This window comes from Stegostoma tigrinum, chromosome 23, assembly GCF_030684315.1.
Source record: "Stegostoma tigrinum isolate sSteTig4 chromosome 23, sSteTig4.hap1, whole genome shotgun sequence".
In the NCBI taxonomy this organism is placed as follows: Eukaryota; Metazoa; Chordata; class Chondrichthyes; order Orectolobiformes; family Stegostomatidae; genus Stegostoma; species Stegostoma tigrinum.
In genome coordinates this window covers 18342098-18461428 of record NC_081376.1, presented here as the reverse complement: position 1 = coordinate 18461428, position 119331 = coordinate 18342098, and the positions used below count along the sequence as shown (strand labels likewise).

Below are 119331 nucleotides of genomic sequence, written 5' to 3'. Positions count from 1 at the left end.
AAAATGCATCACTTCGCATTTATTCAGGTTGAACTCCATCTGCCATTTCTCAGCCCAGCTCTGCATTCTGTCAATGTCTCGCTGAAGCCTGCAATAGCCCTCGATACTATCAATGGCATCTCCAACCTTTGTGTCATCAGCAAACATACTAACCCACCCCTCAACCTCCTCATCCAAGTCATTTATAAAAACTACAAACAGCAGAGGGCCAAGAACAGAGCCCTGCGGGACACCACTCAGCACTGACCTCCAGGCAGAATACTTACCATCTACAGCCACTCTCTGCCTCCTGTCAGCCAACCAATTCTGAATCCAGACAGCCAAATCACCCTGTATCCCATACCTCCTGACTTTATGAATGAGCCTGCCGTGGGGAACCTTATCAAATGCCTTTCTGAAGTCCATGTACACCACATCCACTGCTCGACCCTCGCCAACCTGTCTCGTGACTTCCTCAAAGAACTCAATAAGATTTGTAAGGCATGACCTGCCCCTCACAAAGCCATGCTGACTCCCTTTAATCACGCTATGCTTTTCCAAATAATCATAAATTCTATCCCTCAGAGTTCTTTCCAAAACCTTGCTGACCACAGACATAAGACTAACTGGTCTGTAATTTCCAGGGATTTCCCTATTCCCTTTCTTGAAAAGAGGAACAACATTTGCCACCCTCCAATCTTCCAGTACAACTCCCGTGGAGAGTGAGGAAGCAAAGATCTTCGCCAGCGTCTTAGCAACCTCCATTCTCACTTCACGGAGCAACCTAGGATAAATCTGGTATGGCCCTGGGACTTATCAATCTTAATGTTTGCCAAAATTTCCAGCACATCAACTTCCTCAATCTTGATCTGTTCAAGCCTGTTTTCCTGCTCCTCAAAGTTCTCATTCACAACAAGGTCCCTTTCCTTCAGGAAAACTGAAGCAAAAAACTCATTTAGGGCTTCCCCTATTTGCTCAGACTCCACGCACAAGTTCCCTACGCTATCCCTGATCAGCCCTACCTTCTCCCTGATCATTCTCTTATTCCTCACCTATGAGTAAAATGCCTTCGGGTTCTCCCTAATCCTTCCTGCCAAGCCTTTTTTGTGGCCCCTTCTGGCCCTCCTCAGTCCATTTTTGAGCTCCTTCTGAGCAAGCCTGTAATCCTCTAAAGCTATGCTAGACCCTTGCTTCCTCCACTGTACGTACACTGCCTTTTTCTTTTTGACAAGAAGCACCTCTGTACCCGTCATCCAAGGCTCCTTAATCTTACCCCTTCTTACCTGTCTCAGAGGAACAAATTTATACATCACTCGCAACAGCTGCTCCTTAAACAGCCTCCACATGTCTGCTGTGCCCTTTCTGTGGAACAATTGCTCCCAATGTGTACTTCCCAACTCCTGTCTGATAGCATCATAGTTTCCGTTACCCCAGTTAAATATCTTCCCCTGGTAATTGCTCCTTTCCCTTTCCATGGCTATGGTAAATGTGAGGCTGTTGTGGTCACTGTCGCCAAAGTGTTCTCCCACCACGAGATCTGACACCTGTCCTGGCTCATTGCCGAGCACCAAATCCAAAATGGCCTCTCCCCTCGTCGGCCTGTCCACATACTGAGTAAGGAAACCCTCCTGAACACACCTGACAAAAACAGCTCCATCCAAACCATCTGCACTAAGGAGGTTCCAATCTATATTGGGGAAGTTGAAGTCACCCATAACAACAACCTTGCCATGTTTGCACTTTTCAACAATCTGCCGGCCTATGAGTTCTTCAATCTCCCTACTGCTATTTGGCGGTCTGTGGAAAACCCCCAGTGAGGTGACTGCTCCCTTGCTGTTCCTAACTTCCACCCATTCGGACTCAGTCGATAAACCTTCCTCAGCAACCTCAGCCCATACAACCTCAGTAGCTGCGTCCTCATCAAAAGTTCTTTCAGCCACCGTTATACTGTCCTTGACCAACAAAGCCACACCTCCCCCTCTTTTACCACCTTCCCTGACCTTAATGAAAGATCTAAATCCTGGAACCTGCAACTACTTCTCCAGCTTCATTTTCCAGAGGTCCAATGTTCACTATTGCGTCTCTATTAACTTTTCGATATGTTGAAAAACCTCGTACATCTTTTTTATTACAAGCTATCTTACCCTCAAATTTCATCTCCTTCCCTGTTATTGCTTTTTAAGTTATCCTGTGCTGGTTTTCAAGGTTTCCCAATCCTTTGCAACAACCCCACCAATTTTCACCATATTGTATGCTTTTGCATTTATGCAGTCTCTGATTTCCCTTATCAGCCAAGATTGTCTCATCCTTCCCTTGGCATATTTCTTCTCCCTTGGGGTGAATTTCGGCTATGCCTCCTGAAATACCTCCAGAACTTCTGCCATTGATGCTCTACAGTCTTCCCAGTTAGATTTCCCTTACAATCAACTCTGGCCAGCTCCTCCTTTATGTCTTTGTAGTAACGTTTACTCAACTGTAATACCGTTACATCTGATTCAGTCTTCTCCTGCTCAAAATGCAGGGTGAATTCTATCATGTTATGGTATCTGCCACCTAGAGGCTGCTTCACCTTCGGGTCCCTAATCAAGTCTCCCTCCTTACACATCACTTCATCCAGAATTGCCTGTTCCCTGTGATTTCTACAAAAATCTGCTCCAAAAAACTCTCTTAGACATTCGCAAATTCCCTTTCTTGACATCCGCCACAAATCCAATTTTCCCAATCTGCCTGTGTGTTGAAGTCCCCCATGATTATTGTTTTCGTGCCTTTCTTACATACCTTTTTGATCTCCTGATTTATTTTCTTCCCCACATTCTGATGAGAGACCTGCTCAGAGACCTGTTGACAACTTCCATCATGGTCTTTTTTTCCTTTGCAATTCCTAAACTCGACACACACAGATTCTATACTTTCTGACTCTATTGTCTCTTCTTGCTATTGATTTAATTTCATTTCTTATTAAGAAGAAAACCCTGCCCCCTCCTGCCCATCTGACTGTCCTTTTGCTAGGATGTGTGTTTAGTTCCAGCCCTCATTCCCTTGCAGACATGTCTTTGTGATACCCACAACATTATACTCACAAAATGTAATCTGTGCTGCAAGCTTTTTTACCTTGTTTTGCATACTGTGGGCATTTAAGTATTATACCATCAGTCTGGAGTCGTCTGCTCCCCCATTTCCCCACTTGTTTCATTGTTGTCCCTTTATCTTCTGTGAGGCTAGTTTCTGGATCCTTTCCATACTCTCTGTGCTATTGCTCATTCTCGAAACTTTTATCTCCGCTGAGCCCTTTCTTCCTTTAACTCTTTCCACAGTTTTCCATGCAACTGAACCCACCTCTCACTATTTAGTTAAAGGCTTATCCACACCCTAGTTATGCAAATTCACAATATGTCAAGAAGGTTTTTCACAAATGGAGTTTTAATGGATTACACTAAAATATAATCAATTTATTGGAACTATTCAGTGTATAGAAATGATTTTGTGGAATCCTTGTCCTATAAATGAGTCACCTATGACTAACCTGTCTTTTATTTTAAAACTCTTAGCCACTCAAAAGTCCTTGCTGCCTACATGATGTATTTGCTATTTCTGCTGGTGTACTGATTGATTGCCTGGTTCCAGGCATAGTTCAGTCAGACCTAACTCCATTTATTTACCTTGCTATGGTGTTTGACTTTGCACCCTTCACATGGCTCAGTTGATTGGGTAGCTTTTGCAGTGAGATTGGTACTGATAGCATGGTGTCCGATTTCCTCATTCTGGTTGAGATGGATTTGATACCTGTCTCTTTGCAAGATCACGGCCCTGTGTCTGACCTACCTTTGCAAAAGGAGTAAGCCCAATGGAGACAGTTCTAAGCTTAATTTTCAGAGAATGATTCTGGTGGATGGAAAGGCTGTCAGAGGGAGACCATTTTAGTGGTCACATTTATAATTAAGTTAGATTTCGAGTACTTTTGTATAAAGATAAAGACGGGCTCTCGTTGCATTTCAGTAGAGTAGTGTATCACATTCGCTCAACATGCAAACAATCACTTGTTCGAAACCAGGCAGAATAGCAACCTGCTTTCATTAGAGACCCAGATAACATTCTGGGGTCCTGGATTTGAATCCTTCCAGGGCAAATTTGAATTATGTGCGACACAGCAGCTCAGTGGTTAGCACTGCTGCCTCACAGCACCAGAAGCACGGGTTCAGTTCCACCCTCAGGCGACTATCTATAGGTCCTCGGTATTTTAGAGGTTAGTATCCCCGCTTGTCACGCAGTAGACCAGGGCTCAACTCCTTGGTGGGGAGAATACAAGGAGGAGCTCAGTGGTTAGCACTGCTGCCACACAGGACCAGGGACCCAGGTTCGATTCTACTCTTGGGCGACTGTCTGTGTGGAGTTTGCACGTTCTCCCCATGTCTGTGTGGGTTTCCTCCAGGTGCTCCGGTTTCCTCCCATGGTCCAAAGATGTGCAGGCTGGATGGATGGCTTTGCTAAATTGCCTACAGTGTTCAAGGATGTGCAGCTTAGGTGGATTGTGGAGGGATGGGTCTGGGCGGGATGCTCCAAGGGTCAGTGTGGACTTGTTGGGTGATGGGCCTGTTTCCACACTCTAGGGATTCTATGATGAAAAATAAGGCAAGGTCAATTTAAATAAGCTGAAGTGTAATTGGCAAAAATGGACCGGAAACATATTATTTCAAGCTAATCTGCATCAGCAGGAGGCATTCAAGGAACAGCTAAAGAGAGTTCAGAACAAAATGCTGGCACCAATAAAACCAGTGGAATTCCCAAAACTAGACCTCCCTTGCTGGCAAAGAGCATATAATGTAGAATAAAGCAAATAGAAAGAAAGCCTGTCAGTCACCAGAAGCTCAATGCTGCAGAATGCCTAGTAACGATGAAATTAAATGGAATTGGGAAAACAAGGTGGGAAAATTGGAAACTAAACTGAAGGAAAACCAATGACCTTTTATACATATATGAAAAAAGATAACCAAGAAAGTGATATGGTTAATTAGGGACTGTAAAAACATTTGTATGGAGTTTGAAAACATTTTAAATGAAAACCTTTGCATCTGTTTTCTCAAGTGTGGCATAAAACAAACACTAGTTGAACGTGAAATATTCAATGTGGAAAGAGGAAGTACTGAGCTCTTGAACAGTCTCAAATAGATAAGTCGCCAGGCCCAAATGAATGTATTGCAAGCTGTTAATGGAAGCTATAAAAGATGTACTAGAGGCTGTGGCAATATTTTGCAATTCTCTCTGACATCAGGTACAGTGCTATATGCCTACGAATGTAACCTTGTTTAAAAATAACAGAAGGCTAATCTGAGTACGAGGCAGTCAGCCTAATTTCAATGGTGGAGAATAATGTACAGGAGCAAGAAGTTTCTAATGAAGCTATATGTCTTTGTTGATGGAATTCCGGTTGGAATGCCAGGCCTGCAAGAATTCCGTGGCATGTCTCTGTTTTGCTTGTGCTACTATGGATGTGTTGTCCCAGTCAACTTCAGATCCTTCTTTGTCTCTGTGTATTGAGACCAGTGAGAATTGGTCATGTCTGTTGGTGGCTAGTTGGTGTTAATGTATTCTTATTGTTAGTTTACTTCCAGTTTGGCCTATGTAATGCTTCTCACAGTGCTTGCATGGTATTTTGTATATTACAATAGTGTTATTGGCTGTGTGTATGGGATCCTTAACATTCCTTTACAAATGCACAAGACTAGAAGAAATCCACCAACTCATAAACAACATCCTCACCAGAATAAAATTGACAAATAAAGAAGAGAGTAATAACCGACTACACTCCCCAGACATAATGGTAGAACATAAGAACAATGGGGAACTCCAGACTAGTGTATACAGAAAGACCACAAATATAGATAAGATACTTAATTACATCAGCAACCACCCCAACATTCATGAACGGAACCGCATCAGGACACTATTCAAACAGGCTGCAATGTACTGCAGCAACCGGGAACTGCGCAAAGCAGAACAGGACCACTTGTACAGAATTTTTAAAAGGAATAGATACCCAAAAAGCACAATTTACCATTATCTCCATGACAAGAAGACACAAGATGGCTAAACACATTAGTCACCCTACCATACTTCAGAGACATATCAGAGATGACCACCAGATTACTCAGACCCCTAGGTATCAAGGTATCCCACAACCTCAACTACCCTGCAACAACGACTAACGAACATAAAGGATCCTATACTCATTGATCCTATACTCATACCAATTCTCACTCGTTTCATTACGCACGGACAAAGAAGGACACAAATTCGACTGGGACAACGCATCCATAATAGCACAAGCCAGAGACCTCACTAGCAGTGACCCCTATCGCCCACATCCTGCAAGAGGAGCATGCAACTGCCCTAGCGTCCATTCCCTCTACTCTAGATTTCCAGAAGAATAAAAAAAAGCCTTTTCTTCCCAACCCTCCACACAATCCTTTTTTTTGGTCAGAGGAGGAGGATGGGTGGGAGGCACTACACATGTACTGTTTCAGCTTTAGCCATTGCCCAAATATATCAGTTCCTTAGAGATAATGGGAACTGCAGATGCTGGAGAATTCCAAGATAACCAAATGTGAGGCTGGATGAACACAGCAGGCCAAGCAGCATCTCAGGAGCACAAAAGCTGATGTTTCGGGCCTAGACCCTTCATCAGAGAGGGGGATGGGGAGAGGGAACTGGAATAAATAGGGAGAGAGGGGGAGGCGGACCGAAGATGGAGAGTAAAGAAGATAGGTGGAGAGAGTATAGGTGGGGAGGTAGGGAGGGGATAGGTCAGTCCAGGGAAGACGGACAGGTCAAGGAGGTGGGATGAGGTTAGTAGGTAGATGGGGGTGCGGCTTGGGGTGGGAGGAAGGGATGGGTGAGAGGAAGAACCGGTTAGGGAGGCAGAGACAGGTTGGACTGGTTTTGGGATGCAGTGGGTGGGGGGGAAGAGCTGGGCTGGTTGTGTGGTGCAGTGGGGGGAGGGGACGAACTGGGCTGGTTTAGGGATGCAGTAGGGGAAGGGGAGATTTTGAAACTGGTGAAGTCCACATTGATACCATATGGCTGCAGGGTTCCCAGGCGGAATATGAGTTGCTGTTCCTGCAACCTTCGGGTGGCATCATTGTGGCAGTGCAGGAGGCCCATGATGGACATGTCATCTAGAGAATGGGAGGGGGAGTGGAAATGGTTTGCGACTGGGAGGTGCAGTTGTTTGTTGCGAACTGAGCGGAGGTGTTCTGCAAAGCGATCCCCAAGCCTCCGGGTGGAATGCCGGGGAATTCCTGGAGCCTGGGCATTCCAACCGGAACTCCATCAACAAAGACATTAAATGGACCCGATATACAAATTACTGAAAAACAGAATCGGAAGTGATGCCAACCACCCCAGCAAACCGAGGCATATAAATAGCAAGTGGGACAGAACACCAGTGATTCACCAGAGGCGCACTGACGATGTTACCTAGCAGGGTGACAAAACGTCGGCAATCAAACACACCGGCTCAGTGAGCATGTATCCAATTGTATAAAAACTTACCTCGTGCAGCAGTGGCCTTCTTGTTTTCAGCTGCGGTATGGGGAGAGAATGCAAGCCAGGAAGGAACTGATATACTTGGGCAATGGCTAAACCTGAAACAGTACATGTGTAGTGCCTCCCACCCATCCTCCATCTCTGACCAAAAAAAAGGATTGTGTGGAGTGTTGGTAAGAAAAGGCTTTTTTTAATTCTTCTGGAAATCTAGGGTAGAAGGAATGGATGCTAGAGCAGTTGCATGCTCCTCTTGCAGGATGTGGGCGGTAGGGGTCACTGCTAGTGTCCCCTCTGACTTCACCTGCGAGAAGTGCACCCAAATCCAGCTCCTCACAGACCATGTTAGGGAACTGGAGCTGGAGTTGGATGAACTTCGGATCGTTCAGAAGGCTGAGGGGGTGATTGAAAGGAGTTATTAGGAGGTGGTCACACCCAAGATACAGGAAAAAGGTAGCTGGGTGACTGTCAGGAAGGGGACAGGGAATCGGTAGACAGTGTAGGGATCCCCTGTGGTCATTCTCCTCAATAATAAGTATACTGTTTTGGATATGGTTGGGAGGGGTGGGGGACCTACCAGGGGAAGGCCATAGCGGACAGGTCTCTGGCACTGAGCCTGGCCCTGTGGCACAGAAGGGAAAGGAGAGAATAGGAGAGCAATTGTAGTGGGGGATTCAATAGTAACAGGCACAGACAGGCGGTTCTTTGGACACGAGCAAGATGAACTGATGGTATGTTGCTTCCCGGGTGCCAGGGTCTGTGATGTCTCGGATCATGTCTTCAAGATCTTTAAGCGGGGAGAGTGAGCAACCAGCAGTCATGGTACACATTGGTACCAATGACATAGGTAGAAAAAGGACTGAGAATGTGAAAAATGAGTACAGGGAGTTAGGTTGGAAGCTGAAGTCCAGGACAAACAGGGTAGATACCTCTGGATTACGATTGGTGCCATGTGATAACGAGGTAAGAAATAGGGAGAGAGTGCAGCTAAACACGTGGCTGCAGGGCTGGTGTAGGAGGGAAGGCTTCCATTATGTGGATAATTGGAGCACATTCTGGGGAAGGTGGGACCTGTACAGTAAGGATGGGTTGCACCTGAACCAGAAGGGCACAGATATCCTGGGGGGCGGGGGGGTGGGGGGCGTTTCTCGAGCTATACAGGATGGTTTAAACTAGATTGGCAGGGGGTGAGAAACCAGATTTGTAATTTATAGGATGAGGTATTCAGCCTCCGAACAGACATAACAGGGAGTGAGGTTGTTAATAAAGATATGCGATCAATGGAGCATAATTGTGGACACAGAGATGGTTTGAGGTGTATACACTTCAATGCCAGAAGTATCAGAAATAAGGCGAATGAACTTAGAACATGGGTGGGTACTTGGAACTATGATGTTGTGGCCATTACAGAAACTTGGGTAACTCAGGGTAGATGCTTTAAAACAAATAGTAGGGGGTAGAAAAAGAGGTGGGGCATGGCATTGCTGGTCAGGGCTACTATAGCAGCTACTGAAAGGCAGTTTGAGAATGTTGTGTCTGCAGGGTCAGTTTGAGCTGAGGTCCGGAACAAGAAAGGGGCAGTCACTTTGTTGGGGTTTTTTTTACAGATCCCCTAATAGTTGCAGAGAAGTGGAGGAGTGGATTGGGAGGCAGATATTAGAAAGGTGCAGAAGTCACAGGGTTGTAGTCATGGGTGACTTCAACTTTGCAAATATGGATTGGAAATATTTTAGTTGTAATAGTTTAGGCGAAACGGGTTTTATCCAGTGCATTCAGGAAGGATTCCTGACACAGTATTTAGATAGATCAACATGAGGAGAGGCGGGGAAGAGCACTATTGAAATGTGGAGATTGTTTAAGGAATGCATACTGCGTGTACTCGATATGTTTGTCCCTAGCAGGCAGGGAAGATGCAGTCAAGTGAGGGAGCCCTGGTTCTCAAGAGAGGTCAAACGACTGGTTAGAGGAAGAAGGAGGCTTATGTAAGGTTTAGGTAAAGAGGAATGGAAAAGGCTCTATAGGGAAACAAGTTATCCAGGAAGGAGCTGAAGAAAGGGCTTAAGAGAGCTATAAGGGGGCATGAGAAAACCTCGGCGGATAGGATTAGGGAAAACTCGAAGGCTTTTTACACACATGTAAGGAATAAGAGAATGACCAGAGAAAGACTAGGGCTGATCAAGGATTGTAAAAGGAATGTGCGCATGGAGCCTAAAGAGACAGGAGAGGTCCTTAATGAATACTTTTCTTTGGTATTCACAACTGAGAGGGACCTAGTTGTAGAGGAGGACAGTGTGAAACAGTCTAGTAGGCTAGAGGTTGTCACTGTTAGTAAGAAAGATGTGCTCAGAAGTTTGAGGAAGTTGAAGATAGATAAGTCACCCGGGCCTGTGGGATTTATCCAAGGATTCTATGGGAAGCAAGTGAAGAGATCACAGGGCCTTTGGCAATGATCTTCTCGTCCTCACTGTCCATGGGTATAGTGCTGCAAGATTGGTGCGAGGCAAATGTCATTCCCTTGTTCAAAAAAGGCAATAGGTATAACGCCAGAAATTACAGACCAGTTAGTCTTATATCACTGGTGGGCAAATTATTGGAACGGGCTCTGAGAGATACAATTTATGATCACTTGGAAAGGCACAGTTTGATTCGTGATAGTCAGAATGGATTTGTGAGGGGTAGATCATGCCTCACAAACCTTATTGAATTCTTTGAAGAGGTGAACAAAAATGTGGATGAAGGAAGAGCGGTATATATGTGGATTTAAGTAAAGCGTTTGATAAGGTTCGCTATGGGAGGCTCATGCAGAAGGTACGGAGGCATGGAGAAAGGGGGAAATGTGGCAGATTGGATTCAGAATTGGCTGACCCTTAGAAGACAAAGGGCGGTAGTGGACGGAAAATATTCAACATGGTGCTCAGTTACAAGTGGTGCACCACAAGGATCTGTTCTGGATCCTTTTCTATTTGTGATTTTTGTAAATGATTTAAATGAAGGAGTGGAAGATTAGTAATTTCGCGGACAATATGAAGGTGGGTTGCGTTGTGGATAGTGCAGAGGGCTGTTCTAGGTTACAAAGGGACATTGATAGGATGCAGAACTGGGCTGAGAAGTGATAGATGGAGTTTAACCCTGAAAAATGTGAGGTGATTAATTTTGAAAGGAAAAACTAGAAAGCAGAATACACGGTTAATGGAAAGATTCTTGACAGTGTGGAGGAGTTTAGGGATTTTGGGGTTCATGTTCACAGTTCCCTGAAAACTGCCACCCAGGTGGATAGAGTTGTTAAGAAGGCATATGGTGTGTTAGCTTTCATTAATAGAGGGGTTGAGTTCAAGAGCAGTGAACTTCTGCTCCAGCTATACGAAAGCCTGGTTCGGCCACATCTGGATTATTGTGTCTAGTTCCGGCCGCCTCATTACAGGAAAGATGTGGAAGCATTGGAAAGATGTGGTGCAGAGAGATTTACCAGGATGTTGCCTGGAATGGAGGGAAGGTCTTATGAGGGAAGGTTGAGAGAGCCAGGGCTTTTCTCTTTAGAATGATGAAGGATGAGAGGTGACTTGTTAGAGGTGTACAAATTAACAGAGGTATAGATACAGTACACAGCCAGAGACTTCTTACTACAGTGGAGGTAGCTATTACGAGGGGGCATTGTTTTAAAGTGAGTGGAGGTAGATGTGGGGGAGACGCCAGTGGTAGGTTCTTTACTCAGAGAGTGGTCAGGGCGTGGAACGCATTGCCGGAGAGGATGGTGGAGTCGGCCTCATTAGGAACATTTAAGCGGCTATTAGATAGGCATATGGATGATAGTATATGGTAGGGGTGGAGGGTAGATAGACCTTTGGATTAGGGTAAAAGTTCAGCACTACATCGTGGGCTGAAGGGCCTGTACTATGCTGTACTGTTCTATGTTCTGTCTTCTAACTGTTCCAGAACTTTGTCTCATCCACTATTTCCACAGTGATCTCAATTAGTACATTAGGATATAGATTATCAGGCTCTAGGGATTTGTCAGTTTTCAGTTGCTTTAATTTCTCCAGTATGATTTTTGTTCCTTCAGTTCCTCCTTTCCAATAGGCCCTTGCTTTCTTAGCATTTCTGGGAAGTTATTTGTATCTTCTGTGAAGACAAAGCTTGCGGTACTCGTTTAATTACCCTGCATTAAATTGTTAAATTCTCCTCAATTTGTCTTCAGTCTTTTTTACATATTTATAGAAACTCTTACAGTCAGCTTTTGTATTGTTTATAGTTTATTGTTATATTCTACTTTGCCCCTTTGATCAATCTGTTGGTCCTCCTTTGCTAAATTGTACACTACTCCTTTTGCCAGGCTTGCTACTTATTCTAGCAGCTTCATCTAACTCCATCTAGAATCTAACACTATCTTTACTTTCTTTTGTTAGCCATGGTTTGTTCGTTTATTCTGTTGTTCTTTGATTCGAAAGCAATCTGTAACTGTTGCAGTGCAAGTATTTGTTCCTGAAATATTAACCAATGAAAGACACATCAGTAGATAGGTAATGAAGTTACCCAGTCTGTTGCAGCTGAATTACCCCTCATACCTCTGCAGTCTCTTTTATTCAGATTTAGGACTCTAGTTCAGACTTGACTACTTCACTCTCTACATCAATGAAGAATTCCATTGTGTTATGGTCACTTTCTTCCTAAAGAACCTCTCGCAACAAGATTATCATTTAACTTCTTACTGTACAAACCAAATCAAGGTCTGTTCCCTAGTTGGTTCTTCAACATACAGGTCTGAAAAAACACTTGGAACACATTCCAGGAATTAATCCATCACAGTTATTGCTAATATAGTTTGTTCAGTCAATATGTAGATTCAAGTCATTCATGATTACTGTGCCATTCTGGTTGTACGCATCTCAATTTTCCTGCTTAATGCAACCTAATGCACCACTGTTTGGAAGAAATTACTAAAAATATAATGATTTCTGTTTTTTGTTGTTTCTTAGTTCCACTCAGATTGAATCTGCATCTTCTGATTTGATTTGATTTATTATTGTCACATGTACAATGAAAAGTTTTGTTTTGCGTGCGGGACAGCCAGATCATAACATTAAAAGTTCATATGGTGATTGAACGGAGTGAGGAATACAAAGTTATGGCTGCAAAGAAGGTGCACAAAAAGCAATATCAATGTTAGATTTGAAACTTTAGTTGTCTATTTCAAACATCTAGACTTTCTGCACCAGTATCCTTTTCAGCTACTGCGCTGATTTAATCTTCTATTAACAATCCTCCACATCTACTTTTTCTTTTTACCTGCCACTCCTAAAAATTGAATACCCTGGACTATTTGGTTGCTAGCCTTGGCCAGTCTGCAGCCATGTCTCAGTGATTGCATTCACATCAACCTATTTACAACTACCTGCACTCTTAATTTGTTTATTAGAGTGAATAGAGTAACTTTTTCATCTAGATGTTCATTGAAGAAATGGAAATCTGCCTGCAAGGGTCATAGAGCTAGAAATCCTATTTTAAACATAAATCTTGAATTAAATAACATTAAATAAAATATTAAAATAAATCTCCAAACCTAGAGCTGGAAGGCATGAGTAGACCAGTGGTTTCTTCCTTGTTTGGTACCAACATGAGCTGAATAGCCGCCTTCTGTGCTGTAAATCTCAAGATTTTGTGTTTTATCTTTGTGTGGGACTAGAGATTTTACAGTTTGTTATGAAAACTTGTTACTCATATCTTAATCTTTCATCAAAAGGCAAGAATTTACAGGGCAATGGTAAACAGTAAAACAAGCTTTTTGAAGTATATTTTGGGGAGAATCAAACTAAATAATGTTTGTCAGAGATAGTAGAAACTGCTGATGCTGGAGTCAGAGGTAACAAGGTGTGGAGCTGGAGGAACACAGCAGTCCAGGCAGTGTCAGAGGAGCAGGAAAGCTGAGGTTTTGAGTCGGGACCCAAAACGTCAACTTTCCTGCTCCTCTGATGATGCCTGGCCTGCTGTGTTCATCCAGCTTCACACCTTGTTATTTAAATAATGTTTGTGTTCTTCAGTTCTCTGATTCAGTTCTCTAATCCAAAGTACTATGACATTTACCATTGCTAGAGCAAGGAGACTAGAATACAGACAGATTGGGAATTTAACTCATGCTGTTGGCAGCAGTCTGATCCACAACTGAGATTCTCCAGGTAACTTAATCCCCAAAGGAGCCCAGACTGCTGTGGCAGCATGTAGTTTTTAAAAACTTGTTTTAATTTAGAGCTATGAATAGTAAAGGTAGAGACTCCATTTCTCTTTCTATCACACGACAGACCAGTAGTCTCTCCCATTCTTACTGCCCGCCATTGGCATATGTTGGAAGGATTTATGAGTTGGTCATCAACCTGTATGGACGTAATATGAATGCTGCTCCTTTGGCCATCAAGTATTTAAGTCAGTGATAATGGGAACTGCAGATGCTGGAGAATCCAAGATAATAAAATGTGAAGCCGGATGAACACAGCAGGCCCAGCAGCATCTCAGGAGCACAAAAGCTGACATTTCGGGCCTAGACCCTTCATCAGAGAGGGGGATGGGGTGAGGGTTCTGGAATAAATAGGGAGAGAGGGGGAGGTGGACCTAAGATGGAGAGAAAAGAAGATAGGTGGAGAGGAGTGTATAGGTGGGGAGGTAGGGAGGGGATAGGTCAGTCCAGGGAAGACGGACAGGTCAAGGAGTTGGGATGAGGTTAGTAGGTAGGAGATGGAGGTGCGGCTTGGGGTGGGAGGAAGGGATGGCTGAGAGGAAGAACATGTTAGGGAGGCAGAGACAGGCTGGACTGGTTTTGGGATGCAGTGGGTGGAGGGGAAGAGCTGGGCTGGTTTTGGGATGCGGTGGAGGAAGGGGAGATTTTGAAGCTGGTGAAGTCCACATTGATACCATTAGGCTGCAGGGTTCCCAAGCAGAATATGAGTTGCTGTTCCTGCAACTTTCAGGTGGCATCATTGTGGCACTGCAGGAGGCCCATGATGGACATGTCATCTAAAGAATGGGAGGGGGAGTGGAAATGGTTTGCGACTGGGAGGTGCAGTTGTTTATTGCGAACCAAGCAGAGGTGTTCTGCAAAGCGGTCCCCAAGCCTCCGCTTGGTTTCCCCAATGTAGAGGAAGCCACACCGGGTACAGTGGATGCAGTATACCACATTGGCAGATGTGCAGGTGAACCTCTGCTTAATATGGAAAGTCATCATGGGGCCTGGGATAGGGGTGAGGGAGGAGGTGTGGGGGCAAGTGTAGCATTTCCTGCGGTTGCAGGGGAAGGTGCCGGGTGTGGTGGGGTTGGAGGGCAGTGTGGAGCGAACAAGGGAGTCACAGAGAGAGTGGTCTCTCCGGAAAGCAGACAAAGGTGGGGATGGAAAAATGTCTTGGGTGGTGGGGTCGGATTGTAGATGGCGGAAGTGTCGGAGGATGATGCGTTGTATCCGAAGGTTGGTGGGGTGGTGTGTGAGAACGAGCAGGATCCTCTTTGGGCGGTTGTGGCGGGGGTGGGGTGTGAGGGATGTGTTGCGGAAAATGCGGGAGACGCGGTCACGGGTGTTCTTGACCACTGTGGGTGGGAAGTTGCGGTCCTTGAAGAACTTGGACATCTGGGATGTGCGAGAGTGGAATGCCTCATCATGGGAGCAGATGCGGAGGAGGTGGAGGAATTGGGAATAGGGGATGGAATTTTTGCAGGAGGGTGGGTGGGAGGAGGTGCATTCTAGGTAGCTGTGGGAGTCGGTGGGCTTGAAATGGACATCAGTTACAAGCTGGTTGCCTGAGATGGAGACTGAGAGGTCCAGGAAGGTGAGGGATGTGTTGGAGATGGCCCAGGTGAACTGAAAGTTGGGTTGGAAGGTGTTGGTGAAGTGGATGAACTGTTCGAGCTCCTCTGGGGAGCAAGAGGCGGCGCGGATACAGTCATCAATGTAACGGAGGAAGAGGTGAGGTTTGGGGCCTGTGAAGGTGCGGAAGAGGGACTGTTCCATGTAACCTACAAAGAGGCAGGCATAGCTGGGGCCCATGCAGGTGCCCATGGCCACCCCCTTTGTCTGTAGGAAGTGGGAGGAATTGAAAGAGAAGTTGTTGAGGGTGAGGACGAGTTTGGCCAGGTGGATGAGGGTGTCGGTGGAGGGGGACTGGTCGGGCCTGCGGGACGGGAAGAAGCGGAGGGCCTTGAGGCCATCTGCATGCGGAATACAGGTGTATAGGGACTGGACGTCCATGGTGAAAATGAAGTGTTGGGGGCCAGGGAATTGGAAGTTCTGGAGGAGGTGGAGGGCGTGGGTGGTGTCACGGACGTAGGTAGGGAGTTCCTGGACCAAAGGGGAGCAAATGGAGTCCAGATAGGTGGAGATGGGTTCGGTGGGGCAGGAACAGTCTGAGACAATGGGCCGACCAGGGCAGGCAGGTTTGTGGATTTTGGGAAGGAGATAGAAATGGGCCATGTGGGGTTGGGAAACAATGAGGTTGGAGGCTGTGGGTGGGAGGTCCCCTGAGGTGATGAGGTCATGAATGGTGTTGGAGATGATGGTTTGGTGCTAGTGGGTGGGGTCATGATCGAGGAGGCGGTAGGAGGAGGTGTCAGAGAGTTGGCGTTTGGCCTCGGCGATGTAGAGGTCAGTGCGCCATACTACCACTGTGCCACACTTGTCTGCGGGTTTGATGGTGAGGTTGGGGTTGGAGCGGAGGGCTGCCCGTTCTGCGGGGAGAGGTTGGAGTGGGTGAGAGGGGTGGAGAGGTTAAGGCGGTTAATGTCTTGACGGCAGTTGGAGATGAAGAGGTCGAGGGAAGGTAGGAGGCCTGGGGGTGGTGTCCAGGAGGAGGACTTGTGTTGGAAGCCGGCAAAGGGGTCAGTGGAGGGAGGGTTAGGTTCCCGGTTGAAGAAGTAAGCGTGGAGGCGAAGGCGGCGGAAAAACTGCTCTCTGTCCAACCGTGACTGGTATTCATTGACGTGTGGTTGTAGAGGGACAAAGGTGAGCCCCTTGCTTAGGACTGACCGTTCGTCCTCAGTCATTGGGAGGTCTGGGGGGATGGTGAAGATGCGGCAGGGCTCAGTGCAGCTGTCATCTCTGGGGTTGCTGGCTGTGGATTTAAGTTAGGCTTGAATTCAGTTTCTGAGTCAGAAGTAAGCATAAGTTCTGTAGATCTCACTTTGCATTCTTTTACTGTTAAATGTGGATAACCAGTTATGAAAGATTAAAAAGAGTTCAAACATTTCTAAACAATGGTGCTGTCTAATGGCAGTCATCGAGAGTGATGTCGTACACCATTTTTGAATTAAACATATAAAAATCCATTAGTTATTGTTTCATGTCTTACTGTCTTGTTAATTCTTTCCCCTTCCTGTCTAGATAACACTCCTTGCTGAATTCAATACCGTCAGATGGCATTTGATAATTCTCCCAAGTAGGATTCTAAATGCCTTAATTGCACTTCACCATGTGGGGATATTGTAGCTGAACTCTTCTCCTTCCAGCACCCACACAAGTCCATTTTTTTTAAGTGAAGCTGTCAGATCTTGGAGTGATTTTCTGAGACAGGCTACAGTGCTGTTGTCATCTTCCCAACTAGCTCAGTACAACTCAACAACAGAATGAGGTACTTTCAGTGATAATGGGAACTGCTGATGCTGGAGAATCCAAGATAACAAAGTGTGAAGCTGGATGAACACAGCAGGCCAAGCAGCATCTCAGGAGCACACTTTGTTATTGAGGTACTTTCAGTGCCTTCTATCACCAGAATGGATGTTCCCACCTGCTCCACCAAACTCTGGATGCTCTGAGTGAGATGATCAGCATAGTGCCAAGCAATAATTCAGTGCCTTGCTCCTTGTTCAAGAGAAACTGCTTAAAGATGCACATTTATGCGCATGAAACTTCTTATTCAGCCTTCAGAGAGACAGGGTTTTTATTCAGAAGCTTTGCTGAAGTTAGGGTGAGGGTGAGGGTGTATACTAACACTAATGTAGTGTTTATGGTATACAACTGTAGGACAAACCATTTGTAGGGCTGGACTAATAGGCAGACAACAGAAGATCAAATCCTGCCAAATTCTAAACCATGAAATTTGAAATTGGTTTCAAAAATATGGAAATAAATAGATGTTATTATTAAAAATGGCCATGGAGCTGTCAGATTTATTATGAAATCCCAATTGATTCAATATAGTCCTTCCTGCAGTCCTTATCTGGTCTGGCTTTATGTGACTTCACTCCCACTCCAATGTAGTTGGCTGTTATCTTTGAAGTGTCTTAGTAAACCACTAAATCATATCAAAATTATTACAGTGGTTCCAGAACTCCAACCAACATGTATAAAGCAACACAAGGTGTCTTTGCCAGTAACACTACATTTCCAGAATTAATTTTACAATGGTAGAAGGTCCGAGTCTAACTCCCTGCAATTCAACCTGTCATATCCCCAATGAATAAATCTGATGATAACTAATTTCTGAAATCTAACAGATCAGTTGTGCTAATGCATCTGACAACTCTATTCAGGACGATAGGAACACCAGGGAATGCACACACGTTTTATCTGATTCAGAACAACCTGCTGTGTTTGCAGTTAATTAAAGTTAAGTATTTCCATCAAAGCCCTTGCATTTTATTACCACTATATAAACACTAGATGACAAAAATGATTGTACATCATATATCTAATTTTATTCCTCACACAATCAGTTCACTGTAATTAAAACTGAACAGGATCCCCTTCGCTGATCATCTCTTTGGTATCATGTCATTTAATTAATTACTACAGCAGACAATTAAAAGCTGATTTTAGTGGATTAGGTGGCATGGTTAGTAAATACACTATTCTTGCAGCATTGGGACCTAAATTTAAATCATTACAGAGTATTGGGTTTAAAGTTCTTTCTGCCTGTAAGGGTCCTAAATGAAATAGATTTGGAAAGACTCCAACTTTCGTAACAAAATTGACTGCCAAAGAAAACACTATAATTTTAAAAAATGTAAAATTAATAATGAATCGACCTCTTTGTATTCTAAACCATAGATATAAGTATGCAGTCCTAAAATACCTATTCATTGTTAAGGAAATATCATTTGATAACTGCCAAGATATATTGTGTTTTCCAAGTACAAGGTTTTTATGATTGGTTTTATGTAACTTTTAAGTTACTGACACCTTACATTTATTGTGAAATTCTAATCAAAACAACTGCAAACAGGCCTGTTTTCAGTTGTGAAAGTATCAGTATCTTTTGACAAGAGGTCAAGGGTACCTAGGAATAAACTAACATTTGCACAGGGCCCTTAGGAATGTTCCAGCATTGGCATAATTAGAAGTGCGCTGACATGTTCATAGAGTCCATAACTGTGCTCCTTAGAACTGTGCTTCTACTCGTATGGAATTCTCCAGAGGGTACCATTAAGTATGTTGGTATTTACATGAATTTCCAAAAGTTCCACTTCATAGGCTTGAGCACAAACTAAGTTGGTCTTTATATTATTGTTGTGGGAGCTTAAACTGTGCAATTACCTGTATTACAGAAGGTTCAACATTAAAATAACAACTGATTGAAAAGCACATTGTCATCCTGATGTTGTAAAGGTGCTATGACAATGTAAGTCCTCGTTTTCTTAATTTTATCAAATTAATTTTGATTGTTGACATACTGTTTTCCATTATGATTTCCCACTGTCCACTCAGAATTGCTCTACCTCAAAACAGTCATAGAGAAAGATAAGGTAGAGTCTTCCTTTTCTGAAGATTTAGTGGCTGCTGTTATCTATTATGATTTGACTGTTTTATCATTTAGGTACAATAGATGATTTTAAATGAGGATGGAATGTTGTTCCTTATCACAAGAGAGCTGGAACGCACGGTGACGGAAATTCCATTACCAACATAGGGAGCTTTTATGAGACCCATCTGGAGTACTATATTCAGTTTTGGGCACTACACATCATGAAATCATAGAAATTTACTGCACAGAAAAGGCTATTGGGCCTATTTTCTAGCTGATTGAAAAACAGCTATCCAGCCTAACCTCACTTCCCAGCCCTGGATCTATGCACTTATAGTGTTTCCAGCAAGTCAAAAACATATCCAAGTGCTTTTTAAAGAAATGAGTTTTCTTTCTTTATTATTCTTTCAGTCAGTGAATTTCAAACCCTGACCATACTCTAGTTGGAAAGTGTTCTCAACTGCTACATAATCTTTCAACCATTTACTTGAAATTTATGCGCACCAGTTTTGATCTCTCTTCAAAGAAAAATAACTATTAACTCTAAATCAGCCTCTAACAAATAGCTTAATTAAATTTCACCAGAACCTCCCATGTTTGTAATGAAACAACTCTAGCCTATCCAAAACAATACTGGGGATAATGTTACAGGGACAGATTGCTTTTACAACGCTGTATTCCCTTGAAATTAAAATTCTCATATTTATTTATATGACTTCTTCCAATTTTGGGCAAATAGAAAAAAAAAATTTTGTCATTAGTTTTGCTCAAGGCCAAAGAGAGGATTCAGAACCTTTCGGCTCACTTACTCCTTATTTGGGTAAGTTTGATGTCATCAAGAAAGGAAAGCCAGGAGGGATTTACTGTTGAAAGTAGGAAGAAGAAGAAACAAAGCTATGCTCTATATTGGTCTTGTTTTACTTTGTAGTGTTTGTTGGGTTTAGAAGAATATAAATAAGCTTTAGCTATATCAAGCATATTTATTGACTGAATGAACAGGGATCTCTCACTATTTTACCCTTTATACACTATTTACCACTACTTTGTAATTTGCATTAAAGTACTGTGGATGCTGGAAATCTGAAATAAAAACAAAGTGCTGGAGAAACTCTGCTAGTCTGCTAGCATTTGTGGGGAGAGAAACAAAGTTAATGTTTTGGGTCATAGAGAAATAGACCCTTCAGTCTAATTCGTCCATGCCGACCAAATTTTCCAAACTAAACTAGTCCCACTTACCTGAATTTGGCCCTTATCTCTCTAAACCTTTCGTATTCATGTATCTGTTCAAGTGTCTTTTAATATTGTAACTGTACCTGCATCCACTTCCCTCACCTCTGTATGATAAAGTTATCGGCTAGGTCCCTTTTAAATCTTTCTCCTCTCACCTTGAAATATGGACCCTGGTTTTGAACTTCCCTAGCCTAGGAAAAAGACCTTTGCTGTTCATCTTATCTATGTCCCTCATGATTTTATAAACCTCTATAAGGTCACTGATCAACCTCCTATGCTCCAATGAAAAAAGGTCCTAGCCTGTCCAGCCTCTCCTTATAACTCAAAACCTCCAGTCACAGCAACATGCTGGCAAGACTTAATTAAACTTGCCTCAATTTAATAATCCTTCCTATAGTACGGTGACCATAACTACACACTGTACTCTGAAAGTGGCCTCACCATCTTGTACAACCTCAACATGACATCCCAACTCCTGTATTCAATACTCTGAACATTGAAGGCAACCATGCTAAATGCCTTCTTAACCTTGTTAACCGTCTTAATCTTGTCTCTCTGTGATACAACTTGCAAAGAATTATGTACCTGAATCCCTAGGTCTCTCTGTTTGAATACATTCCCCGAGGCTCTACTATTAACTGCATTAGGCCTGCCCTTATTCATTTTACCAGGATGTAATACCTCACGTTTATCCAAGTTAAACTTCATTAGCCATTCCTCAGCCCATTGGTTCAATTGATCACCATCTCTTTGGTGTCATCCATAAATTTAGTAATCATGTCTCCTAAACTTGCTTTCAAATCATTTGCATAAATGACTAACAGCAGTGGCCCCAACGCCGATCCCATGTTAACTGTTATGATCACTGGGGATATAATGACTGCTGTTAGTCGATATGTGCTGAGGGGCAGGGGATTATTCGTAAAATATCAGTTTTTCTTCCAAAACTAGTCAATAACCTTTACTGGAAAACACTGTGGATGTTAAACATGGACAAAGCAGGTACAGCTACTCATAACCAATTAATCAGCCACCACTCTGCATGTTAGTCTGATATAAAGATGATATTTAGGTAAGATTCAAGACTGCGGCTATTGCCTATACAATTACATCGCAGTTAAAATCAGAGCCTTCAGAAGGAAAGATGTAGGAAAATAAAATCTTCTGGTTACCAATCACAAGCTTGTAATTGTCAATTTTCTTGAACAGAACACTTAATGTTGTGTAAATGTCAGCAACCCGTGATTTTTAACTGCCTGTAAACGTTGACAGAATGAATTTTCTGCACAACTAACATTGTGACTTGGAAAGAGTCATAAACACCAGTTTTCAGTGACCAAAATCCATGCACCAAATTTGAAACTGAAGTTAGTAGCAACTGTTGTGTAGTCAGAAGCAAAAGCCAGAGGTGCAGGAGAGGAATCAGAGACGGGGTGTCAACCCTGTGCTCTAAGTTAAACTGAAAAACAAAAACCATAGAAAGTCTGTAAAGTTGCTGTCATTCTTGAATAAGTATTACTCATAAATAAAGTTTCCTGAGTTACTCCCCAGATGGATGAAAGGAGTTGAGTTTAGATTGTAACCTAAAACTTACAAACCGCCCATTTTGTTTCCTTCATGATGCTCCTTGAAACTACCTCTTTGATCATCTGTCCTGATATCTCATGAGGCAGATGTCAAATGTATTTTGCTAAAATGTCTGTGAAACACCGTGGGATATTTTACATTGGCAGTGCTATGTACACGCAAATTGATGCTGTTAGTAACAAGTTAAAATTATTAATTGCTTTGTTGGGTAGATAGGGAGAAGCTATTACTTTCGAAGGACAGTTCAAAACAAGGTGCATTTCTTGAAATTAAAACCAGATCAAGGACAATGACAAGAAGCACTTCTCCACAGAAAGCGGTGTAGCAGCCTCCTGGATGCTAAAACACAGATAGACTACAAATTTGGCCAAATAAGCAAGGGATGCTGGGTACATTGGCCAAGTAAAACTCTGAAATCACAAAACCCGCAGACCAGACACAGTGCAAACACAGCAGCCAGGTGCTAATGACATCAGTGTAATGTCAAAGGCAACAATTATTCTGGACAGACACCCCCACCAATATATCCACTAAACAAGAGAGAGCCCAGTTAGAAAGGTCTTGCTACACAAAGAAACTAACAGTAGCATGCCAGTTAACTGATTGACTGTTGTTTCAAACTATTAAGTGTATCTCCCTGATTGACCAGGACGACACAAAGTTCCAGAAAACCATCTGGAAGGTTTAAAAACAGGATTCACCTGCAGACTTCTCTCTTGGAACTGCTTTTGAAATCTCTGGAATTGTATGAGGCGTCTGAGGAAATCAGCATGGCAAGAGGCAGAGACCAGCTGACAATCCAGAGAGAGAGTGGAAGAAAGCAGCTTTGCGGACCCAGAGACAGAGCCACAGAGAGCGCGACTGCGGAAATTTACAAGAGACTCGGGAAGTATTGTAACATTAAGGGGGATTAGGGATAGCATGTTTAGTATTAAAGATTATTGTGATTTTGTTCCTAATATAATGGGACTGTTTTGTATTGGTCTGACTTGAGTTCATTATTGATTTGACTAAATTGGTACTCTGGGACACCTGAGCTAATTCATTCATAACATTCTGGTTGGAGTTGTCTGTAACTTGTTTAAAGAGGAAAGACAACAGTTGACATTTGGAACATTGCCTCCCCTCTAAAAACAATTGTTTGGCCAAACTAAAAATTCTACAGAAACTGCTTTTCTTTGTAGAAAAATATTTGGGGTGGCACAGTGACTCAATGATTAGCACAGCTGCCTCACAGCACCAGAGACCTTGGTTCTATTCCATCCTCAGGCGGCTGTGTAGAGTTTGCACATTCTCTCCATGTCTGCGTGGGTTTCCTCCAGGTGCTCCAGTTTCCTCTCACAGTCCAAAGGTATGCAGGTTAAATGGATTGGCCATGCTAAATTGCCCATAGTGTCCAGGGATGTGTCGGCTAGATGGATTAACCATGGGAAATGCACTGTTATGGGGATTGGGTGAGATGCTGTTTGGAGGAGTGGTGTGGACTTGATGGGCCAAATGGTTTACTTCCACACTGTAGTGATTCTATGATTCAATGATTTAAGAGTTATAGTATCAGGTAGGCAGATTTTAAGATTCAGATCAGCCATGGTCTGAACCTGTGGGATTGGATGGTTTACTTAGATGAAGACAATTATGAATAATAAACTGTTTTAGCTGAAGAACAGCAGATCTGGTCTTAAACAAAATGCCACTTAATAGCCCAAGACTAAAATAATCTGAATCACCACACCTAAATCAGCAAACAAAAGAGTGATATAACAAAACAAAAAATTGAGGACGCTGGAATATCTAAAACAGACAGAAATTGGAGAAGGGGCAGGGTTTGGCGAAACACAGCACTTCTGGCACCATCTGTAGAGTGAAAAAACAGGGTTAACATTTTGAATCCAGAAACTCTTCTTCAGAACAGCGGGTCACTGTCCAGGAAGCCCAACGTGGACTCCTGGTCTCAGGTGATTTCCAGTGCAGACTCCCAGCATCAAGGCCAAACCCAGCGTGGACTCCCTGCTTCAGAAGGACTGTAATGCTGAAATTTTATCTGCGTTTGTTTATTTTTCTCATTAATTCCTAAGATATTGTGTTTTGTTATCTTTGTACCTTCCCTTCTAAGGATTGTAATGCTTATCTTCAAACTTAATCTTTTTCATTTTTCTAATTTATACCCAAGATTTTGTAGGTAGGCATCTATGCACCTAAGATGGTACAGGTAATGGCAACTTTATACACTTTTTACTGTATTCGCGTATGCCCGTACATGGTTACATACGACGATATAACCAGTACCAACTCTTTTGTTACACTTCCTGATCCTCTGTCAATAGAGCATGCGTACTTAATCTTGTGACCTCACCGCTCCCGGGCGTTCCCCCACCTTGGTAAGGGCAGCGCATGCGCGGGGAGGGCTCAGGTGAGTTGTGTCTGCCCAATGCAGTGCACCTGAGATTGTTCTTTTAATCATGAGAATGGTAGCAAGAAAACACCTAATTTTTACTCATGTGACGCTTTATCTTTAAAATGTAAAATTAAAGCCAAAAATAGGAGTTTAACTCCTTTGCTATTAATATGAATTGGGGCTCTGAATGAGTTTACCTAGAAATTAGGTGTCTACCTGTCGCCAAGTGATCGGTCAGCTATAAAACGGGATAAACATAGAAAGTGCTGGGCGAACTGTCATAAACAGGACTCAGAAGGCGCCCTCATCTTTATTACCGTCTCAGGGATGTGTCTGCAAGTCCTATCTGAAACCTGACAGTAATCGACAGCAGCGCCTTCGTTCCTTCTCGGATTGAGAGTGGATTAAACGTTTAGAAGGTAGGTTGGTTCACACCCTGTGTTTCCTTTTGTGTTCATTTGTTACAACTATTACTCTCTCTTTTTTTCAAATGCAGAAACCCAACAAAATGCCCAAGGACTCCGCTCTTTCAGCACCCATATGAACAACTCAGTGAGCCTTTTTGATTGTGAAATGTCATGCATAAGAATCAGATCTCTGGGCACTGCAGTGAAGCTGCTGCTGGAAGAATTTATGTTTAGGGATTCAGACAGTGATCCCCCCCCCCCCCTTTTGTTTGCAATGCAAATAGGAACATCCAGTGTTTTGTGTTTTCTGTGTATACTTTAAACAAACCACCCTCCTCTTCTTCCTGCCTTAATACTAAAACCTAACCAATGTGAGACAGTATCAAAATGCAGTTACAGACAGCTATCTAATAAAGCTTGGAATGTTCAACATCTCTAAAACTGGTTGTTGGTCATTTCACAATTTAGGATCTTGCTGTGTGCAATTTGGCTAATATCTTACAACAGTAACTATACTTCAATCTAGTCAGAACTGCAGTGCTGGAACCAGAGATAACACATTGCGGAGCTGGAGGAACACAGCAGGCCAGGCAGCATTGGAGGAGCAGGAAAGTTGATGTTTTGGATCAACGTTCCTGCTCCTTTGATGCTTCTGGCCTGCTGTGTTCTTCCAGCTCCACACTGTGTTGTCTCTAACTCCAACATCTGCAGTTCTTGCTATCCCAGGGTAATGGCATGAACTTTTATTTCAGACTCAGCTAGTTGCAATCATCTATCATTCATTTCCCAAAGGGTGATGAAAGCAGATATAATAACTTTTGAAAACCAAAATAATCCTGAGCAACAGGGAAAGACGAGACAAGGCAAGCAGTGCTAACTAACAGCTAAATCAGAGAGCTGCTATAGGTACACTGGGGTGTATGCATCCCAATTTGTATGATTACAGATAAATAATTACTTTGCATCAGAATTTATGGAGGAATAGTGAGGTCAGCATGCCATTCATTCCAAGGATATTATTCTTCAATCATGAACTGGGGCTGAAAAATAACACAAGCAAGGGAACTGTAATCATTAAATAACATAAGCAAGAGGCCTGGCTTCAAGTCTCACCCACTCCCTAAGTGTGTAACATCATCTCTAAACAGGTTGATTAGAAACTATCTGTCGCAGCATTGATGGAAAATTATCTTCTACAACACTTACTTCAGGATTTTTGGGGAAGATTATCAATTTCTGTAGAATGGAACAGTACAATGTTTTATAATATGTAATGCACTCCATGGACAAAGGCATTATGCTGTGTGCTGAGTAAAATGTGACTTTCATCTCCTAAGAATGTACCTCACAATACTCTTGTATGGATATCACAGACTAGGTTTCCATTTCAACAACTCTAACCATTAGAAAGAACTAGACTGGCAAACATCATTATTGTGTGGACCTTGATACTGCCCAGTTGGACATTCTTTGGTAGGAGAGAATAAACTTTCCATTCATCTGAGCTTGATCAAAAAGGCTTTCAAGATGATGTCCAGGATGTCAAAAGGTCTTTACAGCTAGTTAAATATTTTTGATGTGAAGTCAATGCTGCAACAGAGGAAACAACAGACACCTTGCACACAGCAAACAGCAGAACAACAATGGCCAAATAATTTGTTGTAGTCATTTTGGTTCAGATCTAAATATTGGCGAGGACATTGCTGAGAATGCTCCTATACTTCTGCGAAGTTGCACTTTGGGATCTTTTGTAAATACTTGGAAAGGCAGATGGGGCATTGGTTTAGAATCTCATTTGAAAGATGGAACCTCTAACAATGTAGCACTTCTTCATACTGCACTAAAGTGCAAACCTCCAAAGTGTACTTTAGATTGGAGCCTTACTCCATGATTTTCTGATTCAGGCAAGAGTGCGACCACTGAAAAGGTAAAGAAAACATGCTGAGCTGAATTGCAATTCTCCCATTTACAACAGTAAATGGGGGCCAATTAATGACCTGCATAATACAATGTAATTTGTTGATGACATATTGACTTTTTCTTCTGCACAGTGAATCAGTCAGTAAAAGAAAATAAAAGCTACAGGTAAAACCCAGGGTTCTTGACCAAATCCAATTTTTTTTCAAGTCAATACACAAGGATATGCTAATTGGTGCTACAGGATAGTTTCTCATCCATGTGATCTGCCACAGTGACTTTATAAAGATTTATTTCTCCTGAACAATAGCAGTTTCCAAAGTACAGCTTTAGATTTACTTATTTTCACAATACCACAAGCTACGGCAGAAAAACTAAATAGCTTGAAGTATAACAGAAGGAACAGGAAAGCTTATGTTTTAGTTCAGGACCCTCCTTCAGAAAATCTTGTGTTCCTCCAGCTCCACACTGTTGTCTTGCCATTACTCTTGTGTTTTTACCAATTATTAGACCTTGGCTGTTGTGCCACTAGAAAAAAAGTTTAGTGCTATTTTATCACTTTCACTTCATCAATTTGAAGTCTCTTTTGATTATCTTTGACCTGGCAGCAGTGCAGGAAGGGAAATTGTAATTTCCTTAAATTGTCTGTGGAATCTACTGATTTTAAGAATGTTTGTTTGAAATGGGTTTTAAGAGTTTCCGTCAATTGTAATTTCCTTGGATGATAAGTTATGTGACTCAGTAATGCTTGATCTGCAAGAAGGTCCAACTAGAAGGGAAGCGAGGAGGGGGCTGTGTGATGGGCTGACACAAAGGATGATACAGAAAAGCAGGAGGGTGAAGGAGATTAGCACAAAGCTACTAGACACAAAAATAAAGCGGACAGTATAGGAAAAGGAGCACAATTATTACGAGGAACAGAAGCAAATTACTGTCAGAAAGGGCTCAGCTTTTCTACTTAACTGAAAAGAGACAAGTTCTTCCTGACTAAAAACAACTAAAATCTAGAAAACTGTCGTGGTAATTCTGACTCTAAAGAGCTGAGTTTTCCAAGCAGTATTCAGATTTTGAATCTAATTATTATTGATTAATCAGTTGAAAAGGAAAACTAAGCCATTAGGACTGTCATTACCTGAGGGAAAGGGGGTTCACAGAATTGTGTGTTGATTATAATTACACCTATGAAACAGAAGTTCACTTAGTTCAGTTGGCAAGAGAGCTGGTTTGCAATGCAACAGCAAGGATTAATTCCTGTGCTGGCTGAAGTCAACTTGAAGATTGTGCCTTCTCAATACTGGCCCATCGCCTCAAGCATCTTGACCATCAGGTGAAATCACCACCAGTCGTCCTTCTCTGAGACAAGTGCCCTATGATCCTCTGCAACGTGATCTGTGAAACTCTGAGGTGAAAGCTGATGTTGGATAGAGTTCCCAATTCCCATCCTGTGGGACTGAAACTGGTTTGAAAAGCAAGTCAGACGTGATTGACCTTTGTAAGTGTATAAAATCCATGATGGTAGACAGGCCCTTGGTTTTAGGTCTCATCGAAAAATAGAAGTTCCAATGTTATGAAGTCAGAATCTCTGCTTTGATTGTTTAAATCCTCGGAGTGGAATTTGAACTACAACTTTCTGATTCCTCGATTAAAAGTGCTGCCCACTGAGCCAAGGTACAATATTTTTACATTAACTGACTCTCAATTTCCTGGTAAGTTGCAATTGTTTATTGCTCAATAAACCCGAGGTGATTGCATCAGTTAATGATCTTGCAGCATGTTTTTGCATGTGAACAATTAAGCTGAGCAAACACCCCAGGTTTACAGCCGAACCTTGGAAAATATTGAAGCAGTGTAAATGTTATAACTAATTTTCTGGTTCAGGAAATGATTTCAAACTTGCCATTCTGACATGGGAAATATACATAAAAATACATGCTTTGAATTGAACATTTTGCTTCAGTTCAAGTCATTGAAATGATAGGAAGCCATGTTAGACCCAGTGTCACGCCCCTGTACATCCCAATCAATAACTAACTAAAACTGCTGCCACGTAGTCCCTTCTACATTTTATGTTGAGTAAGCATGTGAAGCGTGCTTTGAAGGGTTCTTCATAACTGTCTATGGCTTTCGATATCATTTGAAACTCTGAGCTGTTACAGCTCCACCATAACTTGGCGAGGACACTCTCTCATCAAGTCACCCAACACTGAAGTTAACACCCACAAGAATATGGTGCTGTTCTTGGTGTGCAACCTCCTACAGTCCCAAATAATTGAGATATTTGAGCTCCTGCAGCTTTGGGCTTTGGCATGAAGTGCAACTATGGTGTAGTGGTAGTGTCCTGACCTGAGTCTGGAGGCCTAGGTTCAAAACCCATCTGCCCCAGAGGTGTGTACTGATATCTCTGAACAGGTTGGTTGGGAAATATCTAACAATAGGAAGCATTACAGTTCTGTTCAATAGTGTTGCCACATCTACCTTGTCTAATGATGATTAAAGTTGAAATTCAACTCAAGCTAGGTTGTTATACTTTTCTAATATGTATGACTCACTGCCACATGGAGCAATGGGATGTACACTGTGTATTTTCATTTTTACAAGTATAAACTAAAGATTAAAGTTTGTTCTTTGAGGTGAATTCCAAAAATGAATCATTATAGCACCAAACGAAATTCTCTGCTCCAAGTGAGCATTCTGGAAGTAACCAGCCATCCTCAATAAACTTGAACTCATTGAGAGCTTTACTTTTCGCATTCTGGCTCCACATTAAACCCTGTTCACCCATCACTTCTGTTACTGATTGACATACTTTGATTTCCAGTCCGGTAATGTCTCAATTATTATAACTATTTTGCTTTCCAAACTGCCTGTCCCTCCCTGTTTCCTTAACTTCCACTAGCACTACAACCTGAGTTCTTGGCATTCCTCCAATTCTGACCCCTACCATTTCTGATTTTAAACACTATGATTGACCACCAGGCCTTCAGTAAATTAGAAGCCAAGCTCTCTAATTTGGTCCTGAAAGTACCTTGGCTTTCTGCCTTTCTTCTTTTAGATGCTTCTTTAAACTTATCTGTTTGACCAAGCCTGTAGTTTTAAAGAAAAATTGCTTTGCTATTTCCCTATTTGTGTCAATGTCAAAATTTGCTTCCGGATAAGTTGTCAATTTAATGCATTTTGGGAGGTTTTACTGCACCGCTTAATGTAAATTTTTATAATGTACATAATTTTAATGTACCTGATTGAAAGGGCCTTCTGAAAGTTTGACGCAGGATTGATTTTTCTTTTCCCTTATGTACACAGATGAACAACAGTGAGAGCCCGATATTTGCAGTAGTCACTCCAGTCAACTTACTTACAACATTTCTTGTTTTGCCCATGGCAAGTACAAACAATAACAAGAATTTGAGCATGCCCCTGGAGCTGTCTGGCAAAAACTCAAGTACAGAGGAGCAGAGGATTTTCTTGGAGACTCCAGCAGCACAGGCAATCTCTGGGATATTTGTTTGGGCAGCACTGATTGTGACATTTCACCAGGTGAGAATGAACATATGATTTAAGAGAAAAGGTGGCATCTATTAGCACTAATCACAGCTTCTTTGACCAAACCAAATCACAAACTGACTTTCACGGGAAACTCTGGGCCAAAAGGATTGAGCCTGTTGTTTGCTTGTTACAATCCATCAAGATGATGTCAATGAAATGAATGGTTTATACAAGCCATGTATTACAGTTCCCCACCCCATGGGTCAGTTGATAAATAAATCACTTGATGGGAAGTAGTGTCCTGCAGACCTTTTGAAAGCACCTAATTTAAATCGTGGTGTATTGATTGCATATATCATGGAATTTCAAACCACTGAAATTTCCCAACTGGTCTTATATTTAAGCTTCATGTGAACCTGTCATTCATTCCTCTTCATTTAGCTGTGTTCTGTCTTGTGTTTATATGCCTTTCCCTTAAATGCATCTATGACACTCACCTCAAGTATTTCATGTAGTGTTGTATTTTAATTATTCTGAAGAATTTCACTTTTAAAATGAATTAACAATAAAATGGCTGTTTTTATTAAATATGATCTTTAGCCTCAGTCTCCCCCACAGAATAGATGGCGTAACCGTAAAGGAGGATGGATCTATATTCCTCAGATCACAATCATGACCTCTTAGTGGGAACTGTATTTGAATGGGGAACATGAGACTGTTCCCCAAGTATTAGATTGACTAGCGCCATTCACAGCTTGGACTGAACAGAGAAATAGGCCACTTGAAGTGCAGGAGATGCTAATGGAATGATGTGTGCCCCACCATAAGTGCTATCATCAGGAAGAACGGCATTAGAGGAAAATACTTGGTGTCTTTTTTAAAAACTACATTTAAATTTTAAAACGTTTATAGTGAGCACCTTCATTACTGCATTGAGTAATGAAACTGGATTTAAAGGCTTTATGTGCAGCAGGTGGTTAATCATTCACAAAGCATCAATGATCATTTACCATAAACTAGTTCTAAACTGGAAATCTAGTCAGAATCTTTATAATAAACTAGCACCAGAACATCAGTTGTCACATTTTGCTGTAAAATGGTTTGCAAATTTTTGTCCCATATTTGCAGCATTTTCTCAAAAGTCTACACTTCAAAAGAAGAGCAACAAATGTTCAGTGTGAATTAGTGATTAAATGGTCATTGAGTTTTGAAGTCTTAAAGGTTGCAGGTGAAAGGAAATAGCTAGGCTTTACAAACTATTTTACTTATGGTGTTATCTCTCAGAATGTTGGAACCTGAAGCTATGCCTTTTAATTGTGACAACAATGTGGTCTTAGCATTGTTAAGTCAGGATCGTATGTCCTATTTCAGATCCTTGAGTACAAAATGGAGGCTGACATTTTCAGTGCAATGTCCAGTACTGCCACTGTTTGGAGTATTATCTTTTTGGATGAGGTGTCCATCCAGTGCTTGTCTGCTCCCTGGTGTAGACGAGATTCCACAAACCACTGTGGAAATGATCAGGTTATTCCGGCTAACATTATGGATTATTGATGACCTAATTGCACACAAGGTCACACAAAAAAATCTGACTACAATGCTTCCTATATTACAGCTGGCTAAAGTACTACTTATGATATTGCTATATTGTTCTAAAGTGTTTTGTAACAATCTGAAAATGTGAAGAATACTGCATGATTGCAAGGTTCCCTTTTGTAGTATGATGGGATACATTTAAACATAAAGTCTTGAACGTGAGCTGTTAGCATGGCTTGATACAACACTGCTGTTTGACATGACTTTGACCAAATTATTGACTTAACAATTTTAACTCTGGTTTCCTGAAGTCTTGACTGCAGAGAATAAAGTCGTTTGTAAATTAGTTTCTGCTGATGTCATTTGGCTGATGTATATTAGACCAAGGTTGCTGGTTTGTTGCATGTGCTGGAAGACCATATGTCAGAATTTCCATACAAATTTCTTTCTGAAATGGATTTGTTTCCCAGCTCCACGTCACACCTGAAACAATGTTGTGCTCTCCGAAGAATCAATGGGTCATGTCGCAGTTGGAAATGTGGAATGCTTAGTTATGAAAACTGGGCATTCAAATTCCATTTTCTTTATAAAATGCAAGTGGGTATATAAGTTCATAAGAGATAGAAGTAGGAGTAAGCTATTTGGCCAGTCGAGCCTGCTCTGCTACTCAATAAGGTCATGACTGATCGATCCGTGGTCTCGGCTCCTTGCACCTGTGTTATCCCCATAACCCTTTAATGCTCCTACCATGCAAAAATCTGTCCAACTAAATAAACTAAACATATTTAATGAACCTACTGCTTCCTTGAGCGGAGAATTCCACAGATTCACCACTGTCTGGGAGAAGCAGTCCTTCCTCATCTCTGTCCTAAATCTACTCCTCCTAGTCTTGAGGTTCTATCCCCTTGTCTTAGTCTTTCCAGTCCAGTGGAAACAATTTGTCTGCCTCTATCTTGTCTATCACTTTCATAATTCTATGTTTCTATAAGATCCCTTGTCATTTTTCGAAATTCTAGCGAGTACAGTCCCATGTGGCTCAACCTCTCCTCGGAGGGTAACCCCCTCATCTCTGGAATCAGCCTGGTGAATCTCCTGTGCATCGCCTCCAAAGCCAGTATTTCTTTGCTCGAGTACGGAGACCAGAACTGCGCACAATATTCCAGGTGCGGTCTCACCAGCACCCTGTACAATTGCAGCAGAACCTCCCTGCTCTTAAATTCAATCCTTCTAGCAATGAAAGCAATATTCCGTTTGCCTTACTGATTACCTGTTGCACCTGTAAACCAACTTTTAGTGATTCATGTATAAACACTCCTAAGTCTCTCTGCACAACAGCATGCTGCAATCTTTCACCATTTGAATAATAATCTGATCTACTATTTTCACTTCCAAAGTGGACAACCTCACATTTACCAACATTTTATTCCATCTGCCACACCCTTGCCCAATCACTTAATCTATCTAAATCTCTCTGCAGACTCTTCACATCCTCTGCACCATTTGCCTTTCCACGAATTTAGTGTCATCAGCAAATGTGGATATGTTTCACTCGATCTCCTCTTCCAGATCAATCATGTGTAAGATGAACAGTTGTGGACCCAACACCGCCCGCTGCAGCACTCTGCCCCTACTGATCTCCAACCAGAGAAATACCCACTTATCCCAACTTTCTACCTTATATTGGTTAACCAGTCCTCTAAGAATGCTAATACATTCCCTGCAACCACCGTGCATTCTTATCTTATGGATGAGTCTTCTGTGTGGTACCTCATCGAGTGCCTTCTGGAAATCCAAATATACAACATCCACCTTCGCTCCATCCAAAATGATTATGATGTCCTCAAAGAACTCCAGTAGCTTTGACATACATGACCCTTCCTGAATCCATGCTATGTCTGCCTGATGGAACCCTTTCCATCCAGATGTCTCACTATTCCTTCCTTAATGATAGCCTCAAACATTTTACTGACTACAGACACTAAACTAACTGGGTTGTATATACATGCCTTTTGCCTACAGCCTTTTTTAAATAGTGGCATGTCATTTGCTGTCTTCCAGTCTGCTGGACCCTGCCCAGAGTCCAGCAAATTGTGGTAAATTACGACTAACGCATCTACTATAACTTCCGCCATTTATTTCAGCACCCTGGGATGCATTCCATCAGGACTAGGGCCTTACTTACCTTTCGACCCTACACTTTGCTCAGCACTCTTTAGTGATAACAATTGAATTGAGGTCCTCACCTCTCATTGTATCCTTAACAACATTCTTTGGCATGTTAGATACATCTTCCAGTGTGACCACTGACACACAATAGTCATTCAAGGTCCCAGCTATTTCAGCATTACCCACTATTAATTCCCCTTTCTCATCCTTCAAGGGAACTATGTCCACTTTAGCCCTTTTCTGTTTTATATATTCATAAAAACTTTCTCCAGCATCTGCGGTTCCCATTATCTGAGGCCATTCTGGTTTGGGTTACTCTTCCTGCTATCAAGAAGATCAACTTGTATTTATATAGCACTTTTGACATCATGAAAACATTCCACAGAATTTTGGGAACTTCACTGAACAAAATTTGGCATAGGTCCCATAAGGAGATATTAGGACCAGTGACTAATGTGGTGGTCAGAGGCAAGCTTCAAGAAACGCCTTGAATGAAGCAGACGGGTTCGGTGATGACATTCAGGATCTTTGGGCTTAGCCTGCGGAAGGCACAGCTATTCAAGTGGAGCAATATTATGGATGTGCAAAATGGCAGAATTGGTGGATTTTGGGGAGTTGTAAGTTTGAAGAAGATTAGTGATAGAAAGGGATTTGAAATTAAATTCTCCACCCACAAATAATTTCTCCTCTACACCTATTCAGTTTTTTTTAATTGAATTATGTATTTCTAAAACTTATTATTGACCTGTTGTTCCAGTGCCATGATGATAATGATGGGAACTCCTGAGGCTTCTAAGGTTCTGTGTGTGTTTTTTTTTCCATTAATCAGTAACTCATGGGATTGTATTTTCCAGGGGTGTGTGTGTTTCATTGTTTGCCTTCTCGATAAGGTTTGTAGTTCAGATTAGGATGCATAATCTACCTTTCGCAGAAGCAGGCAATATCTGCTGTTACAGGAAGGATGTAATTGTTACATGGCCTGAAGACCAAAATGCCCTGAATGTGACATTTACTATGAATGTCAGTTGTGTTGATTGAATTATGTTTCAGAAAAACACATGCGCAATTTATAAGAATACAGATTTGCAGATGACACAAAAATAGATGGAAAGGGTAGTTGCAAAAGGGATACAGTTTACAGACAGGTTATTTAAGAGAGCAAAACGTTGGCAAATGGAGTAAAGTGTGGGAAAATACGAAACTTCCTCCTTTTTAGAAGGGAGAACAAAAAAGTATTATTTAAATAGGGGAAAAACTACAAAAAGCTGCAACACAAAGGGATATGAGGGTACTTATGCACAGACCAAAAAGCTAGCCCACAAGTAATCAGGAAGGGTAATGGAATGTTGGCTCTTATTTCAAGGAGGCAGGGGCGGGGGCGGGGTGGGGGGGGAGGGGAGGTGGGGATGTCGCAGCGTCAGAGAATAGGAATAGTGAAGTCTTAGTGCAACTATACAAGGTTCTGGGGAGACCACATCTGGAATTTTGAGAGCAGTTTTGGTCCCTTTATTAAAGAAGATATATAATTCCACTGGGGACATTCAGAGAAGATCCATTAGGATGATCCCTGGTATGGAGGGATTGTCTTATGATGAAAGGTTGAACAGGTTGGGACTCGGTGAAGTTTAAAAGAGTGAGAGGTGATCTCGTTGAAACATAGAATTCTTAAAGGTCTCGACAGAGTAAATTCCAAGAGGTTATGTCCCCTCATGGGTGAGTCTAAGACTAAAGATCATGGTCTCCAAATAAAGAAATGCCAATTTAAGACTGAGATAAGGTGGACTTTTTTCTGAGTCAGGGATTTGTACAGCACAGAAACAGACCTTTCATTTCAACTCATCCATGCTGAACAGATATCATAAATTAGTTAGGGTGGCACGGTGGCTGAGTGGTTAGCACTGCTGCCTCACGGCACCAGAGACACGGGTTTGATTCCACTCTTGGGTGACTGTGCAAACTCCGTATAGAGAGTCATGCCTGCTCAGTGTGGGTTTCCTCAGGGTGCTTCAGTTTCCTCCCACAGTCCAAAGATGTGCAACTTAGGTGGATTGTCCATGCTAAATTGCTCAGTGACCAGGGATGTGCAGGCTGTAGGTGGATTAGCCATGTGAAATGCAGGGTTACTGAGATATAGTGGGGATCGGGGAATCTGGATGGGATGTTCTTTAGAGGGTCAGTGTGGACTCAAATGACCTGCTTTCACATGATACGGATTTTATGAAATTTAGTTCCACGTACCCTTTCAGATGCCTTTTAAAAGTCATAATTGTACTAGCCTCCACCACTTCCTTTGACAGCCCATTCCATACATGTACCACCGTCTGTGGAGAAAAAGTTGCCCCTTAGGTCCCTTTGATTTCTTTTCCCCTCACTTTAAACCTGTGCACTTTAAACTTATGCCCTGTAGTTTTGGACTCCCTCAACCTGGGGAAAAGACCTTGTCTACTTGTCCTCAAGATTTTTATAAGCCTCTATAAGGTCACCCCTCACGTCCGAAGCTCCAGGGAAAGTAACCCCAGCCTATTCAGCCTCTTCTTATAGCTCAAACCTTCCAAACCAGCAACATCCTTGCAAATCTTTTTTGCATCCTTTCAAGCATCACAACATCTTTCCTACAGCAGGGAAACCAGAACTGAATGCAGTATTCCAAAAGTGACCCACCCAATGTCCTGTACAGCCACAACATGACATCCCAACTCCTGTGCTCAATGGACTGACCAACGAAGGCAAGTGTATCAAATGCCACCTTCACCACCCTGTTTACTTGTGATTCTGCTTCCAAGGAACTATGAACCTGCATCCCAAGTTCTCTTTGTTCAGCAATACTCTTCTCTCAGCGTTGAATGTCTTTGGAACTCCTTTACACAGAGAGCTGTGGGAGCAGGGTCTGTGTGTAATCAAGATAGATTCTTGATCAGTCAGAGAATTAAGGGTTATGAGGAAATGGCAAGAAAGTGGATGTGAGTAATGTCAAATTTGCCCCAATCTTACTTTCACCGACATGGCAAACCATTGCTGCAATTTAGAAAAAAAAATCCTCATCTCCCTTCTGGATTTTGTCTCAAATCTCTGGCATTGTCTTGGAGAGACTTCTGATGATCTGGTTAACATTCTTCACAGACCCAACATCGAAATTTGCAGGTTATGTTTTAATTAGTTTGAGAGGACACCAAGTGTTTTGGTTGTTCCAATAATAAACTAAGTTGTATTCAAAAGCAATTCCTTGTTCTTGGGATGTTTTTCCAACTTAGAACTTTTTTGTTTATACACATTGTTAATGAACACAGTCTCTGACCTGGCTATAGGGTGCCACAGTCACAACCAGATAGGTTGCTTTGTTTAATTGTCCTAATCGAGAAGAAGACTAATTTGAATAAAGTGCTGTGAGGTGGCCTTCAGAAAAGAGGGATGAACATAAATGTCTGTTGGTGATCGTAAAAACAGCAATCTGCTTTTATGGGCACTTGAGAGAGTTTTGATATCAGATGTAAATCAGTTGGATTTGATGTCTGAAGGATACAATGTTTTAATTTCCATTTCTTTAAATTTCACCTCTCAACAGATTTATCAGCATCTCCGACACTATAGCTCACCCAACGAGCAGCGCTACATTCTCCGAATCCTTTTCATCGTTCCAATCTATGCTTTCGACTCCTGGCTAAGCTTGCTTTTGATCAGTAATGATCAGTACTATGTTTACTTTGACTCTGTGCGAGATTGTTATGAAGGTGAGTAACCATTGTGTTAATGGAAATTAGCAATTTTTTTGATATTAGATTTTAACCTTTGAGAAGGAATCATCCTACTAATATAATAAAGCGTAAGTGGTCATAACCTATTGGCCATTCGATCAGAGCATCATACTTCCTCTCTCTTCTCTTTCCTCTCTCTGTCAGCCAAATTTGGGGAGACAAAAGTAGAAATTGCTTGTGAAACTCAGCAAGTCTGGCAGCACCTGTGGAGAGAAAGCAATGTTAATGTTTCAATTTCAGTGACCTTTCTGTTCTGACAACAGTCACTCGACTCTATCTGTTAACTACACTTTCTTCCCATAGATGCTGCCAGACCTGAGTTTTGCCAGCAATTTGTTATAGTTTCAGTTCTCCAGCATCTGAAATTCTTTGTTTTATTCAGATTTAGTGAGAACCTGCTCCAAAATAAATGTGGGAAGTAGGTGTGTCATAAAGATCAACATATGAATTCACAGTACTGTTGGGCTGGGACTGTTAGAGGCAGGAAGTCATGTGATGAGATCATCAGGAATGTGTATGACCGGAATTGATACCCGTGAATTAATGCTCCAACTGAACACCCTTCTGACCCTCAAGATGATGTCATGAGCCAACCCACATTGTGAATTAGAGTCAGTTGAAAGATGTTGATGAACCTACTGTGTTAATACCGAAACCGGGTGCCTTTTATTTTCGCTTTTTCTAGTGCCTTGCCTTTAAATAGCCAGCAATGTCCGGTTTTAAAACTTGCTGTGGCAGCATTTTAATTCATAGGTTCTTGGATTATGGCTGCTGTAACGTGTAGAATTATTTCCTGGATTCTCTCTTTATTGTACCAATTTTTTGGCAGGTTCATTGTGGTTAATTGTGCTGTGTAAGTTGTAAACTGTTATGCTGAATACAGGGAAGGTGAAGTAAATATAGTCACTGTTTATTTGTATTGAAATCCTCTTGTCAGTTTCTTCAAAAGAATTAAGAACTATTTTGCATTCTTTCTACCCCCACCCTGTGGAAGGTTATGAAAAACGCTTGATTCACATGTTAAAGACTGAGACCAGAGTGTTTCCCTTTTTGTTAATCTGGATGAACACTGGAAAATAGCTGGAAATCTACAAATGCTTCACGTACTTGGAAAAAGCCTTCTACACAACCGGTAGAAATAGACCTCTTCAAACTCTTTGCATTGGTAGATCTTCAAAACATTACATCTGAATCTGGCTTATGTATCTGCAAGCCAGCAAAGATACTGGGTTAATTAAACCTCTACAGCGATTTGTTCTTTCAGTGAAAGATTTGAAGGTTGTTTGAGGGTCAGTTGGTGCTGAAAGTTATTATGAGAATATTATCTGGGTTATTGCTTTGACAATTTGGTAGAACAGTAAATTGTATAATTGCTGTTGTACTGAGGATTTTTCATATACAGCTTTGTTAACAAAATGTCTTTTTATTCATGGGATATGTGCATTTTCTGGCAACTGCATCATTTGATGCCCATCCCTAATTGGGTGTGAGGAGGTTATGGTGAGTAGCATTTCTAACTGCTGCCAGCTTGTGTTTGTATGCTGTTATGTTTTACATAGTGCTGTTACATTTTTTTTAAAAATGGAAGATTTTGGCTCAGCAACGCAGTAGTAATGGTCATGTGTTTCCAAGTTGGAGAACTTGAGATGGTGGCATTTCCATTTGCCAGCTGTTTTTTTTTCTTGCACCAAAGGTCACAAATTTGGAAAGTGCTCTCCAACTTGCTGCAGTGTTTCATGTAAATGTTGCTGCTGCCACCATGGATCAGTAATGGAAGGATTAAATTTATGCGGTGACAGATGGGCTGTCGTTCAAGTAAGCTGTTTGCCCTGGATCGTGATGAACACCTTCCATATTGATGGGGCTGATTCATATTACTGACCTGTGCTTTGTCTAAGGCTTTGGGGAGTCAGAAGATGAGTTGCAGAATACTCACCCTCTGACAGTGATTAATTGGCTGATCCAGTTAAGTTTCTAAGGGGCTCTTGAGCCACAGTAATAGTATCGCTATTTCTGGGTCAGGAGGCCTGGTTTCAGGTCAGAATTTCAGAACCTCTCTGAACAGGTTGATTTTAAAATAAACTCTGTCATCCTTGCATGACAGCATTAACCAATGCTATTGATCATCAAGAGGCATAGTTAAACACTTTGAGGTGATCATTGTGTTGCAATTGTGACATGAGTATTATTTGCCATTTATTAGCACAAATCTGAATGTTATCCATATGAGCTGAAGTTGCTTCATTATCTAAAGAGTTGCAAGTGCAATCAGGAGTGAATATTCCCATTCCTAATTTTATGTTGGTTGAAAGTCTTTGAAACTTGTTGCATCTCAACTCCTTGTGTCTGGTGAGCATCTCGTTTCTCTCATCATATTTATCTAGCTTCCTCTTAAATACATCCAATAAGGATTGAATGAACTGGACTTGAACTCCTTTTGCTAATTTGAGCAATACTGAAAAACAAAGTTAATACCTTAAGCAGATTACGCCAACATGCACTAAATCTTTTGCCGTTGTGCTTGCATTACAAGTAGCTTTCCTTTTTGCTGCTGACATTTGCTGAATGGGAAACAAATAATTAACTTTGCGTGACACAGACCACAGGTTCAGATTCCACGTTACTTTCATCTCTGTCATAAGGTAGCTAATCTGGAAGAGCAGGTTCGCTTTCCGGGTGTGTCCTACACAAACACAAAATATCATCATCTGTGTTCAGGCTTTGGTGTGTGAAGAATTCTATTTCAGAGTTCCTGTACACAACTCCAGAAATACTTCATTAGGTTGTGAAGTACTTCTGGACATCCTGAAGTGTGACACCAATTTGCATAGCAATCTCCAACAATCAGCTATATGAGAATGACTTGATGATTCTTTTATTCATATTTGAAGGATTAACATTGGTTAAGACAAACTCCCTTCATAAGTGAAATATGGTGTGTGTTTAAGGGTGTCTACATCGCAACAGCAGCTCAGTTAAGAGGCATTGAACTGGCTGTTAAGTGCTTTGGAATGTCTGAGGTAGGAAGGCTCTTTATAAATAGAAGTTCTTATTTCTAAAACCTTACCTGGTCTAAATGCTGTGCTAGCCATTTTGTTTGAAACCATGGCAAGCGCACTGCTACATGTGAAAGGACAAAAAATACATACATACCACAAAACTTAAAGAACACTCATTCTCTGCCCTAATGTTTCAGACATGATCCTTCGCAGTGTTCCAAGCAAAGATATCAAGCAAACCCATTTCTTCACCTGTTGATTAACCATCTATGGCTTAGTGTTGTTATAAATGAGATGACATACATTAGAGTCAGTGCCGGGGTGGGGGGACAGTTAGATCTTCCAATTTAACTCAGCTGACTCAGGATAGACGAGGAATCAAAACTGAAAGGGTATAGCCTGATTACACTGGACTTAATCACTGCTGCAACAACTTACATTCTTAATGACACCTTTAATACAATAAAATATCCTGTTGGGCATCACAAATGTATTATCAAAACTAATGTATCATTTAATAAGACCAAGTTGGGATAGGTAGCTTTTTCAGGAACATCAGAAAGGAAGAGAGAATGAAGCAGAGAAATTTGTGGAGAAAATTCTAAAGCTTGCATCCTAGGTAGTTGACAGCTCACAAGGCCAATGCCATCAATGGATCTAGATGATCTGACTAATTATTTGGATCTAAGGCCACTTAGGTGAATGAATGGTTGTCTTGGTGATGCAAGGCCAGATAGCCTGTGAAGTTGGGTATGTTTACTGCTGGAAGATAAAGCCTGGTATCTCAAAGCAATTCAGTCTAGGTTTTGTTCCTTCAAGGTTGATCAAAGGCCTGAGACTGTATGCACATGAGTACCAATATTGGCAATATACGAATGGCAGAATTGCACTCAATGCTTAGAGAAGATCTGGGAAATGCAGAGCAATTTGATTTCTAATTAGAGCCATCTCCCAGGACCCATCCTTACCTCCATAGAAGTGTATCTTTATAAGCAGCATGTCAATTTAACTTTTGAGATAGCTTATGAAGCATTTATGCACCCAGTTTTAATTACTGAATCAGATGTCACCTGTGCAGTATGAGGTTTGCTTTCTGACATGCACGATTGGGTTTCCTCTTCTAGGTTTGTCTCTGAATTATGTATGAATATACATCTGTTACGTTTCCCAATCTGTGGACTTTGAAGTGTGTTATCTCCAGTGTCAGATTGAGAAGCTAAATTGCAACCGCAGTTTGCAAGAGCAAAGCTTGAGTGTGTTATTTCAACCAAAGCTAACTATCTCTTTAAGTGCCGCGGTGAATCGAGGTCTGCACTTGCACCCTTAGTGATTTTATACAATAAGCTGACAGTGACAAATGACACATTACTGTTTATTCTGGAAGTGTCTCAAGCAGTAGTATTTTGCCAAATTACTTGACAATCAATAATGATCAGATTTATTCTCCTGACAAGCTCTGGAGAATTGTGCAGTTTCTACCTGATTTAAAAAAAAACAGATTCCATAGAGATAATGGGAACTGCAGATGCTGGAGAATCCAAGATAATAAAACGTGAGGCTGGATGAACACAGCAGGCCAAGCAGCATCTCAGGAGCACAAAAGCTGACGTTTCGGGCCTAGACCCTTCTTCAGAGAGGGGGATGGGGTGAGGGTTCTGGAATAAATAGGGAGAGAGGGGGAGGTGGACTGAAGATGGAGAGAAAAGAAGATAGGTGGTGAGGTAGGGAGGGGATAGGTCAGTCCAGGGAAGACGGACAGGTCAAGGAGGTGGGATGAGGTTAGTAGGTGGATGGGGGTGCGGCTTGGGGTAGGAGGAAGGGATGGGTGAGAGACAAACAACAAACACCTGCACCTCCCAGTCGCAAACCATTTGCACTCCCCCTCCCATTCTTTAGATGACATGTCCATCATCGGCCTCCTGCACTGCCACAATGATGCCACCCGAAGGTTGCAGGAACAGCAACTCATATTCCGCTTGGGAACCCTGCAGCCCAGTGGTATCAATGTGGACTTCACCAGCTTCAAAATCTCCCCTTCCCCCACTGCATCCCAAAACCAGCCCAGTTCGTCCCCTCCCCCCACTGCACCACACAACCAGCCCAGCTCTTCCCCTCCACCCACTGCATCCCAAAACCAGTCCAACCTGTCTCTGCCTCCCTAACCTGTTCTTCCTCTCACCCATCCCTTCCTCCCACCCCAAGCCGCACCTCCACCTCCTACCTACTAACTTCATCCCACCTCCTTGACCTGTCCATCTTCCCTGGACTGACCTATCCCCTCCCTACCTCCCCACCTATACTCTCTCCACCTATCTTCTTTTCTCTCCATCTTCGGTCCGCAACCCCCTCTCTCCCTATTTATTCCAGTTCCCTCACCCCATCCCCCTCTCTGATGAAGGGTCTAGGCCCGAAACGTCAGCTTTTGTGCTCCTGTGATGGTGCTTGGCCTGCTGTGTTCATCCAGCCTCACATTTTATTATCACTGATTCCATAGAGCTTTGTATTTCCTCCCCACCCCCTCCCAGAGCAAAGCTGTTTTGGAAGATTCCACTTATAGACACTCTGATCATGAACAAAATATATGGATCTTGTAAGGCAGTATTTCTCCTCAAAGTACTTTATATAAAAGTAGTCCAACTTAACAACTTAGCAGAGCACCCCTCCCATCATTCATAGTTGTCAATTAAATTTGAATGCAAGTCCCTTGACTTCATAAATTATTCCAAAAGCAGTCACGTAATGTGTTCTCTGCAGCCAGATGCTAAGATCCAGTATTAATGCTCTTCATTACTCCCATGGCAATCATACAGTGTTTTGCTGTGTACTACAGCAGTGTTCTCTTTATAAGGTCACTTTAGCAGAGGCTTAGTTGCCTACATGCTTATCGACGGTGGAGATTAAATCAGACTGACACTCTAATTAGTAGCAGGAGCAGATTAGAGATTATTGAGGTAGATATCTGTTTGAGGGGTGGAGTGAAGGGAAAGAAGGAAGTTGAATCTCCAATTAAATTTTTCTTGATGTACAGTGTACCACCAATCTTGAAACATGATTGTCCATCTATTCTCTTACTTAACCTGAGGTCAATCATTGTGTGATATGAAATTAATTCAGGTTTTTCATAGGGAAGGAAAGCCAGAGAGTGAAATTTTCTGTCCCTTCACACATTCATCGTTCCAAGTTGAGTTGGAGTTGGTGTATGCATAAAACCAATATTTATAAAAACATGCATTTATATTGATCAGTCAAGGCAGTAAGTCATCCCAGGGGGTTTCACAGCTTCCCATGTAGAAGCTGATATGAAGCAAGGTGATGTAAATGTAAGGAAGTGATATCAGTCAGAGCTTCTGCTTCCCTTGTAAACATTTGCAGAATACAGACCTGGTCTGTGATGTCAAAACAACTGAAGCAGAGTAGGAATTTTAAAAGGCTTTTAAAAGAGGGAGAGCGAGAAAGGTGGAGAGCAATAGGAGGGGAATTTCAGAGTTTACACCGTAGGCAGAAGATATGACCTTGAAGTGATGGGAACTAGGTGTGTACAAGAGACCAAAACCTGGGGAGCAAGACCCCAAAGGATGGTAATGCTAGAGGATATTACAGCAGAAAGAGAGAATGAGTACATGGAAATAATTAAATACAAAAAAATGAGAATTCAAAATTTGTGGCATTGTCAGAATAGGTCCAAGTGTAAATCAACTATCTTAGGAATACTGGGTGAACAGAAGTTGATGTCAGTTAAGGTATGGTTGGGAGAAGTTCTTTTAAACAAATTTTTGCTAATTGAGTTTCTTTTGTGTTCAAGTGCTGGGAATCAATGTTGGAGCTTTTTGTGTGACAACTTCACAAATCACTGAGAGGGTTAAGTGATGTTACCTGTGCTTCATGTAAATATTTGTTTATGTAATTGGAAACCTCACCAGTTGGAGCTTGCTTTCACGCACCAGTCAGGTCAGGTTTCTAAAGCTTAGATTGTGTTTGCATTATACATTGACATGTTCCTGTTGTTTTCTTTCGGTCTATTAAACAACAAGTAACCTGCAACATATAGTTAGATTGTTGTGTCAAAGATAGATGTAAAAACAAATTGACAATGCAAAGGTTTATACTTATAATGTCCAGCTTAAAAATATTGTGACTTCATAATGTTCATTAGCTCATGATGTCTCTATACCGAATAGAAATTTTGTGATGTGCTGTTTTTGGTGCAGAACCAGTTATTGACATGTTGTAAGGACCATAAGCACATGAATTAACAGTGATTATTTTTATCAAGTGCAGAAAATCATTAAGTTTCAAACAATTTGAAGAACCCCATTATCTTGCCTCTCCCTACCATCCCTGGCACCTCCCCGGATGAAATTGTCTTCCTTATTATTAGAAATTTCTGCAGCAAGGTGTAATGAGCAGAGATAATTGCAATCGAAGTTACTCGCAGAAAAGTGATGCTTAAGTGTGACTGACAGGGGAATTACTCAATTTCCATTCTGAATAAGAGGAGTTGTAGCACTTATTGCAGACATAAGTTCGTTTAGTGCAAAAGCTTTAACATTTCCAGTCTCCTTCCTTTGACCATGGACTTAGAGCACACACAAACTTGACACAGATGAAATCACAAATCGCACTGGGACATGGTTAGCCCTGGAGGTGCACCACTCCAGTTGGGGTTGAATATAATGTGTGGATCAATTTGAGGGAATAACAGCAACTTGTATTACAATTATATGTTTTTCCTTGAACATTTAAGGCTCTTCACAGGTATGTTATCAATCAAAATTTGACTTTGAACCATACAAGGAGAAATGTGATCAGGACATTAAAAATTTTGTTCAAAAGTGAATATTTTGAGGAGTGCCTTCGAAAAGGAGAAGGATGTGTAGAGATCTGACAAAGAAATTCAATAGCTTAGTGTCTAGGCAGCTGAAGGCACCACCGTGCATGGTGGAGGAAAGGAATGTGCCTCTACTGCTGATGACTTGATGGAGTTGATCCTGGATCTAGACATGCTGTTTCAACAGACTTAGAGATCAACAACATTCAAGAAGTCCCTATTGTCACTTTGATCTCAGCAGCTCTTCAGTAACTATAGATACAGCTGTGTCTCTCTGTTTCACAGTCCCACCGAAAACTCCAGTGACATGTGACCAGAGTCACAGATTGATGCCGTGCTCCTTTTGAATAAAAAGACATCCTGCCTGGACATTCTTCCTTCAGTTTGGGTGGCTTCTTGGAATTCTTTTCACCACTTATATCTCCCAGCTGCTAGAGTACACAGCAGTGTTTTCTGGATATTGCATTACACTTACATATCTGTGTACCACAGCAGGTTTCCTTATTCCATTGAATTCCTTAATTCTACAAATCAGCCTGCAGACTAGAATGCTGCAGCTATAGTTCTTTAACCAGCCATTTCTTAATTTGGCGGAGGTCAAAAATCTCATAACACCAGATTATAGTCCAGTTGGTCTGTTTGAAAACACTAGCTTTTGAAGCTCTGCTCCTTCTTCAGGTGTGGTGTGCAAACTCCTTTATGTTCAAATGTACCAGCAGATAGCCCAGTATAGATCTCTCGTGCTGAAGAGATTTAGCAATGTTGGATTAAGTCTCTGGAGTTCTCTGATCATCCAACTGAAGTCTTCTAATTCTCCTGGATGTCTTGACTTCAAGCAATACCAAATATCGAGTAATGGCAGAAGATATATTTTATACCCTCAGTGCTTCGACTCCAATCTACAACACAACGTTATTCATATTAACCCTATTTTGATCATGCTGTTGTTGAGAGTTTCACAGAAGGTCCACATTCTTTGGACCCCATTGGTCTTCCAGATGAAGTGAATTACTGTAATGTACCACAGTGGCAGAACTTTGCCTTTCCAGGTACTGATGGTTTGCCACCTGACGTTCACCCTTCAGTGACTCCTCTTCAGTGCCTTCAGGAGTATGCCCAGGTTCCACAGTAGTGCCAGACCACATGTCTAGCTGGCTTAAGATTCTGCCTTCCTATCAGCAGATATTGAACCACCCCTAATGATCTATCCTGCTTGGAGATGTCAGAGAGTAAAGAAAAAGCTTGAATGGTAGGTTTGTGGGAGTGACAAAAGCTTTAGCAGCAAAATATTATAGAATCGTTGATGATTAAACAATGTGATTTTGTAGGGATAGAATGAAAGACTTGGTAGTTTAGATGGGGGATGAAATGTTTAGGCTAATGGGTGAATCATAATATGGTAACACATGGTATCCACAATCCCCAATGCCGATTGGCATGGGGGCAAGGGAGCATCTGCAACTAAGACTGAACCTTCAGGATTCTACCCACTTAAAGTATAAAAAAAGTAGAGTTGTCATAATCTTAGATGATAGGACTGCTTTCTCGTGAAAAAGGGAGGGTCACCACATTTAAGTGAGGAGTGAAGTTGAGAGGAGAGTTCTTCAAGGAAACCTCAGCCAATGTTAGAATGGAACCTACGCTATTGCCATCACGCTGCATAACAAACCAGCTGTCCAGCTAACTAAGCTAACTGATCCCCAGTTAAAGTATATAGAATAAATTGTTAAAGGTGGTGGTCCTCCGATATGAAAACAGACCTGCCTTACTCCACAACCTTAGAATGATCTCACTGTACCTGTTTTTTTTTTATATAGGGGCCTCCATGAATAGTTGGTAAAGCTGATACTGGTAGTTATTGGCCTGGGATGACTCCTGCTTATTTGGAATGATGCTTGCCAGACATGGAACAACCTTTTATTTTTATTTGTTAATTGTTTATTGTGTTTTTGAATTGACCTGTGTTTGTCTTCCTTTATAGCTTTTGTGATTTACAACTTCCTTAGCCTCTGCTATGAGTACCTAGGTGGAGAAAGCTCGATAATGTCAGAAATCAGAGGGAAGCCCATCAAGTGAGTTATTTCCACATATTTTAATGCATATCCACTTCGACTCTCCAAAGTTATACACATTGAAGACTTACACTTAAATTAAAAACAGCGTACCATTATTCAAAGCACTACTGATCTAAAATAAACACTAAATGGACTTCCTGGCCATTCGGCACAGAACAAAATTATAGCCAAAGACCAAACCGAAATATATTTATCTTTTAATAAAATCACCAATGTTCTTCTCAAACATATATCAACAAATCAGTCGAGACGTGAGCAGTTCTTTAGGGGCATTTTTGAATTTTCCTGATCCAGGTCTACTGCCCAATGGGTTGAAAACTACATTTGAAGTTAGAGAATTGAGGTTAACTGCAAGGAATGCACTGAATTATTGGAAATGGTTTTGGTCAGGTATTACTCAAAAATGATCTTCACTAGAAGGAAGATTCCACTGTATAACTATAATTCTGTTTCATATTTTCTTTCCTATGTAGTGATTTAATCCAATCTCTATTATTCATGTTTTAGCCACAATAAAATGATGGTTGTGTTTGCAAAACAAATAATAAAGCTATGAATATACAATAGTTTCTTTGTAGATATAGTATTCCTTATGAACGTTTCCATCTCATCCTAGGTCCAGCTGTTGGTACGGAACGTGCTGTCTGATGGGTATGACCTACTCCATTGGATTTTTACGGTTTTGTAAGCAGGTGAGATTGTGAGAAGTCTTTGAGTGCATATTCGTATAGTTGGTGATGGTTGGGTAACAGTTCTGTGTTTATTCGCACAGCTTGGTCAGCCAGTATTAACCCATTTATTAAGACCATGTGAAATAGCATCAAAAATTTACTGGAATGGGAAAAGACTATTTGATCCATGCTCAAACTATACACAGTCTACGGCAAGAATATCTGGATTTATATAGCATCTATTAAAGAAATAAAATGTCCCAAGGTGCTTCATAGTAGGGTACTCAAACAAAATTTGGTGCTGAGCCACGAGATATTCAGATAAATTATACAAAGTTAATTTAAGAGGTTATTTGGAGCAAATTAAACGAGAAGAGGTTTGGGGAGGCAGTCCCAGATCTTAGGGCCTCAACAGCTGAAGATATAGCCTCCAGTAGTCAGCTGCTGAAATCAGCTCTGCAGTTGTGTAGAACTGGAGGTGATTAGTGGCAAGGGAAGGAGCATCCATGTAAAGATTTGAATACAGGATGGAAAATTTTATAATTGAGATGTTGTAGAACTTGGGGTTACCTCCATACTAGCGGGTTTTGAAAGCGAGTTTGCCAATCTACCATCCTCTGAGAAAAAGAACAGGAAATGACATCACCAACTCAAGGAAACCTAAACCGATAAATAGAAAGCGGGACATAACACCAGCGCTTGATCGGAGGCTCACTGATGATGTTACCTAGAATGGTGACGAAACGTCTGAAAACTAACCTTCCAGCTCAGTGAGCAAACTCACATCCATTACCTCCATATTGCCCAGATGAAATTGCTGATGTGCAACATCCACTGAATTAATTTTAATTGAAGACACCTTATGCACAATATAGGTAAACACAACACGTGTGCCACTCCTATTCCTAATGTTGTAACTGCTGCTACAAGAATCAAGCTCCAGAAGGTATCCTTCCTTACGTCCAGACCACATTGGAAACCTGGAAGCTACCCTTTACCTAATGCCCAGCATTGCATAACATACTATCATTGTTGAATGCATCAACCTCCGATGTTGTAAAACCTTAAGGTTTCTTTTCATATTCTAATCAGCCTGTTCCAAAGCTGTCAATACACATTATGGATTAGGTGCGACTGGATCCTGGCTCTGAGTTAGAGACACTACCACTGCCACAGGATTGCTAACTATTGTAGATGATACACATTACTGCTATTTGGTGGTGGATCAAGTGAATGTGGATGTAGTCAATCAGGTTGCTTTGTTCTGAATGCTGTCAATCTGCTTGAGTTTGTCGGATTTGCACTCCTTCGGGAAAGTGGGGAGTGTTCCATCACATTTCTAATTTTATGCTTTGTAGGTAGTGGACAGGCTCTGTTGAGTCAGAAAGTGATTTACTTAATGCAAAATTCTTTTGTTTTGGACCTGTTCTAATAGCCACAGTATTTTGTGTCACCGCAACAGTTTTCCTTTGGATGAAATTTGACTTCAACCAGCAGAGAGATTTTCCCCAGATTTACATTGACTCCAATTTTGCTGGGGCTTATTGATGTCACACTCAGTCGAATGCTGCATTATATCAAGGTTCAGCTCTTTTGTCCGTGTTTGAACCGAAGGTGTAGTGAAGTCAGGAGCAGAATGGCTTTGATGGAATTCAAACTGAGCATCACTAAACAGCTTAATGCTGAGCTGGTTCTGCTACATAGCACTACTGATGATGCCTTCCATAATTCAGTAAGAATAGACTGATGGGACAGTAATTAGCTGGGCTGGATTTGTCTACATTTTTGCGTAGAGGACAATCTTGGGCAATTTTTCACAATATCACATAGATGCCAGTGTTGTAGCTGTACTGAAATTCGTGAGCCAGGGCCCAAGTTCCGGAGCATGCTTTCAGGACTCCTGGAAAATCGTCAGAATCCTTGGCCTTTGCACTATCCATAGCCTCTGTCCAGTTGAGGATTGGGAGACTTGATACAGGTCTGCAGCGGATCCTTGGAAGCAACCAAATGCATAAAAATTACCGCAGCTGTCACCTTCATCGCTGAAATAGGATGGCCACTCACTCTCAGTTTGCAGCTCCTCCAGTTTGATTATAGTGCCCTGAGAAATTCTTGTTCTGTGGCTACACTGTACCTCACTCATCTCGAGAAAAAGGCATTGTGGATGATGACCCCAGACCTACTGTACCACCACCTCATTTTTGGGAGGACCTTCTGTAACCTCTTCAAGTGGAGCTTGTTTGATTATGGTTAAAGGTTGGTGCTGGTCCTGGGCTTGCTGAAACACTTGCTCTTCCTCAATTTCTCTGCATCTTTGTTGCACAGCTGCCACAGTGACAGTAACCCCCTCCTGTGGCTGGATCCATTAGCCACTGTCCCAATTAATCTGTTAGGAATATCAGAAGCAAGAGTTTCATAGTAATATGAATAGTCAGCATTGGATCAATCTTAATTGACAGTTTAGCATGGCCCTCGATGTAGTGGGACATGTGTGACTGTCAACAAGAAGGCCTTCCGTGCTTGTACCTGGGTCTTTGTGATAGTAGTCCTTATTCTGATGTATGCAGCATAAGCCATGCCACACAAGTAGAGTAAGAGATTGTAAATCCAACAGTAAGATTGAGACCTTGGTATGTTCCAACCCCATATCCCCCCCAGAAAGGCAGCATTGCTGTAAAAAAGCATGTTGTCAAATACTCGCAGATCGAGGTGAGAGGAAATCCGTTCTGTGCCCTTTTAAAAGCCTGAGGAGCGCTGGATTGTCTTTGCGAATTGTGGCAACTTTTTAAGGACCCGTGATTACTTCTGCTTCACTGAGATGACAGAGGCAATGGTCTAGTGGTATAATCACTGGACTGTTAAGTCAGAGACCCAGAAAATGTTCTGGAGACCCAGGTTCGAATCTCACCACAAAACCATTGGTGATTGTCAGGAAAAGCCCATGTGGTTCACTGATGTTCTTTATGGAAGGCAACTGCCATCTTTACCTGATCTGGCCTACATGTGACTCCAGACCCACAACAATGTGGTTGACTCTGAACTGCCCTCTGGGCAATTAGGAATGGGCAATTGATGCCCTCATCCTGTCAATGAATAAAGAAAAAAAACACTATCAATCTGCAGTGACTAATGACATCATCAAGATTGCTTGAGACCAGGATTTGTATTCTATATGCTTGGTCACTACATGTATTTCACATACAGAATTCTATCGTTAGAGGGATCTACTGTGTAAATGTTTGAAGGGCCTTACATCGTTCACAGATGCAGTCCACTTCTCCGGACAGAAAAGCATTTACTTTGCACAGCCTGGGAGTGGTAATAGCCATTTTTCATCTCCATTGCATATTTGTGATTCAGACGAGAGGGAACACCAGTGACACTTGACGTAAGCTCAGCCTGATAATGTAGGGACCTCAACTTTCATGTTCATTTCTTCCTTGCAGTCCCTGTTAATGTCATCAGTGCTGAGCTTCCACACATTCCTACTCAATTTTTTTCGTTTAAGTCATTGTCCCCCCCATTTTATCCAGTGACCCCAAGCCTACAGCTTAGTTATTCCAACCATTATATTATCATTTTTAAGATCTCGATTGACGCACCATTCGGCCTTCTAATTACAAGCCAAGGTCATAATTTAACTATTTAACCTGTAGTTTAACTCTCAGGCCCAGTGGATTTTGGAATGAATTTTCACTGCCATTGTTCAAGACCTGTATATTCTTCCTGAGGTGTGGTGCCCAGAGCTGAATGCCGTCCTCAAATTGAAGACTGCCCAAGGCTCTGTATTTCAGCAGTTTTAACAAACAATGTTCAAGCATTGCTTCTCTTTTGTATTCCACACACTTTGAGACAAAAGCCACTGTTCCACTACCTTTTTGATTACATTTGTGTACTACTTGCAGTAACTTCTAACGATCTCTGCACTTGGTCAACCTTTGCTCCACACCATTTCTTGATTGTCACTATTTTTCAAAAAAACACATCTGATATCTTTTCTCTGTTCAGAAATGTGACCTCACATTTGCCTGTGATGATCTCCAATCTTCCAGTGTTAATCATTAGTTAAATTTGCCTGTGGCGCAAGTTAACGATCTGCTTTTCAATTACTGTGACTGTTCATGGAATCTGCAAAACTTGTTCTTTCTTCATTCGAATCATTAACCTAAGCAAAAGACCTAAAACAGTAATTTTCGTGTTTAGCTGAGGCATCCAATTATTGTGGATCTGAAATAAAAACCCTGTTGGAGAAACTAAGCAGGTCTGGTAGTGTAAGTGGGGAGAGAAATAGGGATAACATTTTGAGCCCAAAGACCTTTCTGCCTCAGATCGCCAGCATTTGGACTACTTTGCTGTCGTATTGGTACATATCTGCCATTCGGAATTATGTTTAATCGTTTCATTGTCTTTACTTTTAGTGCATTCTGATATATAACGTTGCTTGTTCCTATTTGTTGCTGTCAGTATCAGTTATGTCTCTTGTTGAAAGATGCAGTAGTGTCTTTTGATGTCCAGTTTTATTTAGTATATTTCTGTAACCAAATGCTTGGTAGCAGAGTGCTTATGTTTCTGGACTATTAATCATGAGGCCTCGACCAAGACCTCAACATAGGAGTTCAAATTCCACCATGGCAACTGGGGACTTCAAATTTGACTTGGTAAATATGGGACAAAAAGTTTGTTTGGTGAAACAACTGGATTGTTACAAAATTCCATCTAATTCAGAAATGCCATTCAGCAGAGGAAATACATGCTCATTCAGCCTGGCTATATGTGACTCTAGATTCAGAGCAATGTGATTGAGCTGCCTTTAGCTCTTAGCTGCCGTCTGAAATGGCCTAGCTCGCTCTTTGGGATTCAAGAAGGTGACCACCACCAGCTCAAGGCCAATTAGGTTTGGAGAAATGATTTTTCTTGCCAGCGACTGCCAAATAAATGTAGCAAACAGCAATCTAAGGCTCTGACTACAGCCGTTAACTCAGTGCATGTATATGAACAAATTGATTGTGGGGTGCTACAATTGACTAATGTCTTTTAGCTGATGAGAAGATTTAAAAACGAGATTGCACCCATGTACACACCATTGCTGTCCATTTGAGGTATGCTGGAAGGGTGTAAGTGTGGCTGTTGAATGAGCGGCATTGTTGGACTCAATATTAAGAGACCAGATGGTTAGACTTTCATATGACGGGTTGCCTAGTACCCCACCTGAGACTGTGTTTGAAACTGCCTTCAAGAGAGCTTTTCTCTTGCAGAGTTCAACTTGATCATTGTATATTTGGCATTGCTTGGTGAGTAACACTTTCAGCATGAGAAGGTTGTGGATTCAAATTCAATTCACAGAGACCTGAGCATGCAAGTTACAATCCATGTAGTACTGAAAGTGCTACACTATTATAGATGTCATGTTTTGGATGAGACATTAAACCAAGGCCACATCTGCACCCTTGGGTAATACTATTTTATGAAGAAGAACAGGGAAGTTCTGCTTGATATCCTGGTCAATATTTATTCTTAAACCTAGCGATCCAATCAGTGTTACACTGTTGGGCGTTGCTGTGTGCAGTTTGGTTGTCGTGTTTCTTACAACAGTAACTGCATTTCAGAAAATGCTCTATTGGTTATGAAGCAGCTTGTGTGGTCCTGACAGTGCAAGGCTCTAGTGAACTACAAATCTTTCTTTACGTCCTTTTGTATCGTGATGGTTCGTTAGTACACACCCAAAGAGGGAACCTGTTCAAATGTTCTTTGTTCCTTGTGGAGATGTGCCTTTTATATAGTTGGTAGAAGTTCTTATTGTGTTCATGAGTGAGAAAAAGGGATAAAAGGAGAAGAAACTGACCCCACCATATGGACTGCATTGTCCTAATTTTCAGAGTTTTTTTAATTGCTTGGTAGTTGTTTCAATTATGTCTGGATTTTAAATTACACTTACTAATGTTTGTTTCTTGTAACTTACCAAAATCCTATTGCATGCCTCTTCCAGGCTACCCTACAATTCTGCGTGATTAAACCTCTTATGGCAGTCATCACCATTATTTTGCAAGTGTATGGCAAATATCACGATGGAGACTTTGAGTAAGTTGCCACTTTAAATATCACTTCTCAAATGTAAGATCTGGCTTTCTTTTTTAAGAACTGAAAATCGTTGTTTAGTTAATACAATTTTTAAAATGCATCTTCCTCAGGTATAATGCGAACAACTGGATTATATTCTTTTGAGGTCAACTGGAGTGAGAGAGTTAAAAATATTCTTGATTTAATAATTTGTTTCTGAATTCAGCTTTCCTGGATAAGTGACCTAAACACCAAGTGATTTAATTCTCTGTTGTATGGAAGGTTAAGCTAGTATTGCCGAGCAGTAGAAAAGTTTCCTTTATTCATTCATTTAAGCAATGTCTTCGGAACAGCATAACTGAGAATATTTTTCATATATAGACGAAGTAAAAGAGAGCATTGTCAATTATCGGGCAGTTCAAACCTCTCTTATTTGCGTACAGTGTAAACTAGGTGACCAGACAAATAGGAAGACAAGTACTTCTCTGGTCATTTGGGTGCAGTGGTCATTGTGATTATCAACGCATACAAGAACGTCATAGGTTTGGAAGTAAGATTGCCTGTACTTATTGGTATCTAGATCAGACTGACAATGTCCAGCAAGCTGGGAACAGGTGAATTACCAAATTTCCGGGCTGCAGTAGAGGTGGTAGCATAATAAAAAGGCGTAAAGCACAGAAGTAAAACAATTAAATATCTAATGTTTTATATTAGTGCAAGTTAACTTACTTGCAGCCACTGTTGGTTGGAAACAATCTGACTCCAGGTAGAATATAATTATTTCTTTAGTTGGCCAAGTAATATGTACTGTCACATCTTGTTCAACAAATTAGCCCCTTGAGTGAGAACCCTGTTGTAATACGCTGTAAAGCTGAGCTGTGTGTGATATATTTCTACCAATTTCTAATGTAGGATGAAATAATAGATAGCAACTGGAATAAGCTATTTACTTCTTGAAACTGTGCTGGCATTCAGTTATGCCATGGCTGAGATGTCTCTCAACTCCAAATTCTGTAACCATTAATAAAAATCTTAACAATCTCAGTTTGAAATTTCTAATTGATTCCTAACCTCAACAGCTCTCAAGGCGGAAACTGGCTGTAATATACTTCCATTTTCTGGACTTTCGCACCAGAGGAAATAGGTTTTCTTTCTCAACCCTATCTCGACCATTGGCCACTTGTCATGTAATAAATATTGAGTTTGCTCGCTGAGCTGGAAGGTTCGTTTTCAGACGTTTCGTCACCATTCTAGGTAACATCATCAGTGAGCCTCCGACGAAGCGCTGGTGTTATGTCCCGCTTTCTTATTTATCTGGTTGGGTTTCTTTGGGTTCGTGATGTCCTTTCCTATGTTGATGTCATACTGAAGACACATACGCCAGACACCACCAACCTCATCAGCAAGGACAACATCATCAAGCTAGTGGACCTATGCCTCACCACCCACTTCACTTTCAATAACAAAACCTACAGACAAACCAACAGAACCCCCATGGGATCTCCAATAACAGGGTTCTTAGCAGAGGCAGTCATGCAGAGACTCGAACAAACAGCTCTGCCAATCATCCAACCCAAACTTTGGGTCCGCTACGTGGACGACACCTTTTGTCATCACTAAACAAAACAAATTAGAGGAAACCTTCAAGACCATCAATAATACCCTTTACTGGCATAACATTCACAAAAGAGGAGGAAAACAACAACAAACTGCCATTCCTAGATGTCACAGTAGAGCGAACAGCCAATGGGGAACTTCAAACCAGCGTCTACAGGAAAACAACACATACTGCAGCCTTGCATTTCCCGTGGCTAATCCACCTAATCTGTGCATGTTTGGATTGTGGGAGGAGACCGGAGCAGCTGGAAGGGGACCTATACGGATGCGGGGATGGGGTGCAGATTCTTCACAGTAAGTCACCTGAGGGTGGGATTGAACCCGGGTCCCTGCCGCTGTGAAACGGCAGCGCTACCCACTGAACCACCATTCTGCTTTAAGTTGAGGGGTGAAAGATATAGGACAGATGTCCAGAGGTGGTTTCTTTACTCAGACAGTAGTAAGGGAATGGAACGCTTTGCCTGCAACGGTAGTAGATTCGCTAACTTTAGGTACATGTAAGTCATCATTGGATAAACATATGGACGTACATGGAATAGTGTAGGTTAGATGGGCTTGAGATTGGTATGACAGGTCGGCACAACATCGAGGGCCGAAGGGCCTGTACTGTGCTGTTATATTCTATGTTCTATGTTCTATACGGACCAAATACTGAACTACAGGAGCAACCATCCCAACACCCACAAACGAAGCTGCATTAGAACATTATTCCAACGAGCCACCACACACTGCAGCACAGAGGAACTACACAGAGCAGAGGAAAATCACCTATACAGCGTATTCAAAAAGAATGGGTACCCTATGAACACAGTCCGCCGATTCCTCAGCAATAAACCCAAACAAACAGACAAAACGGGCTCAGAAACCATAACCACTCTCCCCTACATCAAAGACATTTCTGAAATGACTGCCAGACTACTCGGACCCCTCGGCATCAGGGTAGCCCACAAACCCACCAACACACTAAAACAGCAGCTAATGAACTTAAAAGACCCTATACAGACAACAAACAAAACGAACATCTATGAAATACCTTGCAAGAACTGTGACAAACACTACATTGGACAAACTGGCAGAAAGCTAGCCACCAGGATACATGAACATCAACTAGCCACAAAACGACATGATCCACTATCACTCGTATCCTTACACACAGATAAGGAAGGACACCACTTTGATTGGGACAACACATCCATCCTAGGACAAGCCAAACAGAGACATGCACGATAATTCCTAGAAGCATGGCATTCCAACCGGAACTCCATCAACAAACACATTGATTTGGAGCCAAACTACCATCCCCTGAGAAAAAACAGGAAATGACATCACCAACCCAAGGAAACCTAACGGGATAAGTAGAAAGCGGGACATAACACCAGCACTTCGGAGGCGCACTGATGTTACCTAGAATGGTGACACAACGTCTGAAAACGAACCTTCCAGCTCAGCGAGCAAACTCACATCCAGAACCTCAACCTGAGCTACAAATCTTCTCAAAACTCGCTAATAAATATTCAGTGACTTCTGTACTGCAATGGCATCAATAATTTGAATGTAATTTTCCCACGGTATTCTGACTTGCATTAAAATGATAAGATAATTTACTTTGAGTTGGTGAATGAATAAAGAGACAGAAATGTTATGGAAATGTCCTTCAGCAGCTAGGACATATAGTTCCAAGGATGTGTTTTGAAGAAGGGAGAACAAGAATAGCCATTGTAAACGAGGATTAGACACAGATAGAAGATTGTAAAAGGGTCATGAAGATAGGGTAGATCAGATTGATGGAGAGTTTAAAGAACTTCAAGTTCTTGAAGGCATTGAATAGAAAGAAGTTCCCTTTTTTGGGCAATGCTTATCAGGAAGTTGGAACTGTAGCAGTTTGGTGGACCAGTATTTTGCTGTATGGAGATGCTTGGTCTCCCCAGGTTATGTTTGTGGGTCAGCCCTGTACCCCTTATGAGCTTCTAGAACTTCCTAAATAAAAATCTCTCTACTGCTTTAGCATATAAGAAGGTAAGGTTTAGCCAATATTGCAAACCTTTCTGAAGAGACACTATTATTGCCACTAACACACAGCGGTTTGAGAGATACTTTTAACCTTTTTGAAAAATGCAACTTGAAGTGGCCAACTTTGGGAGACTGAGGAATTAATCCGACCTTGAAGTTCTTCTTTGTCTCTGCTACTGGTTTGGCTCCTCAAACATATTAAAATGGAAATTTTTTATATTGTCCTTGCAGGTTCAAAAACAACTTTTTTTTTAATCAGTGATAATAGGAACTGCAGATGCTGGAGAATCCGAGATAACAAGGTGTAGAGCTGGACGAACACAGCAGGCCAAGCAGCATCAGAGGAGCAGGAAGGCTGATGCATCTGGCCTGGATGCTGCTTGGCCTGCTGTGTTCATCCAGCTCTACACCTTGTTATCTCCCTATTTTTCTTTAATGTCAGCTGCCTAGCTAGGCACTGAAAAACTGTCTTCTCATTAATCCCTAATCTCTGCAAGAGTACATGTTTTGGTTAGTCTTCAGCAGCCTGAAGCAATAATAGTTTGAAGTTAGTAGTAATCCAGAGTTTTTAGGTCATCCTTTTCTGTTACCCCTACAACTAGTATTTAAAGTGTATACTGTAATGTCCAAATTCTGGTAGTGGTGTTTCCCATTGTGTAACATGTTGTAGAGTGAAGATAGCAGTTGGGTGATCCGTATACCGCAATCTGTCTGTATTAGAACTGACATTAGCAAAGTTCTAAAGGACAGACCCTGGTGCAAACACAATTCAATGTGTAGACTGTTTCTAAAAAAAAGTGTTGAGAAGAAAAATTTTTAAGAAAATGCTTGGCGATGCAGTAAATTTTCTCGTTACAAATTATTTGTGCACTTTATTTCCACAGTGTGAGAAGCGGATACCTTTATATCACTATTATTTATAACATCTCTGTCAGTCTTGCACTCTACGCGTTGTTCCTCTTCTACTTCGCCACCAGTGAACTCCTCAGTGCATTCGATCCTATTCTGAAATTCCTGACAGTGAAGTCTGTTATTTTTCTCTCCTTCTGGCAAGGTGGGCATCTAAAATGTCTATTTTAAAAGATATAATATATATTTATCTTTACCACAGTTGAGAAAACAAATTAACAAATACTGTACAAGGAATCTAAAGGAAAATAAGTGGAGGAACTTGATTTTTTTTATTTTCTCTAAAAATAATGGTAAAAAAGGAATTAAAATGGACACATCCCCCAGATCTTACGTTTTCCACATGAGACATTTTTTTAAAAAATTGCAAATGTCATAATGTCACACTCAGGAATTCAAGGAGGGAGGAGGAAGTCAGGTATTTCCTGACCCCTTAATTTAACATTGCGGAGGAGTCATTTGAATCTATCTATAGAGGTTAATTGACTCTGAATGCAGACAGATGTCAGCTTCTATTTGTGTGGTGTGGCCATGCACAAAATGGTGCCTTTTTGCACCTCTAGTAATGTAGTGGTAATGACTAGACCGTGGGTTCAAATCCTACCACACAGCTGGTGAAATTCAAATTCAGTTAATAAATTTGGAATGTAAAACTAGTTTCCATAACAACATTCAGACAGTCAGTTGTCATAAAAACCTATCTGGTTCACTGATTTTGTTCTGGGAAATCTGCCATTTTACCCAGTCTACATGTGACTGCAGACCCACAGCAATGTGGTTGACTTAACTGCAGTCTGAAATGACCTTGTAAACGCCACAAGTCAAGGGCAAATGGGTTTGGGGAAAAAATGATGAAAGAAGAAAAAAATGCAATTTGCAGATAAAATGCTTAACGGTGTTTGAGTTGTGTTGAGGACATCTATTGAAATTCTATTTTTCAGTCCATTAAAGTGGCATGTAAGTTGCTATATCTACTAATGTGGACTGGATCATATTCCCTCAGGAATGTTGCTAGCGATCTTGGAGAAATTTGGAGTAATTCCAGAAGTCCAGATTATTGATGGCCATGAAGTCAGGGCTGGGACAGTGGCTGCAGGCCACCAGAACTTCATCATCTGCATTGAGATGTTCTTTGCTGCCATTGCCCTTCGCTACGCCTATCCATCTCAAGTATACAGTGAAAAACGTGAGGCCACACCAGGTACGAACAGCCATTACTCCAAGCTTCAGCAGCTGAATGGAGGAATAGGTAGTTCCAAGGTTATTTGTCTTCTCCGTGAATGAATCTGAGATTTGGAGCAGTTAGGTTCACGGTGTAAAATTTAGTTCATGATTGGGGTCACAGTTTTCTGTTATTGTTTAGTCTTTGTTTTCCCTGCCAAGGCAAGGGGAAAAAAATCAACTACCTCCACCTCTGCTTTCTGAGTGAGAGAAAGGAATAGATATTGGGTGACCACAGCATTAACCTGGCTTTGCTGTCCAACGTTAATGAATGGCTTGTTGACATTCACAGTCCAGGATTTTTGTCATGGAACACCGTACACAGACTCGCACACTCCCTCTTGGCCAAAATACCAAACAGGTGCTCAGATCATTTCCTCCAGGACAGGTCCTGTGCTTTAGAGAGAGATTTAAGGCAAGCATGTAAATTGTTGCTAACATAATGGAAGAATAATTTGTATCTATTCAGAACATAGAACATTACAGGGCAGTGCAGGCCCTTCGGCCCTCGATGTTAGGCTGACCTATGGAATTAATCTGAAGCCCTTCTAACCTACACTATTCGATCATCATCCATATGTTTATCCAATGACCGTTTAAGTGCCCTAAATTTGGCGAGTCTACTACTGTTGCAGGCAGGTTTTGTGACCACAGGATAAGGTACTTTGATTCATCACACGTTTCTTATTTTCGGACTGCCCGAAGAAATCACAATGATGTTTGGAAGTTAGCGAGTTTTGAGAAGATTTGTAGCTCAGGTTGAGGTTCTGGATGTGAGTTTGCTTGCCGAGCTGGAAGGTTAGTTTTCAGACGTTTTGTCACCATTCTAGGTAACATCAGTGAGCCTCCGACAAAGCGCTGGTGTTATGTCCCGCTTTCTATTTATCTGGTTAGGTTTCCTTGGGTTGGTGATGTCATTTCCTGTTCTTTTTCTCGGGATGGTAGATTGACTTGGAGTCAATGTGTTTGTTGATGGAATTCCGGTTGGAATGCCATGCTTCTAGGAATTCTCGTGCATGTCTCTGTTTGGCTTGTCCTAGGATGGATGTGTTGTCCCAATCAAAGTGGTGTCCTTCCTCATCTGTATGTAAGGATACGAGTGATAGTGGGTTATGTCGTTTTGTGGCTAGTTGATGTTCATGTATCCTGGTGGCTAGCTTCTTGCCAGTTTGTCCAATGTAGTGTTTGTCACGGTTCTTGCAAGGTATTTTGTAGATGACGTTCGTTTTGTTTGTTGTCTGTATAGGGTCTTTTAAGTTCATTAGCTGCTGTTTTAGTGTGTTGGTGGGTTTGTGGGCTACCCTGATGCCGAGGGGTCCGAGTAGTCTGGCAGTCATTTCGGAAATGTCTTTGATGTAGGGGAGAGTGGTTATGGTTTCTGAGCCCGTTTTGTCTGTTTGTTTGGGTTTATTGCTGAGGAATCAGCGGACTGTGTTCATAGGGTACCCATTCTTTTTGAATACACTGTATAGGTGATTTTCCTCTGCTCTGTGTAGTTCCTCTGTGCTGCAGTGTGTGGTGGCTCGTTGGAATAATGTTCTAATGCAGCTTCGTTTGTGGGTGTTGAGATGGTTGCTCCTGTAGTTCAGTATTTGGTCCGTATGTGTTGTTTTCCTGTAGACGCTGGTTTGAAGTTCCCCATTGGCTGTTCGCTCTATTGTATACAGTCCAGATACAAGCCTGGCTCATGAGCAGTCCGTGCATACAATTTCCAAATGTGAGAATTTATTTTATGGATGACTGACTTTTCCAAAAGTAAAAATCATACATGAAGTGGAAAATTTAAACTGTTCCACATCAGTAGCACATATGACTAGAGTCTATGCCCTGCCAGCACCTCCCAATCCAACCACTTCTCCCTATTCCACCACCTCACCCGACCCCACCAAACCTTTTCATGCACATAGGACTGAGGCAAATGATCTTGATGCTTTTGATGGACAACAAGTATCACAATGGGCCATCCTATACCATTGCGTGGTCTCGGCAAGCATTTATGCTGTACATGAAGTACTTTCAAATTAACACCAGCTCACTTATTAGAACATGTTGTTTTCTCCCTCCAAGTTCATTTGGCTTCCTCTTAAATGCATCAATGTTATTCACCCATGGCAGCACCTTGCATGTTGTCACCACTGTTTTTAGGTAAAGGAGTTTCTGCTGAATTTCCAACTGGATTCATTAATAAAGGCAGGCTGCCCAAAGAAGTACACCCCAGCTGAACCCTGTGACTGATTCTACCTTGGCTGATAGATTGTAACTCCACTTTTGTTCAGACCTGTGGCTGAAAATCTAACTTTTTTTCTCCTTTCTAAACCCTGCACCACTGACACACATACTCTCTGATCACTTCCAAACTGCTGAAACCAATTATGAATAGTAAATTGGAGAAGATATTTTGACATGCAGAAGAAACATCTTATAACAACAAAGACTAATAAATCAATCAGAAGTTGAAGTGAAATTTTTTTGCCCTGAATGATTAAAATGTGGGACTCAAATTAGATGAAATTAAAAAGATATTTTTGAGGAGCTTATTAACCATGTGGAGGAGAAAAGGATAGTGCTGATGTTAAGTGGGTGGGTGGAGGCCCTTTTGGAATATAAATACTATGATGGACCACTGGGGCTGAATGGGCCCTGTTCATAATGCTGTTGATGGGACATGCCTTGTGATTGTGTCAAGGGCCTAGACTTTATAATATTGGTGTGGCATCATGTATTGACTTTTACCCTCGGAGCAAATAGGGATGTGTGGAAGCAGAGAAAGCAAGACTGACTGTAATTGGTTAATCGTGAATCTTTGAAACTCTCACTTGACTAACAACATGTTGTCCACAGGTAACATAGCTCCCATGCAAAGCATATCCAGCGGCCTGAAGGAGACGATGAATCCCAATGACATTGTGCAGGATGCGATCCACAACTTCTCCCCAGCATATCAACAGTATGCACAGCAATCGACCAAAGATGAAGTAACACCCAGGTACAATGGACATACCTTGCCCCAAGCATGTAACCATTTTACAGGCCGCCGAAAGACTGGCGAGAAAATTATCCTCATCAGCTCTGAGGATGAGCTGTAGACTCGAGTAATTCTTTTATTTTTAAAAAAGCAGAAGTGAGATGCTGAGACAAGTAGTGGCTAATCTTTGTCATTCATCCTTCCAGAGATCAGGAATCACTCTGTTCCCCTTTCCCGGGAGTCAGGCTGCAATCTTTGATTTTCATTTTCTTCAAGCTGTTTTGACTTTAAGTGATTCCTAAATCTCAAAGTAGAACAATGTGTTCAGGCAAAACCATGGAATTTTACTGTAAGTAACCCAAAGCAGCTGCAGATGTATGATGTTCCATACATATGCTTGCACACACTCAAATCACATCATCTTGTGATCTCCTTTTTTTTTGCACTGTCTCTCTCATGCACACACCATACCTTCACCCTCTCATACATTCTCCTACTAACGTTCAGGCACAGTCATCTTCACTGTTTTGCACATACACGCCTTGCCTTGTGATTGTACCCCTCTCCCTTGGTCTCAACTGCATGGTCTCTTTCCTACGTTGTGGTACAGAGTGAACATTAATCTGTTCTCTGGATTGTTTGATGCATTATTGATCTGAAGAATCTCCCACAGCTAAGGTATTGGTTTCAGAGATTATTTGCATATTCAGTATAAAATCACTGAGGAGTAGATGTATTTTCCATAACTGAAATTTTTAAATACCTGGCTAGTTAATGACGGAGGAGCGGAATGGCTGTCAGCTTTTTTGCGCTGAAGTCTTTTATTACAAACTCATTTCAGAAATGGCTTTTAATCAGTATTTTCCCAACATCAATCTCCAAATAACAACATTCTGGGACCGTTGACCAGAAACGTTAACTGGATCTGCCACATAAATACTGTGGTAACACGAGCAGGTCAAAGGCTGTTAATTCTGTGCCTCCCAAGCCCCTCTGCCATCTGGAAGGCAGAAGTCAGGAATATGATGGAGTACTCTTCTTGTCTGAATGCGTGGAGCTGCAACAACACTTTAGTAGTTCGACATCATGAGACGAAGCTGCCACACAGCTGATACTCTGTGCACAATCTTAAACAGTCACTTCCTCGACCAGTGGTGCATTGTGCCAATTTTGTAAAATCTACATGTTAACACTCGCAACTATTCGAAACTCCTTCAACACCACCTAAATCCACAATTACCACCACCTAGAAGAAGGGTGGCGGCTACATGGGAACATTACCTGCAAGTTCTGCTCCAAATTGCACACTGTACTGACTCAGAACAAGGTGACCAGCTGAACTCCTGGAACCCACAACCCAACAGCAGTGTGCAGGAGTACCTTCAATTTTCAGACTTTGGTGGTTCAAGAAGGCCAAGGCAACTGTCACATGTATAGTTAGGATGGGTAATAACCACTGACCTCACCTGTGCCAGACACCTCATGAATGATTGATTAAAATATTACTCTGGCTAAAAGAAATAACAATTTATAGTGATGCATTCCCGATGTCTGTGCCCACAACTACTGACATTACGTGGCCTCATTGCACTTGTGACTCCTTCATCCTCCAACATGGTGGGCGTACAAATGCCAAGACGTGTTTTTAAACAAAAAGGGAGGAAGTTGTGTTTTATTGGATTGAAAAACGTGTTTGGACACCACTGAGAACGCACATTCGGATTAGATCAGTCTAATTGGACACAATACTCTATTGTGCACTTTGCTAAATAATGGACAATAATTGAGCAAACAGGTACCCTAAGTTTGACAGTGAATAGAAGAATACTGTTCAGTGTTTGTGCTCTTGCTGTGCTGTATAACCAATACTGATGCTGTTTGGGGAGGTACGGATGGTAAGTGATCCTTCCATGCCAGGCCCTGAATTTACAAATTTAAAGGCAAATACTGAAAAGCAGATAACTAATCACAAATTATGCCCACCTCTCATGTAGTTAACTGTTTGTTTGTGCTCGCTACTATATTAATTTCAAGAACTAATTGTTGTAGGAAATCAGCAACTACTGAGCCAGATTCAGGATCCCTAAGCAGTTTACATCATGTTTACGTTCTTCATTATAACAGGAAGTAGAGCTTTATAAATTGATTAAAGGATTGGAGTCGTTCTAGTTTAAATGACTGTGAATGCATTTAAATATTTGTGGGGAAAGTGGAAGAATAATTGTATACACTATATGACTATGGGCTATGAACTGTATGACTAATTTTGTTATGAAGCAACTGGACTCTGAGTCTTACTTTGTTTTTGTCTGGTTGTTAATTTTTAAAAAATTATTTGCTGCTATTTTGATACTTGCATTATTTCAATGGAAAACAGGGTTATTGCAAGAGTGCAACAAGTTTAGGATAACCCTCTGATACAGTCATGAATAGGAATGTATTTTTCTTGATTATTTATCAAGGTAGCTGTTGGCAGTTGTAGTTTGCTAATTAGCACTGATATCACAGAATCCAGTTAGACGAGCAACTTAACAAAGTGTGAAGCTGGATGAACACAGCAGGGCTTGCAGCATCTCGGGAGCACAAAAGCTGACGTTTCGGGCCTAGAGCCTTCATCAGAGGAAGGGTCTAGGCCCAAAACGTGTCAGCTTTTGTGCTCCTGAGATGCTGCTTGGCCTGCCGTGTTCATCCAGCTTCACATTTTGTTATCTTGGATTCTCCAGCATCTGCAGTTCTCTTTATCTCTTAGACCAGCAACTTGACACTTTCTTTCCAAATGCTAATCCCCATGCATGATGGTTTGAGGGCTCACTGCTTCTTCCTTAAACAGAAGCTCAACCAGTTTCTATCAACCAACATCCTCCTCTGCCTGTTTATTTGACCCTGTTCAACAATTCACCCTTTTAATTCCTCTCCCTTTTTCCAAATAGGAGGTGATACCAAGTGTACCTGAACTGCTTTCAATTTTTCACCCTACTCGTTACATCCTTGACTCACTCATTGTACCTTCACTAGACTTTGTTCACCTCCACCAGCTTATGTATTCAACAGACCGTTTCTTGCCACCTCTAGCATGATGGCATCATGTAACACAATTTTGTTGTCCTCACCTTTCACTACATCAAAGGGATCATTCACTCTGTAAAACCCAGTTCCATTCCAAACACACTGTTCCCTTCCCACAGCACCTTTCCATAAAAATGCAGATGTAACACTTTCCCTTCAACCTCCTCTCTTTCTCTCCATTAGCCAAAGTGCTAAACACTCATTTCAGATGAAACAACAATTTATTTGTACTTACAGCAGATTAGACTGTAAGAAGTATTTGCTCAGAATGCAGTTTCTTTCACACTGGGGAGACAAATACAGGTTGGGTACCTTTTCGGTCCTGAAGCATGACTATAAGCCTCTGGTCATTGTCATTCTCCTCATGCTGACACTTGTCTTTCTCCTGCTTGTTAAAGGTTCAGAAGAACTACCTTTGTTTCAGTTAGGTATTTCACAGCCTTGCAGCTTGATACAGATTTCAACAACTTCAGTCCACAATCTCTGCTTAGTCTTTTTTGTTACTTTTTTCTTTAGCTTTGTTTTTTTTTATTTTTGCATTGTCAGCAGCACACTGCTCTGTGTCCATCTTTTGTTTAATTTCTTGTTTCATTACCATTCCCTTCAGCCCTATAAAACCAATTCTTCCCTCATTCCATATCCCCTGACTTTTTATCCTTTTGTCTGACTCCTCATCCTCGCTCTATTACATGTTAACTTTTCTCCAGTTCTGCTGGAAGGCCACAAAACTGAAGCATTAAGTTTGTTTCTCTCCCCACCAATGCACCTGACCTGCTGAGTCTCTCCAGCATTTTCTGATTTTATTGATGCTGAATTGTTGGCATTTATGTCTCTGGTCAGGAGTTGCTGTGTGGAAGCAATATACTACCTCAGGAGAGCAACTCAACCCGACAGTGCACCACTTCCTTTGTGGAAATATCAGTTATCTGCAGTGAGATGATATTTGGAATAAGCGTCAACCCTGGCTTACTGTGTAGAACTGTTTTGAGTGAAAGATTAGTTTCAATCTCCACTCCACAGACTTAAGCACATAATCTAGGCTGATGCTCCAATACAGCAGTGAGGAGTACCACAATATCTGAAGTAGTGGTTTTTTGAGAAATATTGAAAAGAAATGCATGTTAACTATTTCTCTGCATTATTTCAAAGAGAATGGGGGGGTTCCTCTCTTGTGCACCAGCAAATATATAATCTCTTACCTAACATCACTAGAACAAGTTACGTGTTCATCACATTGCCATAGGTATTTTAAAACAACCTATTCTGGCATTATAGGATCCTGGAATTGTGTTCATTAGAGTTCAGAAGGTTGAGGGGAGATCTAATAGAAACTTACAAGATAATGTATGGCTTAGAAAGGGTGGACGCTGGGAAGTTGTTTCAGTTAGGCGGGGCACAGTTAGGACCTGTGGGCACAGCCTTAGAATTAGAGGGGGTAAATTTAAAACGGAAATGTGGAGACATTTCTTCAGCCAGAGAGTGGTGGGCCTGTGGAATTCATTGCCATGGAGTGCAGTGGAGGGCGGGACTATAAATGTCGTCAAGGCGGAGATTGATAAATTCTTGATCTCACAAGGAATTAAAGGCTGTGGGGAGAATGGAGTTGAAATGCCCATCAGCCATGATTAAATGGCAGAGTGGACTTGATGGGCCGAATGGCCTTACTTCCACTCCTATGTCTTATGGTCTTATTATAGAAGAGGTGGGATTTGAACCCTGGGTCTTCACCTTTAAAGATAGAGACACTAGCTACAGTGCCATCATACTGTTACAGATGGGACCTCATGTTAAAATTGACTTTTGCATATCCTACAACTGACTGCACCTTCAAAAATGCTTTGCTGATTGGAAAGTACTTTGCGATATGGAGGTCATGAATTATGATAAAATTCTTGGTGAGAATCAGATTTCAAACAGGAATCTCCCTCCCCTGAAAGATGAAAAAAATCAATTTTTAAAAATATTTTTATTTATTGTTTTTCCATTATCCAATGTAAATTTAAAATTAATATTTTACCTCCTAGCAAGAAGTGCCAGCGCACCCCCCCCCCCCCACCCCACAACCCCGTTTCATTCTTTGCAAGAACCCACCGTGATAGCACTGATGCTGTTAACAAGAAGGAGAAATGACTTGTGCAGATGACTGTCTGAGAATACAGCAGTCACTATCTCCTCCTGTGCTTAACTCCTGGAAGTAGTCCAAATGTTGAAATCGAAGTACTTCGTTCCCCCAGCTGGTCCATCCGGGCTGCAGATTTCGGGCAAACAGATCCAGGCATTCAGGGTTTGGAGTAGTCAATCCTTTCAGTGCCTCCCCTAATGGTGGCTTGTGGGAATGAAGGAGACAGGGAACACTGACCAGCAGCTTGTGGTCAGGCACTGTGATTGTTTCAGTGACATGTTCTCCATTTTGTCTTTCTGGGCTTCCTTTATACCTGCCGAGAACCAGGATCTCGTAGGGTTTCTTGTGGGTGGAATCTAAAGGGACCACAAACTCTCCATGCCGGGTTACCTTCACCCAGTGCCACTCTGCAACTACGTCAACGGACCAGCTAGGGTATAACTCTTCCTTGACAAAGCGCAGGTGTCTTTGCCGATTGGTGACCCAGCTCACCACCAGGCAGCCTGGAGCTGAGAGTGCTGGCACAGGAATCTGTTGGATCTGCCAAGGGAAGAGGTGACTGTAGCCTTTGCTTCTCTTGACTGACTTATTTTCCCAGGGTGGATCCAAAGTAATCACGTCATATTTTTTGTAGCCCAAGAGGGGTTCCATGCAGGAGATGTCTGACAGGAGGAAGCTAGAGTGTGGTGGAAGTAAGTACCTCTGCCCCATCAACATCACAATTCTTGCACAGTCTGTGCTATTCTCAGTAAGGTGGCCGAGCAGATTCAGGTTTGTTATGGAATCTGCCTCATTGCTAATTACCTGCACGGAGTGGCATTGCTCACGTGTCATCTGCTTTGCCATTGAGCAGAGCTCCACCAACATAGAGTCGGCAGCCACTGGAGTGATTTGTCTCTTAATGCATTCTCTTCCAACTGGTATCCTTGAGACTGTGCTTTGCTCTATCAGCTTTCTAGTGCCATTCCGAATAGTCAGGCTGACCTGTTTGTGGTATTCTTCTGCGTCTACTTCTCCTTGGTTCAGTGCATGACTTTTCCTCTTGCGCTTTCTGCCTTTTGGTCTTGAATCTCCACCCACTGGCTCCTGGTCTTCTTTTGATTCTGTGTCACCAATATGGGGCTTCTCAATGTCAAAATATGCTGCCTTGAAAATGTATCGACAGCATCGGGTATCAGGTGGAATGTGATGGCAGCATCTGTACGACTGGTTGATGTAGGCTTGGTGATCCAGTAGCCATCCCACAGAGTCACTCTTGACCACAGACATCACTCCCGACGCTTGCAGCAAGAACAGAGTTTGCTTGAGCGTCGTCTCCTGCTTCCACTCTCTGCTAACTCAAACTCTTCCTTCACCAATAACTAGCCCACTTCCCTTTTCCCCACTGTCTCTCCTCCACTGTCACTTGTTTGAAAGGTATATAAAGAAATCTGTTTTCAGCAGATCATTAGCTGCTACTTCGGTTGTAAACCTGAAACTTCCAAATGCCAATATGGAAATCTGTGGATTAAACCCAAAAAAAAACTTGTTAGTTTGCAATAAGACTATGATGAGTGAGTACAAACTTCATTCTTGAGGACCAAACGTAAAATTGACTCTTAAAAGCACAATAAATAATCCATACACCACATGGGTTTACTGCCTGGTTGAAGTTATTGTGTTAGTCTGCAGCACCTGACTACCGAATATCCGTCACAGTGATCATTTGATTCACTCAGATCCAGCATCTTCTCTCCAGCCATTGACTTGACAAGTATCTTGTAGTAACATCTCAACAGAGGTGTGACACATTTGACATGAACACAGCACCTTCCTCAGTGTACCACGTTATGCCTTGTTAAAATGAATTAATGTGCATTTACCATGAGCCTTTCAAATTTCAAAACCTCCCATTTTCGCTCTAGTGCTGATGAAACGTGGTACTGTTAGGTGTTTTTCAGATGTGATATTAATCCAAGGCTCAAGCTGTTCTCTCAAGTTGTCTGAAAATATCCCATGATACTTATGGAAGAACAGGAGAGTGTCCTAGAATTCAGGCCAATATGTATGCCTCAAGCAATATTACTCAAAGAAAATTATTTGGCTAAGTATATTGTTGTGGTTTGCGATAATGCTGTGTGAAAACTGGCTGCTTTACATTACAACATTAAATATAATTTAAAGTACTTCATTGGACATAAAGCACATTGATACAAATACAAATCTTTCTTTAAGCCAATTCAATATTTCTGGAAAATTTACTGTTTAAGGTTGGAAATGATCATCTCTCAGGATACTGAACCTTGAATTCTCTAACTTAAGAGTTATGTATGCTCAGTAATTGAATACATTCAAGAATGAGATCTGTATAGGTTGAACATGAAGGAAATTGAGGGATCTTGTGACAGTGTGCAAAGATTGCGTTGAAATAGGAGATAACCATGGTCTTGTTGAATAAAGGAGTTGGAGCAAAGTGAAAATGATATTAAATAGTAGAGGAGGCTCAATATTCAGGCAGCCTTCTCTTGTCACTCGTTGAAATAAGCCATTTGTCCCAACTCGCCCATTCAACCAAGGCTGCCTTCTACTTTCACAAACCATTCCCATATTCCTCAATCCTTTAAAATTCCAAAATCTCTCAGAATTTCAACACATTCATAATCCTAGAGTAAAACAAACCTCTCTTCTTGGACGGTTCCCTTATTCTAAGATTGTAACCCTGTGTTCCATGTTATGTTCTTATTACCATCTTGGAAATCCCTCCCTAACTAATAGCATGTGTCTACCTACAGCAAACTGACTGCAATGTTCAAGAAAGCAGCTCACTATCACCTTCAAGAGCAATTAGAAATGGGCAATAAATACTGGTCCAGCCAGCAACATGCATATCTCATGAAGGAATTAAAGAAAAAGGCTAGGGTTGTTATGGGCATTCTGGATGTCGTGCAGCTTTGCCCAATTCATGAACAATGACTAATAGTGACTTATAATTAAAGATCTTAATTTTGTGAGGCACATGACGATTTGGATTGCCTGCAAATTACTTTATACTCTGGTTAACCAGTTACAGGCTTGACAATGATTTTAGAAATGCCCAAAATACAATTTATTGTAAAGTCACCATTATTCTAGAAAGTCAGCAAAGCCGTACCTTTCCTTGCTGAACTATATCCCTATAAAGATAAAACTTAATATGCTTCTTATAGTTTCACAAAAATAAATGTACAGTCAATGAAGCACTCTCCCTCTTTAGTGGACTGGTGTGATGACTTTATAATTATTTTTTTTAAAAAAGTGGGATGGGGGTGGGAGAAGAATTTTCCATGGGATCCAGAGTCTTTGGGATGTTGGGTCAGTGGGCAAAGATTCTCCACAACTTCAACAATTACTTGCTATTGGTTTAAGTATTCAGCAGCCCGGTGGCTAACAGCACTAGGGACCTGGGTTCAATTCCTCCCACAGTCCAAAGATGTGCAGACTACAAATTGGTTATGCTAGATTGGATGGCTCTGAGTGGGATGCTCAGAGTCAGTGTGGAGTTGTTGGGCCAAAGGGCCTGTTTACACACCATAGGGATTCTGTGACGAATTCTATCAACAATTCCCATTCAATTTTGCTGTCAGCTGTGGCAGAATAATTGCAGGATGTGGCTACTAGGTAGTTCTGTGGCTTGCAATTCTGGAGTCAAGTTCAACTGTTGTCCTTTATAAGATTATTACTGGGGGAAAACAATAATACTAAACTGCTAACTCTGTGTTGGACTAAGGCTAAGTTACCACTGCAGTTCTCACTGAATGTTAGTCAATGATGAACTTGCTACAGTGTAGCTAAACTGGTACTCCTTCAGTGTCTAACCAATTTTCATGTGTTTTTTTTTAAACGATGATCTGTACAATTTGTCAGATCTGACAAGGTTACTTGAACCATAAAAAGATTCAAATTCCAAACTTACTGTTGTGATGTATTAGTGGAAATAGTTTTGTAAATAAAGACATTTTTCTGAAAACATGCAAAATTCTGTTTTCTGATTTGTTAAGTTTTTGCTATGAAACTGCTAACTTGAATTAGAAAGTGGATTTGTTTGCAGCTACTTATTGAAATATTTTCAAAACACATATCTGGACAGTTTTGAGGAGGGAAATGCAACAGCCAACTTACATACAATCAAGATCTTACAAACAGGAATATAATTACCCTATGATCTGATTTAGGTGATAGGTGAATATTGATCAAGAACACAGAGGAGTACTCCTCTGCTCTTTGAAATAGCACCAAGTAACCTGACTAGTCTGACAAATTTGAATGTCTCATCCCAAACTCAAACATTCCTGCACTCCTTCAGTACTTCATTACAGTGACAACATGGATTTTAAGCTCAGGTCTCTGTAGTGAGACTTGAACCCACAATTTTCTGCCTCAGAAGTGCAAGTTTTAGCAGCTAAGTCAAGCATAAGGCATTTTGTAGATGTGCCAAAGGTCATACATAAGACCTCTTGTTCAGCATGGTGTGAAGATTACAGAACCAAAGCGTTAAGATGCAGATCAACCACGATCTAACTGAGTGTAAGAACAGGATCAAGGGGTTAAATTACTATTCCTGCTCCCTTGTTCTTGTGTGTTGTAACATCTTCCAGTGTAGGTAAACATAGTTGTTTTTATTCACTCACAAGTTGTAGATATCATTGACTAGACCAGCATTTATTGCCCATCCTTAAATGACCAGAATCAACCACATTGTTGGTTGGTCTGGAGTTTACGTATGGGCTAGACCAGTTTCCTTCCCTAAAGGACATTAGTGAATAGGATGGGTTTTTCCTGACAATTTGCAATGATTTCATGGTCAGAATTAGACTCTTAATTCAAGTTGCACCATCCGCGATGGTGGAATTCAAACTCCGGTTCAAACATTAGAAACAAAGACAGAAATTGCAGGGAAAACTTGGCAGATCTGGCAGCATCTGTGGACCAAAAGCAAAGTTAATGTTTGTGGTTCAGTGACCCTTCTTCAGAACTGATTTTAGCTAAGAAAAGATTAGCACTTTTCTCTGCTGAGTTTCTCCAGCAATTTCTGTGTTGCTTCTGATTTCCAGCATCTGTAATTTTTTTCCTCTCAGAAAATTAGCTGGGTGTTTGGATGAAAAGTCAACCAATAAAACCACTACGCTATTGCCTCCCCATGAGGTTGAAAGTAATCTTCAGAAATTCTTCTAGCACAAGGTCAAAATGTAACTGTTCATTATTCTCTGGGACATAACGTGAAAGAAATGTGACACTCACTTCACTACAGCTGTCTTTATTAGAGGATTCTGTGCACCAATCTTCTAGAGCTCCTTTTAGTTCTCTGCTGAGGAAGCAGGAATTTCACTCCTGCACATCCCAGATGTCCAAGTTCTTCAAGGACCGCAACTTTCCCCCCACAGTGGTCGAGAACGCCCTTGACCGCGTCTCCTGCATTTTCCGCAACACATCCCTCACACCCCACAACCGCCCAAAGCGGATCCCCCTCGTTCTCACACACCACCCCACCAACCTCCGGATACAACACATCATCCTCTGACACTTCCGCCATCTACAATCCGACCCCACCACCCAAGACATTTTTCCATCCCCACCCCTGTCTGCTTTCCGGAGAGACCACTCTCTCCGTGACTCCCTTGTTCGCTCCACACTGCCCTCCAACCCCACCACACCCGGCACCTTCCCCTGCAACTGCAGGAAATGCTACACTTGCCCCCACACCTCCTCCCTCACCCCTATCCCAGGCCCCAAGATGACTTTCTACATTAAGCAGAGGTTCACCTGCACATCTGCCAATGTGGTATACTGCATCCACTGTACCCGGTGTGGCTTCCTCTACATTGGGGAAACCAATCGGAGGCTTGGGGACCGCTTTGCAGACACCTCCGCTCGGTTCGCAATAAACAACAGCACCTCCCAGTCTCAAACCATTTCCACTCCCCCTCCCATTCTTTAGATGACATGTCCATCATGGGCCTCCTGCAGTGCCACAATGATGCCACCCGAAGGCTGCAGGAACAGTAACTCAATATTCTGCTTGGGAACCCTGCAGCCAAATGGTATCAATGTGGACTTCACCAGCTTCAAAATCTCCCCTTCCTCCACGGCATCCCAAAACCAGCCCAGTTCATCCCCTCCCCCCACTGCACCACACAACCAGCCCAGCTCTTCCCCTCCACCCACTGCATCCCAAAACCAGCCCAGCCTGTCTCTGCCTCCCTAACCTGTTCTTCCTCTCACCCATCCCTTCCTCCCACCCCAAGCCGCACCTCCATCTCCTACCTACTAACATCATCCCACCTCCTTGACCTGTCCGTCTTCCCTGGACTGATCTATCCCCTCCCTACCTCCCCACCTATACTCTCCTCTCCACCTATCTTCCTTTCTCTCCATCTTCGGTCCGCCTCCCCCTCTCTCCCTATTTATTCCAGTTCCCTCACCCCATCCCCCTCTCTGATGAAGGGTCCAGGCCCGAAACGTCAGCTTTTGTGCTCCTGAGATGCTGCTGGGCCTGCTGTGTTCATCCAGCTTCACATTTTATTAACCAATTACAGGCATTTACTTTTGTTCATCTTCCCACCCTTGTTACTTTTGCTTACTGAGAACTTCTTACATTTCTAACTTTTCCCAGATCTGATGAAAGACCTGAAATATTAAACCGTGTTTCTCTCTGCACAGAAACTGACAATTTGTTATAAGTAACAGGCACTGAGATGTAGTACTATCACATTCCTGTTAGTGGTGGTACTGAGCCATTGAATGTTGAGCTCTCAAGAGAGGAATTGCAACTGAAAGGAACTGAACCCTACATGTGAAACACAGAACTGTGGATTCTGGAGATCTGAAACAAAAACAGAAACTGCTGGAGAAACTGATGAAGAGTCACGGAACTTGAAATGTTACCTCTGCTTCCCACAGATGCTGCCAGTCCTGCTGAGTTTCTCTGGCAATTTCTGTTTTTGTACTCTGTAGAGAATTAGAACATAGTAAATGTATACAAACGTTTCATGTATTTCTTCCTCTATCGGGTTATCTATGGCTCAGTTGGTAGCACTGTTTTTCTCATTCAGAAAATTGTGGGTTCAAGTCCCCTCAAGAAACTTGAATACAAAACTCTTCACTGACCTTCCACTGCAGTACTAAGATGGAATTGGGATGCTGTTTTTGGGACGAGGTTGAGATATTAAACTAAGTCTACCTTCTTAGCTGGATGCAAAAGATCCCATAAAGGGCCCACTAATGGTGCAGTGGTGGTGTTCCTGCCCCTAGACCAAGAGGCCCAAGTTCAAGTCCCACCTGCTTCAGAGATGTGTGATAATCATCTCTGAACAGGATATTTAGAAAAATTGGTAAAATTTAAAAAAAATTTCACCCTCTATCACCAGCACTATCACCTAGACTGATTGACATTGCACAGAATGAGACCAGAATCTCTCACCTTCCTGCTCTATATGTCTCAATGGTAAATGTGTTGCTTTGTTACTTCTATTTATGGTAAGAAATAAAAAATAGGAAATTTTGAAGAAAAGCAGTGGAGTTTTCCCATACAATCAGCAACAGAGACAGATTATCTGATCATCATTAGATTATGTTTGTGGGAGTTGTTATGCAAACGTTGGCTGCCACGTTTTCCACAGTACATCAATGACTACATTTCAAAAGTAAACCACTGACTGGATAAGACATCCTGAATTTAGAACCCAAGAACCTTTTCCTCCTCTCCCTAATGCTCAAAGTACTTTTTAGTAGCTCATCGTACCTCCTGAGAAATGTTGATAGAATAAATAAGGAGAAATTGTTCATGTGGTGGGGGAGGTACCAACAGAAGACACAATTCAAAGATGATTGGCTAAAAAGCCTGAGGACACATGAGTTTCTTTCACACTGTATGCTGTGATGATCTGGGATGCACTGTCTGAAGAGGATAGCTGAAGCAGAATCAACGAAAATATTTCAAATGTGACTTAGATAATTAAAGAATTGTAGGGAGAAAACAGGAAGAGGGAGAGATGGTGCTGACTGAAGAACTGATTGAAAGAGTCAGCACATGTACAATGGTCAAATGGACTCCAGTGTGCTGTGAAATTTTGATTCAGCCAAGTGACTTTCATCCATATCACACATGAATCTTGATATAGAGCATGACAAACCATCTTACTGCACTAACAGAGGGACAGCAAAAGGATTTTCTGTTAAATCTTATCGTTGTTTTCACCCAATCTTCACATAAACATCTATCCAAAAGGGATTGGTGGAAATTGATCAAAAGAAAGAATCTAATTTCTTCCCTCTGACTAACAAGTGCACCAACCACCCTCTCACCAGTGTTATCACCAAGACTGATTAACACTGCACAGAGTCAGACTAGCGTCTCTCACCTTCCTGCGCTATATGTCTCAATTACTCAGGCGAGAAGTACATTGTAATTGGTAAATCTGTTGCTTTGTTACTTCTATTTACGACAAGTAGTGTTTCAGTCCAATAAATACTATGCCACTTACCTTGATTATAGTACATGCCTTTGAGTTGCAATGGAGTAAAATGATGCACAATGACATAGGAATTTTTATGAACAGTAATTAGTTCAAACAAGCCTACTGATTGGTCTCAAAGACCTTCCTGCCATATCCCTTCCTCAACTCCAAGACGGAGGAACACATCCACTCCAGAGATCTGAGCACAAAAGCATGGTTGACACTCAAATGTAGTATTGATGGTCTGTAGGTGCTGCCTTTGGGTGCAATGTTAAACCAAGGCTGCATCACAAAAGCAAAATACTGGAAATCTGAAACAAAAACAGAAACAAACAAAAAAAAACAAGTTTTGAAACGTTAATTTTTTTTCTTGCTCCACAGGTGCTGCCAGACCCTGAGTGTTTCAATAGTTTTGGTTTATACTCCATTGTCCGTCTTAGATGGGCATAAAATAAACTCCCATGATAGTAGTTCAAAAAAGAGCAAAGATTTCTCCCCTTGACCTGGCATGTGCTTGTCCATCGGCCAGCACTGAAAACAGACTATGTGCTATTTGTAAGAATTTATTCCAGGTAAACTGATTGCAATGTATCCTATATTCAGGGTAATTGATTGTTCAGAATAAACTTAAATAATGCTAGGACCATGAGACCAAGTCTGGGATGGGTGTCCCTCTTCAATGCCGAACAACTCATGTTGTTTTAATTTTGAAACTGTGCTTTCTGTGGTACCTTTTCTCTATGTTTATTGAAAATAGATATTATCTACAGATTATGTCTACAAGTTTCAAAGGTACCAATTTAATTTTCATTTATTTATGCAACTTGAATTTATATGCCAAATTTAAGTCCATAATTTCACCTCTGAATTGAACTCAGAATTAATTTTCCAGCTACCATTCGACATAAACCTGATTTTGTTGCTTTAATATGTGTATTTAATTTTTATTATTATATTGTCTTTTTGTGATTCAGACAATTCATGCCATAAATGATCCCAATCAAAAGCTTAATGTAAATGAGAAATCTTGTGATAAATATTCCTTTATAGAATACAGGCAGGCCCATCGGTGGGGGAAGACTGGGACAGCACTGGAGGAAGGACAGAATTAGGTCTAAGGGCAGGCTCTGATGACACCTAGATCTCATAAAATGTTGGTTTGCACAGCTTTTACGATTTACTATTTTGAGCAAGTGATTTCATCACTAAATGAGGCATTTCCAAACTATTGGTCAAATGTGTGATGAGTATAGCCATATATAGAATTGAGTTCTGAAGAAGGGTCACAGGACCCAAATTAGCAATTTCTGATTTTGTTCCTTGAAAAGGACTTGCTTAGATGTACAGCATTTTGCAATATCTTAAGGTTGTGAAAAGTCTTGTGGTACACAGTAATACATTTCAGACTGAGGCTACAGGTCCAAATACCACTCCAGCATTTGAAAGCTAGGAATAGTGTATTCATAACACAGCCAATAAATCCTTTCAACATATGCCAATGATAGGCAGTATGCGAAGGTGATATTCACGTGATGAAATAAAATTGAAGCTTCTACCATCACTGTCCATAGCTCCAGGATACGATGTGCATGTAAAAGTATATGCTACCACAGCAACTTGAACTCCTTGGGAGACTTGTTGGCTCAGTTGGTTGGAGAGGATCAGGCTGGCGTTAATAGCACAGGGTTCAATCCCTGTTCTGCTGGATTCAAGACCTGCCTCCTGTTATAAAATGTAGGTTTACTCCCTGCTCTGAGAACTAAAACCCTCAAAGAGGTGCCTTGCTGTATAATCTGTAAAAGGAATGTCAAAAGCAGTGTAACCTGCCTTTCCACAACTTCTACTGGTTAAATAAAATAAATCCCTGACAGTCACTTTACCATCAACAAGTAATAATTTATTTGTTTATTTAACAATAAACAAATTAACTAAACTATTAACAAACTGAATAAACTCCCTTTCACGACTTAACTATTCCCAAATGAAACAAGATTCTAATCGTACGCTCTCCCAATAAATACATGTTCTTTTTATATTAAAAATAACAGAATTTAATCTCTCAAAATTACAGCCAGGTTACATTTCTTCTGGAATGCTCTATGCCTTCTCCGTAAATTCTTTGGTCAAGAATATTCACAAGTTGTGCTGTAAGTACCTTTGTTATTTAGATGTGCTTTCTCTATTATCTAGAAGAGTCTGTGAGAGACTCTGTTGAGAGCTGATAACTATTAACTCTGGCAGTTAGCTCTGCTACTTTGTCCAATTGCCCCCTTCTTTTTATACCCTTGATGACATATCAATATTTTTTACAATAGGATTGGTCCTATGTTATCAAAACCATTAGATTTAAATTTGATTGGTTTTTGGTATGTAAGTGCCTGGTTCAAATTGCAGATCATCTTTTAAAGGGACCACACAATGCTTTCCCACCACCATTAGCATTTTACAAACACGAAATTCTAACTTCCTGCTTCCTGATCCACAAGTACTCTACCCAACTTCACAACACTGCTTACTCTCTGTGATGGAGATCATGATGTCATGGGTGGATGGGCTTTTGGGGACAGAGCTCAGTAAGATTTCTCTAGCTTTCATTCTTCACCTATTTCATAATCCTGGTTGTAAACTGGTTGTAAGATTACATTGTGCTTGCTTTTTCAGTCCACATTTCGTTTATTGTGTGTATCCAGTGTAGTCTAGGCTCTAATCTTTATGTGTTCTGTGTCATTTACAATCTTCCAGACAGCACAGTAGTGAACTGTTTCTTACTCTGGGAAACCAGCCTTTTCGAATCTCATCAGTAACTACAGTGCTTCTTGTAGATGGTATATTCTGCTACCACTGTGTCTCAGTAGTGAAGAGAATGAACACTTACGGTGGTGGCTGAGGTGCTAATCAAGTGGGTTGTTCTGCCTTTGTGGTGGTGAGCTATTTGAGTGTTATCACAGCTGCACCAATCTGACTATTGGTTTTTATTTCATCACAATCCTGTTATGTTCTTTATAGCTGGTGGACAGGCATTCTCCTGATCAGTGTTAACTGACTCCATAATGGAAAATGTGCCTGTACGGGTTAACAAGGTGTAGAGCTGGATGAACACAGCAGGCCAAGCAGCATCAGAGGAGCACAAAAGCTGACGTTTTGGGCCTAGACCCTTCATCAGAAAAGGAGGATGGGGAGAAGGGTTTTAAAATAAATAGTGAGAGAGGGGGAGGCGGATCGAAGATGGATAGAGGAGAAGATAGGTGGAGAGGAGACAGACAAGTTAAAGGGGCGGGGATGGAGCCTGTAGAAGTTAGTTTAGGTGGGGAGGTAGGGAGGGGATAGGTCAGTCTGGGGAGGATGGACAGGTCAAGGGGGCCGGATGATGTTAGTAGGTAGGAAATGGAGGTGCAGCTTGAAGTCGGAGGAGGGGATAGGTGAGAGGAAGAACAGGTTAGGGAGGCGAGGACGGGCTGGGCTGGTTTTGGGATGCAGTGGGGGGAGGGGAGATTTTGAAGCTTGTGAAGTCCACATTGATACCATTGGGCTTCTGGGTTCCCAAGCGGAATATGAGTTGCTGTTCCTGCAACCTTCGGGTGCATCATCATGGCACGGCAGGAGGCCCAGGATGGACATGTCGTCTAAGGAATGGGAGGGGGAGTTGAAATGGTTCGTGACTGGGAGGTGCAGTTGTTTATTGTGAACCAAGCGTAGGTGTTCTGCAAAATGATCCCAAGCCTCCGCTTGGTTTCCCCGATTTAGAGGTAGCCACACCGGGTGCAGTGGATACAGTATACCACACTGGAAGATGTGCAGGTGAACATCTGCTCGTTGTGTAAAGTCTTCTTGGGCCCTAGGATATGGGTGAGGGGAAGGTGTAGGGGCAAGTGTAGCACTTCCTGCAGTGGCAGGGGAAAGTGCTGGGTGTGGTGGGCTTGAAGGGGAGTGTGCAGCGGACAGGGCAGTCCCGGAGAGAGTGGTCTCTCTGGAAAGCAGACAAGGGTGGGGATAGAAAAGTATCTTTGGTGGTGGGGTCGGATTGTAGATGGCAGAAGTGTCGGAGGATGACGAGTTGGATCCGGAGGTTGGTGGGGTGGTATGTGAGGACAAAGGGGATTCTCTTTTCGCGGTTATGGCGGGTACGGGCTGTGAGGGACGAGTTGCGGGAAACACAGTCGAGGGCATTCTTGACCACTTGGGGGGGTGTTGCGGTCCTTGAAGAAGTCGGACATCTGGGATGTGTGGGAGTGGAATGCCTCATCCTGGGAGCAGATGCGGTGGAGGCGAAGGAATTGGGAATAGGGGATGGAATTTTTGCAGGAGTGTGGGTGGGAGGAGGTGTATTCTGGGTAGCTGTGGGCTTGAAATGGATGTCAGTTTCTAGATGATTGCCTGAGATGGAGACAGAGAGGTCCAGGAAGGTGAGGGATGTGTTAGAGATGATCCAGGTGAACTTGAGATTGGGGTGGAAGGTGTTTTTGAAGTGGATGAACTGTTCAAGCTCCTCTTGGGAGCAGGAGGTGGCACCGATACAGTCATCAATGTAACGGAGGAAGAGGTGGGGTTTAGGGCCAGTGTAGGTACGGAAGAGGGATTGTTCCACGTAACCTACAAAGAGGACACTTTTTGTTAAACAATCATTGTTGTTTGGTTGTAACACTAACACCTCTGAGTCGGAAATATATAGGTTTCTGATCGTTTAAAAAAATCAGCTCTGTTGGTGACTGCAGTAATATCTTCAATTAGGCCCAATGAGCATGGTAAGTGAAGGATGTCAGTGAACCATGGGGGTTTAAGTGCCAATTTGACTACTTCTTATGCCCTTTTATGTACCACCCATCTTCCTTATACATTACATCAGAGGGTTGACTAAACTTCCCATGAAGTTTAATGTCAGCTGTGACTTGAATCGAGTGGCCACCCTTAAAGTAGCTAGAGAAGATGGATTTACCATTCATTCATTTAAAGATACCATCACTGTTTAAGTATCCAAAAAACTTATACAACTTATAGCACGGCTTCAGATCTGGTGTTTATCTTCACCTACCACATGACCCATCCAGTCTGACGCCACTCCACTATACATTTGTGGTAGCCTTTAGCATTTCTCTTCAATGAACTCATTCTTCCAAAATAATTTACGAAATTTGCTTCAAATTTGCTTTGTGCCAGAGAATTCTACCTTCTGCCTGCTGTACAAAGAATCTAGGTTAACATCTTTGATTTTCTGCACACAATTTTTCCAATTTTATGTGAAAGACTCATTTATATTCAGAATTGAATAAAGAATTTACATATGGCACACTGTATATAACTTATATTCAATACTGTGTTTCACCTAGCAGCCTGCATATAAGTTATACTCAGCTTCACATATCAATTACTTAAAAATTTTATGTAATAGATTTATATTGCTCATACATTTTTATATTCTATATTTTAAACGTAGTATTTTAGCATTTGGACTGAGTAATAATTATATAACTTAAATTAAGTATTTGATATGAACTTTATATTCAGTATTTCTTTCCTTTGGGGATTATTTTCGTTTTCCCGCCACCTGAGGTCCCTGTGACGTTGCCGGAATGTTCATGAATGAAGTCACATGGGCAAACAGCGGGTGACGTCAGCGCTCCCGGAACTGGCTTCTGTGAGTGAGTGAGGGACCGCACCGAGAGAAGGAGAGACAGCGCGTTCCCAACAGGTAGGGGCGCGGACTGCCGGCCGGCGAGGGGCCTGCTTCTTCATCTACGTGTTTGTCCTGCTGTAATCAATTATTCATAATCAGTAACTGGGAGAGACTGCGGGCATTGAAATACTGCGAAATAGCATGGATACTGGAAGATGGTGGGCACTGGCTGAGGATAGGCCGTGGGAAAATAGTCAAAAGGCAGAGACAAAGCGATAGGGAGTACGGGGAGGGTGAGCACAAGAGAGACTGGACACCGGGAGAAATACGGAGAGAGTGAGAAGGATAATACAGCATAGGCACTGGGAGAGAGAGAAAGATAGAGTGAGTGTATAATGGGCACTGGGAAAGAGAAATAGACCCAGACAGAAAGCACTGGCACTAGGAAGAGAGAGTGTGAGAGCTCTGGGGGGAACAGGGAGAGAGACAGAGAACGTATGACTCAGAGAGAGGTTCTGAAACAGACAGCACAAGGTCCAATGAACAGGCATTGAAAGACTGGGATATCATTAGATTCCAACAGAGTGGAAAGCAGGTCACTTGGCCCATTGAGTCCACACTGATCCTCCAAAGAGCAGCTTACCTTATCCAACCAATGGCCTAACCTACACATCTTTTGTGACTGTGGGAGGAAACTTGAGCACCCAGAGGAAACCCACCCAGACACAAGTAGAAGGTGGTTAGAGGGTAGATTTGCACCTGGGTCCTTACCACGACGAGGCAGGAGTGCTAACCACTGAGCCACCCTTATAAATAAAGCATAGGCACAGAACAAGGGCACTAGGTGTGAGCAACGGGAGAGAGTGAGCACTGGGAAAGAAAATAGGCATTGGGAGACTTTGGCAGAAACCGTAAGGGAGCAGGTTTCAGGACAGAGAATGAATATTCTGAGAGAAAGATGGTATTAGGCGACTGAACGCTGAAAGTGACCCCAGTGTTCGGGATACTGTGAAAGAGACTGGCATGAGGAGAGAAACTGGGTATTGGACAAGAATGTTGGATTCTATGATACTGTGTAAAAGAAAATTATCATCAATTTCAGACTTTTTATATTTGTGGCTTCTGATTATGGCCTATATTCAAGAATGTATTGTGAGTCCTGACTTTCTGATTGGTCTGTTCTTTGCACTTGTCATTCTCTGAGCAGGAACAAATCACATTCCAGATCTAGAAGGAACTAAGTTCATGGAGGGCAGCTTATCCAAGCCTATTAGTTAAATAACCTGAAATATCTACAGACGTTTATATGTATGGGTACCGTTTAAAAGAGATTTAGATAAGTGCATGAATAAAAAAAGGTTTGGAGGGATACGGGCCAAGTGCAGGCAGGTGGAACTAGTTTATTTTGGGATAATGGTTTCATGAATGGTTTCACCAAAGTGTCTGTTTTCGTACTGTATGGCTCTATAGCTCTAAACTGATCTATCATTTATCTGCATTTTGCATCTAAACCCCTTCAAAGTCAAAAACAAAATGCAATAATGTACAATGTTAACAGTGGTCAACTTTCAATTTATTTGCTTTCTGCTGTTGGTAATGCATATTTGTGGTCTGACTCTAATCCAGCATACATGCAGTATCTGAGTAAGCTAAATCCTTGGTAAACATGATGACTCATCACTTTGTTCTGGTGCTTTCTGCAATCTCAATTCTATCAGCATAGTCAGTAACTCTAGAAATGGCTGAGTTTATAATACACCCGTATCTGAGTCGTGATTAGTGCCAATGCATAGTTTTTTGATACATTTAAATATATGCTGGGTGAATATATGTTCTATGTCTACAGTTGGACTTCTGACTTTGTGCAGTTACTGTGCTGTAAACAATGACTCATTGCTCAGCTATGCCACTTTAGGAGAATGTTGTGGGTGTGTGGGTTGATGAATTATGTGGTTTGGTGTCTAATTGCACCAGTATTGTGAATCTGTCAGAAGGATTTTCATGTATTTCTTTACAAATGTTATTAAAGAAGAGATCTGTTTAATGAGAAGTATTAGCCTTTAATATTCTGACCGTTTACATACACATGCAGGCATCAGGTGGTGTCTTTTGCCTGTGAGATGTTAAATGTTATTGTGTCCATGTCTCTAGGTTACAAACCTTAGTAATGATTAGGGTCAAAGTTTAGCCCTTCCCTGTTTTTGTTGTTATTTGCCAGTTAACACCTATTCTTGTTCCTATGTACAATATAAGATGAAGTCGGAGGAAACCTGAAAGAATTTGGAACATACTACTATACAGAATAGTTGCAGCAAAAGTGAAGCTAGAAAAAGGCACAAAGGGGAAAGGAATAAAAGGCTCTGCTGAAAAGGGAGTGTGAGTGACTTGTCTGGAGTCTTTGGCCAAATGGCCAGTTTCTCTGTTGTAGATTCAACGTGACAGTGAAAGATTAATGGAGAACATAATAACATCATTTTATTTCAATCTTTAAATCGTTGAGCATTATTATTTGGCTGAATCAGTATTAATAGGAAAATCTCTCCTCAGCCGATACAGTTCATTACTGTAATTGACTGTTAATTTAAGTCTGATACTTGCAGCACTTGGCATACTGAAAAAGTCATTCAAGATGTGGAAAAGTTAACTCTCTTTCTCTCAACACAGTCCAGATCTGCTAGTTTATATCCCCACCACTTTGTTTATATTTCAGATTTCCAGCATCTGCAGTGTTTTTGGGTGCTGTTAGTTTTATAGCACTTAACATGGATTCACTGTGAATAATTGATCCTATTGTTCACTACTCAAGGAAGTTGAATGCAAGAGAAAGCAGAAACCATGAAAACATTAAATATTATAATAGGATTATTAAGTTTTTCCAGGCGGACAAGTTTTCTTCACCTGGATCTTTCCATTATCTGATGGATTTGATGAGACAAGAGGCATTTCTTCATTGCACATCCTCTGCCATGTCTTCAAATTACTTTGTGACTTCAGCACATCCTATTCTGATATAAAAGTAAAATACTGTGGATGCCAGAAATCTGAAATAAAAGCAAATTCTGAAAATACTCAGCAGGTCTCGCAACATCTGTGCAGTGAAATAGAGTTAACATTTTGAGTTGATGGCCTTCCATTGTACTTGATGAATGGTAATCAACTGAAACTCAAACTCCATTTCTCTCCTCTAATGCTGTCTGACTCATTTATTTCAATCTTGATCAAATCTCTTCTGGCCCCGTACGAACAGCTGTAATCCTTAGTTCCCCAACATGGAATGCAAGGCACACCTGCCCCTTCCATACCAATATACTCTTACTTTCCATAAAACGAAAGCTTGTTATTGCTTTTCTCAATATTGTTCATCTGATATAAACCTTCAAATGTCTGTCAGCAAGTCCTGTTTGATTATCTCCTTTCCCCTGACTAACACTGGCCTTATTTTCTCCTAGACCCTCAATGTATAAGCGTCTTGTTATGTATTCAAATGCCTCTACAATATCATCTTCCAGTTCTTTACAGGCTCCTGAGACCCTTAATCCTCCACTGTGTGTGGTATGCTGGGTAGCCTACTCGTCACGCCATCATTGGTCCAATCTTTTGCTGCTTCGGTCCTAATCTATCGAAATTCCCACCTTTTTGTAAATCATCTTGAACCCCATCACTCCAAACAAGCTGTTAGTCATTATCACCTATCATGTTCATTCTTCTATCCCTTTAATAAATATTTTACATTCTCCTCCCCACTTTCTTGCGTTTGTTTCTACGTTAAAGCAGCTTTACAAGCAAATATCAAAACTTGGTAAGGACGAGATTGAAATTTTCTTGCTTGAACTGTCCTTGTTCTTTGTCTCTTTATCATTTGGATGTATTAGGACATATCCTCTGTTCTAAAGGTTCCAATATATCTCAGAATCATCTTATTGGACTTCCCACTCTTTGGAAGGTTGTAAGAGGTCGCAAAGATTGGAACAATGTACTTTAAATGCTAGTGACAACACTGGCCAATGTTTATTCATCAATCAAATTATTAAAAATAAGTCTGATGCTTGTGGGAGCTTGCCATGTGAGAATTGGTTGCTGCATTTCCCACATTACAACCATAGCTATATATTTAATAGAAGTACTTCATTTACTGGCAAGGGATTTTTGAAAATCCCGAGGGGAAAATGCCAAAGGCACCAGAGAGAACTCTCGGTGCTGTGGGACATCTTGCATCTATCTACAAGGCAGATGGATTCCTGGTTTTAAAGCTTTATCTGAAATTTGATACTTCTGACAGTGCAACATTTTCTCCGTACTTGTCTGGAATGTGAACCCAGATGTGCTCAAGTCCTTGCAATGGCATTTGAGCCCATTATTTACTGACTCAGCATAGAGTGTTAACTTCTGCACTCTAGCCGCAATCAACTATTAGTATTACCATCACAGAACATATGCAACTGAAGCATCACAGCAGCTTAACATTTCAACAATCGGACACCATTGACTTTGAGTTGAAATGTTAGGGTCTTTCTGGCATCCTGCACGATGAGAACCTAGCAGTATTGCCTGATTTTTAAGCCCAAGCATAAACATCTACAGTACATAAGGAGACCAGTTGACGACTATTTCTGTGCTGGCTGAGCAGTTCTTTCCAATTTAATTGGCCTACCGTCTCTTGGGTTTATAGCTCTGAAGTATTTGACATCTCAGCAACACAGTTTGTGGAAGTTTACTGTACACAAATTTCTACGTTGACAACTGTGACTACATTTCACAATTATTTAATTGGCTGTAAAGCACTATGTAACATTCTGCATTTGTGGAAGGTCCTATATAAGTGCAATGCAAGTATGTTTAAAATATGTTGAGGGACTTCTGCTTCTCCACCCTCTTCAGACAGAGTTCCAGACTACCATCACCTAGATTTACTCCACTCCTCTTTAATCCTTAAACAAGTTACCTTTAATTCTATAACCTCTCCGCCAAAGGAAAGTGATCCTTTCTGATCACTCTATCTAGACTCTTCCTAATTTTATGCACAATTATATCTAGTCTTGGACTTCTCTTTTTTAAGAGAAAACACCCCAAGTCTATCTAAACGTTTGTCAGAGGATAAGTTCAATCTGCAGCAACATGCTTGGGAACCTTCCCCCTCTGGACATATTCCTATCCTTTCTATCATGGGATGGACAGAATTTTACACAGTAGTTTAAAGCTGGCCTCACGTGTTTTTAAACTGTTCTTGCATAACCTCCCATTTCTATATGCTCTGGGCCTCAGCAAAGAAAGTGCCTTGTTTGTTTCCTTAGCTACTTGTTCTGTTATCTTTGTGGATCTGTGAATATGTACTCCGAATTTCCTCTGGTCTTCTTTACTTCTCAGTAACCTACTAATCTTATACTTGTTTTGCCTTTGCAAGTGGTATTAATGTACACCCCTCAGGATTCAGTTCTAAATCCCACTTATCTATCCACTTAACCAGTTCATTGGTGTCCTCCTACAGGCTTCAGTTTACTTCTTCACTTGGCCACTTTTTTTTCTATCATCTGCAAACTTCCTAATCATACCTCTTGAATGTTGACCCAAATCATTGACGTATACTGCAGACAGCAAAGGACCTAGTATTAAAACATTGTGAAACACAAATGGGAGTTGAGGTGTAGCTTCATAAGAATGTAACATGTAGGATGATTGAAGTCAGCAGCCACCCTAAACCCAGAATAGAATGTTGGTTCTTCTGGAGCATGCCTATAGGGTAACTCATGGTTCTGATACGATGGGGTTCATTTAGGCTTGCCTGTATTTCTACATTCATGTGGAATGTTTAGCTTGCTGTGGATTGAGGCATTCTTGTTTCCTTTCAACATCAATTGTATCTGACCTGTGTTCCTTGATATACATGGCTCCCTGCCCAGCAGCAGGTCCATTTTAAGTCTCATCCATGTATTTAAATTCCTCCATATCCACTTCATCTCTCTCTCGCTCTCTCACCTTTTAGCAGCCTGACAGAATTTCTAACACTCACTCTTCTCCCTGAGGATAGGTTCTTTCACATCTCGGCTTTAAATCAGTGGAAGCTTCACTCTTTCAGCAGAATGCATCCTGATCCCAGCTTGAGCCTTTTTCTTTACTTGACTAGTCTGTGCGCCTTTGCCCATTTAACTTGAAATGAATACCAGCTTTTGTATTTGATTCATGCTTTATGCACAATTATATCTAGTCTTGGACTTCTCTTTTTTTTAAGAGAAAACACCCCCAGTCTATCTAAACGTTTGTCAGATGAGGATGGACCAACTTTCTTGTATTCACTGAATTTTTTTAACAATTCCTATAGTGTGCTGCATTGAGGATCAGGTTGCTCCCTCAAAATCCTTACAATAGTGGCACATTACAACAATTGTTATTTCCAGGGTGACCATTGGATTCCCTCCCTGGGGTTTCTGAGGGATGTTTGGGATGGACAGCAAAGAAACAAACACAGTAAAAGTGGCTTTGAGAGGTGGGGCAAGAGTTGCCTCAGAACCCCTCAGTCTGGTCTGGCAGGCAAGACACTGCATAAATAAAATTGCATTCTGCATTTTCAGGGAGTCTATGCTGTGGTTTAAATACTAGCAAATTGGTTGCTCTAGCTGGACCGGATTATATGTGTGTGTGTGTGTGTGTGTGTGTGTGTGTGGTTTCATAGGTTTCTTTCTTTCTTTCCCTCATGCAACTTCTGGCAGAACACATCTCCTCTCTTCATATCTGGTAAGCATTTCAAAAATCATTTACCTGGAAACAGATCAGCCCCTACAGGGCAATTAGTTAAACAGATATGGAGGAAATTAAATATAGCAGATGGATTGTACGTAATATGAGATGAAGTAGTTTTGGAAGCAATTACAGCATAAATTGTTCCTGTTTGTTCCTATGCTATATGTTCTATGTCTTGTCATCTAATACATGGTCTAGTCCACTTCTCTGCATGAGTGCATCTGCTGAGATTGAGTCAGATGGTCCCATGTATCTGTGTGAACTCATACAGCTCAAACACAATGTTAGATGAAGTGTGTGTTTTTGGAGGGGGATTCTCTATAGCTGTAACCCCATGCATACCAGCAGGTAAATGGAGCTGATTTCAAACGCCTTCATTTCAAAGGAAATGGAGTACAAAATAGTAAAGTTTTTTTGCTAAAATCACACAAGACATTAATCGGAACAATTTTGGTTTCTTTATCAAAGCAAAGTTATACTGGCATTGGAGGAAGTCCTGAGAAGGTTCTCTAGGTTGTTTCTGGGTATGGGGGGGATCTTCTTTATAAAGGAGAGGTCGTATAAGTTGACCTTTATATTTATTAGCATTTAGAGCAATAAGAGGAGACCTTTATAAAACCTATGAGATTCTTAAGAGGTTTGACAGGGTTGATGCTGATAGACTTGTCCTACACTCCCATAAGAGAAAACCAGAGGGCATCCCCTCTGGGTCAGACATCTCCCATTTAAGACAGAGAGAGTGAGGAGGAATTTCTTTTCTGAAGTAGTGAATCTGTTGAATTCTTCACCAGAGGGCTGACGAGGTTTGGTTGTTATGTGTATTCAAGGCTGAAAAGGTAATGGTATCAACAGTTGTCGAGAAATAGAAAGAAATTGGAGCTGAGGATCATTAGATCAGGCCTGATTTCATCGAATGGCTGAGCAGACAGGTTGTGCTGAATGGGCTACCTCCGCTCCTACATCTCTTAGAGAATCCATTTACCCTCCTTGACATAAATGTTACAAAATCCTTTTGGGGTAAGACCCTGTATTCTGCAAACAGAAAGCAAATGACTAGGCTCTGTTTAATTAAATAACAACTAGAGACAACGCTACTATGGTGTGTTCTCCATGAATACACCTAAACCAATCAGAATCCACTGGCCAACCAGTCAGCACCCTTTTCTCATGCACAGTAAGCTTTTGTTCCTTTTGAAATTTGGAATTTTTGTCTGTTCTGATGAATGCAAGAGAGAAAAAGAACCTCAATGTGTCCCTTTTTTTTTCCCCCCCAGCAATACCCAGCTTTATTCAAGATAATGAAATGTGAGGCTGGACGAACACAGCAGGCCAAGCAGCATCTCAGGAGCACAAAAGCTGACGTTTCGGGCCTAGACCCTTCATCAGAGAGGGGGATGGGGAGAGGGCTCTGGAATAAATAAGGGGAGAGAGGGGGGGGAGGGCGGACCAAAGATGGAGAGAAAAGAAGATAGGTGGAGACGAGAGTATAGGTAGGGAGGGGATAGGTCAGTCCAGGGAAGACAGACAGGTCAAGGAGGTGGAATGAGGTTAGTAGGTAGGAGATGGAGGTGCGGCTTGGGGTGGGAGGAAGGGATGGGTGAGAGGAAGAACAGGTTAGGGAGGCAGAGACAGGTTGGACTGGTTTTGGGATGCAGTGGGGGGAGGGGACGAACTGGGCTGGTTTTGGGATGCGGTAGGGGAAGGGGAGATTTTGAAGCTGGTCAAGTCCACATTGATATCATTGGGCTGCAGGGTTCCCAAGCAGAATATGAGTTGCTGTTCCTGCAACCTTCAGGTGGCATCATTGTGGCACTGCAGGAGGCCCATGATGGACATGTCATCTAAAGAATGGGAGGGGGAGTGGAAATGGTTTGCGACTGGGAGGTGCAGTTGTTTATTGCGAACCGAGCGGAGGTGTTCTGCAAAGCGGTCCCCAAGCCTCTGCTCGGTTTCCCCAATGTAGAGGATGCCACACCGGGTACAGTGGATGCAGTATACACACCGGCTTTATTCATCTCAGTTTGGAAATTTTCAGTTAATCCCTAGGCTCAGCAGCATTTTTGGACAGATTTCCAGTACTCTGTGCATTGGAGTGCTTCCTGACTTCGCCACCACACCCCACCATGATTAAGCTCTAATTTTAAGGTTATACCCATTTGTTCCAGATATGCTGACGTATGGATTCTCTCTTCTCAAGGAAAGGAGAGGGGCACAACTAGGTAACTGACCATCAGTTATTCTAATCCTCATATGGCCAATCTCTTGGAAACCATTAAATCAAGAACAGTCGAGTATTTGACAAAACAGGGCCAATTAGAAAACCAGGTCAAATTCACTGAGCAGTTGTATTTGACCAACTTTAATAGAATTATTCTTTATTTTTCTGTTTTTGAAGAATTAATTAAATGATCAGGTGAAAGAATTACTTTAGAGGCGAGAATACCTGGTTCTTCAGGGGTTGTTGTAATGCTAATAGTTATATAACGGTTCTGAAAATGTAAAAGAACCAAGCTCACAGTGAAGATAGACAACTTGGAAGTTTATTTGTTTGAATTTCAATGATTGGCATCAAAAAGGAAACATCTCATTATTAAAACAACATTCACACTCAAGAGCTGCCAAAGAACTTCACAGTCATAGCTATTGTTGTAATGTAGAAAGCACAAGAGCGAAAGAGATCTGTTCTATCCACCTATGGGAATGTATAGGGTGTTTCGGTTAGCTAAATTGGCATGGCTGATTTGCAATGCAGAGTAATGACAACAGCGTGGGCTCAGTTCCCACATTGGCTGAGGATACCGTGAAGTTCTCTCCTTCCTAACCTCTCCCTTTGCTTGAGGTGGGCTGAAACACAGGTTAGACCACCACCAGACATCTGTCTCTAATAAAAGAACAGCCCTCTGGCCTGTTAGGACTATGGTGACTTTACAGGGTGTAAATTTAACACTTCAGTTGAAGGGCAGCACCCCTGACAGTGTAGCACCTTCTCATTTCTGCACTGGAATCTCAATTAAGATCTTAAGCACATGTTCCTGGAGTGGGACTTGAATCCAAAGCCTTTGATTTGGATGCTAGAATGCTCTCTACCTTGTTTCTGCTTACGGTGTTGTATTCCAAAACTTGTTGCTAGGTCAGTTTAACTACTTGATTATAGATTGAATGATTTAGATTGAGCATGAAAAGTAGAAGATTTTAAAGGTCCATTGAAGGTGCTTTGTAAATGTGAGTTGTTATTGCTGGCTTTAGCAAATAGTGGGAATCAAAGTTGGATCTTCCAGATCATTTTCTCTGACTTTGGGTTATCAATGTATTCACCAACACGGAGATCCAGCAGAGAGGAAGTGCTTGGTATCGAACGGTTCTGAATTGATCAAGGCTTCAGGATACAAAGCTTGTGTAACTCTTGGTCTGCGATGGTATGAGCAGGGTAAGGGCTGCAGGGAAGGTGGGAAGCTTTATCATTTGCTCAAGTGACATTTGCCACAGCCATAATGCAAAGCAGCAAAGACAGTCATGCATTTAAAATGGAAGGCATGTTGCAGTCTGTGTGGAAAGGTTTGTTTGGGTGTACACAATCACTGATCTCCAGGATGTGGTCTATTGCTGTAAAGTTTGTATGTAAATAAGTTGGGGGGGGGGGGGGGGGCTTAGTTACAACGTGCCTCACATGTAACACCACCAAATGCTCACTCCCACTCGTCTACCACTTCCATTTTAAATGCAGTTCTTGTTTATTTGTAGTCTCATTTTTTCCATTCTTTCTTTTTGAGGGTATTTGGGTGGGGGAACTTGCTTTAAATGTCTCTCTCTTTTGGTTTTCCTGATCCTTTAATCTAATCATCTACAAGCAAATGGTTTGAGCTTTGGCATTTTATGCTGGGCAAACAAAGCAATCACCCCGACACCCCAACAAAACAGCCAGAGGGAGCTGCTAGTTCTATCCAATACAGTTTAAAAATAGTGAGGGATGGTGCAATTTATAAATTATCATGCTCCATACTATTTTGGGGAGTGAAAACATTCCCATTTTCGGCTGTGATGTGGGTTAATTTAGTATTACGTTCTTGCAGAGGCTTAGAAACCCAATGAAGATTCAATTTGGGGCAGGTAGTCCCCAGAAGGGACCTCCACAGCACTAGGACTTTGGCAGTAATAGGACCTGCTTGGGAGTGATTGGATCTGGATGCATTTCCCACTAAAGGTACTTAAACATAAACTCTAGACTGTTGCTTCCTGCAGTGTTGAAGTGTCGCATTGTTCTTGGGATGATATTAAATTGAGGCTGTATCTGCCTTCACCAGTGCATGTAAAAGATCCCACGATGCTATACTTCAAAGAAAAAGCAGGGAAATTTGTCCTTGAGTCCTGAACATTTAATTGCCTATCAGCCAGTGCAATTAAAGCAAATGATCTGATCATTATTGCACGGTAGCCAATTAAATAAGGTAAACACTCCCAGTGAGCAATATTTCCTTTATGGCAATGGTAAAGTGCTGTGGGATATCCGGAGTTTCTGAAAAGTGCTATATACTTGAAAGTTCTCTTTGTCACAGTCTGGTCTTGTCATGAAATTGGGCATCGACATTGGAGTGGGAAGATGGGCACATGCTCCCCATGGGACACAGTATTTTCGTCCATGTCATTGTCTCAGCCTGGGTACAGCTACAGAGGGGCTTCCGGTCCTCTCTGCCCTTGCTTAGCCAATCCCAATCCCTTCCTTACCCAGCAGCTCTATACAATACTGAGCTTCATTGGGTAATAATCAGGACCGTAGACACGCACCTTTCAAAGTAATTTACTTTAGGATGTGGCATTGCTGACTTTGCTGGTTGATGAACTCCTACAAATGGGGAAAGTAGTCCCACAGTACTCTTAGTTGGGAAGTTTTGTCCCAGTTGCTTTGACAGAATGATTGATTGTGTGACCAAACAGAGGGATTTGTGATTTGAAGATGCTGTTGTTCCCATCCTCATGCTACTGTCAACCCTATGAAGGCTAAAGATCACAGGGTTGGGAGTAGATATGAGTTGTAGTGCATCATACGAATACACATTGCAGCCAGGAGGTACTAGTACAGAAGGAGTAAATGTTTAGAGTGGGCTGCTTTGTCCGAGATGCTGTTCTGGTCTAAGTTGTCAAGGCCAATTGAAAGACTGGTGACCCAGCTGTAAGTGGCTGTCTCAATGGGGCCATTGAGGCTTGGACGTTCCTGAGGTGACTTCTTTTTTATTTGGAAGATCCTGCATAGTCTCTAATTAATGTGTACAATGGAAAACTCTGGCTGTTTATTGAAAAACTTGTAAATCTGAAGGGATATCAGTAAGTTTGCTGAGATGGTTGAGCTATATAGGCTACCTCAGCAATGAAAGGTGTACCAGCACAGTTCTCTGATGGAAAGGAAGATGCCGATTTTGTTTCACATATTTCCAAATCGGCCTGTACAGAGATGGGTTTTACACCCCTGTGGAACAAGTGAGACTTGAATCCAGGCCTCCTGGCTCGGAGGTTGGGACATAAGAATTGCACCACAAGAACCACTCCCTGCTCACTTTTGTTTTAATGATGAAAGACTGAAATGATCGTTTATGCTTCTTATTTTGTGGTGTTTGCAGGTGTACTTCTGTCTCTCTAATCTCTGATGTTGCTGGGGTAATGACGGCTAATCCCAAAGGAAGCAAAGCAACAAAGGTGAGTTTTTTTAAAAAATGTTTGTCTTATTTGCTACTCTTCAATGGCTCAGTAGTTTTTGCTCCTTCTCAGGAACCTGCTTGTTTGACTGTATAATTCCATTCCTAAATATTTCAGTGGGCTGCAACAGATTTTCAAAATGCTCCCTGTACCCCAACATTTTAGCTATAAATGTCTACCAATGTAACCTGCTATAATGCATTAAATTTGTAATTGATTCAGACAAGAGCCTCAACAGGGTATTCCTCAACCTCTGTGAACCCTGAGCCTACTCAAAGCAAATGGATGAAGGCAGCAAACCACCCCAAACACACAGTGTTAGTGTTTGGCATTGCAGCACATGGCATATGATGTTCTCATACCTATCATCATGTATTTAGGGGGTGTTGAAAAGCTTTGGTGAATTGCTGCAGTATGTCTTGAATGATGGAGCTCCACAATCTATTGTTATTTGGGAATGAGATGGAATTAAATGAAGGAATGATGTCAGCTTTAAGTCTGATTTGTACTTCTGTATTGTCTTAGTTTAGAAGGTGGAGGGGAAGGACACAGTTTTAGCTTTATTAATGAATTTAGGATTTTTTGCTGCCAGGAAATCTCAGGTTTGCTTATACGTGCATTTTTAGTCAGTGTTTACAGCTCTGTAGTCAAGCTGGGGTTTAACCATTCAAAGTAATAAAAAGAAAGAAAAGTGGACTTTTTCACAGCAACAAGGTCTCTAGAGATGCAGCAGTTGAGATCGAAGCATCTACAATGTCAGTAAGTTAGTCTGCCTGTGTTTACTCCAGTATGGAAGCTGGCCAGAAACATTCAGAAAGCTGAATGTATGAAAATGCACAGATTTTCTCTGAAGGTGCTTAGAGGTCAGTTAGAAGAAGTCTGTAAAATCCAATTACATCCATGCCAACTGAGCTAGAAGCTTTAGCATTCGGGGTGCGGTGGTTGGGTTGGAATCTTCACTGAGGTCTCAGTGTCTGTAACATTGTTGGGGTAAATTAGTTATATCGCGTAACATAGCTCTTGTTTTGGCTTTCAGTTAATGACATTCTATTTAAAGTAGCCTAATGAAGCGTCAAGAAGCCTCTTGAGAGTATGTACAGGTAGTGACCGCCAGTATAAACAAAATGGAAAAAAATGTAAATTTGTCAGCCAGGTCTCCCTCTGGGATTAGACTTGTTCGATATAACTATCAGTAGGGATCATAATTTGCAGACAGTACATTCTGCAGCCCTGGTGTACTGTTGGTGATGTTTTCAGGTGCAGACTGAGCAGAGTTCTTTATTGGTGAGAAGTCAAGTTTCCTAAAAGATAGTGCTTGAGAGCGCTAGTGAGCAGACAGGTTAGGGAAGGAAAGACAACAAGTTGAAAGTATTTTCTGATTACAGGTTAAGAAGGAGGTCGGTGAAAATGCCTTGACACTCAGTGACCAGGAGTTGGTCTCCATGACAGTCCGAGAGCTGAACCAACACCTGCGAGGCTTGAGCAAAGAGGAGATTATTCAGCTGAAGCAGCGTAGGCGGACACTGAAGAACCGAGGTTACGCAGCCAGCTGCCGGGTCAAACGTGTGACGCAAAAAGAGGAGTTGCAGCGACAGAGGGCTGACCTCCAGCAGGAGGTGGCAAAGCTGACCAGAGAGAATGCCAACATGAGATTGGAACTCGATGGTCTGCGGTGCAAGTACGAAGCCCTCCAGAACTATGCTCGGACTATGGCCAAGGGCCCCACTCCAACCACCAGTGTCATCACCATTGTCAAGTCATCTGACTCTTAGGTCCTTGGCACTTCTGTCTTTCTAGTCTTCCATTGGAACTTTCAGCTGAAGGGTTGGGCAAGGGCATTGATGGGTTATGGAACCAAGATAGGTAGTTGAAGCTAAGATAGACATGAGGCATGAGCTAATTGAATTGATCTGAATGACCTGCTCTATGTGAGGGAATGCCCTTAATCAACTCACCTTCTTGAGATTGTATCTAATGGTGAGATATTCACCATTCAACTAGGGCATCTCCTGAACATTATAAAGCTAGGACTTCAAAATGAGCCCTCAAGCTTGCGAAAACCTGCAAATCTGAAACTTTTAAAAAAAACTTGTGGGGTGGGTGAAAAAGTGTCTTGAAGCCGGGCCTAGATCTGAACCCCAGATTCACACCCAATATCCCAGTGTGCAAGAGGCACTGTTTCAGAGTTAATTTGCCTGAAAGCTGAAAAGAAAGACATCCATAACTGAAATCTGTGTACTGTTCAGACTCTGGAAGCATGATGAGACCAGAACCAGATCAGCCATAATTGTATTGAATGGTGGAACAAGCTCAAAGGGCCGAATAGCCTATTCCTGCTCCTTTATGTTCCAATGTAACTTGCCGTGGTTAATTCTCCTGGTCTCAACAACTGTTCAAGTATTGAATGGGAAAGTAATCCACACCCAACAAAGACTTAGGAGTATACCTTTTGAAAACTTTTTGAGTACTGAATGTCTGTCTTTCAAACATTTTATTTTTGCTGTCCTGTCTTTCTCAAACAAAATGTAGAGCAATGTGTACAATTGTCCTTTGGCAAGCTGCATAAAACAAAAGATATATTTTTTATTTAGCTCTGAACTCGAGTCGATATGATTCTTTGTAAACTTGTGTGAAGATCGACTGTGTTGGATAGAGTGGCCGCGTCGAATGAGTATGTCCTGAGGATGCTGCCCAAGGCTTGAGCCTGAATCATGGAAGGCTTTTCCTGAAAAGGGTGGCATTGACATATTCGGTGGTGATGGGAGAATTGGAAAGTGGAAGGGGAACAAAGGGACATTTTGGGACAAACATTATTTGCACCCAGAGCTGCCACTGGCAATGTGTAATTGAACCAGTTTTGTTAAAAAGGAAGCAATTCCAATTAAAATCCTTTAGTTTCCTGAGTGCCAGTGACCGTAATGGGGATGGTGTGCTGGTAATCAAATGTCAGTATTCTATAAGCTATCACAAGTATATAACAATCTGTAAATTATGAACATGTGCACAAAATTAATCATCTTTTTCCCCATCACACCCTCCTCCCAAAAGTGCAAAGTGAGCAGAAACTGGTGCTGCTTCTAGCTCATCAGCACACTTTACCAAAATGGTAATCTAAACATTCAAGTTTCGAGAAAGGAAACTGACTGCACGTTGTGTGTGCTTTCTCTTCATCATTCAGGCTCAAACTAATTTGGCTGCATCCACTATGCTAGTCAACCTCTTGTTTGGTTCATGCCGATTTATTCGCTACCATTGGACGGGGCTTGGTTATTATCAGGGCACATACATCTCAAGTGCAGCATACATTTCTTCTGTGTTTTGCCCTCACAACAACTTTCAATGCTTTTATCATAAAATATCCCCTGGGGCTTCAGAAGAGGATTATGTTGAAAGAAATGTACTAACAACTAAGTTATTTCCAGTGCGGTACTGATGTAGAAAATGGAGCAGTAAGCTTGCACACAGCAAGTTTCCACTAATTGCCATGGGTGTGATGTTGGTTGAGGAATAAATAGGAGGGTACTGGGGAGAACCAGAATGCTGTTCTTTGAATTAGTGCCAGGAGAGCTTTTCTCTAAGCAGCTGACTAAACGGCTAGTGTGTAAAACAGAATTATCCTAACAGTGCAGGTTCAATTCTTGTTGCAGCTGAGGGAGACTTGGGACTTGCTGCTTTAACCTATTGCTGAGAGTGGGAGGTACCACTAACAAAACCTGCCGAATAGAATGCTATGATATTTCATTCAGAGCCAGAGTTCTTAGAATGAAGAGCTTAGTACAGCACGAGAAAAGGCCCTTCAGACCCACCAAGACACATGGTCTTTCTAAACTTAAAAAGCTTCTGTCTCTGTTCCCTGCCTAATCATGCATCTGTCAAGATGTCTCTTAAACATTGCTACTGGATCTGCATCTATCATCACTTCTGGCAGCTCACTCCAGGCAATTACAAACCTCAGTTTTTAAAAAAAAAACTTTCTTGCATCTCATTTAATCTTACTGCATTTACCTTCAAACTATGTCACCTAGTCATTACGTTGCTACTCTAGCAAAAAAAGACTGACTATCCATTCTATTTGTGCTTCTCATAATTTTGTAAATTTCTATTGGGTCGCTTCCTCAGCCTCTGACTTTAATGTGTGGAGGATAAAACAAGTTTGTCTAATCTCTCTTCACAGCTAATGCCATCCAAGCCAGCCAACATCCTGGCAAATTGTTTCTGTACCTCTCCAAAGCCTCCATATCCTTCCAGTAGTGTGACTAGAAGTGTACGAATAATTCCAAAGTAGCCCTACTAAATGCAGCTGCAACATGACTTACCAGTTTTTAATACTCCAAGCTCTGACTAATGAAGGTAAGCATGCCATATGCCTTATCCAATTGTGTTACTACTCTGAGAATTATGGAATTGTACGCCAGATCCCTGTTTGTTAATGCTTCTAAGGGTTCTGCCACATACTTAAATATCCCTGCTGCATTAGACCTTCCAAAATGTATCAACTTGCATGTCTGGATTAAACTACATCTGCTGTTTCTCTGCCCAAATCATCATCATACCTATATTCTGCTGTATCCTCTAGCAATCCTCTTCATTATCTGCAACTCCCCTAATCTTCATGTCATTTGCAAACTTACTAATCAGACTACGTACTTTCTCCTCCCAATCATTACAAACAACACCGGCTCCAGCACTGATCTCTGAAGAACATCATGGGTCACAAACCTCCTGTTGGAAAAACTCCCCTTCCACCACTACTGTCCTCAATAACCAAGCCAGTTCTCTATCCATCTTACCAGGTCACTGTGTGGATCCCATATGACTTCACCTGTATCAGCCTGCCACAAGGGACCTTGTCAAAGGCCTTGCTAAAGTACATGTATCCAACATCCACCACCCTTCTCTCATCAATTGTCTCTATCATTTCTTCAAAAAAAAACTCAAATCCAAGTTTGAGAGAAATGACAAAAACAAAGTTACTGGAAAAGCTCAGCAGGTCTCAGGGGTGGGGGTCACCAGACCCGAAACGTTAACTGTTTTCTCTTCCACAGATGCTGCCAGATCTGCTGAGCTTTTCCAGCAACTTTATTTTTGTTCCTGATTTACAGCATCTGCAATTCTTTCGGTTTTTATTGAGAGACATGACCTTCCCTGCACAAAGTCATGTTGTCTGTGGCTAATAAGTCCATATATTTTTCCAAATGTGAATAAATCTTGTCCCTAATCTTCTCCCAATAATTTTCCTACCACTAACATAAGGGTCACTGGCCTGTAATGTCCTCTACTATCCCTGTTCTCCTCCTTGAAGGAACAACTTGACTAATCTCGAGTCCTATAGGATATCTTCTGGGACTAAAGTGGATACAAAGATTTCATTCAAGGCCCCAGCAATTTCTTTCCTCACCATTCTGGGATAGATCCCAGCAGGTCCATAGGACTGATCTACTTTATTGCTTTTCAAAACACCCACACTACCTTTTTTAATAGCAACATGCCCTAGAACATCAACATAACCCTCTCTAGACTCAACAACCGCCATGTCTTTCTCCTTCGAGAGTACTAATACATAAAGTTTGTTAAGGACCTTACTCACTTCTTCCAGCTCCGTGTGTAAATTCTCTTTTGTCCTTGAGTGGACCTTGCTACCCTCTCGCTCCTTATACGGATAAAATGCTTTTGGATTTTCCTTAATTCTGTTTCCAAGGTTATTTCATGGCCCCTTTATCCCTCATAATTCCTTGTTTAAGTTCTTTTATATTCTTCAAGGGCTCTGTCTGTCTTCAGTTTCCTAATCCTCATGGATGCCTCCTTTCTTTTTGACTAGCTCACAATTTCTATTGTCATTCGAGGTTCCCCAATCTTGCCATCCTTATCCTTGATTTTCACAGGAGCATACTGGTCCTGCATGCTAAGCAACTGGCCTTAAAAGATTCCCACATGACATGTGAATTTACCCTCCAAACAGCTGCCCCCAATCGACACTTCCCCAGATCCTGCCTAATGTTGTGGTAGTTACCCTCCCCACAGTTTTTAGTACTTTCACCCAAGACCTACTCTAATCCTTACCTGTAAATAATTCAAAATGTACAGAATTATTGTCACTGTTCACAAAATGCTCCCATTTTCCACTGAAACTTCGACCTGGCCGGGCTCGGTCATTCCCTAATACCAGATCTAATAGGCCACTTCCCCAGTTGGACTGTTTACATATTGCTTCAAGAAACCATCCTGTATGCACCTCACAAATCCACCCACCCCTCCCTATTCCATCCCAAGCCCCTGGTACTAAGGGAGTCCCAATCAATATTGAGGGGAGTTGAAAGCACCCACAAGAACCCTGTTGTTTATCAGGGTTTATCACACTTAAAACATCTAAATCTTTTAAGCTGCCAAATTGTCCCTTTCTTAACCAAGTCTTTGTAATAGCTACAATATCATAGAGCTTGGATTAATACATATAACTAAGCTCACTTGCCTGACCTGTCATACTCCTCATTATTAAAACAAATACACTTCAGACCCCAGTCCTGTTATGTTCAGTAACATCTCCCTGTCTGTTCTTCCTCTTAGCCTTACAGGCCTGAGTCTGATTTCTCCTCAATCATTTCACTTACTGACCTACTTCTCTCGTTCCCACCTCCCTGCCACACTAGTTTAAACCCTTCTGAATGGCGTTAGCAAACCTCCTGCCAGGATATTTGTGCAACTGTTTCTTGCACAGGTCCCACCTCCCCGGAAAACATCCTAATGATCCATATACCTGAAGCCTTCCCTCCTCCCAGCTGTTTAGCCATGTTTTTAGTGGTACTCTCTTCTTATCCCTAGCCTCACTGCCACATGGCACAGGGAGTAATCCAGAGATTACAACCCTAAACATCCTGCTTTTCAACTTACTACCCTACCCCTAAACTCTTTTTGCAGGATCTCATCACTTTTCTTGTCTACGGTGTTCGTACCAATTTGGATCACAACCTCTGGATGCTCACTCTTTAGAGGATGTCTCCTGCCCGCTCAGAGACATCCTTCACCCTGTTACTGTGGAGGCAGTACACATCTGGGGAGTCGCTCGCAGCCACAGAAATGCCTATCTGTGCCCCGGTACTACTTATTTAATGCACTTTGATCTTCTGTGCTGTACAAAACAGCCAGTTGTGGTTCTGTTTGAAAGGTCAGGCAGGGCCTTGGTTTTAACATTTCATACGTCACCATTGCTTCAGAGACTGGTCACTTTTCAAAGGTCACATGTTTTTGACCCTAATGGAAAGAGAATTGCTGGACAAGACTTCAATTTTTCAAACTTTTGCTACAACAAACCAATGAAAACCAAAGTAATTTAAACATGTTAACCAAGTAAAGGATATTTAAAATAAAAAGATAAATTCAATTTAAAAAGTTAATACAACAGAGATGCCTCATGTAGTTACATGCAGTGCACTATAGCCTTCTCAAATGTAGGATCACAAACAATCTTCTGTAGGATTACATAAATACTCAGCTCATCTTGAGGAAATGCTTGGTGCAATAAGCCAACTGCAAGCATGTTGAATAGAACATTTCCTCTGAGAATGCAAGTTTAGATTGTGTACTCCAGTCTCTGGAACAGAACTCCAAACCACAATACTGTGACTCAGAAGAGGGAACTACCCACTGAGGCACAGGTAAACGCTTTGGCTGTTTTGGGGAGGTGGAAGGTAGGAGTGTTTGCAAATTAGGCATTCCAAATGGAAAATAAAGATGACCATCTTGTGTACATCTAAACATCAATGTGAAAGTCGTGGGAGCAGTTTGCAAAGAGTTCTCATTCTATCACTGGAAAAGAAACTAGGTGTGTAGGTTTGTAATGCAGCTTGTTCTGTGGAACCTCAGTCAAGGGCAAAGTTTAGCAATTCTGTTTTTAGAACAGGACCTGTGGGTTTGGTTTGGTTTTAGTGACTCGCATGATACACTCTGGTGTGACACCCTGTGACTTAGTTTTTAAGGAAGCCACTTTGAAGGATTTTGACTGATTCAATTTTCAGTGAGTCTCCCTCAAGAACAGTTTCGACTTCAGCATGTAAAGTTCCTGTGCTCATATACCACCCAGCTCGAAAAAGAAAACTCCAACCATGCAGTTAGAGGAATTTGATGCTGTCAGGTTAAAACCAAGTGAGAGAAAGGAATGATGTATTAACAGGAGCGAGATGAGGAATGATGGAAGGGGATTTAGACCATCAGACAGAGGGGCAGAAGTAGGCCGTTTGGCCCATCAAGTCTGCACTGTCATTCAATTAGATCATGGCTGATCTGATAATCCTCAACTCAGCTATACTCTCTTATCCCCATAATCTTAGATTCCCTTACAGAGTAAACATTAAATATATTCAAGGCTGAAATGGATTCATGACACAGCTTCAACAGCCCTCCATGGTAAAGAATTCCACAGATTTACTACCCTCAGAAGACATTTCTCCTCATCTGTCTTAAATGGGCTACCCTTTATTCTGAGATGATGCCTTCTGCTGAAACTTTTCAACAAAGGGGAAAGCTACATGTCCACATCTATTGTCTCTGGTCACCTTAGAATTTTGAATGTTGCATTAAACCTGTTGTTCATTCTTCTAAACTTCAAGCCCTCCTCATAGGACAGTCTGTCCCTACATGGTATCAACGTGGTGAACCTTCTCTGGATCTCCTCCAATGCTAGGATATTTTCTTTGATAAAGGGCCCCAAAGCTGTTCAGTTTTCCAGTTGTGGTCTGATGACTGTCTTTGTATAATTTTATACACCTTCCTATTTTTATACTTTATTCCCTTTGAAACAAAAGGCCAACAGTCCATTTGCCTTTCCCATGACCTGCTGAACTTGGATGCTAGCATTTTGTGACTCACGCACAAGGACCCCCACTCCCTCTGTTGCAGCTTTCTGTAATTCTTCCCCATTTCCATAATATTCAGATCTTTTATTCTTCCAGCCAAAGTATTTTCCCACTTTATATACCACCTTCCTTAACTTGAATATATCCCTCTGAAGGGAGCTGAAGGAACACAGCAGGCCAGGCAGCATCAGGAGCAGGAAAGCTGACATCTCGGGTCTGGACCCTTCTTCAGGAAAAAGGGTCCTGACCTGAAACATCAGCTTTCCTGCTCCTCTGATGCTGCCTGGCCTGCTGTGTTCATCCAGCTCTACACTCTTATCTCTGACTCCAGCATCGGTATTTCTTACTATCTCTATATCCCTGAAGTGACTACTTGTGTCATCCTTCCTATTGCCTGCTGACCTATTTTTATTTTATCCATAAACTTAGTGTTAGTACATTAACATAAGACTCAGAGTTATGAAGCTGTGCAGCCTGGAAACAGACCCTTTGGTCTAACTCGTCCATGCTGACCAGATATCCTAGATTAATCTAGTCCCATTTGCCAGCATTTGGCCCATATAACTCTATACCCTTCCGATTCATATACTCATCCAGATACCTTTTAAGTGTTGTAACTGTACCAGCCTCCACCATTTCCCTGACAGCACATTCCAAACACCCATCACTCTCTGTGCGAAAACACTGCCGCTTTGGTTCCTTTTATATCTTTCCCCTCTCACCTTAAACCTATGCCCTTTATTTTGGGCTCCCTTACCCTTGGTCCTTGCCTATTCACCCTATCTATACCTCTCATGATTTTATAAACTTCTAAAAAAAATCATCCATCACTCTGATGCTCGAAGGAAAGCAACTACAGCCGCTCCCTATGTTGCAAAGTCTCCAGCCCTGACAACATCCTTGTAAATCTTTTCTGAATCCTTTCAAGTTTCATAACATCTTTCCCATAGCAGGGAGACCAGAATTGCATGCAGTATTCCAAAACTGGCCTAACCAATGTCCTGTATAGCTGTAACATGACCTCCCTGCTCCTGTACTCAGTGCACTGACAAATAAAGGCAAGCATACCAAATGCCTTCTTCACTATCCTGTCTACCTGTGATTCTACTTTCCAGGAACTATGAACCTATGCTCCAACATCTCTTTGTTCAGGAACAAGGTTCCTCATGTATCTCTGCCCTGACTTGCCTTTCCAAAATGCAGCACCCTACATTTACCTAAATTAAACTCCATTTGCCACTCCTTGGCCCATCAGATCAAGATCCTGTTGTACTCTGAGGTAACCTTCTTCACTGTCCACAATACCTCCAATTTCAGTGTCATCTGCAAACTTATTAACTATACCTCCGATGTTCACATCTGAATTATTTGTATAAATGACAAAAAGCAGTGGACCCAGCACTGACCTTCGTGGCACATCACTGGTCACAGGCTCCACTCTGAACAGCAACCCAAACACCACTACATTTGTCTTCTACCTCAAAGCCAGTTTTGTATCTAAATGGCTAGTTCTCCCTATGTTCCATAGAGGTAATCAGTCTAGGATGAGGAACCTGGTCAAATGCTTTACTGAAGTCCACACAAATCACGTCCACCACTCTGCCCTCGATCCTCTTTGTTACTTCCTCAAGTTCATGAGACACGATTTCCTGCATATAAAGCCATGCTGACTATCCCTAATTAGTCCTTGCCTTTCCAAGTGCATGACATATGTTGAGAATAACTGTAGCCCCAGCAGTGATCCTGGTGGCACTCCATGAGTTACAGGTTGCCAGCCTGAAAATGCTCCCCTTATCTCAGGTCTGTCTCGTATTAACTAGTAATACTAGTAGTTAGTAATACGTGAGCATCAGCTTAGACCAGATGAGCCAAATGGTCCATTTCTGTATTGAAATTCTACACTCTAACAAGCTAACCAGTATAGATCGCAGGTAAGCCACAGGTCTGGTCTAAGCTGTCAGTGGAACAATAATTTGCAGTGACAATCACTGCTCTGTACAGGACTCCATGACCTTCATAGGAGATACAGAAACAATTACACCTCAAGGACTCCAAGAACTGTGTACAAAGAATGAACCAAATACTGTCTCACCTCTGACTGGATTGCAGCCTATAACTTCAAATCCACTATTCTAAATAGTCCCTCAACTCTTAATCAGATACCTGTTGGTACCTATTCCTGAATATCCATTATTTATCTCTTAAATCCCTTGAGATTCTCAATTTAAGGGTGTCATGTAGCACATAGTTGCAGTGTAATCCTTTAGTGAACACAGCTCCTTTCCATACATTCCGCAGCAGGGTAATATTTGTTGAAGCAGCTGCTGAGAGGTGAGAGATGTCCCTCCCAGAACAACAAACCCTGTCACTGGAGACCATATCAAATCACTGCTGCACAGACAGAGTGACATGGCCCCTCTCAATCCCAGTATCTTCACTTATTGAACAATAAATGCTGTGTGTGCGGAGAATGTTCTTTTATGCCCTCCCCTGTACCTGAGCTTCACTGTTTAACTGGATCAATCGTAAGAACACGGATGAAAGGAAGAAGAAAGGGAGAACGTTCATTTGGTGAGAGATGACTATTGATTCAAGTTTTGTATTTTCTTTCCTCCTCCTACAAGTGCACATTAGATCATGTGACAGGATATGCTAGTTGACTGATTTAATTCACACGGGCATACAGAGTCCAGAACACCAGCTCTGGAACTCCCTCCACAAACCTTTCTATCTCACTGTCCTCGAAGACATTTCCTAAAACCTAACAATATCACCTTATGTGGCTCAGTGTCATCATGCTCACGTGAAGTATCTTGTGATGTTAAAGGTGTTATATAAATAAGTATTTGTTCTCATTGAATGTAACTTCAAATTCCAACATAGAAACTTCAGAATTTGACTTTAAAATTCTACAATTGAAAAGAACTGATGTTTGTAAGACTGATGTTCTTTAGGAATGGAAATCTGTGTCTGTGTGATCTGTCCCATACATGATTCTCATTCTACACCAACATGGTTGACTCTTAAACTACTTTGAAGTATCTAAAGTTGTTTCAAAACAGCTACAAGGAAGATATTGCATTTTTGTAGCACCTTTCATGAGATTATTCAAAACATTATTCATATACCAAAGGAGCAAGTGGTCTATTTGCCAAATAAATTCTGCAGATGATGAAAGAAGGAGCATACAACATAAAAAGTAAAAGAAAGCATATGAAAATGCTTTAAAGGACACATCCTGGTAAATGGCAAAGATGCAACATAGTAAAGGGTGGTACAGCAGATAGTAAGAGTTACAAAAAGGATGAATGAATGTGAAGTAACTTGCAAAGAATGTCAAAATCACAAAGGTTTTTCCATTTATTTGGAAAGAGAGGGTGGTCCAGAACAATGTGAATCCTATGTTAACTGATAATTCTGACATTTTCAATGAAATGAGGAAATGGAGGACACGCTGAATATTTACGATCAGTAGTTACTGTGGAGAAAGTCGTCAGTCTGCTGGATATCCAGGGAAACCAATAATGCAACAGGACAGGGAGTTACACAATTAACATAACTAAAATAACCGACTTGCACTGGGCCAAAAGGTGTTGTGCTGTAAATCCACCTGACTCTCCACAAAAAAAAGTCACAAATGAAGAAAATAATGACATCAAAAAATAAACCCCCAAGAAGAGATGGTTTCTGTTCCAGGCTTAAAAGGTGAGAATATAGGAGTGATAGTGTTGGGGAATGTGTAAACTATTTATTTGGGATCCGTTCCTTTAGGTTGGAAAATATGCACTTTACTACACTGTTTAAGAAAGGGGAACTGGGGAAATCACAGGTTAATTAGTTTAACATCTATTGCTAGGAAATTACTAAAGTCTGTCATTAAAGATAGGGTGACTGAACAAATTGAAAAGTTTTTAGCAGATCAAGAAAGAACCAGGATGGATTTGTAAAGGAAAGGTAATGCTCAGCAGCCCTGATTGAATTTTTTTTGAAGAGACGACCAAAGAAGCAGACAGGCGAATGTCTATATATGTTATTTATACAGACTGTCTCTCATAAGAATCTGTTTGCTCAGGTCCCAAAATTGAGCACAAATTATTGATCTAGTCAGGAAATTTGCCAGTCAGCTAATCCAGGATAAAGGAAAGGTACTGTCATTGGCAGGATGATAAGTAGTGATCCATGAGGAACTGTTAGACTTAGAATCCCTACAGTGTGGAAACAGGCCCTTTGGCCGACAAGTCCACACTGACCCTCAGAACATCCCACCCAGACCCATCCCCTTAGGACACACCTAATCTACACATCCCTTTAACACTACGGGCAATTTAGCATGGCCAATCCACCTAGCCTGTACGTCTTTGGCCTGTGGGAGGAAACCCACGCAGACACAGGGAGAATGTGCAAACTCCACACAGACAGTTGCCGGAGTGCAGAATCTAACCTGGACCCCTGGTGCTGTGAAGCAGCAGTGCTAACCACTGAGCCAGTGTTCTGAGACCTCAGTTATTTATTCACAATTTTGATGTCAGAAATTTTTTTTTTACTTTATTCTGTCACAGGATGTGATTGTAAATAATAAAGACAGCTTTTGTTTACCATTCCTGATTGCCCTTGAACTTAGTGACCTAGCCAAGTCACTTCAGAGGACTGTTATGATACATTTCCATGGATCTGGAATCACAGGTAGAATCACAGAAAATAGGGGCCACTTGATTAATTGAGGGGGCCCAGCCATTACAATGATCATGGCAGATCATCTGACTCAACACTAAACTCCCGCTCTCTCTACATACCCATTGATGCCTTTAGCATCTGTATAATTATTTATTTTTCTTATATATTATGTATATATTCAGTGGTTACAGGGAGCCATTCAAGTGTGGGGGAAGAGAAGTCTAGTTGTAATTTGGATAGTATAGTCAGGGGAATTGACACAGTTCTCTGTGATCAGGGTCAAGAGTCCTGAAGTAACACAGTGTGGAGCTGAAGGAACACAGCAGGCCAGTCGGCATCAGAGAAGCAGGAAGGCCGACGTTTCGGGTTGGGACCCTTCAGAAAGAGTCCTGAAGGCTGCGTTAACTGCCTGGTGCCCAGGTTCAGGATATCTTATTTAGGCCGCACAGGAGTTGGAGTGGAAAGATCCAGTTGTTGTGGTCCACAAGGTAGCAACGACATAAGTACAAAGAGAAAAGAAGTTCTGCTGAGGGAATATGAGCAGCTAGGGGCTAAATTAAAACTCAGAAGCAAAAAGGTGGTAATCTGAGTAACTACCTGAACCACAAGATAATTGGCACAGGGTCAACAATATTGAACAGGTAAACATGTGGCTTAAAGATTGGTGTGGGAGAAATGGATTTGAATTAATGGGACATTGGCACCATTACTATGGAAGGAGGGAGCTGTTCTGATGGGATGGGCTCCACCTGAATCATATAGGGACCAGAGTCTTGGTGAATCGCATAACTAAGGCTATAGATAGGGCTTTAAATAGTATGGGGATAGGTTCAGTTTCATGGAAAATTGTGGAAAAAGCTAAAGGTGGAGGGAGTGGGTGCTCAGCAGAGGTCATTAAAATTTCCAGATGTGACAGTATGGAACGGTTCAGGAATCTAACTTCAGCAGATGTTGGAACAACTATGACAAGGGAGGCAATCAATGCAGGACGGAGGATGTTGTACTTCAAAGTATGCAGAATACAAAACAAGGTAAATGAGCTTATGGTGCAGATTGAAATTGGGGCGTACGTCATTTTGGGTATCACAGAGTCATGAATGCAAGGGGTTCAGGGCTGAGAACTAAATATCTTAGGGTATGCATTCTATCAAAAGGACAGGCAGATGGGCGGAGAAGGAGGGGTTGCCTTATTAGTAAGAAATGAGCTTAAATCAATAGCAAAAAGTGAAAGAGGGTCTGAGGGAGGAGCTGACCAGAGCTGATTGGAAGGGGAGCCTAGTAGGGATAACAGTGGAGCAGCAATGACAGCGGTTTCTGGGGTTAATTTGGGAGCCACAGCAGAAATTCACCCCAAGTAAAAAGAAACATCTGCAGGGGAGAATGAGGCAACCATTGGCTGATGCAGGAAGTCAGGAACAGCATGAAAGCACAAGAAAAAGCATACAACGTGGCGACGATTAGTGGGAGCTACAGGCCTTTAAAAACCAGCACAGGATAACTAAAAAAGCAATAATGGAAGGTGAAGATGAAATATGAGAGTAAACTAACTAGTAATATAAAAGAAGATTACACGAGTTTCTTTAAGACATCTAAATGGTGAGAAAGAGGAAAGAGTGGATATTGAACTGCTGGAAAAATGAGGCTGGTGTTGTTACAGGGACTAAAGAAATAATGGAGAAACTGAATAGGTACTTTGCATCAATCTTCATGGTGGAAGACACCAGTAGCAGACCAGAACTTCAACAGAGTCAGGGAGTAGTGGTAAGTACAGTGGCCATCATTCAGGAGAAGGTATGGAGAAGAGCAATGGTCTGAAGGTAGATAAATCACCCAGACCAGATGAACTACACCTCAGGGTTCTGAAGGAGACAGATGAGGAGATTGTGAAGGCATTGATGGTGATCTTTAAGGAATCATTGGAGTCAGGGACAGTCCCAGAAGAATGGATAATGGCTAATGTAATGCCCCTGCTTAAAAAGGGACAGAGGCAGAAGTTGGGCAATCATAGACCAGTTAGCGTGACCCTGGCCATTGGTAAGATTTAAGAGCCCATTATTTAGGATAAGATTGCAGAGTACTTGGAAGTGCATGGTTTTAAAAAAAAAAGGGCTGAGTCAGCATACCCAATCATCAAAGGGAGGTGATGCCGGACAAATCTGTCAAAATTCTTTGAAGTGGTAACAAGCAAGCTAGATGAAGTACAGCCAGCAGACGTGATCTATTTGGGTTTCAGAAGGCCTTTGACAAGTTGCCAAACAGGAAGCTGCTAAATAGGATTCCATAGTTGTTAGGGATAAGGTACTGGCATGGATAGAGGTTAGGTGACTGGCAGAGGCAGAGTGAGAGACTAAAGGGGTCTTTTTCAAGATGGGAGCCAGTGATTAGTGGAGTTCTGCATGGGTCGGTGTTGAGACCACAACTATTTACATTATATATCAACGAAGATCTGGATGAAGGAACTGAGGGCCATGTTGCTAAGTTTCAAGATGACACAAAGATAGGTGGAAGGGCAGATAGTGCTGAGGAAGCAGGGAAGCTGCAGAAAGACTTGGATAGGCTAGGAGAATGGGAAAAGATGTGGTAGATGGAATATAATGTAAAGTTATGCTCTTTGGTCGGAAGAATAGAGATGTGGATTATTTTCGAAATGGAGAAAGACTTTGGAAATCTGAAGGACAAAAGGGACTTGGGATTCTCTTAAGGTTAACATACAGGTTGAATTGGCAGTTAGGAAGGCAACTGCAATGTTAGCATTCATTTCAAGAAGGCTAGGATATAAAAGCAGAAATGTACTGTTGAGAGTCTGTAGGCTCTGGTCAGACTGCATTTGGAATATTGTGAGCAGTTTTGGGCCTTGTATCAAAAGAAGAATGTGTTGGTATTGGAGGGGGTATAAGAATGTTCCCAGGAATCAAGTGTTGGTCATATGAGGAGCAGTTGAGAACGCTAGGTCTGTATTCCATAGAGTTCAAGAAAATGAAGGAGATCTCATTGAAACTTATGAAATACTGAGAGGCCTTGATAGAGTGGATGTGGAGAAGATGTTTCCACTAGGAGAGATTAGGAAAGGGCCTCAGAGTGAAAGGACGATCTTTAGAATTGAGATGAGGAGGAATTTTTTTCAGCCAGAATATGGTTAATCTGTGGAACTCATTGCCACAGATGGCTGTGGAGGCCCAGTCATTAAGTACATTTAAGGCAGAAATAGGTTCTTGTTTGGGAAGGTGAAAAAGGGTTACAGGGAGAAGGCAGGAGAATGGGAATGAGAAACATATCAGCCATGATCGAATGGTGGAGTGGATTCATTAGGCCAAATGGCCTAAATTCTGCTGTTATATCTTATGGTCTTATGGACTTGGCCTCAACAGCTCTCTGTGGTAGAAAATTCCACATATTTACTGCCCTCTAAATGAACAACTTTCTTCTCCTCTCAATCCCAAATGGCCTACCTACATCTGTAGACCATGCCCCCATCTCCCAGTTTTAGAACATTACCCACTCCCACCCCTCCCTCCAGCCAGGCTAAACGTCACTCCTGTGTGCAGAATTTTATATGCTTCAATGAGATGCTCTCCCATTCTTCTAAACTCAAGTGAATATAGGTCCAGTCGGTCTAATCTGTCCTTACACAACAATCCTGCCTTTTCTGTCTTAACAGTTAAGTTTTCAATTGAATTTCTTCCAAAAAGTATTAAATCCCACCATTCAAATAATCAGATTGGTGAAATTTTGCTGCACTCCCTCTACAAAAAGATATTCTTTTCAGGTAAGGAGACTACAACTGTGTTGCCACCATAAGTGAGACAGATGTCCAACATGACAAGTCAAAATACAGAAGGGAGACAGGCAGCTTGGTGACATGGTGCAATGATAACAACCTCTCTCTCTCAACATCTGAAAAATTAAAGGACTGATCATTGATTTCAGAAAGAAAGGAGGAGAACGTGCCCCCATCTACATCAATAGAATTGAGGTTGAGAGGGTAGAGAGTGCAAAGTGTCACTGAGTTATGATAACCAACAATATGTCCTTGACTTCCATGTGGATGCAACGGTCAAGAAGGCCAACAATGTCTCTTCTTCCTCAGGCGGCTCAGGAAATCTGGTACATCCGTAAGGTCCCTCACCAACTTCTACAGCTACACAGTTGAAAGCGTACTGTCTGGGTGCATCACAGCAAAGTACGGCAACTGCTCTGTTCAGGTCTGTAATAAACAACAGAAGATGGTGTGCCCAGCCCAGACAATCACGGAAGCCAACCTTCCATCAATGGAAGATAATAAAATGTGAGGCTGGATGAACACAGCAGGCCAAGCAGCATCTTAGGAGCACAAAAGCTGACGTTTCGGGCCTAGACCCTTCATCAGAGGCCCGAAACGTCAGCTTTTGTGCTCCTGAGATGCTGCTTGGCCTGCTGTGTTCATCCAGCCTCACATTTTATTATCTTGGATTCTCCAGCATCTGCAGTTCCCATTATCTCTGATCCTCTTCCATCAATGGACTCCATTTACACAGCTCAATTCCACGGCTTGGCTGCCAACATCATCAAGGACCTATCTCAACCCGGTAATAACCTCGTACAACCTTTTCCGTCAAGCAGAAGATACAGAAGCACAAGCAGGTTCAGGACAGCTTCTTCTCAGCTGTTTTTAGATTGATGAATGGACTCTGTCATCTCAAATAATGCTGGTCTTGCTAACATTGATCAAGCACACACCCTGTGCAATACAACCTGTACGCCTCTAAGTATTTTTAATCTGAACATCCTTGCTTACTATGATCTGCCTGTACTGCTCATAAACAAAGCTTTTCACTGTACTTAGGTATAAGTTTCAATCAAATCTGCACAAATATTCCAGGTGTGGTCTCACCAATCCCCTGTACAGCTACAAGCTATCCCTGCTCCTGTATTAAATCCTTTTGCAATAAAGGCCAACATAACATTTGCCTTCTTAACTCCTTCCTGAACCTGAATACTTCTTTCAATGATTAGTGTACAAGGACTCTGCACATCAACATTCCCCAATCAATGTTTAAATAATAACCTGCCATTCCGTTTCTCCCACAGAAGTACAGAACGTCACCCTTATTCATACTCTCAACCTCAAATCATCTCAAAGACTTTCTACATCATGTTCGGCACTCACAATCCTACCATATTTCGTGCTGGCAACAAAATCAGAAATGTTACATTTGATTCTCTCATCCACATCATTGATTGTACTGAGAATAGCTGTGTACCAAGCACTGATCCCTATTGTACCACATCATTCACCACCTTTCGCATCAAAAATGATCCATTTCTTTCTACTGTTTCCTCACTAGGATATTGTGACCAATCCCACATGCTTTAATTTTGCATACTAAGATATTATATGGTATTTCATCAAATGAATTCTGAAAAATCCAAATATCTGTCTGATGCTTTTTCTTTTCCTCCTCACCTGTTTTCTCCTTTTATTTTTAAAATATGGGGTTACCTTTGCCACCCTACAATCTGCCAGGATTGTTTTAAAATCTACAAAACTTTGGAAGATGACAACCGTCAATTTCACTTTTTCCAGGGCCACATCCTTTAGCGTTCTGGGATGTAGATTATCAGGCATTGGAGATTTAGGAAGCTTTCAGCCCCTTTCATTTCCCTAGCACATTCTAATTTTCTTAATTCCTCCTCACTAGACTCTTGGTACCCTAGTTTTTCATGAAAGTATTTTTTGTCTTTCTTGTGACAGAACTAAAACAGTTGTTTGAATGTTAGTCATTTCCTTGATCTTCATTATAAATTCTTCCATTTCAGATTATAACAGACATCTGTCTTCATTAATTTTTTAAACACATTTTCATATCCTTTGCAAGTTTGCTCTCGCACTATATTTATTCCCTCTTAATCAACTTCCTTTTCCAAATGAGAAATTATTCCCAATCCTCAAGCTTGTTAGATTTCTGTAAATACAAAAGATGTAAGAGCAGATGGAGGCCATTCAGCCCCACTGAGTCTGCTAGGACATTCAGTGAGATCATGACTGATCTGAAAATCTTCAACTCCACTTTCCGGCCATTTCCTCATAACACTTGATTCCCTGACAGAGTAAAAATCTGTCTGTCTCAACTTTGAATATACTTAATAACACAGCCTCTACAGCCCTCTGCAGTAAAGAATTCCACAGATTCACTACCCTTGGAAAAATTTCACCTCATCTCTGTCTCAACTGAACTACTCCTACTCTGAGATTATGCAAATTGGTCCAGGATCAGAGGGCAAAGAGAAACTACTTAACAAAGAACATAGAACATAGAACATTACAGCATAGTACAGGCCCTTCGGCCCTCGATGTTGTGCCGACCTGTCATACCAATTTGAAGCCCATCTAACCTACATTATTCCATGTACGTCCATACGCTTGTCCAATGACGACTTAAATGTACCTAAAGTTGGCGCATCTACTACCGTTGCAGGCAAAGCGTTCCATTCCCTTACTACTCTCCGAGTAAAGAAACTACCTCTGACATCTGTCCTATATCTTTCACCCCTCAATTTAAAGCTATGCCCCCTCGTGCTCACCATCACCATCCTAGGAAAAAGGCTCTCCCTATCCACCCTATCTAACCCTCTGATTATTTTATATGTCTCAATTAAGTCACCTCTCAACCTTCTTCTCTCTAACGAAAACAGCCTCAAGTCCCTCAGCCTTTCCTCGTAAGACCTTCCCTCCATACCAGGCAACATCCTAGTAAATCTCCTCTGCACCCTTTCCAAAGCTCCCACATCCTTCTTATAATGTGGTGACCAGAACTGTACGCAATACTCCAAGTGTGGCTGCACCAGAGTTTTGTACAGCTGCAGCATAACCTCTTGGTTCTGGAACTCAATCCCTCTATTAATAAAAGCTAAAACATTGTGTGCCTTCTTAACAGCCCTGTCAACCTGGGTGGAAACTTTCAAGGATCTGTGTACATGGACACCGAGATCTCTCTGCTCATCTACACTACTAAGAATCTTACCATTAGCCCAGTACTTTGCCTTCCAGTTACTCCTACCAAAGTGCATTGCCTCACACTTGTCTGCATTAAACTCCATTTGCCACCTCTCAGCCCAGCTCTGCAGCTTATCTATGTCTCTCTGTAACCTACAGTATCCTTCGTCACTATCCACAACTCCACCGACCTTAGTGTCATCTGCAAATTTACTAACCCATCCTTCTACGCCCTCATCCAGGTCGTTTATAAAAATGATGACCAGCAGTGGACCCAACACTGACCCTGGCGGTACACCACTAGTAACTGGACTCCAGGATGAACATTTCCTATCAACCACCACCCTCTGTCTTCTGTCTTCTTTCTGCAAGCCAATTTACGATCCAAACTGCTATATCTCCCACAATCCCATTCCTCTGCATTTTGTACAATAGCCTACTGTGGGGAACCTTATCGAACGCCTTGCTGAAATCCATATACACCACATCAACCGGTTTACTCTCATCTACTTCATCACATCTACCCAGTCAAGCCTCTAAGAATCTTGTACGTTTCAAATGGGTCACCCCTCATTCTTCTAAACTCAAGTACAAGCCCAATCTACTTTCCTTACAAGAAAATCCCTTCATATCCAGAATCAATGTTGTGGATTTTTTCTGAACTGCCTCCAACATCAGCATTTCTTTCCTGCGACAAGGAGACCAAAACTGTTCTCAGTATTCTAGGTATATTGTAACTAGTTTAGAGACATTACTGCTACACCATCGCCCCTCCCATGTTGAATGCACACTGCTAATATAAAGATAGATGGTATTGTATACAGTGCTAATGGCAGCTTAAAATTATAGAATGATATTGCTATATTACATGAGTGGACAATTGAGTTAAATGGGTTTCAAAAAGGAAAATGTAAAATCATCCACTTTGGATTCAACAAAAATATAAAGACTTACTAAATGGTGAAAACTGAGAAACATTGGAGGTCTGATGAGTCTGGGAGGTCATGGTACATGGATCTTCTGGGGCCATGAAAAGGTTAAAAAAAAAATCAGAAAGTCTAATGGAATGTTGGATGTTCTGTCTAGGGAAGTAGAATAGAGGGTGGGGACTTGGAAGTCATGTTTTAGCCATACTAATCTGTGATGGGACCACATCTAGAGTACCCTGTTCAGTTCTGGGCACCTCGATATACTGGCTTTGGAGGGAGTGTCATGTAAATTTACCAGAAAGCTATCTGCATTTGACAAGAGGTTTCACAAATTGGGATTCCATTCCCTGGAGAAGATTAAGTGGTGGTTTGATTAAAATTTTCAAGCTGTTAACAGGAACATAATAGGTTAGATAGAAACTATTTTTCTAATTGAGAAGTAGCATTCGAAGTACACTGTACCTGTGAATTTGCTCTCAAAAGTTCCCAAAATACCCTCAAAAATTCAGTCACAGGGTTGATAAATGTTTTCACTGCATTTACATCCTGGCTTATATAAGGTGACCAATACTGTCCACAGCGCACTTGCTTCTGAATCCAAAGGTCAGAGGTTCAAGATCTTTTCTCAAGACATAATATCATTTTCAGCACATGATCACACGAGTAAGCCACACACTACTGGACTTGCAGTTTTTCAGGTGAAATGATAAAACTAAGGCCAGCCTGCCCTGTAAGTAAGTGTGTCAGCACCACTTGAAACAAGAGCAAGGGAGTCCTTTATGTCACAGGTTACTGTTAATCTAGTATATCAAAACTTATCACTATCACATTACTGTTACAAACTGATTAATGCCTTTGCTATTTTATAATAGACCTGCATTTAAAAAAAACATTGGTTGTCCAGGATGTTTCGAATGTTGTAGAAATGTGCAATAAATTGGATTTTTTTTTCGCTGCAGACTGGCTGTTACATTGCAGGACTGACCAGAGCAGTTCAGGTCCACTTGCTCTCTTGCTGTTTTGTGTCAGTGGCTGAACAACATGTCAATACTGCATCTTACCTCATGTTAATACTTGCGTTTCCAGCAGATGTCACCGCGTTTCCTGTTCTGTCTCAGTGAGAGGGTTTAAACCTAGGAATCGTAACTCTAGTGAGTCTTTGCTCTTAAAAACAAACCCCAGCGCTATCTCTAAAAATTATAATCTCGGGCCTCGGATTGCCGACGGTCTCAATTTGAACAGCAACACCCCTCACCCTTCCCGAAGACAGTTCAACTTGAGACTGGGAGAAACTTGAGGCCCGAAAAGTATTCATAAAATACAGCCGAGATGTACCTGAAACTTCACAGATCAACGCCATTTACATGAAGGCTGGCAGTTTAACGAGGGAAATTGACAAAAGTACCTTCGTTTTAATTTAAACCTTTCGCCAATTCCTGTTTGTTCCATCAGAATTAGGGGCTGAAATGAACACACGACTCTACTCGACAGCACCGCTCAGTGGTGTAGCCATCTGAACCTAGAAAAGCTGAAACATCCCACTGAAATACTGACTGCAGCTAGTCCTTAGAACTGTTGTGCCGAACAATGACGCCAAACTGAACTAATCCCTTCCGCCTGCCCTCGGTCTAGATCCCTCCACTCCTTGCATAGTCATGTGCTTATCTAAAAGCCCCTTAAATGTCCCTATCGAATCTGCCTACCACTGTCTGTAAAAAGAGATAATAAAATGTGAGGCTGGATGAACACAGCAGGCCAAGCAGCATCTCAGGAGCACAAAAGCTGACGTTTCGGGCCTAGACCCTTCATCAGAGAGAGGGATGGGGTGAGGGAACTGGAATAAATAGGGAGAGAGGGGGAGGCGGACCAAAGATGGAGAGAAAAGAAGATAGGTGGAGAGGAGAGTATAGGTGGGGAGGTAGGGAGGGAGGGAGGGAATAGGTCAGTCCAGGGAAGACGGACAGGTCAAGGAGGTGGGATGAGGTTAGTAGGTAGATGGGGGTGCAGCTTGGGGTGGGAGGAAGAACAGGTTAGGGAGGCAGAGACAGGTTGGACTGGTTTTGGGATGCAGTGGGTGGGGGGGAAGAGCTGGGCTGGTTGTGTGGTGCAGTGGGGGGAGGGGACAAACTGGGCTGGTTTAGGGATGCAGTTGGGGAAGGGGAGATTTTGAAACTGGTGAAGTCCACATTGATACCATTAGGCTGCAGGGTTCCCAGGCGGAATATGAGTTGCTGTTCCTGCAACCTTCGGGTGGCATCATTGTGGCACTGCAGGAGGCCCATGATGCACATGTCATCTAAAGAATGGGAGGGGGAGTGGAAATGGTTTGCGACTGGGAGGTGCAGTTGTTTGTTGCGAACTGAGCGGAGGTGTTCTGTAAAGCGGTCTCCAAGCCTCTGCTTGGTTTCCCCAATGTAGAGGAGCCACACCGGGTACAGTGGATGCAGTATACCACATTGGCAGATGTGCAGGTGAACCTCTGCTTAATGTGGAATGTCATCTTGGGGCCTGGGATAGGGGTGAGGGAGGAGGTGTGGGGGCAAGTGTAGCATTTCCTGCGGTTGCAGGGGAAGGTGCCGGGTGTGGTGGGGTTGGAGGGCAGTGTGGAGCGAACAGGGGTGTCACGGAGAGAGTGGTCTCTCCGGAAAGCAGACAGGGGTGGGGATGGAAAAATGTCTTGGGTGGTGGGGTCAGATTGTAAATGGCGGAAGTGTCGGAGGATGATGCGTTGTATCCGGAGGTTGGTAGGGTGATGTGTGAGAACGAGGGGGAACTGGCTGTAAAAACTTGCCCCTCACACCTCCTTTGAACTTTACTTCTTTCACCTTAAATCAATCTCCCCAGTTGTAAGACATTTCAGCTCTGGGCAGAAGATTCTGACATTAACCCTATCTACACATCTCATAATCTTATAGATTTCTATCAATCTCCCCCCTCAGCCTCTGCTCCTGTGAATAAAACAACCTGAGTTTTTCTAGCCTCACCCTGTAGCTCATACCCTCTAATCCAGGCAGCATCCTGGTAAACCTCTTCTTCACCCTCTTCAAAACTCCCACATCCTTCCATAATGTGACAACCAGAACTGAATGCAATATTCTAAGTGTGGCCTAATCAAAGTCTTATAAAGTTGCAACAAGGCATCCTGACTCTTGTTCTCAA

At 41.8% G+C, this 119331-nt stretch overlaps 3 protein-coding genes across 12 annotated transcripts; 2 read left to right on the top strand and 1 right to left on the bottom strand.

Moving 5' to 3' along the window:
• The first annotated feature begins 22952 nt into the window (after positions 1-22952).
• Positions 22953-82372, top strand: tmem184a (transmembrane protein 184a). Of its 4 annotated transcripts, XM_059653941.1 has the most exons (11): positions 22953-24069; positions 24217-24255; positions 24767-24860; positions 30066-30299; positions 37513-37678; positions 47511-47601; positions 48221-48296; positions 54262-54353; positions 58844-59013; positions 59872-60069; positions 62931-65627. In XM_059653941.1, the coding sequence occupies exons 4-11, from the start codon at positions 30066-30068 to the stop codon at positions 63173-63175; spliced, it is 1272 nt and encodes a 423-aa protein (XP_059509924.1). In that variant the 5' UTR covers positions 22953-24069; positions 24217-24255; positions 24767-24860; the 3' UTR covers positions 63176-65627. The 4 variants fall into 4 exon arrangements, with proteins under 4 accessions (XP_059509924.1, XP_059509925.1, XP_059509926.1 ...); XM_059653942.1 differs by lacking the exon at positions 22953-24069 and having other exon boundaries at positions 24157-24255; XM_059653943.1 differs by lacking the exons at positions 22953-24069; positions 24217-24255 and adding an exon at positions 82261-82372 and having other exon boundaries at positions 24457-24860; positions 62931-63075.
• Positions 68183-117759, bottom strand: mettl4 (methyltransferase 4, N6-adenosine). Of its 6 annotated transcripts, none has more exons than XM_059653935.1 (4): positions 117508-117759; positions 117234-117305; positions 76741-77024; positions 68183-69742 (listed from the first exon to the last, which is right to left on the bottom strand). In XM_059653935.1, exon 4 carries the CDS (start codon positions 69509-69511, stop codon positions 68231-68233), a length of 1281 nt encoding a protein of 426 aa, XP_059509918.1. In that variant the 5' UTR covers positions 69512-69742; positions 76741-77024; positions 117234-117305; positions 117508-117759; the 3' UTR covers positions 68183-68230. The 6 variants fall into 6 exon arrangements, with proteins under 6 accessions (XP_059509918.1, XP_059509919.1, XP_059509917.1 ...); XM_059653936.1 differs by having other exon boundaries at positions 117578-117759; XM_059653934.1 differs by lacking the exon at positions 76741-77024.
• Positions 82296-97337, top strand: mafk (v-maf avian musculoaponeurotic fibrosarcoma oncogene homolog K). Of its 2 annotated transcripts, XM_048552070.2 has the most exons (4): positions 82320-82399; positions 89029-89053; positions 94672-94747; positions 96133-97337. In XM_048552070.2, exons 3-4 carry the CDS (start codon positions 94712-94714, stop codon positions 96517-96519), a joined length of 423 nt encoding a protein of 140 aa, XP_048408027.1. In that variant the 5' UTR covers positions 82320-82399; positions 89029-89053; positions 94672-94711; the 3' UTR covers positions 96520-97337. The 2 variants fall into 2 exon arrangements, with proteins under 2 accessions (XP_048408026.1, XP_048408027.1); XM_048552069.2 differs by lacking the exon at positions 89029-89053 and having other exon boundaries at positions 82296-82399.
• Positions 117760-119331: the final 1572 nt, after the last annotated feature.

Excerpts from the sequence above, each read along its gene's own strand:
- tmem184a (XM_059653941.1), top strand. The coding sequence starts at position 30,066 with ATGAACAACAGTGAGAGCCCGATATTTGCAGTAGTCACTCCAGTCAAC. Across the intron at positions 48,297-54,261 it reads TTTTACGGTTTTGTAAGCAG|GCTACCCTACAATTCTGCGT; the intron begins GTGAGATTGTGA and ends TGCCTCTTCCAG. Across the intron at positions 59,014-59,871 it reads TTTTCTCTCCTTCTGGCAAG|GAATGTTGCTAGCGATCTTG; the intron begins GTGGGCATCTAA and ends ATATTCCCTCAG.
- mettl4 (XM_059653935.1), bottom strand. The coding sequence starts at position 69,511 with ATGTCTGTGGTCAAGAGTGACTCTGTGGGATGGCTACTGGATCACCAA.
- mafk (XM_048552069.2), top strand. The coding sequence starts at position 94,712 with ATGACGGCTAATCCCAAAGGAAGCAAAGCAACAAAG. Across the intron at positions 94,748-96,132 it reads AAGGAAGCAAAGCAACAAAG|GTTAAGAAGGAGGTCGGTGA; the intron begins GTGAGTTTTTTT and ends TTCTGATTACAG.